Source organism: Eleutherodactylus coqui, chromosome 1 (assembly GCF_035609145.1).
Source record: "Eleutherodactylus coqui strain aEleCoq1 chromosome 1, aEleCoq1.hap1, whole genome shotgun sequence".
Classification (NCBI taxonomy): domain Eukaryota; kingdom Metazoa; phylum Chordata; class Amphibia; order Anura; family Eleutherodactylidae; genus Eleutherodactylus; species Eleutherodactylus coqui.
Genome location: NC_089837.1, coordinates 146,151,657 through 146,295,835, shown reverse-complemented (window position 1 = coordinate 146,295,835; position 144,179 = coordinate 146,151,657). Strand labels below are relative to the sequence as shown.

Here is a 144,179-nt window from a genome sequence, read left to right as displayed (position 1 = left end):
TTGCTCTGGCCCTGCTTCTCCTTCTGGCCACCCCGCTGCTTCTTCCAACCTGTTCTGGTACTGCACTTGCCTCCCCCTCTGAAGTGCTGTCTTCAGTAGGTTTACCAACCCAGGTCGGGTCAGTCATCTCATCATCCACCAGCTCTTCCTCTGACTCCTCAGTCTGCTCCTCCCTCAGACTTACTGCCCTAACAGCAACGTCACTGACACAACTGTGTCTCATCATCAACAAATACCTCTTGAGGCACTACTTGGAAGTCCCCACCCTCATGACCCTGAGACTGTGAAAGGTCCAAAGTTTGGGCATCGGTCATGAAAAACAACTCAGGTGGCTCATGAAATAGTTTGTTACCATGCGGCGGTTGCGGCCCCTCCAGAGGCAGCGTTGTGCTGGGTGCGTCCCCCTGACTTGTGGTCCGGCTGTCAGGGGGCGCGGGTGCCGGGCCGGCGTGGTGCTGATGGCTCACGGTGCGGTGCGTACGCTCAGTAGTCCTGGCGGCGCCGTGCGTGCGCACCTGGAGTGAAGCTGCCGTGCACGAGCACCCTTTTGATGTGCTATGGGGAGTTGGCTGTCTCCCTCTCTCCGCCTCTGGGTGGAGGCTTCTGTTTAAAAGTCTGGCAGTGACTGCAATCACTGCCAGTTATTGGTTTCCCTCAGGTTGCTAGCTAGTCTGCATCTGTATGTCTCCTGCTTCTGTCAGCTTGTCTGCTGTTTTGTTACCATCTGCCAGGTTGTTCCATCTGCCTCAGTACTATCAGTATAGTTTGATGTTGTTTTTTTTTTGATCTGCCTGTCCTGTCGGTGGTCTACCCATTTCTTCTAGGTACGCCAGCGCTCCTTCTCGGTCCCTAGATAGCGTAGGGACTGCCGCCCATTTGCCTGACTGGGGTTAGCCAGGAGTGGAGGCAAGTAGGCAGGGACAGAGGTTGCGGGTATGATCCAGGGCAACCCGGGCTGGAGTGACAAAGCCAGACAAAGACTCCGGAAGGAGTTGAAACGTTGCTGCTCTGCCCTTTATGGATCAATAAAGAAGTACTATTTGGGATCACTGGTTGTGCTGCTCAATTTACTTTCTATTTAGATGACGTTGTTAGTCTTTGGAGTCAGGACTTGCTGAGCTTTTCACACCAGACCCCCACCTCTCACCTAATGGTGCATTCCAGTGGAGTGCTGCTGCACCTATTTGCTTATTTGTCCTTTTCCTGGAGTGACCAGGCTGAGAGGAAGGAGGATCAGTGTGAGGATTCACAGGTCCAGTCTCTTGGCTAGCGTGAGTGGACTGCGTGGAAGACCGAGTGGTAGATAAATTACTGGACGCGTTATCCGCTATCCACGTCATCACCTGATCGCACTGTTGTGGTTTTAATAATGGTGTACCACGCGGACCTGCAAGCTGTGAGATGAAGCTATGGAGCATAGATATGCGGCGTTCTACTTCTCCCTCAGCAGCAGGCACTGTTTCACCCCACCCAGGACCTTGGCCTCTGCCCACACCCTCATTCAGACGTCCACGTCCTCATCCTCGACCCTTACCCCTAGTGTTGATCATGTTGTATAATGCACTGCGGCAAAATGCTACGCAAACTGCGAGGTATTTTGCGTATGCTTTAAGCCAAAAATGGACAGTGTAAAATGAGTACAGTCTTGTTATATAGTGTGGATTGACAGGATACACAGAGGGGTATTTTGCATACGCTATAGCAAAAAATAGACAGTGAAAAATGAGTACAGTCTTGCTATATAGTGCGGATGGACAGGACACACACTAAGGGAATTTTGCATACACTTTAGCAAAAAATAGACAGTGTAAAATGAGTACAGTCTTGTTATTTAGTGTGGATCAACAGGACACACACTTGGGTCTTTAATGCAAATGCTTTCAGCCAAAAACAAATAAAACAATGAAAAATGAGAGGAATTTTGTTAGTTCCTATATAGTCTGTGTACACCACTAGCAGTATACTGTATAGAACTGGTAAGAGTATGCAGTATACAACCGGGATGCTTGTGAATGCTTTGTGTGCACTACTGGTCCCAGGCAGCCAAACTGATGATGCACAAAAGTGGAACTGTAGTCCTAATAAGGACTGTTGGGTTCTTTGAAGATAGATCCCTGCCTAAACGCTTCTTCTAACCTACACTAACGCTCTCCCTCATTCAGAGCAGCTCTGTCCCTCAGCTAATCCAGCCTCTGTGTGAGGCGAGCATCAGGTGACCTGAGTTTTTATGATCCTAGGTCACCTGATCCGGCCAGCCAATCACAGCTATAGATGTGTGCAGGGTTGGCACGTCATAGCAGGAGGTGCCAAAGCCTTCCCTGCATGTTCATTGGGTAAAAAAACGGTTAAACATGTGGGGAGGAGAGGGTGAAATTTTCTCGAACACCACTTGGTGCTCACTCGAGTAACGAGTACTTTCAAGTATGCTAATGCATGAACGAGCATCAAGTTCGGACGAGCATGCTCGCTCATCTCTAATTTTAAACAATAAATATGCTTTATTTACATTTATTTCCACTATTGGACTGGGATTTCTTGGGCTCGCCAGAAGTAGTGATTTTGAGGATCAACCAATATTGAACTGCATTTAAAACTTTATCATTACAGATGAAGGACATAACATCAATAATATAAAATAGTGCATATTATTTATAAATCAACCCCTAAGAAATAGATACCAGTGAGAGGCACCGAATGGTGTTGTCTTCTGCTGGACTTCTGGGGCCCATTACTGACTCTGAATTCAGGCCTCTGGTTTAATGGGACATAAACTAATACAAAAATATTTTTATGTAAGATTCTGCTTTTTTACAGGATCCAAAAAAACATACCACAAATTGGATTGTGAAAATAGATTAAAATCCATGAAACTGATGGAAAAACTGGTGTAAGTTGAAATTATTTTATTCATTAGTTGTTCAAAATGATTATAATAGTTGAAGTACAGAAGTGTATAAACAGAAAAATCTACTGCACAAATCTTCTCCATAGGTCAAAGAGTGCAAACATACAAAATGAAGTTCCTTCATATAGGAGATGGTGAGAAAACAAGGACATTGGGAGAAATTTAATTAGACCGGTATTTCAGAAGCCAGTCTAAAACCAAAATACAGTATGCTAGAGTAAGATCCACCAAATTTATAAAGAGGTGCATGCCCCTTAAAGTGACCCTCAGGTCTTGCATCAGGTAGTCAGAGATCCGCTGTAGCCACCTTTCTTTGTCCAGGCCCAGAGGGTCCTTTAATAAATTTCCCACTTCTTTGGCTGCCTGTACCAGAAATTTGTGCCTGCCATGAACAGAAGTACATTTGCACTATATGCATCAGTTTTTGCCATAACTTATATTAAATTTGTCAGTCTCTTCGAGGACTACTCCTTAAAGGGGTTGTCCCGCGAAAGCAAGTGGGGATATACACTTCTGTATGGCCATATTAATGCACTTTGTAATATACATCGTGCATTAAATATGAGCCAAACAGAAGTTATTCACTTACCTGCTCCTTTGCTAGCGTCCTCGTTTCCATGGAGCCGTCTAATTTCAGCGTCTAATCTCCCGATTAGACGCGCTTGCGCAGTCCGGTCTTCTCCCTTCTGAATGGGGCCGCTCGTGCTGGAGAGCTGCTCCTCGTAGCTCCGCCCCATCACGTGTGTCGATTCCAGCCAATCAGGAGGCTGGAATCGGCAATGGAACACACAGAGCCCACGGTGCACCATGGGAGAAGACCTGCGGTCCACCGTGGGTGAAGATCCCGGCGGCCATCTTCGCAAGGTAAGTAAGAAGTCACCGGAGCGCGGGGATTCGGGTAAGTAATATCCGTTTTTTTTTTTTTTAAACCCCTGCATCGGGTTTGTCTCGCGCCAAACGGGGGGGCTATTGAAAAAAAAACAAAAAACGTTTAGCCGCGGGACAACCCCTTTAAGGCAAAACCCTTCCCAACGTCACAATGTGCAAATGTGGCATGCACCATGATTTAGCCTTTTTTTAACACCAGAAAATTGCCACAAATGCAATAATGAATTTTCCCCGTGGATTTTGTGGATCAATATATTAAAATGTAAAGAGGTCTTCTCATGTTAGATATATCCGAAATCACAACAGAACTTGTCATAAATATCTAAATGGTAGGCGTCCCATATAAGAACAGACAAACTGAAGAGGAGGCCAAGCATTGAAGTCTATAAGGATTGTAGAACCAGCTGAACTTTTTTGCTTTACTAATTCAGTTTGAAGACTAGGTAGAATAAATCCTTAATGAATCGCCAATTTTGGACCTTGAGGAGTCCTTTTTCATTGTCACATTCCAAGGCAATGTGACAATGAAATGTGACAATGTGACACTTATTCTATGCTTTGTACTGTGTTAGCCAGTAGAGCAAAGTGTGATTGTTCTCAGTGAGAGAAACCAAGTAATCTTGTAGATATGATACCTTTTAATGGCTAACAAAAATACATGATGCTACAGCAAGCTTTCGGATCCTCTATCGATCCTTACAAATGTTCACACAGGTCTAAAAGAGGCCAAGAGGAATGTCCTCTTCCCAATCATTTTATTTTTTTTGGGTGCTGCATCTCTTTCCATGTGCAGGTTGATGGCGAGATAAGACACAGCATAAAACAGTCACATTCCTGAGCTCAGTGGAGCGATTAAGTATTTATGTCTCAGCTCAGTTTGTCTGTTGCTTTAAGTTCTGAGGGTAAAACAGTCTCAAATTTCTGTGTGAACATTTGTATTTCAATCAAGAGGAGTGTCCTCTCTGCATTCCTATATTATATATGTACCCCATCCAAACCAGTTCCATTTAAGCCTGAGGAAGGATTGATAGAGGATCCGAAAGCTTGCTGTAACATCATGTATTTTTGTTAGCCATTAAAAGCTATCATATCCACAAGATTACTTGGTTTCTCTCACTGAGAATAATCACTCTATGGTTTTTGGCGCTAACAAAAAGTGTTTTTTTTTATGGTGTAAAAAATTAATAAATTTTCAATTTTAAATAAAGTTGTTTTTTTTTAAATTTAAGTTATTATTAAACGTGCTTTTTATTAAACTTTCATTTTCCTTTTTCTTCCCACTATGGGATTTAAAACAGTGATCATTTGTATAATGTTTTGGAATATCTGGAGTATTCCTAAGTATTGTTGTCTGTCAATGTATTAATGGCAGGCATTTTATTAGGCTGCTAATAACCGCAGCATCTAAGACGTTGAATGGATGGTGATTTCTCTTGCAATCATCGCCGAGCCCTCGTTGTTGACCACATAGGCGCAGCTTTTGTGTCCGTGTGATCAACATGAGGTACATGTACAGCATCGTGCCTTACCGTAAGACATACTATGACATACATTTACGTTATGGTGTCTTAAGAGGTTAACAAATTGCACATATGAATATTCAGATTTATACAACTAAACAACGTTCCAGTTGTGATTATTTGTGGGACTGGGGTTTGACTGATAGAATAGAAGAATGCATTGTGCATTTAGGTAAATAGAAATAATGAAAATCAGACATAGAAATCTTGATATTATTAGAATGTTAGTGCGGAACAATTCAAAAATTTCATAGGACAAATAGTCATTACTCACAAAAACAGTCTAGAGAGATATACAGTTGTACATGATTCATTGTTTTTACATATATTATCCCCCCCCCCCAACTATTTGTATGACAGTGGTGATAGATATTGCATCTCAATGCATACATATACAACAAAAAAACATCCTATATTTGTCTGTTTGTGAAAATAAGGATTTGCAATGCTGTGTGCATTGCTGTCATTATATGGAGGTCCTTTTCAGAATATCCAGACTGAGTACAGCATATAACAGATGTAAGCCTGCACAACTCTTTCTAATTGGATGAATGGCTGTACGTTCTCCTTGGTCAGTCCATAGAAGATACCATATAGAACAGCACACCACTACAGTTTTGATTGCCTGAAAACTTTTATTAAATCCAAAAAGTATTGGTACTGCTAGTATACAAGCTTTTTTGTATGTGTATGCAACGTTTCTGGCACCTACACCCTTCATCGGGCTTAACAAAGTATGAATGATTGCAGAATGATTCTCTGCGAGACCCGCACAGAAATAGAGCATGCCGTAATTTGTTTTCCGCGTGTGATTTCACGCGGACAAATCGCGGCCGTCTGCCTAGGATTGCGTTTTCTAATGCAATCCTATGGCAGTGTCCACAGGCGGAAATTCTGCGGGAAATCCTGCTGCGGAATTTCCGCCTGTGTGCAGGGGGCCTTTCAAAAAACTTAGTTTATGGTGTTGTCTGGATGTGACAGGTTCCCTTTAACAATATAACATACTAAAGCAGTAACTCTCAGCTTCATGTCCTATTACCTTATAAGTAAAATGTAGATAATCTCTTCTAAATAAAGTCTTTATTCTAAATAAGTCTTTGAGATGTCTTCTTCCATCACAGTGTTACAAATTCTATCCAGATAGTTCTTAGTTTTTTCATTTGCTTTTTCCAAAGGTGACAACAGAGAATGACTTCCATTCACCCAACTTTCTCAGATTCCTGCAGTAGTCATAAAATCCAGTAGTCAGGGCATATGAGGCGACAACCTCTATGGAGCTGCCATTGTTGCCAATGAGTAAAGAAACACATCTTGACTGAAAAAGACAACTCAAGAATCTGGATTTACTGGTGAGATTTCTTACTTATCATTTGGGAGCTAATTTTCTGTAAAGCCTGGACACTTGTCAGGCACCTTTCTACTATTACAGAAGTTGTTACATTTACTATATGCATCCTATCTTCTCGAAGTAAGAATTTCTTTCTTCAGCTCTGCAATGCATTATGCTATCTGTAATTCTTGCATGCTCAGCTATGAAATGACTTTTAGGCTTTAAGAAGTGCCATGAAGCATGAAGGGTCCATTCAGCACAGTGTATGTTGCTGTTGAATTTAGCACGTATATTTCCAATTAAATGTTGTTTAATGTGTGCAATTTATTCATGAGCATTTTTTATACACACACACACCTATTCACACAAACATGTACAGTGAAGCCTCCAAAACTCTTACTCTTTGAGAAGATCTGCCCCCCCAAACGAGATTTTTATGTGATGGATTTTCAATACCGCTATCCTCTGTGCACAGTGATCTCTTCTGCTCGAGAATCACCAGCCTAGAAGACTATTTTGCACTGCAATTTTGGGTGTTGTAAGAGGTCCCACTGCATGTATACTGTATATGAATGTGTGCACAGCTTTAGCAACATTTTAGTTGTAGCACACAACATCTTTTTAACATGTTAAGACTCAGTTTTTTTGCCCTTTCAGTAGCTTGAAATAAGATAATTTGTCATAAAGTTATCACTGCCAAGTTAAGCTTTGCTACATCTGTACATACACTGAGTGGCCACTGCATTAAGGCATCGGTCCTTTCACAATTAGAGCTTCTCTATATGGAATTTAGACATGTAACCCCACCAGGGGCATAACTAAAGGCTCAGGGGCCCTGATGCAAAAGGGGAGCTGGGGCCCCCTCTCTATCTGTATCTGTACCCGTACCCATACCTAAACCATGCTGCACAGAGGCATAACTTGAAGCTTCTGGGCCCCAATGCAAAACCTGTAACAGGGCCCCCAACTATAATGCTTTATTCATACTACTGGGCTCCCTATATGGAGAAGAGAGGCCTTATGGGCCCCCTAAGGCTCCTGGGCCCGGGTGCAACTGCATCCCCTGCACCCTCTATAGTTACGCCCCTGAACCCCACAGTGCAGCATAAAATTAAGTGAGCAAGTTTTCTGTGGATCAGTTTTAGCTTATAGCCACATTAGAAATGGGAAAATCAAACCATCTGTAGAACTTCAAATGAGGCTTGGTCATTGTTGTTAGACTAGCCAGGCCAGGATTTCAAAAACTGCCAACAGTGTGGGTTTTCTCATGCAGTGTCCTGAGCATACCGAGAATGGTGACCATAAAAACTCATAATCTATTTGGACTAGTCCACGCTGAGCAAGGGGAGCGCTTTTTACTTTTATTTACTTGGCATTATACCGAGAATGGTGTAATCAATGAGAAACATCCAAGGAAAGGGAATCCATCAATGATAAGGGTCATCAGGGGATGTCAAGAATCGTTCTGATGAACAAGTGGTAAGCCTTCAAGCAAAGTACAGCTGAATTCAACAGATGCCCCAATTAATGTTTCTAAATACACAATTCATCATTCCTCAACACGAATGTGCTATATAGTAGCACATGACCAGTTTGAGTGTCATTGCTGCCTATGAGAAACAAAAAGGCAAGATTCTAGTGGGCGAAAGGATGCAAAAATTAGATCACTGAGTAATGGAAAAACATTGCTTGGTCAGACGAATCCAGTTTTCTGTTGAGCTGGGAAGTGCAGAATTACTCCTAAGCCACAAGAATCGATGACTCCTTCCCATCAGTTTAGGATGGTGGGGGTGGAGTAATTGTGTAGGGAATGCTTCCTTGGCTCACTCTGGGTCCCTGGATACCTGTGGATGGACATTTCAACAGAAGGGCTTACCAAAAGGATTGTGGCCAACCAAGTTAGTCCCTTAATTGCAGCTGTTTACCCTATGGGAAAAGAATACTTTCGGAAAGACAATGCATCATGTCACGAGGGTCAGTCAGGCATGGATTGGTTCCAGGAACTTGACTGGAAGTTTTCCTTGCTTCCTTGGCTTTCATAGCCTCCCCATATTAATCCTAACTCTGAGATAAGGTAGAATAGGCTGCTCAGAGCATATCAATGCCTCCATTTAATTTGCAGCAACTACAAGAAGCTGTCCTGTCCGCAGGGGCCAATATTCCAGCAGAACGATTTCAACACCTAGTGGAATCTATGTCACGACAAACTGCTGCTGTTCTGGCGGCCATAGATGATATTTCATTTACCATCTATGTTTGCATTTTAGTTTCAACTAGAGTTGAGTGAACGTATTCTTCCGACCTTGATGCTCGTTCGAGTATTAGCATACTCGATGGTGCTCAATACAAAAATGCTCGAGTCTCCCATTGTAGTCAATGGAGTTCATTACTCGAATAGAGCTCTCGAATTGTACGAAAAGCTCGACTCGAATAACGAGGACCCGAGCATTTGGGTGCTCGCTCATCTCTAGTTTCAACATTATTCAATATTGATCCTTGGTCAATAAAAGTGGCTCACATATAATAAGTAGTTTCCACCATTTTCAAATGTAAACTGTGTCACAAATTGTCAATTATTTTATGCATCAAAAATTTGCAAACATTTCACTTTTCATGCTGCCTTATTCATAAGATGAAGAACTGGGCATGGTCAATATGGAGAGCTTAAGGCAAAATAATTACCATGAAAGAAAATGGCGCATTATTTTTCCTCATACCTACTCGTAGCAGTCGTAGATGTAATTTTATAGACTTTCATATAGTCCGCAATGTGCCAAAATGATTATGAAATCTTAATTATTAATACATTTGGCAGAATTTACTCCCAAAAATTGATTTTAAGACGGGCAAACAAGTCAAACCAGTCTGAATAAATGTGGGCCAGTGTTTCCCACATTTTCTGGTACACATAGATAGCATATTTTATGAGTTTTTGATCTCGCTGTTAGGATGGTGTTACATGGGCGTAAGCGCATTTATACATGCATTTGCGCTGCATAACGGGCAATTATGGAAATTAGTTCAATATGTGCTTTTTCCCTGCGCAAATGTGCTGGAAAATAGAGCACAAACAATAAAACGTGCGCAAAATATTTTCATGTGAACGAACCCATTGAAATCAATAGGTTCTATGCACTCCGTAATGCATGCGCAAAACTCTGCGTGAATACGCCCGCGTGACCTGGCCTAAGGGTATGTACATTAATAGGTTGCTTCATACCTCGCATACTATTTTAATAGACTCCTACATGACTTTTAACTTCATTGTTCAAACATGAGAACATTTCCCCAAGTAAAGACATGCTGAAAAGGCTGTTATATCTATTTGATAATGGATTTTACTCAATTGTCATGTACTTCACTCTGCCTAGACAGGCGTATGTTAGCAAAGAGAAAAACATGCTTTTATGTATCTGGAACAAAGGGGAAAAAAATAACAGCAAATTTAAAGTAATTTGCTTTTGTGCAAATAATACTAATCTGCTACTGTGTTTTCTAGTTCAGGCCCGTGTTTAAAAACATTAATGGCCCTTTTTTGTTATGTCTGGAAATGGGAGGATACATTGAAAGATCAAAAATCAAAGAAAGTGGATTTTTTTTTCTCGCCTTATTATGATTCAGAAGCCATGGCTTTTTCTCTGCGGGTCCGTACTCTTCTGTTCATCCCTTGCTCAGAAATTACCTTTATGTTTACCTTGGCATACATAAATGAAATAATGTTACATGTAATGCTCCTCCAACATAATTGAATAAATTGCGTTGGGGCAGGAGATCTTTGTTTGTTAATAGATTATTGTGTTCTCCTCACGCCGAGCATCTAAAGAACTTTGAGGTTTTTATACACATAGAAAGATGGTAAAAAAAAAAAACCTAAATCGTTTGACAGTCGAGAACTTTGGGTTCACCTTTTATGGGTAGCCTGTGGATGAAGGCCAAGTGTCTGCTCATGAATAAGGTCTTAAGCCATTAAATCTCAGGATAACACAGGATATTGGTCATTACTTTTCACATGAAGAGTTCATTTTGCCACTGTACAATGTGATGTGAAGGAGTTTTTGATCAGTGTCTGTCTTTCAAGGATTGATCCCTGTTTTTTGTCTGCATCATTTGCTTCTCCACTCTCCGGCTCATCTCCTCCCCTCATTGTGTTTTGAATGCATCGAATCTAGAGAGGCACTGATGCTCAACTGAGCTGAAGAGCTGGGAACAGCCTGCCCAAGTGAAACACACAGATATTGCCAGCCTATAATGTACACAAGTGGGGAGGTCACACTTGCCAGGTTTTCACTGAATGTTCCTCGATTCAAATGACATGAATACTAGGTATATTACATCTTGCAAGGCTATTCAAGACGCCGGGATGCAGTTGACTACACACACGAATGTTACTTGTATGTTTATCACAACCGATGGACTACGGCAGTCAACTGTGAGGATTATTTGCACATCTGTATTTCGGTATTCAAATGAACCCAGTGATACACACAGCATGCATGTCATTTTAGCCATGTAATCCTTATGTATTATTTTCTTAATAATGTTAACCCCTTGGTGCTGTAGCCAGTTTTGGCGGCGATTTAAAAAAAAAAATTTTTTTTCATCCCCGCCCGCTAAGAGCTGTAACTTTTTTAATTTTTCCATCGGCTTTGCCATAAAACAGTTTGCTTTCCTGTGGGCCAAATTGTATTTTTTTAATGGGACCATTTAATATACTATATAATGTATTGAAAACTGTTCCAAATTTTTGTGGCGTGGAAAGGATGAAGGAAAAGCAAGTATTTAATTTTCGGGGGATTGTATGGGTTTCTTTTTAGTAGTAAAAATTACATGTTAACTTAATTTTGTGGATGAGTACAATTATGGCGATACCAAATTTATATGGTTTTTGTTATGTGTTACTACTTTTGCAAAATAAAAAAAGTTTTTTTAAGAAAAAAATTTGCTTTGTGCTGCCGTATTCTGAAATCCATAACTTTTTTATTTTTTTGTCAATAAAGCTGTGTGAGAGTTTGCTTTTCACGGAATTAACTGTAGTTGTTATCGGTACCGTTTTAAGGTAAATACTATTTTGGTTCACTTATTATTCAATTTCTTTTTGAAGGTGAGGTCACCAAAAGTTAGCCATTTTGGAATTTTCTTTATAGCGTTAATGATAAATACTATGATATTTTAATAGTTCAGATTTTTTACAGACGTGACAATACCAATTATGCTTTTCTTCTTTATGCGAAAATAGGATGTTTTTGGGGTCTTTATTTAAAAAAAAACTATTTTAACATTTTTATTTTAAATTTTTTTACTTTTTGTTTTTAATTTAGTCCAACTAGGAGACTTTACCATGTAGGAACTTGATCATGTCTTGCATAATACACTGCAATACATCTGTATGTTAGTGTATTGTGCCTGTCACTAGCAATAATCCTTTCTGTATAAAAGCACAGGAATGATTTGCTGGGACAACCTGTTGCCATCTTGCGCCCGACAGGTCGTCCTGTGTAAAAGCACCTCTAAGGATCATTGCAGCAGAGTGTCACTTGTAATACACAGCTGACCTCTGCTACTGATGGAGCAGGCTCAACTCAAGTGTGACCCCTTGTAGATGAGGCCAGCCAGGGACAACACTTTGATGGCATGGAAAAAGGACATACGGTTCATATGCAGAAAGCTGACTCTTACTCAGTACTTAGGCAAATATGCTGGGTGCTTACAAATTTATACACAGTGCTTATCAGTTAGTTTCTCAGAAGATGGCGGACACTTTAATCCAACAGAAGAAAGATGGCGGTGTACAACAGCAGTTACTTACAGAGACACGATATGATTGCTGGTTCCACAAAAGGGACATTTATAGCCTCTTGCAAACAACAAGTTACAATGAGTGGATGTGGTGACTTCCCCTTTAAATGTTTTCTTACCGTCTGACAGTGGCCCAGATGGGGGTATGATGACTATCTCTTTCTCACACGCTACATGGTATCTCCTCTGGTTTTTTCACTCACTCACTAACTTGAAGCTTCCTCTTTTAACCAGAGCATTCTTAGCAACCTGACTTCAACAGCAGGCCTTACATACTGTATTCACTATTGACTTCTGCAGGGGGTTAATGTGCTGTGCTTCATTCTTCTACTTAGAAGCAATATACTGGTATCATAAAGGAGAACTCCCAACTGTTCTGGATCTATTGGGACAGTTTTTGGTGCTCTCGCACTGTCCTGGGAAGCTTGCCACATGGTGCATTGCGGCTGGTACTTGTTCCCAAACTGGATGATTCCTCTCAGCCGCCTAGGCTGAGAGTGATTGGGAATAATAATTGTCATTCTGAGTGCTGTGGTCACCTGATATCGGCTCTGTTTAGGAAACCTTCCTAAACTGTTTGCCAAGCACTAAGGAGCCAGTCACTTCTGGTTACAAGAGAAGGCTGATGTCATTGCATTGCAACACATGCTTCACGTGGCTTTTCTGAAGGCTTTATTGCTCCGCCATGGAAGTTTTTCCTGTGTGTCTGGAAGTTGTGTGTATATTGCACATGGCTCCATTTCCTGCCATGATATGTCAGCTGTTTGGGGGATTTAGGCTAGGCATAAGTGAACCAGGAGAGCCTGGGAGAAGAGAAAGGCTGCCCATTATGGTAAGTGTGACCATACTTCAACTGGTACAGCGGTCTTGTGCCGTATACCGCTGAACACCGTGATTAGCGGCTGCTGACATGTGTGTATATGGTGAGGATTGGATGAGTATAACTTAGTTTGCTGTTTTCAATTGTTTTCTGCCCTATTCCCATTTTTCAGAAGATAACTCGGAAAAACTCCTTTGAAGGGACATCAGCTCACCAGGCCTTTCTTGGCTTCTACAAAAGGAAATTATAACAATGAAATATACAATATACTAAACATAATAAGTAATATACATTTCACATAAATCAACATGAAGACCATATGAGTCTCTTTCCACCCATTATAGTGCCAAGTGGGCAAAGCGGTTCTATTATTTGAATATGCTGCCTTATGCAACATATCTTTACTTATGTTATCCATAACTGCACTTGAATACCTCTGACTCAAAATTATAAGTCTGCTGTATCCTTTTATCATGTTTTTTAGTCAAACAGCACAGAAGACAATATGCTGAAAACAGGCAAGTACATTAAAGGCAAATTATAAAAAAGACAGCTATAAAAAAAAGAAGTTTGTATTTAAAGAAAGAGAAGCTTTTGTTCAAGGGGTTGTCTAGATTTGAACTATTGAATGTGTCCTCAGGATATGCCATCGATAGGTGGGTCCGACACCCAGGACCAGTGCCAATCAGTTGTTTGCTAGGCCAATGTCACAGTGTATAGAGCCAAAAAAAGACAGCCCCTTACACTTTGCAGCAGCCTGGTTGGTTACTTCCCTGCAGCTGATTACATACTATGTTACGTCATTCACACACACAAACTGGCGAAACTCTGGCGGAACTGGGAAACAGCGAACATAACTCACGGACAGACATAACACACTGACTGACAAATGCCAAAAACATGACCAAGCATACCTGCAAGCATAAATAGAAGTAAATAGATATGATGCAAGGTATTGGTTCGTATTTTGTCCAAGATACTTAAGCCTGCGAGCCCACTTCAAGGGTCCTCGTCTGCGACTGGGACAATGTGTACTGTACATTTTTCTATATAAATACAAATGAACTCCATAAATTAGCAATCAAATGTTCAGTTGTGATCCTAATAAATCTATGTGGGTCACTATTATAAGCCATAATACAGAGGGGTCTTGGAAATCTTTAGATAAAAAAATCTCTCTTACACAAGATACCTGTACCAGTTTGCCAGACCGATTTTAAACATGCTTAAAAAAATGTTTATACAATACAGTACATACATTTATATTAGTAGAGAAAACCTGGATAACAGGAAAGGAGAATTTTCCCTAATTTGACAATGAACTAGGAGAAGATTCCAAGATCTATAGACTTAGAGCCATATCTCCGTATTCAAGCTATATTATGCAACTCAAAAGTGTCACAGCACAATTTGTGCTTTTCATTTTTTTTTCTAAAATATACTCTGTATGGGCTCAAATAATTGATGACTGGATAAAAACACCTTATATTCTTTGTATCAGTAATCAACAAAGCCATAGTAAGGGCCCATTTACACGGAATGATAATCGCTCAAAATTCGCTCAAACGGCAGTTTGCGTGACAGTTTTGAGCAATCACTTTGCATAACCTCTTAAGTAGCTAATTAGCTACTTAAGAGGTTATTAGCATGTAAATTAAGGCAGAACGGGATGCAGCTGATAGCTCCAAGAACAGCAGAAGTGCTGACAGCTGCTATGTTCTTGGAGCTATCAGCAGTATCCCGCTGAGAACTCCAAGCGGGATACCAGCTGAAAGAATACTATCAGCGGTATCACGCTGAGAACCCAGCGTGCGGTGCTTATAAGAGTCATCACTGACTATTAGCTTGCTTAAAGTCAGCAATGAACGAATAGTGCACAATGGCCGCGTGTTTAGACACAACAATTATCACTCAAAAGGCGGCTTTTGAGCAAATTTTGAGAGATAATCATTGAGATGTAATTGCTGTGGAATTTAAAAAATCTCATCCACATAGAGCGTAAAAATTCTACACAGAATTGTACAGAAGTGTACTTGAAATACACTGCAAATTTTCAATCTGCAACATGTTGAAATGTAAAGGTTGAAATCTGTGGCAAACCAGGACCAAAATCTACAGGAAAATCCATACTGTTTAGGTGCAGATTCGGCCCCTGTGGACTTGTTGAGTATTTATTGGCAATTTTCCGCTGTGGAATACGAGGGGCTGCTGATAAGTCTTTGGCTTTACCCAGAAAAAAATGAGATAGGAAGATGAAACTTTACATTTATTCCACATACTATCCACTGATGTCAACACACTTCTTACATTGGTATTCCAAGTTCTTCAAGTCTTGCAAAAAGAAGGATTTTGATTGTGCCTCAAACCAGTCATCTATAGCAGCCATGGCATCAGAAATGGTGTGAAATTTGGTACCCTTGATGTGTTTCTTCAGGTTTGAAAACAGATGATAGCCAGAGGGAGCTAGATTTGGTGAATAAGCTGGGTGGTCAACCCGCTGGAAGCCTAGCTCCACCAGTTTTGCCATAGTCGCTTGTGCAGTGTGAGTGGAGGCATTGTCTTGCAGGAATAAGGTTCCTTTGGACAGGTTACCGTGCCTTTTGGCCTTCAGGGCTGCCTTCAATTGGTCCAAAAGTTCAATGTAATACCTTGCATTGATGGTGGAACCATTTTGAAGGTAGTCCACTAGAAGCATGCCCTCCTTATCCCAGAACACAGACGCCATCACCTTAGTGGCTGGTTTTTGCACCCTGAACATTGGGCGAGGAGAACCACTGTGCCTCCACTCTTTTGACCGCTCCTTGGTTTCAGGGTCATACAAATAAATCCAGGTCTCATCCATAGTGACCAGTCGATCCCGGAAGTTCTTATCAGTCCAGAAACTCTGACAAATGGACCGGGAAGTTTTCACTCGCATGCTTTTCTGATCTGTTGTCAAACATTTGGGGACCCACTTTGCAGATAGCTTCTTCATGTTCAAATGTTCATGGATAATGACACAAACACATTCACGAGAAATCCCCATGATGTCTGCTATTCCTTTAGCTGAAATTGGCCGATTCTCCAGGATGAGGTTGTGCACAGCATCGACGATCTCCGGAACAACAACCTCTCTCAGTCGTCCAGGACGTTCCTCATCATTGGTGCTGAAGTGGCCCGTTTTAAATTAGGCAACCCAGTTCTTAACTGTAGAATATGAAGGGCATTGATCCCCCAATGTCTGCGATATATCACCATGAATATCCTTCATGGACTTTCTTTTCAGAAACAAGAATTTTATCACTCCTCTGCTCTCATTTGCTGTGAATATCGTCTTAGACTCCGCCATTTTGTTTTCCTGCGTGCCTAGATCACTGTTGCCATAAGCTACAAACACAAAATTTTGAAAACATATATTAGACACATAAGGCTTTCATGTGATGTAACATTCGTTACCATAGAAACAAAAAAAGAACACAAAGCCAAAGACTTATCAGCACCCCCTCGTATTGTCACCACATACACCCTTAAGGTTTTCTCTGTAGTTCATCAAAGAAAACTATCTGTATTAATTCTTATGACTTATGGAATCTTCTGAAAGTACACCCTTTGGCATAAAAATCCAGCCGCTATAAGGAATTGTTGTTTTGCTGAAAAACTTGTTATTCAGTTATATCTAAGGCAGATATGCAAATAATTGTTATTGTGGCATAATCAGATGAACGGTCTTGCCACCTGAGGACCTAAAAGTGGTTCCATCCTTGGCCTATAAAAGGCTCTCAGAGGCTCCTTGTGTGTAGTGACCTCTTTTTCCGCTTGTGTGGAGCTTGTTGACCACTAGACGCCTCTACAATTGAAGAGATTTCACCTAGTTAACAGAGTTTGAGAGCGAGCGTTTTATTGGAATGTGAGAAGTTGGGCGGTCGGATCGACGAATTGCCTGCCACTGGAGCTATTCTGACCAGACTGTAAGGAGGTGTTGGAACCAATGAATATGTGAGGACACGCACACAAGGTGACATGGCTCAGGATGAACTCAACAGAATAATGTGATCATCTAACAAGCAAGAGCAGCTCCAACTGTTTCATTGTCCACAATCCAGAAACAGGTGCTTGGCTGAAGGACATTTGGTCTTATGGTGCCCATTACTTGTACTGCCTTTGACACCCACTGTTGTCTCCGTTTGCTGTGATGTGGGGAACGATGACACTTGACTGCTATGGAGTGGAACCGTGTTTTCTTCAATGACAAGTTTAGGTTTCATTTGGGCACGGACAATGGCTGTGTTCATGTCTGGAGATCTAGAAGTGACCGCCTAAATCCTGGCTCTGCTGTGGAACAGCACACTGCTCCCCCTGCTGGTGTGATGGTCTGTGGGGGCCATCGCATATGACAGTCGGTTACCCCTAGTAGTGTTGCATGAGACAATGACAGCTCAGTGATATGTTCAGGAAAATTATCCTTTTCCTCTGATATTGTAATCAGTTACTTCTATCAATGTTACAATCACACAGAGAAAGTTTCATTCAATTCCGACAACTCCTTCCAGGGAGTGGAGTTTTTCTTTTACAATGAGTGTATATACTGTAATACATATACTTTAACTAGCACAAGTCCTACTATAAAAAATATTATAGTCAGGATGTGCTTGCCCAAGGGTTTAATATAAAATAAATGCACTTGCATGACCAGTTAATAGACATAATAGCTAGCTAGAGTGGCCACTTAGTATTTTACCTTCAGCTACTTATATTTTCTTGCCGAAACTTATAACTAGGCAAGACATGTTTCAGCTTTAATAGTCCTTTATACTGTATTTCCACAGTGTTCTGGCACCATCTGCTGGATGTACATAGTCATTTCTTTTAGGATGGTTCTGCTCATGAAAAATCTAGTATGCAAGTGCATTCTGATATTTTTCATGGATCCATTGACTTTTTTGAGAGTTTTAAGTGACATCATTTAGGCCACCTTCTTTTTTTTTACATGCGTGAAAACTGATGAAACTCGCATTACATCTGAACTTTAAAAATGCGAACACTGAACAAACACTGATGTAAAACAAAAAAAGTTTGGTACCATGTTAGCCAGTAGAGCAAAATGTGATTGTTCTGAGCAAGAGGAACCATGTAATCTTGTGGATATTATACTTTCAAATGGCTATCAAGAAGCCTGAAGAAGAACCTGCTTAGGGTTCTTCTTCAGGCTCAATGGAATAGATCCGAAGACATAATATATATATATATATATTACACACATATATACACACATATATGAAAAAGCACAGATATGGTGTGATTAATTTGCACTTAAAAGAATACCAGAACAGGATGAGTAGTGGAGTAAATACTTATTTAGTCCACTAATAAGGGATGTGAAAGTTTTATGGTCTCAGAATTGGTGTTAGGGGGTCACCAGACCTGTGTGTTATCTGTGCTGTAAATTTCTCATAATCTCCAATGATGCATGAATCCACTTACAATGTTTATTCCAGTCTTGAGAGTGTCAAATATGGTTATAAATAGAGATGAGTGAGCGTACTCGCTAAGGTAAACTACTTAAGCGAGTAGTGCCTTATGCGAGTACCTGCCTGCTCGTCTCTAAAAAAATTCGGGTGCCGGCGGGGAGCGGCATCCAAATCTTTAGAGATGAGCAGGCACTCCTCCCTGCTCACTCCCGCAATTCACCGCTCTCCCCCGCCGACACCCAAATCTTTAGAGACGAGCGGGCAGGTACTCGCATAAGGCACTGGTCGCTCTAGTAGTTTGCCTTAGCGAGTATGCTCACTAATCTCTAGTTATAAACTTGCACTCCCCAAATCTTCTATAGCATTGAGACTTGAAGTTGGCTTTTAATATAGTAACTTTGATATATTTTATGTTGTGTCCATGAGTAGAAAAATACTCCACCACAGGTAATTTAGTCTTTCTTTCTTTAATTGTGTGGCGGTGAGACCTCATCCTTGCTTTCAGTTTTTGTCCTGTTTCTCCAACATAAACTGCACAGGATCATTTACAAAACACATACACTCAAGGTAATCGTTCAGTTTTTGACTGCTCAAATTGCACCTGTCTGTGTGAATAAGGCCTAAAGGTACGATACATTGCATACTGAAGCATTGTAGTGTATTGTACATGCGATCAGATGATCACCAGTTCAAGTCCCCTAGGGAGACAAAAAACCAAATATATGATTAATAACATTTTTAAATTAATAATAGATTAAAAGAATATTATTTCTTTTAATTTAAAAAACCTTTTCCAAGTCATCACACCAAAAAATTCTAAAACTAAACATTGGTATTGCAGTGTCTGTAAAAGCACAATTTGTTAAAGAAATAAAATCTAATTATTTATGTTGCATTTTAAATGCCATCATAAAAAAATACAATGCCAGATTCTCCATGAAAAAATGTAATACAAAGCGATCAAATATTTGGATGTACCCCAAAATAGAATGTTATTCATATAATCGTGTATGCATGTGCTTTTGCTCGGGTATGTACTGCATATGTACGGCATATGTTACACGCGCAAAAAAAAAAGCAAGCAAGGATAAAAGCCTAGAATGATGTTCTTCCTGTTTTGTTTTAGGGTGCATTCACACAAGCATGTGCCGTACATAGGTGCGCACAAAACTGCGCATCCACATACATGCACAAACACGCGTGAATGCAGGACGCTGCCCACTGCAAGCAATGGGCTGCTGGCAACACCTGCAGTGATTTTCGGGGAAGGGCTTTAAATATAAGCCCTTCCCTGAAAATCATCCCTGTTTGTGTAGAAAAAAAATTAATATATATATACTCGCCTCTCCGCCGCTGCCTTGTAAATATTCCCCACAGGGAGTCCCTTTGTCACTGAACACTGTGACAGCACTGTCACAGTGTTCAGTCACAAGGGGACTCCCTGCGGGGAGTAAAGAATCCCCTACCACAGCTGTCACAGAGGATTTCTTCATCCCTGCTAGGATTTTCAGGGAAGGGCTTTAAATATAAGACCTTCCTTCAAAATCATCCGTAGAATGTGTTAAAAATAAAAATAAAATTATACTCACCTCTCCTCAGCTTGAACTCAATTAATGTTTAGGTGCTGCCTGTGATTGGCTGGGTGCTGTGACTAATGACAGCACCACTCAGCTGTCATTCAATCAATGGCTAAGAGAGCTGCCTATGATTGCCTGAGCACTCAGCCAATCAGATGTAGCCCTTTCAGCAGGCGTGGATTTTAAATCCCCGGCTGCTGAAGGAGCTGTAGAGCAATCCAGGGAGAAGACAGGCTGGACTTGCCTGAGCCCCGGCAGCTGAGGAGAGGTGAGTATAATTGTTTTTATTTTTAACACATTCTAGGGATAACTTTCAGGGAAGGGCTTATATTTAAATTCCTTCCCAGAAAATCCATGCAGGTCTCGCCAGCATCCCATTGCTTTTAATGGGACTGCAGAAGTGCCGGTCCCATTGAAAGCAATGGGAGAACATCACGATTCTCTGCCACAGGTGTCACAGCTGTGCCAGGGGATTCTTTCTTTACTCCTCGGAGGGAGTCGCCTTGGCACTGATTACTTTGATAGTGCTGTCACAGTGTTCAGTGACAAGGGGACTCCCCGCTGGGGTATATTGACGCGCACCACGGACCTATGGTGCACAGATGTCCTATGTTTTGCAGGTACGTGCGTTTGCATGCCTGTAAAACACAGACATGTGAACACACCATAGGGAACCAATGGTTTTAATAAGCGGTTCTAATAGGCGCGTGTTCTTGTGTGCACAATTGTTCGCACATAAACACGCTTGTTTGAGTCCACCCTTAATTCATTAGCATGTTTCCTAGCAAAATGCATGAAAAACGCAACTGCTATGCTAGTACTTGCTTTGGCATTGCGCATGTATCGCATATCACACGTACCCATAGAGAATAGTGCTCTTACGCATGTAATATGAGATAAGATAGAGCATGCTGTGAATTTTCTTATGCGTGTGACATATGCAAGTGTGAATGGATCAATGAAAATCCATTTACTTTCATTGACTCTATTCAGTGCATATTACGCATGCAATATATGAATGCATAGTACATGGTGAAAATACGCCCGTGTAAATGAGCCCTAAATGGTACTATTGAAAAATATAACTAATCCCCCCCAAAAAGTCCTTATGAAACGATGTCACCAGAAATATCTAAATTTTAAGATGTTTTTGAAAATGGGGATGGAAAAAGTGAAAAAACCAAAAGGGATGCAGTGGGAAGGGATTAAAGACTCGTGATGTTATAAAGTCATCATGGCTGGCTATATAGCTCTATATCTGTGGCCCCGCTGACTCTGTCACCATTTTTTTTTCTGGTGCTGGGAATCTGTCAAGTGGCCGGTCCCGCTGTCAATGGGTTATGTAGGACTTGATTGACAGGTGAATATGAAGAAAGGAAGCAGTAATAAAGTCAGCAGGGCCATGGCTACAGAGCTATGCAGCCAGCCCCTCATGACAGGGGCTCTTTACAGGGAATGTATTACCTAATATTTTTTCCCAAATTAAAACCAGATACTGAAACATATTGCATTTTTTAATTTATTTTCAGATTGTAAATATTTTTATTCTAGTGTCTGTACATGACTTTGGAGTTGGCTATCTTGCCTGAGCTGCAGTTAGAGAGATTATATCACAATTGATTTTTAGCACCTATCGGTTGGGGCCTCACCACTACGATGCCTATCGATCCCAAGAATGGGAGTCCTGTGTCCCCCTCTTTTCATAGCTGCAGGCTCCGTGCACCCACCCGCAGTGATGTCAAATTGAATTAAGAAGCGGTTACATATGCAGGCGCCGCTCCATTCATTACAGTGGGGATATCAAAAATAGCATAGTACAAGCACTTGGCTATCTCTGGGTGTCATATTAAAGATGAATAGAGAGGCATAGGCATGCATGCTCCATTCAGTGTCCTTCTCACCATGGGGGTACGGTGACCCTACCTCAGGAAACATGGGGCATCTCAGCGGTGAGATCCACACCAATTAGACTTATCACTTATCTTGTTTAGCAAGTTTTGAGCTGAAATAGTGTTTTTTCGGCCATTTACATGGCCGGGTGCCATTCTTTTGCCAAAAAAATTCACTTTAGATTGGAATTCCCTTGGTTGGCAGAAATCCTCCTAATGACTTACATAGAGGAACCTGTCATGTTTTCCCGAAGTTGGACGCAGCTAAACTGCCTCCCCCTCCTTTTTGAGCTCCCATAAGAGTCTATGGAGGCTCCAGTGATTTTTGGTCCAAAGATATTTCAAGACCTATATTTTTTGGTATCAAGAATTTTCGGCCCCTGAATTCATCCGCTTATGAGCTTATCTTTTTTGTTCAGATTTTTTTGCGTGGCTAAAAATCATTTGTCTGAATTGGAAACCGCAGTTTCTAATTGTTGCGATTTTATTGTGCAGCTAACCTAGCCGAACAAAATATTTTGTGTGAATGAGGCCTTAGAGTAAAAGGATTCGTCTTAGAATGGAACACCACCAGATGAATCCCATTGACTCTAATGGAGTCCAGTTCCTGTCCGGCATTTTCTTGGGCATGCTGGACTATTGCATCCAGGATCTTTGGACAGATGGGTGCCAAAGGCCAGGAACGGAGCCTCCAACGTAGAAGTGAACAGAGTTTATGTAGCATGCTGTGCTATTTTGTCCGGTAAAATGTTGGGCGGCGGTGCAGAAATCCTGTTTTTTTACCGTTCTTTTCCTATAACTAAGCAAAACAATGGAAATAAAGTATACAGAGGCGAACGGAGCGGGTCGATCTGAAGCTGACATGAGACACAAGTGATTAAATACACTACAGAATGAGTATTACAATTCATATATGGTTTAATATCAAATAAACTGCAGGCGACACATGAAATAAGTGTTTCGGAGATATGGATAACCGAACACTCATATTTGGAATGTCCACAGTTAAATGCCCCAGGATGCGTGAGACAGGGGGCAGACGGACCAATATAGTCAGAACACAGAATAGGTTATAAGAATTGACCCAAATTGGGTCTTTCTTTGTAACATAGTAACATAGTATGTAAGGCTGAATGAAGACAATGTCCATCTAGTCCAGCCTGTCTATCCTACTTTGTTGATCCAGAGGAAGGCAAAAAACCCCAAGGGCAGAAACCAATTTAGCCCTTTTGGGGAAAAAATTCCTTCCTGACTCGCTAATGGCAATCAGACTGTTCCCTGGATCAACCCCTAATAGTTCCTACCTGCCTGTATACCCGGATTGACACTTAACCTAATATTTATATCCTATAATGTCCTTCCTCTCCAGAAAGACGTCCAGTCCCCTTTTAAACTCCTCTATGGATTTTGCCATCACCACTTCCTCAGGCAGAGAGTTCCACAGTCTAACTGCTCTTACAGTAAAGAATCCCCTTCTATGTTGGTGATGAAACCTGCTTTCCTCTAATCGTAGCGGATGTCCTCTTGTTACCGTCGTGGTCCTGCGTGTAAACAGATCGCGGGAGAGATCCTTGTATTGTCCCCTCATGTACTTATACATGGTTATTTGATATGATCCTTGGTCCTCCTTTCGCTTCTATTCTCCATAATGGGCATCCAGGAATATGTCTGCAGTTTCTGCACATTTTTTCGACTTATGTAACAGCAATTTTTCATCTACTTGCACTGCAGACATTTAACAGGTCAGTCGTCACATCAGGAAATGTGACCATCAACAAAAATTACTTCATAGAGAAACATACTGGATTTTTTGGTTGAAAACCAGCGCCCCCTTTAGAACAGAGAGCTGACCTGATTTTGCACTACTAAGGCCCCTCTCACACAGCTCTTTTTATCATTGTGCTAATCGTGGTGCAACGCCTCCAGTGATTTCAATAGAGCTTCGCAGACTAGCGCTCGAACGCGACATTTCTAACACTGCAATTTTCAAGGGCTGTCTGCTCTATTTTCGGGCATTTTAGCGTTTTAATGCACCTCATCACTCATCATAACAAGGATGGGGTGCGTTAAAAAATGCTGTACAATGAGTTAAAAAACACCGCTTAAAATCGCAATTTTGAACGTGGCGTTTTGTGAATGCATGTGTGAGAGCGGCCTAAGGCGTTCTATCCCCCTTTTTTCTGCATACTCGCATGATTACTCGTTTGTTGGCTGCATGCTTCTATTTAAACTAAGCGCGTGCGCCGTGTTCTTATGTTATGACTAAGGTCGCTCTCACACAGCCCGCTTTTTACCGCATTTAGCACGTGCGTTTAACCACGGTACAATGCTCCCATTGATTTCAATTTTCGAGTGCTGTTTGTTCTATTTTCATAATGTTTTAGTGCTTTTTAACGCATGTCATCACCATTACAATAAATGGGGTGCGTTAAAAAGCGCTATCAAATGCTGTGACATGCGTTCAAAAATGCTGCGATTTCGAACGCAGCGTTTTGTGAACGCATGTGTGAGAGTGGCCTAAGGCGGGTTTCACAGGAGCATATGCGTATTTGCACGTGCATGGAAGCCTTCACAACATTGGCACACTTGCGTGGCCTTCCTGGTCGTCAGATTTATCACCAATAGAACATGTATGGGACCATGGTATTACTGTATCTTGACGCCACCAGGAAGTCCTCGTGGAATCAAGATTTTTAGGGGGGTGACACCCCCTGCACCTGATTGGCTGGAAAGCATGGCTTTGCTACAAGTCCTGGCAGCCCACTAGAACGCTGCTGTCCCGGCTCCCAGGGCGTTAACTGTGCTCCCCGGCCCTCTGCTGCAAGCTCCTGTACTTAGCTTCTCGCCAGTGTGTTCCCCGCCAGTGCTGTCGTGTCCCGGCCCCTCTGCTCCCATCTGCTTTCATTTTGTGGCCGTCGCTGAGCTCCTCACTTCTGCAATAGCCTCCTCCCGGCTCTGCTCCCTTGTGCTGTTGCAAAGTTCCCTCCGCTTTGCTCCCCGCCGCACTGCTCCCTGCTCCTGCACTTAACTGAGCTGACGTCCGCTGCAGCTCCTCATCTCCGCTGGCAGGCACCGTCCTGCCTCCTGTCCCCGGGTGATGCTGCTGCAGTCTCTTCCGCGTCCCTTGCCGCTGCTCAATATAATCCCCGCTGACAGTCTTCCCTGTGCCCTGGCCACCGGTGGCTGCAGATCCACGGTAGTTGTACAGCACTTGCTGCTTAGTGTCTATACATTGTTGGCTGCTGTGGACGCTTAGGGATGTTTTACTTGTTAGCCTTACATTATTAAAGGGGTTGTCCCGCGATAGCAAGTGGGGTTCAGCACTTCTGTATGGCCATATTAATGCACTTTGTAATATACATCGTGCATTAAATATTGGCCATACAGAAGTTATACACTTACCCCCTCCGCCAGCACCGGAGGGGGTAAGTGTATAACTTCTGTATGGCCAATATTTAATGCACGATGTATATTACAAAGTGCATTAATATGGCCATACAGAAGTGCTGAACCCCACTTGCTTCCGCGAGACAACCCCTTTAAATTTAAATGCTTCGATGTTACACATGTAACATGGAAGCTTTAAGAACTAACAATGTAACCCTAACCGTCCACGACAGCCAGCAATCTTTACACAGCATGCTGGTAGTACCTTTGACAAGCCACCCAATCGGGAGCTAGGGGTGTGACAGGGGCGGTTCTCCTGTCAAACTCATAGCTTCCTGGTGGCATCAAGGTACACTAATACCTGGGACCATCTGGGACACCAGCTTCCACAGCCTATGAGTTTGCATGATTTAGAGGCACAGTCACAGCAAATATGGAGCGATATGCCGCAGCATACCATACAGAACCTGTATACCTCCATGCACATCTGTGTTCACTATCCTGCAGTCAGTTAGCCGCTGTTTTCTCCCTCTAGATGCACTGCGTCTCCGTCGCCAGGCCGAGGGTCAGCCGCGGGCGAGGAAGCTGTGAGCGCAGCGCCAGGGACTACGGGGCAGCCAATCAAAACTTGGAGACGTGCACTTTGCCTCCACCCATTCTCCGGCCCAGCCAATCCCAAGTTGTGGGCGTGCAGTTGGTCTCCACCTATTCTGCTGATGGAGACAAGATGCACCAGGACCCCCATATACTTACCTCTTCCTTGTAGTCACCACTGCTCCTCCTCTTCTCGGCACTGATCCCGGGTGCAAACTGACAGCAGTGTGTGTGCGCCAGAAATGCTTCCTCCCTTCTTCTCTCTGGAGGAATTAAGGGGAGGAGGATCCCAGGTGCACACTGCCATCAGAGTGTATGGCCGGGATCAGCGCTGCTGAGTGTTTACCGGCCCATTGAGCTGTGGCACCCCAGCTGGTAATCACTATCATGGTAAACAGCTGTCGGCGCATGCCATAGGTTCGTCACCACGGCCCTAGACCCTACATCGGAGGCTCAGAGCCCCTGGAAATTGCACGCCTCTGAGCCCCCTTTGTGCCCCCAAAACTGCTGTGAAGCTTGAAATGCGTCCATTGTCGTGCCATTGTACGTCCTTCCTGTTGGAATCTGTCAATAAGGCCATAACTGTATGGCTGCCGCAGCCTTCAGGGACACAATGGTGGCTCTGCCGGTACTGTGAGGTAGAAGCACTGCTAGTCATGGAGAGTATCCGCGGCGACTGGAGGCCGCAGCTCGGTATATGGGGCCGTGAGACTAATATGCCTCTACCTACACAGGTACCCTGGCCATGACAGCAGACGGCGCTGCGCTGCCGGCCAGGGAGGAGGCGGCCAGTAACCACCTGCGCTTCCTGGAGACCCAGCCGGTTGCTAGGGGCGCGGAGCACAACACCCTGCGTCCCTCACTGCACCGAGTGCCGCCGCCGCCGCCTCAGGATGAGCCGCGAAGTGCTGGCCGGGCTGAATTGGGCCGATGGCTTCGCCATTCCTGTGGCCAATGCCGAGAATAAAGCTCTGGAGGAGGAGGTGAGGCGGCGCGCGTCCTGCTAGTCAGTGCCGGCTGCTGGTTCTATCCACCTGCGGGCCATGCTGGGAGTCGTAGTTCCCTCGCAGCAGGACATGATCATCTACTAGTGCACTACAGCAGTACCCTGTTATATAGCACATTACTGCAGGGATCTGCTAAAGCCGTGCCATATACCTGGGGGCACTGCATGCCTCCGAGGGGGGGTTGGATAGAATTAAGGGCATATTTGCAATGCGGAATCTGGGGTGGGTTTCCGCCTCCAGGTTCCGCAGCAAATACCGTCCATAGCATGCAATGGAGAAGCGCTTCTTCCTGCAGGTAAGCGGAAATCAATTGCGTTTTTTTTTCTCTCGCAGAGGAAAGTCACAGCATGTGCTATTTTAGTGCGCTGTCTGCACGGACGGCTTCCATTGAAGTCATTGGAAGCTGTCCGGCACACGGCCTGTCCGCAGTTCACATTGTGGACAGGTCACGGGTTCTGCGTCATCGCCTAGTGACAGCACAGGAAAATCTGTACTGTGCCTGTCTGACGACAAGCCGCCCCGACCATGCGCAGAACAGGTAAGAAGACAGGTACGCGGGGTCCGATTCCGCTGCGGAATCCCAGATCCGGAACCCGACGCAGTCCTGTGCAGCGGACCTTAATGACCCTCCGGTTTCAGCACTAGGTTCTGTTTCGGGAGGGGAGAGGGTATATTACCTGTAGTATCTACCATCCCTCCAGTCTGCCGGTTGCAGGTCCTTTTTTCTGGCCATCTAAGATGACTAACGCCATCTTCTGCCGTACCGTGTTATGGCCGTTTTACACGAGCCGAGAATCTCACGGTACTTGTTTGCCCCTCGGAAGTAGCTGGTAACGTCATCACCAGCTCGTTTGATCAGTGTTTAAATGGCACCATAAGTGCCCGGGCCGGCGCTGATTGTTATGCCAGCTGAAACTAAACAACGAGCCAGAGCCTCACAACTCAGCCGTTTGCTCGCATTTACACTGAACGAATATTTTTCAGTTTTGTTCATTTAAATGATTTTCAGAGCGATAGTCGTTCCGTCTAAATAGGGCATTAGACTACCAATGCATTCTACCTGCTCTCTGATCGGCCAGAGTTGCTTTCGTGATCAGCACTGGCCAACGGAGCAGCGCCCAATGTGCTTAAAGGGGTTGTCCCGCGAAACAAAGTTGGGGTATACACTTCTGTATGGCCATATTAATGCACTTTGTAATGTACATCGTGCATTAATTATGAGCCATACAGAAGTTATTCACTTACCTGCTCCGTTGCTGGCATCCTCGTCTCCATAGTGCCGTCTAATTTTCAGCGTCTAATCGCCCGATTAGACGCGCTTGCGCAGTCCGGTCTTTTCCGTGTTGAATGGGGCCGCTCGTGCTGGAGAGCTGCTCCTCGTAGCTCCGCCCCGTCACGTGTGCCGATTCCAGCCAATCAGGAGGCTGGAATCGGCAATGGACCACACAGAAGACCTGCGGTCCACCGAGGGTGAAGATCCCGGCGGCCATCTTCGCAAGGTAGGTAAGAAGTCACCGGAGCGCGGGGATTCGGGTAAGTACTATCCGTTTTTTTTTTTCAACACATGCATTGGGTTTGTCTCGCGCCGAACGGGGGGGGCTATTGCAAAACAAAAAAAACCCGTTTCGGCGCGGGACAACCCCTTTAAAGTCATTAGGAAATTGCTGCAGCCACCTACACATAGAGGTGAGGTAGATTCTCCTCAGTATATACACATAGAGGTGAGGTAGATTCTCCTCAGTATATACACACATAGAGGTGAGGTAGATTCTCCTCAGTATATACACACAGTGGTGAGATAGATTCTTCTCATTATATACACATAGAGGGGAGGTAGATTCTCCTCAGTATATACACATAGAGGGGAGGTAGATTCTCCTCAGTATATAGACAGAGAGTTGAAATAGATGCTCCTCAGTATATACACAAAGAGGGGTGGTAGATTCGCCACAGTATATACACCTAGAGATGTGAGGTAGATTCTTCTCAGTATATACACATAGAGGGGAGGTAGATTCTCCTCAGTATATACACATAGAGGGGAGGTAGATTCTCCTCAGTATATACACATAGAGGGGAGGTAGATTCTCCTCAGTATATACACATAGAGGTGAGGTAGATTCTTCTCAGTATATACACATAGAGGGGAGGTAGATTCTCCTCAGTATATACACATAGAGGTGAGGTAGATTCTCTTCAGTATATACACATAGAGGGTGTGGTAGATTCTCCTCAGTATATACACATAGAGGTGAGGTAGATTCTCCTCAGTATATACACAAAGAGGTGAGGTAGATTCTTCTCAGTATATACACATAGAGGGTGTGGTAGATTCTCCTCAGTATATACACATAGAGGTGAGGTAGATTCTTCTCAGTATATACACATAGAGGTGAGGTAGATTCTTCTCAGTATATACACATAGAGGTGAGGTAGATTCTCCACAGTATATACACATAGAGATGTGAGGTAGATTCTCCTCAGTATATACACATAGAGGTGAGGTAGATTCTCCTCAGTATATACTCATAGAGGTGAGGTAGATTCTTCTCAGTATATGCACACAGAGGTGAGGTAGATTCTTCTCAGTATATACACATAGAGGGTGAGGTAGATTCTTCTCAGTATATACACATAGAGGTGAGGTAGATTCTCCTCAGTATATACTCATAGAGGTGAGGTAGATTCTTCTCAGTATATGCACACAGAGGTGAGGTAGATTCTTCTCAGTATATACACATAGAGGGTGAGGTAGATTCTTCTCAGTATATACACATAGAGGTGAGGTAGATTCTCCTCAGAATACAAATCATTTCCCTAGGCTTTATCATTTCTGGGAAGAGAACTATCTCATGTAGTGCAGATTTTTGCACAGTTTTTCACGCATAGAATTGAATAATCGAGTCGTGACCCCTTTACTTTTCCTATTTAGAACCTATAGAATGGTTGTGTCAAATTTCAAGTTTGTACATCACTGGGAAGTTAGAGAATTAGTGGCGAGTCAGTCAGTGAGTGAGTCAGTTAGTCAGTGAGTGAATGAATGAGGAAGTCAGTCTGTGAGAGCTTTCGCCTTTATGTATATATAGATATGTATATAGATATATATCTTTTTTTAAATGGGAGCCTCCTAGTGACATATACCTATCTATGCCCATAGGACCCTTCCGTTGGAGCTATATGTCGGCAGGCTCAAACTGTGAGATTTTGTCCCGCATCCTACAATAGTCACGGTACTGTCCACTTTTTTTCCTCTCTGTAATTACAATGATATATTTCTTTCAGTTACAAAGAAAGCAGAAAGAGAAGATGAATTTGTCAAACATGATAAAAGACCTGGAATACCGAATTCAAGCAATGTCTGACCACCTTAGAAATGTGAGACAAGAGTTGAATTATACACAGGTAATGGAGCATATTGCATCTGGGAAGCAAACAGGTTTTGAGGGGGTATTCCCATTTTCTAATCATTTAGCTCCATATCGTACCTTATATTCAGATTTGGGGCCATTCCTGAGAAGGAAGGGGCCACAGTCCCCTCAGTATTTCTCTTGCACAGTAGTGTTCCTGGCCACCCACTGTGCAGAACTATTCAAGTGAGGGAGCTATGTCCCGCTGATCAGATGGTGATGGTAGAACCGTTGGCACTACTACGGTATGATGGGAAGGCACCTTTAAAAGGTTAATTTACGGCAGGCTTTTGTCATTTGTATGATTGTGTTACACAATACATAAGAATACTTTGTATGTGGTATATGTGGTCATATTTGTTACAAAGTCTATTTTTAATTTTAGACACACAATGGCATATAAACCTTTAAAGGGTTTCTAAACTTTTAAAATACTTGTTATTATTTATAAAGCTGAAGGGAATGATAACACCCAGTTGTCAATCTATTCTAGATGGAATAACGTGGGAATGACAGAATTAGGCTCAGTTCACATTTCATTTACAAGCACATTGGAGGTATACGGTGGTAGTATTCCCAAGATATACCTGCAACTTAAACCTCTGACATATATGACTGTATAGGGACACAGTGGCATACAATGGCTGGAGGAGAATAGAGGGAAAGCAGAACGTTGGCAGTGAAGGGCGTCACCCGCAGCATAAGATCAGAACTCGGGTTGATTGCATGTATGAAGCAGAATTCTGTCAGCTGCTGCGGTGGCGGGGAGCAGCCAGCAAAGTGTAAATATCAGAAAAGAAGAGTGTTGGGGGCATGGCTTGGCTGCTGGACTGAATGACTAGTGCAGAGCTCCTTCACCGCTAACAACCTGAGGATGCCTCGGAGGGAAAAGAGGTCAACCACTAATCCAGGCAAGCCCATCATAGAATGGTAGAGTTGGAAGGGACCTCAAGGGTCATCGGGTCCAGCCCCCTGCTCAATGCAAGATTCCCTAAATCATTGTAGACAGATGTCTGGCTGGTTTTAAGACTTCCATTCAAGGAGAACTCACCATCTCCCGTGGCAACGTGTTCCATTTACTGATCATCATTACGGTCAGAATTTTTTTTTCTAATACAGTATATAATCTGTGTCGCTTGCCTTTCAGTTTCATCCTATTGCTTCTAGTGATTCCTTGTGAAAAGGAAACTAGGGCTAATCTTTCTGCAGTGTGACAGCCCTTCAGATATTTGTAGACCGCTATTACGACTCCCCTCACCCTTTTTTCAAGCTAAACATTCCCAGATCCTTTGACTGGTCCTTATAGGACATGATTTGCAGACCGCTCACCATCTTGGTAACTCTAATATCTATAAAATCATAGAATAGAATGGTAGAGTTGGAAAGGGACCTCCAGGGTCATCTAGTCCAACCCCCTGCTCAGTGCAGGATTCACTAAGCTATCCCAGACAGATATTTGTCCAGCCTTTGTTTGAACTCTTTCGTTGAAGGAGAACTCACCACCTCCTGTGGTAACCTGTTCCACTCATTGATCACTTTCACTGTCAGAAAGTTTTTTCTAATATTTACAGAATCAACTCTTCTCTGAACTTGCTCCAGTTTGTCTATGTCTTTTTTAAATTGGGGTGCCCAGAACTGGACACAGTATTCCTGACAAGGTCTGACAAAGGAAGAGTAGAGGGGGATAATTACTTCATGTGATCTAGACTCTATGCTTCTCCTAATGCATTCCAGAATCGTCTTTGCTTTTTTTGCTGCTGTATCACACTGTTGACCAATATTCGGTCTGTAATCTATTAGTATACGCAAGTCTTTATCACATGTGCTGCTTAGATCAATTCGTCCCATTCTGTATGTGTTTTTTTTTTTTTTTTTCATTTTTCTTGCCCAGGTGTAGGACCTTGCATTTCTCCTTGTTAAACGCCATTGTATTAGTCACGACCCACTGTTCAAGCTTGTCTAGATCCTTTTGAATCCTTTCTCTCTTTAATGTAAGCTATCCATCCTAGCTTTGTGTGGTTGCCAAATTTGATCAGTTTCCCATCATTTCCCTCGTCTAGATCATTTATAAAAATGTTGAACAACACTGGGCCCAGGACAGTGTGTACCCCACTCAAGACACTCTTCCAGTTGAATGTGCAGCCATTTATGACCACTCTTTGAGTACTATTACTCAGCCAGTTGTGAATCCACCAGTTGCCTTGTTCATTCCATATTTGATCTATTTTTCAATATACTATATCTACTGCATTTTCCTGATCAACCCAGTCATAGAAGGAAATTAGATTAGTCTGGCATGACTAGTATGTTACAAACCCATGCTGGCTTTGGTTAATTACTCCACCTCGCCCAAGACTTGCATACATGCTGTTTAATAATTTGTTCTAAGATCTTTCTTCGTATAAAAGTCAGGCTAACAGGCCTGTAGTTTCCTAGATCCACCTTATTCTGTTTTTAAAGATAGGGACAACATATGCCCTTCTCCAATCTTCTGGGACTGTTGCCCAGCAATTTTCAAAGATAACGGCGAGTGGTTCAGCAAATACCTTTGCTGCTTCCTTTAGTACCCTGGAATGTAATTCATCTGAACCTGGAGACTTGCATTCATTTAAGGTAGCTAAGTGTTCCCTTACCTACTCTCTGTTTATAGACAGCCTGCATTATCTTATTTCTTCAATATCACAGGGAAGATCAGCTGATGTTGCATTTACTTTCTGATATAAAATTGATACAAAAGAGGAATTACATTTTTTTAACCAATTCACCATTTTCATCCTGTAAGCACCCTTTTGCATCTTTGACTTTTCTTTTGCTTTTGACATACCCCCAAAATCATTTTTTATTGCTTTTGGCCTCTCTTGCAAGCCTTCAATTCATTATTAGCTTTAGCTTTTCTGACACTTGCCCTACAGTTTCTGCAGACCGCATCATACTCTTCTTTAGATATTCCCCTTTCCTTTTTTCATTTGCTAAACATATTTTTCTTATAATTCATTTTTAACATGTGTGCAAATTCTGTGTTCATCCATCCTGGTCTCTTTAAATGCTTCCCATTCTTCCTTCTTTTAGGGATTGTTAACGATTGTGCTTTGATAATCTCATTTCGCAATATTTCCCAACCATCTTGGACATTTTTGTCCTTAAGAAAATCCAGCCATTGGATCCTTCCTACTCTTTTTCTGAGTTCATTAAAGTCTGCCTTTCTGAAATCCAACCTTGAAATCTGAGTCTGTTCTTTTCTCAATCCCCGCCGCAAGACCAAGACGGCGAGGCCAGAAGCTCGCAGGGCAGCTTTTCCACTTTAGAGATCTTGAAGCCCTTGTGTGAGCTCACAGAATATATGCAGCAGCGGTAAGCGCATAGCCACAAATCTTCGTACAGCTAGGCTTTTCTTCACAACATTGCTGCCTTGATCGCTTCCGCAAAGAAAACTTTGGATAGCAGTCCTGCGAAAATCAAGCCAAAATCCCTGCAGAGAGATGGTCAAACCTGCCACATGGTGGCTGTGGCCTCTTCTCCTTCCACTAGCCCAGAGAAACAGAGGCAAAGACTGAAAACTCAGAAAGAGCCTTCTGATGCAAAGAAGACTGATTCGTCACATATCACTGCTACACCCTCATCCTTAGTGCACATTTTGGGTGATGCCAGTGACGGATACATCATTCACAGATCCAGAAACAGGATAGATGGACAACAGCACACCAAAAAGCCACCACATGGGAGAAATAGAGAAGGATGCACGATCCTGGAGCAAGGTCTGGACTTAAAGACCCCTTCGTTGGCAGTATCAAGCTTGAAAAAGACCGCACAGAGGACGAAACATTGCAGTTTTGTGCTGAGAAATAAAGATTTTTTTATTTTTGATACGAGTACTAAGTTCTGGAGTGCTGATCCATCTACTAGATATTCTGGCTACTGACATCAGTCACAGATGCCACCATGAAATCTATGTTCAACTCTATTCAGTCCAACTTTCCACAACTTATCAACTCCGCTATTACTGAGGCTGAACATAGAAATAACCACATGGAAACAAAAATGGAGGACTTTGTTGCCTCTCATAATTACCTCATTAACGACTCATTATAATTTTGGAGTCAGAATCTGAATAACTTCAAGCAAAGGTAGCAGACCTAGAAGACAGGGTAAGCCTCCACAATGTCAAATTTAGAGGGATCCCAGAGAATGTGTCCAACTCATGCAATACTTACACAGCCTCATAAGGACATTCTTGCCAGAGTGTCCAGTACAGGACTTCATAAATGGATAGGGCACATAAACTCCACCGCCTGAAACACCTGGTGGACTACATTCTCAGGAATGTTCTAGCCCTCATTGGTTTTTTTCATATAAAGGAGAAAGTACTAACTGCTGCTAGGAAAGCAAAACCTTTACCGGCGCCATATCAATCTTTGGCAAAGGAGACAACTACTCTGCATCACCAGTGCTTAGCGATCACAAAATCCTATACAGATTGGATTTTCCTGCACATCTGCTGATCACAAAGGACAATACTAACTTGATTGTCAAATCTCTAAAAGACGGAAACAATCTTTTAATGCAATGTATCTTGGATTTCTCTCTACCTGCCAAAGATCCTACTCTGTCTCATCATCTCTCAGAACACTGGCGTACTGTAAAACCATGCAAACAATCACACTGTTGATTGTTTTGCATGCCCTGTTGGTGTGTTAATATAGGGTTTTTGCCTTCCTCTGGATCAACAAGGAGGTTGAAACAGGCTGAACTAGATGGACATTGTCTTCATTCAGCCTAACATACTATGTTACTGTGTTAAACCAGAAAACGCCTAAGAACTTATATCCTCAAACAAGCTTTACAGCTGTGAGAGAGCTGGAAGTTTCCTTCCTCGGTCACAGTGTAGTGAGAAACTATTTGATATTGATGCTGTATATTCTTTTTCTCTGCTCTTCTTTTTTTTCATTATTTACTAGTACACTCATGGTACATAAAAGATACCGCCATGTGATCGACTTCGTATAATTTAGCTGCGTAACTATGCATTTATTTGCTGTTAAAAATGTCCAAGGATCGATTAGCCCTCAAAAAAGGCCATATATGTTGGAAAATGTAAAATCACTGTTTCCAGATCTTTTCTACCCATAAGAGACAGACCTAGTCCCAAAAGATGCCTTTCGTATAAAACACCCATGCTCCCCCATTATATTCCAATCTCATTGTTACTCCGAATCTAGAGGGGTACTAATTGTGCTAAAAACTCCTGTCACGTTCCAACTCATTAAAGAGGATATAGGCCCATAGGGCAGATATGCTATATTGGTCTGTGCCTTAAATAACGTGATCCTCCAGCCTCCATTTTTCGCACCACATAAAAAGCAAAGGAGCTGTACCCATAAAATTTTGCGCATTCTCTCCAAATTGAAACAAGGCAAACTCCTTATTCACTGAGATTGTAACGTTGTCTCAAATGTGAGTATGGTTACAGACTTTAAACTACGTAGACACACCCAGTCCCTAGGAGACATATGGTGGAAAGAGGAGTGCTGTGATCCATGGCAAGCAATGCATAGTTCTAAGAAAGACTACTCCTTTTACTCCCATGTTTACAATAGCTTTTCACAGATTGACATGTTTATAACTGATAGAAATTTGCCATTGTTATCCCGGAAAACAATTATCGAGATCATCACATGGTCTGACCATGCTGTGATATCTTTAACTATAGAGGAATAGCACAACGAAAAACACCAACATATTTGTAATGATTTTTTACTGTCTCAGCCAGGTCATAGAATTACTCCTGAAAAGGACTGGCACAAATACTTTGATCTCAATACATCACATGAGATAAACCCCCATGTTGTATGGAATGCACACAACGTGTATATAATAGGCTCGTTTATAGGAATAGGGCATTATTTTAAAAGAGAAAGGAACAGACTTTTAGAAGAAACTCTAGACAAAATTAAAGTCCTTGAAACAAAATAAATCAATACAAACAACACAACAAGCAGAAGAACTATTTCAACGCGGACGGACACTTCGCAACATATTGCTTCAGAATTGTGAAAGGAAACTAAAAAGAATCAAAACTCAATATTACTCACAAAACAATAAATCTGGGTAACTATTGGCTTCTTGCCTCAAGGCCCAATATTTTAAAGCTTATATCCTGTACATACTAAGCCCAAATAATGTCGGAAAATTAAGTACTCCAACAAAGATGGGAAATAATTTTCGAGACTATTATTCAGCTTTATGTAACCTGAACAATGGGCTTTTCACATTTTTGAGTGCATCTCATCATGTTCAAGCATTCACCCACTCTACAGCCCATAAAGAATCCCTTAACTTGCCCATCATACTGTGTTTCCACAAAAATATGACCTATCCCGAAAATAAGCCCTAGCCTGATTTTTCAGGATTTTTGGGGAGGCTTAAAATTTAAGCCCTACCCTGAAAAGAAACCCTAGTAACATTACATTAAAAAAAGGAATACATTATCCAGCAGGCTTTGTCTAGGTCTTTTCCGTTGCTCTCCAGAGCTCTGACTCGGTTCCCGCACTCTCTTAGCTGCCCACACAGGATGACTTCATGGTTACGGAATACATAAATCCTCTCGCCACAAAGGGATGTCGAACAGCCAATCACAGTCATCGCTTCAAGGAGGTGGGATTTATGAATTGGCTGAGCCGCCACTTAGTCAATTCATAAATCTCGCCTCCAAGAAGTGATGGCTGTGATTGGCTAAGCAGCACTTGAAGGACCAATCACAGCCATCGCTCTATGAAGCTATGGCTGTGAGTGGTTCTTTGAGCCCCGCAGCTCAGTAAATCAATGTAGCACTCGAAGAACCAATTATAGCCATCGCTTTGTGGAGGTGGGATTTATGAATCCTGTTACCGGGAAATGAGCCTGTGTGGGTGGCCAAGGACTGTGGGCTCAGGAAAGCAGTGAGGAGGACCTGGATTGAGCCTAATGGGTAAGTAAAATAAGACATTCCCCCGAAAATAAGACCTAGTGCCTGTTGTGGGGCAAAAATTAATATAAGACCCTGTCTTTTTTTCTGTCAAAACACAGTAGTAGCATAAGTACTTATACATATAACTTTTCAAGCTAACCTATCTCACTATTGAACATTGGCATTGAAATCTACTCCAAATATTGGTCTCTAGATTTGCCCTTATTCTGTCAACATTAATTGGGGGAAATCAAGTGGGATTTGTGAAAGACCATCAGGCATTGGATCATATAAGGATAATACTTAAAATCACATGCTTTATAGATTCTAGGAAGCTCCCTTCAGTACCGTTGTTTTTGGACGCTGAAAAAGCGTTTGACCGCATAAATTGGGCGTATGCGTTTGTGGCTTTGACTAAAATGAGTTTTGGTGATTCATTTTTTCAAGCTATGTCTGCAATGTATTCTAATCCTTCCGCCCGTGTCTTTACAAATGGGGCCCTTTCAACAGAATTTAGCATCATGAATGGCACTAGACAAGGCTGGCCACTATCTTCACTGATCTTTATTTTGTGAATAGAACCACTAGCTCAAGCCCTTAGGGGGAAACGTCTCGCCTAAAGGGGTCCAAAAAGTAGATCATACACACCTAATATCACTTTATGTAGATGACATTGTATTACCTCAAACAAACCCTTCCCTAACAGTTCCCTAGATTCCGCTGGGGGTTTTCAAGGAATTTGGAAAGATCTCATATTACAAAATAAACACACACAAATCCCAGCTTCTACCATTGAATCTATCTGGGGATACACTACACTTTCTGCAAATAAATATTTGTTTGCTTTATTGGCAACAAGAAATTATCAAATATCTGCTGACCACAATCGCAGCCTCACATTAAAACCTATACCAGTGTTTCCCAAATTCCAGTCCTCAGGGACTTCCAACAGGTCATGTTTTCAGGATCTCCTATAGTAAAAACACCTGTGGCAATGTCTGAGGCCCTGACCATAATTACATCACTTGTGCAGCACTGAGGGAATCCAGAAAACATGACCTGTTGGGGGTTTGTGAGAACTGGAGTTAGGAAACACTGATCTATACCAATGTAACTATGACCCTATGCTAAGGGCTCTTCCACATTGGCGATAGATTTTCCTGCGATGTGAGAGTGAGTGAAAACGCATGATTTTGAAACCAATGTTTTTCAATGGTTTCATTCTTATTTCAATGTTTTCATTCACTCCAGGTTGCGATAAAAAAATTCTGCGATATCGCCCATTGAAATCAATGGGAGAAGATCGCGAAAGAGCTTTGGAATCCCCCATAGTGAGGAGAGAGAGGGGAACGGAGCTACAGGGGATCTCTTACATATCTCCCCATATTTGGAGAGATAGGGGGTGGGGCTAAAAGGCTTTCCCAGGGCTTCCCTGAGAGCAGGGGCAAGAGGTGGGGCTAGAGGGGTTCTCTTAGTGATTCTTCTCTAACCAAGAATTCTCTAATCAAATTCCCTGCCTCCAGGGAGCGCTGGCTGTGATTGATTCTCGAGCGCTGTGGCTCAGCCAATCAGAGCCAGTGCTCAATGAATCGATCACAGCCATTTAATGGATGGTTGTCATTGGTTCTCAAGCGCCACAGCTCAGCCAATCAGAGCCAGCGCTTGATGAACTTATCACAGCCAGCGCTCCCTGGAGGCAGGGAATTTGAACCCCTGACCAGGAAGTGCTGAGAGAAAACTACAAGCAAGTGTCGGGATCTGCGGAGCAGACGTGGCGGAGTGAACAGTGGCAGTTAGGTGATGTATTTGTTTTTTCTTTTTTTTTTCTTTGCAGCTAGGGCTTATTTTAGGGCTTTTACAGTAGGATTTCCTAGTGTAAAGGTTGCATCGCACCGCATAAACCATGTTTTCGTGCGATGCGATTCAACAAAAAGGAAGTCTCCATAGGAAAACATGGGCTAGAAAACGTCGCAAATCAGCACAGGGGCCCGGTCACCATTACGACCCCTGACGGTACGCCTATGGCTGTGATTAAGGCCCAGGAACAAGCTTTGCATATTTACCGCACTTGGTCCTTAAGGAGTTAAATTAGAATGCAAGTATTTACTAAAACAAACTTGTCTGGAGAGCTTAAGGCCCCCTCTCCACGGCCGTGATGGAATATTGTTAGCGATATTCCGTTGCGGGGGAGCAGGGGGAGAACTGACAGGTCTCTGCGGTGAGCCTATCTGATAGGCTGACCGTGGAAAATCGCAGCATGCCGCGATTTGAATCCCACAAGCGGAGAATCGCTATGATTCTCCGCTCGTGGGCGTCAGGCTGCGCTGTCTATAGTTAAGTCTATGGAAAGCGCTCACTGCGGTACCCGCGGCCAGATTATCACCGCAGATAACGCAGTGACATATCGCCTATGGACAGGAGGCCGAAGGGTCCTCACTAAATCTTCATCTTGGTCATTTAAAGTGTCTCTTCCCGCTTAGATGCTATTCATGTTCCTGAATACAAGTTTTGTGTAGCTGAAGACATTTTGAAGCTTTATATAAACGAAAACTCCAGACCTGCTTTGTGAGAGGTGGGAAGCAGCGCCACATTGAAATACATTGACACAAAACACTTCTTTTCTTTCTGTTGTGTTTTCTTGCTAAATGTTTTGTGTATGCCCAATAACACAGACAGGGGCCTTTAATGTAACTCTTCTTTACAGTCTCTTTGCAGGGCTAGAGAGAAAGAAATTGAAAGTGAAGAACACTTTAAGACTCTCACTGAAAGGGAAATTGGGCGTCTCAAGCAAGAAATACATCGTCTTGAAAATGAGCTGGTGTCCTTGAGAGAAAAGAAAAATAGTCAAGAAGTAAGGTTTATGTGTGCATTTCATTTCTCATACCTCCTGATTATGTATTGAAGGTACATACAGATCTGTGGGGGTTTCCTTTAGATACAGACATTGCATTTAGTCTATATGAAGGAAATCTTTCTAGCGATACAACATAATGGGTACTTGAACTGTGACTTTTCTTTCATCCAAAATCTGCTAATCTTCAAATACAGTACTGGAAAATTTGAGCCAAAACTAGAAGACTAAGTACAAGATTTAAAAGCCGTTGCAGGTTTTGTATTAGTATTTAATTTTGGGCAGTCCTGTGTGTATCGATGCAAATACATTTTATATAATTTTTATCAGACATTTAGAATATCTGATAAACAAGCATCCCAGAGCCGAGCCCTCTCCATATGCATTGGGAGCCAACTGTGTTCGTGTGAGTTCACACACCATGGAATTGCTGCGGAAATTTGTCTGCTCATTTCACACTGAAATTCTGTAGCCATGTACAGTATAATGTAAGTGAATGGGGTTTTAAAAAACTCCATTCGCTTACAGCAAATTAAAATCTGCAGCGGACGAGAGTCATGCTGTGGATTTTGAAATCTATAGCATGCTCTATTTGTTGTGGAAATAGCGCAGAGTTTGACTGCAGAATTTATTTTCTGCAATGCAGTGAGTAAATTCCATGGTCAAAATTCACGGACTAATATTGGTGCAGATTTTCATATGGATATTCTCTGCGATATGTGCACATACTCTAACACAGTTAACACCCACTTGCAACAGCTGGGTTCAGAGATAACTTTGATCCCAGCTGTTTAACTCTTTAGATGCTGCGGTCAATAGTGACTGCTGCTTCTAAGTGGTTAGACAGATGGAAGGGGCTCACTCGATCATTTCATTGCGGGTGCTGAGCAGTTATCATGGCAGCCCAGAGCCTAATAATGGCCTCTAAAAAATTATACTGTATGTAATTATTGAGAAGTTTAAATGAATTAATTACAGGTTACACTATACTTGATTTTTACCCATAAAACTGTTTATTAATCTGCTCAACTAATCTTGCTCTATAACATGCTGCACTCAGTTTGGACAGCATGTTCGAGCTGACTTATTCCTTTTAGTGTACCATATAATATAAGGTGAGTCAAAAGTGTCCATACAGTCATACAGACATATCAAACTTGACTGATTCACACCGGTTTCACGTGACACACATCAGGTCCTCTTTCTGGAGGAGGATCAATGGGAGGAGTAATACCCTATCCTTTATGTGTGTGTGTGTATGTGTATGTATGTGTGTATATGTATATATATATAAAACTAAAGTTCATACCCCATTCTTTTACATAAGAGAATCACATTCACAGCAACTCCCTGTGAAGTACTGATAATCAAAATTGTCCTATTCCGTTTTGATATTAAAGAATTGCTGTGCATGTGATTTTCTTATGTAAAAAAAAGGTGTCCTGATATTTTAGCTTGTTTAGCAACAAAAACAAAACAAGAAAAAGTCACATTTAAAATTGAAAATTGATAAGATTAGATTTTTGTACTTACAGTTAAATCTCTTTCTCGTTATGTTCATTGGGTGACATAGCTAAATACAGTATAGCTACTGCTAATAGGAGGCAGACACTAAGCAAAAAAGTGTTATCTTTCCCTACCAGCTATACCCCTCCTGCAGGCACCAAGCTAACCAGTTGATATGCGATCAATAGGAGCAGCCAGTAGAATAGAAAAGGTAATACAATTAACGTGAAACAGTAAACATTAAAACACAGTAAACAGTTTAGAACAATATGCAACTTCACAGAGAATGCTCCAACAAGGAGATCGATGTCGGAATGTTGTTAAGATCACTTTGAATGTGTGCTGTGTTTCCCAATGAACGTGATGAGAAAGATATTTTAGGATAGTTCAAAAATCTAATTTTCTCATCCGTTGCATTGAGGGAAACAGCTAAAGACCCTTGGACATTTCAGAGCAGTTCCCCAGGGGTGGGGGAAGGCATACAATAACAGATGTGGTCAGTTAATGGCTGTCTGCAAAACATTTTGACCTAGAGAAGTATCAGCAGATGCAAAAGTGGGCACTCTGTAGAACTTAGAGAATGTGTTGTAAAGAGGTCCACACTTAAAGCACTGTTGCAAAACGCCCAAGGAGCACTCACTGCCCTATCCAACCCGAATGAAGGGACCGTGAATTGGTAGTGTTCCAAGTGGATGGCATAGCGGAGGAATCACTTATGTGCTGTACGTAATGACAGATCTCAACAACTCCATGTGGAAGTGTCGAACCTTGACCTATTGATTAAGCCTCTTCAAATCCAGAACGAGTCGGACAGTGCTGTCCTTTTTGGGCACCACAAAGAGATTGGAATAGAACCCCTGTACCCTTTGTACCCTTTCCAAGGGGGTTGGAGGACACGTATTATAGAGTATGTGTATCACATGATCGAAAGCATTGGTTTTTGAAGGGAACACTGGAATTCTGGAACTGAAGGCAAAACAATATGGTGTTGTCTGAGTAGATGAATTTCCGAACTCAGACGTTTGAGGTGTTAGTGACCCAAGTAGAATCAAATCCGGATGGAATTCTGAACCCACTGCCTCAAAGGAGGTTTTGGATAGAGATTTCAGCTTTTTCTCAAGTATGTCCCAAAAGGACAAAACTTCTGCCATAGGCAGGGTGGTGTTTTAGGTAAACGGGACATTGGAGGGTCCACTACTAGTGAGGATACAGGATGTCCAAATGCTGTTTGGCGAAGTGTTTGTCGGGAAGGTTGCATTCATTGGCTAATACATCCTCGAACTCTGTATTAGAGAGGAAGGCATCTAAAGGAAAAGGCTTCCACAGATGAAGCAAGTGCTGATCCTTTACCTGAAGGGTCTCTTTCACCACCACTAACAGGCTATTGACCAGAGAGGAGAACTTAGTTGCGTGTTTCTCATGCAGGTTAGAATCTGAAAGGCAGTCTGACAGTGACTTTTGGCTCTAGAGGAGAGCACTGAATGCACTGCCAAAGGGACTGCGGGAGATGCCAATGTGAAGGACCTAAAAGCTGGACCCTCAAGCAAGGAGACCTAGTCTGTTTCTAGGATATAGCATTAGAAAGGTTATGTGTGGGAAAATCAACATCGTCAGACGCACTTTGAGGTGGTTGATTGATGGTGATGGTGGTGCCCATTCTGGTTCCACAGTAGATGAAGGCTGGACAGGAGCAGTGTTTGTAGGCAGTTCGCCGGTGGACTGTCTCGAGGGAAGACAGCTGTGGCACATTGGTTCAGACTGCCCACATGGGAATTTGGTATTGCAGTGAGAGCACGCAAAATATAATGAGTATATAATATAATGGCTATAGCTGTTCATTGTCTGGAGCCTGCAGCTCTGTAGATGGACATGATGCTGACGGCCTGTCGACAATAGTCAGTAGAGATGCTTGTATATGGCCTACTGCCAGGGGCCTCCTGCAATGCCCCTGGCAGTAGGCGCAATAGAGAAGGGGAGCTAGCGACCAGGCATGTCAGAGGCATCACTGTAGGTTGCAGGAGAATGTGAGACCAAGCGCAGAAAGAAGGAAAGCTGGGTGGCGGGCGCCAATAAGAATGCTGATACTGAGCGCACTGAAGGAAAGACAGATGGCCCTCTCCCTACCAGTGCAAGCTGTGATTGGACCCTGCAGCAATGGGGCCTTCACTACCAGAAGTGTTGCGGCTAGAATAAAGCCGGGGCCTAAATTAGTGTTGGACAGCCGGGATAGTAGAACAGTAGTCCACAGTGGTGAAAACTGTAGGAGAACTGCAGACCCAATTACCAGTGCCACGAACGGGCAGTGACAAGCAGCGTTACCTGGGAGAAGACTCAGAAGAAGATGTTACAAAGGTCCGGATCCGCATGAGATGCTGCCAGGAACCCCTCTTCATCCAGGCGGGAACAAGTGGTGGTCCGATACGGTGCAGAGGCCTGCAAAGAAGGAGAATAAGCATTTTCTCCCAAAGGGAAGCCTTCATGCCACACACAGGTATGCGATGCTGAGGAACTACCATCGGAAAGCTCAGGATTGGTAGAGAAGATCCCAGTGGCGGTGGAGAAGGGAGTTGTAGTGCCGACGGTGGTGGTAGTGGTGGTGGGAAAAAAAAAGAAAAAGGGTCTGGAAGAGAGTTGGAAGAAGACCCTTATCCCAGGGGAGCGAATACTCACCTTTCCGCCGTAGAGCTCCAGGACTTTGTGCTTGTGTGCCTTTGGGTAGGAAGGAAGTGCTGCAATAGGTGGGCCGCTATATCTTGTGGGTCAGGGTCAAACTGACATTGACCATGCCTCCTTATCTTCTGAGGGTTGGGTCAAGAACAGACTGGTTAACTTCAGTTTGTTTTCCCTCCTTGGTGGGGTAACAGGGAGAGTCCAGTGCCAGCCTTGTATTCCCAGATCTGGAAGGATAACAGCTGAAGACCCATGAATAAAAAGGTCTGCTCCCTACAGACACTAAGCTAAAACTGGCTTGCTTGCTGCCTGCAGGAGAGGTATAGCTAGTAAGAGGAGATAACATTTTTTTTGCTTAGTGTCCTATTGTTAGTAGCTATACCGTCTTCAGCTATGTTCCCCAATGAATGTGACAAGAAAGAGAGTTGACTGATTTTACAAGTGTGTAAATGAGGCTTTAGTCCTAGCCCAAATTCCTCTAAGTAGCCCATATTAAACATCTAAATAAACAGCCGACAATACACACTCTGTTTTAGGGCTTTTTTATGTGATTAAAAAGTAGTTAGAATTTAGAACTAAAGGCCCATTTACACAGGAAGAACTGTTGGGCAAACGATGCCTATCACTGCGTACCAGTGAAGCTCGCTCCTGTACTGTTACACAGGAGCGAGTATCACTGGCATCGCTCACAGCGCTGCCATCATGGAGGTGGGGCGGCCAGGGAGCACTCTCTCCCTGCCTGCCTCCATTCAGTGTAAGCAGGCAGTCGTTCAAAACTGAACGACTGCTGTTTATAGTCAACGGCTAGTGGTTCAGTCTCTGCATGCATTTACACGGGACAACTATCGTTCAAATAACCTCGGGAATGCGGGTATTTGAACAACTCTGAACGATAATCGTTCCATCTAAAAGAGCCTTTAAAGTGCACTAAGTAAAAAAAAATATTATGGCCCACATTATTAAAACTAGTTTTTCATACGTTAACAATTTTTAAATGAATTGAGTCAAATTCATTAAAAGGCTCACGCTACTTATTAAATTTGGTGCATTTTGTACAGTTCTAAACTGAGAAAATGAAATCTGCTTAAGGTATGATTGGTGTAGGTGTAGATTTGTGTCAAAATATATGCCATTTTCTGGGTTTTTATTATTAATAAATCTGTCTAAAAGATTAGGCCACACCTCCTTCAGTAAGTTAAAAGAGTTTGGTCAATAAGTCCCACAAATGCATGCAATATTAAAGCGTTAACATCTGCATTAACCTTTGCACTCCTATTATTTAGAATAACATATTCAAGGCCACACAAAAACTGGAGAACTTGAAATGTCAACTGAATTGGGACCAGCAAGCTTTAGAGGCATGGCTTGAAGAATCTGCTCGTAAGGATGAAGATATTGTCGCCATTCAGAAGTATGCACAGAAGGATGAAGGAAAAATTAAAGTAAGTGCATTTATATAATTCAAAGGGGTTTTGATGTTCTAGAAAGTAATGACCTATCACGAGGATACGCCATCACTCTGACCTGTGGGGCCTCACAGTCCAATCTCTGATTGACAGTGGTAGTTCCTTCACAGTTTGTATGGAAATTCTGTTTTTATTAAATTTACAGTAATATAACAGATCAGTTTCACAGTTTTACCCTTGCATTGTGGCGCTGCAGACAGCCAGTCACGCAGGGAACTTCAGCTCAGCCCATTCACTTGAATGGGAAAACCCCTTTAACCCCCCCCCCCCTAACAATCATAGAAAAATTGAAAAAAACCCTTGTGAAATGTTACCTTTTTTAGTGTAGATTTTGAATTCATCTCCTGTAAATATATTTGATGCATAACGCAGTCACATTAAGTGCATTTTAGCCCATTAGTGACATAATTAATTATAGCCTTAGAAACCAGTGAATCGTTTTACCTTTTGCACTCCAACTTCATAGTTTTATGTTTGCATTAGTGTAGCTATATAAGATCTTGCATTTTGCCGTACAAGTCCTAGTTTTTACAGTAGCCAAATTTTGATACATATGATTATAATGTATTGAATAACTTTTATTCTTTTTTGGGGGGGAGGGAATAATGGGAAAAAATTAGGAAATTCATATTTTTTCCTTTTTTTTTAAGTTATTCTTACAGTGTTTACTATGTGGTACAAATATTGTGTTAACTTTATTCCACAGGTTCTTACTATTATGACGATACCAAATTTTTATAGGTTTTATTATGTTCGACTACTTTTGCACAGTAAAAACATCATTTTTTTTTCTTTTACAAAATGATTTTTGTATATGTTGCTGCATTCCAAGATCCACAGTTTTTTAAAATTTTTCCATTAACAGAGCTGTTTGTGGGCTTGTTTTTTGCAGAACAGCTTGTAGTTTCCTTTGGCATGATTTTGAGGTATATAATGCTTTTTGTTTTTTATGTCTTTTTATGTCATTTACTATACTCGATAAGTAACGTAATATTTTATAATGTGGGTTTTTATAGGTATATCTATACAAATTATTTGTACTTTTATTTTGCTCTATTTATTTTTTCAATATTTAATGCATTGTGCTAGGTAAAAAAGTATTTTTTCTTGTAAAACCACTTAGATGCCTTGGTTAGCATTGACTGTGGCATCTGCGGGTTTACATCGCATAGAGGAATGGTGAGTAAGGAGAAGAATCTATTTCTCTCCTTGTGTTCTGCACACTGTCTTCTTATCTTCTGCTGGCTCCATCTTTCTTCCTGCACACAAGCTGTAGTTAGAGCTGCATGTACAGTATATCTTGCTCTCACCTCAACTTGGACTAAAGGCTAATTTACACACAAAGACAATCTTTCAAAGGATTGAAAGATTGACCATTTTAGCGATTGTTTTGCATAAAGTAGTAATGGGCACTAATACAATTAGCATTTTATCAGCTTCATTCGCGTGCAAATGAGCCTCCAGCAGCTGTTTACAAACCCCAGCATGTGGTCTGGACTTTGCACTCAGCTGCATTGTCTTCACGGGGGCTGCTGCGGGCTGTCAGCTGTATACAATGTAATCAGCTGCTTCGGTGGAGAACACAGTATGCAGTCCCTGCTATCTCTCTCCAGCTGAACTATGGATTTTATGCTCACATGAAAATCATCGTTCAGCTGAAGAGTGAAAGATCAGAGCATTTACATGCAATAATTATCGCTCAAAAGCCATTGTTTGAACGAATTGTGAGCGAGAATCGTTGCGTGTAAATGGGGCTTAACTCCAGTTAGATTGTGGCTAGAGATTCTGTTGTTTTGCCTGTTTTGGCCACCAGAGCTACAGCCTTTAGAAATAACTCCCTTCAGCCACACTGCAGGAAGAACTGTGTTCATTCAAAACTGTCATATCCTTTTCCAGCTGAAAGAACACAGTGTCCCGTATAGAATGGGGAGTTAATTCCAGCTGAAAGAACACAGTGTCCCTTATAGAATGGGGGGTTAAACCTATCTATATGTTATATGGGTATCTATAATGCAATTTGTATCTCTTCCTTTAGCATTTGTCACTGCAAATTGAAAGGATGACTGAGGAATCCAACCACAAACGTAAACTTTTGGACAACGAGCTGACTGAGACTATCACTACACAGGTATTTTTACACAAGAATCTCCCAATATCGCATATATGATATCAGTGTTTATAGACCTGCTATGTGCTCAGTGAGGGTAGGCTTACACTTATTGATCTGATTTCATGGTATTGTATCCTACTATACTACATATAGCTGCTTTTACTCTTCTGCTGATTTCTTATGTGACAAATCTAACATAACCAATAACTCAGCTACCACTCACTACTTTTTGGCTTGTATCTTCTGCCTTTAAGGTCTCATGTCCACGGGCGGGTCAGATTCCGTGGACAGGAGCCCGCAGCAGAATCCCACTGTGCCCATGGCAAGAGGACATTTCTTACCCTTCCGGATCCTCTGCGTGGCTGTGCGGGTCTTTCGTCTTCTCCTCTGTGGATGTGGGCAGGCCTACCGGCAGGCATGCTGCCGCACGTGCTCAGTGGAGCTTTTTTTTTTTAATCTCCTGCTTTCCTGCGGGATCCACAGCACGACTGCAGTGACAGCTGCAGGTGTGCCGCGGATTGAACGACTTCCATGACTTCAATACAGCATGCTGCAATTTGTTTTCCGGACCAGAAGCTCCGCAAAACAAATCTGCATGCTTTAATTAAGATGCAGACGCCCATGTCTCCCTATTGGTGGCTTGAAATGCGGATTCCGCAGTTCAAACCCGCCCATGGACATGAGCCCTAAGTCTTAGCTAGACGTTCCTTCAACCTGAGCAGCGTGTCAGTACTGCATTGCAACCTCTGACACCCAGTACCAGTGGCATATGCTCAAATAGCCCCATCCCAGCTATGTCCCTACTTTCTGGTAACAAGGAATCAGTAAAACTCTGTATTGTGCTTTAGACATAGGTATGACCTGAAAATAAATCACCATTTAACTCAAGAGTGGAACAATATACAAAAAGAAATGCATTTATAAAGTAACTGTTACTTGTATTTGAATTTTATCTGTGAACCATCATAAATTGCTTTAACACAAAACTTTTGTGAACGTCCACATTCAACATCATGTCATTTCTTTTTTTATGTTGTAATTTTTACTTGAAATTTATGAGATTACAATAATGCAGTAAACATTAATTAGAATGAATTTTAATCTCGTTAATACTAAACAAATGCTGTTAGCAATTATACAGGTTGGGGGGAGAGAGAGAAAGAAAACATATCAGAAAAGCAAGATATAACATAATCCTCTCTCTTGAGTCCCGGTCCGATCTTAGAATTGAGTTGTTGTAGAAAATAGCCTGAATACTGGTGGCCTGGCCAGGGCCTAACTTGAATTAAACGGAAAGAAAGAGGGCATAGGGAAGGGGGGTCCTGGAGACAAAGAGATTGTTTCCATGGGGCGGATACTCCAAAAGGCAGCTTCGAGCTATAAGTAGAGTTATAATAGGTGTTTTTTGTAACTGATAGCGTCACAGGGTCTGTTACCTTGTCGAGGGATAGTATATTCTAACCATGGGGTCCATATTTTCATTTTTCCATGTCTATCAGCTGGAATAGAAGCAGCTTCTCATTAATTAGGTACCAATCCATCCTGCGCTTGACCTCTGTAAAATTCAGGGAAGCCTTGTGCCATGAACGGGCAATAACTTGTTTGTGACCAGAAAAAAGAAGGTAATGAGTTTCCTAGAGTAAGGGGGGATATTATTTATGTGCTTGTTTAATAGAGCCTACCAAGGGTTTTTGCATATATTATGGCCTGTGATTGAATATATTTGAGAATACACTAGATCCTTAGCCTCTTAACTCAGAGACAGAACCACTGAATGTGTAGCATATCGTCTGGTGCCGAGCATCCGCAAAAACAATTGGGAGAGTATCCGGGTACTGCTGGGGCTGTTCGGTTAAGTACCCGCAGGGGCTGTTCTTACTCTGCGGGTTAAGTACCCGCAGAGTAAGATTTTAAATAAAGTTTCTAACATTAATGTTTCTGGCACTACTATTAGTTGACTCCCATATCTGAGTCCAGTCCTCTTCAGAAAGAATATCACCTAGATCTTTTTCCCAGCGCGTGACATAAGGTAATTGTGTTTGGTAGGGGGAATGCACCAGTCCAGAGTAGATTTTGTGAAATGAGACCTCTTGCATGCGGGTATTTATAACAGTATCTTGCAAATGGAGTTAGAGTCAATGAAGAGTGTGTATCCTTAAAGGGGTTGTCCCGCGCCGAAACGGGTTTTTTTTTTTTCAACCCCCCCCCCCCGTTCGGCGCGAGACAACCCCGATGCAGGGGTTAAAAAAGAACACCGGACAGCGCTTACCTGAATCCCCGCGCTCCGGTGACTTCTTACTTACCCGGTGAAGATGGCCGCCGGCATCTTCTCCCTCCGTGGACCGCAGGGCTTCTGTGCGGTCCATTGCCGATTCCAGCCTCCTGATTGGCTGGAATCGGCACGTGACGGGGCGGAGCTACACGGAGCCCCATTGAGAAAAGCAGAAGACCCGGACTGCGCAAGCGCGTCTAATTTGGCCATTAGACGGCGAAAATTAGACGGCAACCTTGGAGACGAGGACGCCAGCAACGGAACAGGTAAGTGAATAACTTTTGATAACTTCTGTATGGCTCATAATTAATGCACAATGTACATTACAAAGTGCATTAATATGGCCATACAGAAGTGTATAGACCCACTTGCTGCCATGGGACAACCCCTTTAAGGAGAGAGGATGTAAGATGTTTAGTTGTAGGTATCTGAACACTTCCACAAATGGTAAATTGTATTTTTCTTTTAGAGTAGGGAATGGGGTGGGTCCGTTAATAGAAAGCAAGTGGCATACTTTAGTAAGGCCTGTTCTTGTCCAGTTTGCAAATGATTGTGGTGATTCCATTCCCAGTGGGAACATAAGGTTCCACAGGAGTGTCATAAGAGGCAGGTGAGGGGATATTAATTTCCATGAATACTTTATGGAGTCCTAGACGCGGAGGGAGTGATTCGTAATGGGATTGTTGATTGGAGGTCTGTGCGTAGGTGGTATTCATATATGGAGTTCATAGTGAGGGGTTGAGTTTCTTTTGCTTCTAGGGATACCCAAGGAGCAGTGTTTAGAATCGGAGTGTAATAGAGCCAACTGAGCTACCTGTGACGCCTGGTAATATTTTCCATAATTAGGAACTTCCAATCCTCCTTTCCGTCTGTGTCTGAACAGGGTGGACAGTGAAACCCTAGGAATGGAGTCATTTCAGACAAATCGAAGGGACAGCTGCTGAACAGTTTTCAGCATATCTCCTGGTACCTGAATCGGGAGAGCTTTAAGTAGTCAAGATCTTGTCATTTTTAGGTCAAAAAGTGTGTGCAAATTGCACTATTTTGTAATAAACTGACAATTCTCTCAAATATAACTTTCAGCTAAATTCACCCTTTCCCGCAACTTTGGTTTCTAGAGTTAATAGGAGTGATGAGCACCCTTTAAATTAACTCTTTATGAGACTGTTCCATGACAATGTACAACTATTATAGTACATTTTGATTGTTTGTATTTGGTAACACGAATTGATATAAAAACATAATGGGTAAGATAAATAAATGATATATAGTTTACCACTAGTTAGGCCTAATGCACAGTTTATGTTTTACTTCTGAATTCTGTAAACTCTGACAAAATTCAGACCCATTTAAATCAATAGGGTTATTTAGGCAAGCGTTTATTTTTGTTTTTTTTCACGGACGCTCCCTGTAAAAAAGTATTGCAGTATGTCCTATTCTGGTCTGTTTGTAAAAAAAGCAAAACATCACTGCATGTCCTGTTGTGGTCCGTTTCACAGATGAGTGTCCCGCACATTGTACAGCACACAGACGGGTTGTCTGTTTACTGTCTGATGGGCGTTGCACCCAAGAATCTTGGGGCAACTCACACATGGCCGTCTGAATGTGGCCTAATAGTGATGATTGGATATAGTGTAGCATTCAACAATTACCACAGCTTCACATTGTATCTCCTTAGTTGATATTCCTTCTAATGCAGCATGGAGTTCTCAGAGTTTGTAATGTATGGCACTTATATAATGAGGAAGAGGAGACTGCTGTGTACAGTACATAGTATAATAGTCCCTTCTGCAAAGTCCTATTCATTACAGTGCTCGCAGCAGATTCCCATACTGAATACGGATACTGTGCTCTATCTCCACTTTTTCATTATGTAAGTGCTGCTCAGCATGAAAACCTGGCCGGCCTCGCTGTATTATTGTAGGAAAGAAGGACATTCAGCTCTATATTAATATGTCATAACGACATTGTGTTATGTTGTGTCGTCCTAGACAGACAAGGAAAATATACAAGATGGTAAAACTGACTGAATAATAAGATAAATGATCCATTCATTTGTATAGTAGAGGCGGGGGGTCTCTTCCAACTTTGCTTTCAGTGCAGCAACCACACAAGGGAATGCTTTGATGGTGGGGCTTTCACAGTACTAGGTCTCCACTGTGTCAGATCTCTTGAGATGCTACCAGTGGACATCACTACTCTCTATTCTATAGCGGACTAGATATCCCATTTACAAACTTCTCACATCTGGCCACTTCTTTTGATACTATAAATACTTTTTTGTGCCCATAAAGTAGATTTATCTCTGAATATGACGATTTGCACAATTATCTCGTCCAAGTAAATACACCCTCAGGCCCCCCTCACACAGGCGCTTTATAACGCAATTAACATGGCGCTTTCAGTATCACACTAATCACCATACAACACTCCCATTGTTTTCAATGGGACCACTCAGACAGCCGCTCGATTTTCGAGTAATGCATGTTTTATTTTTGGGCGTTATATGCTCCTCATTAATGATGGGGAGTGATAATTGCCTGTGGCCGAAAACAAAAGTACATTGCAGCGCTTTCAGCAATGCCTGTATGAGGGAGGCCCTAGGCCTCCATCTCACAGGTGTTTGCAAAAACGCTGCATTTTTCAACGTTGCGTTTACTGCAGTTTTAGCAGCATTGTCATGCATTTTCGACAACGTTTTGGCTGCGTTTTCAGCACAGCTGGTAAGGATGCTGAAAAAAAAAATCAATACTCAGCTAGCTGATGCTGTGTGGGTCCCTTCCGCCGTTCTCCGGATCTCCATGCAGGCCTCTGGCCAATTGCCATGGCCCACAAAGGATCTATTGCTAGTGACAGGGATTGAAATCTCCGCCTCCAGCAAGAGATTGCTCTGATTGGCTAAACCAGCTGAGCCAGCTGACACTCAGCTGGCTCAGCTGATACTCAGCTGGCTCAGCTGATCAGAGCAATCTCTTGCTGCGAGGCGGGAATTTCAATCCCCATCACTGGCAATAGATGCTTTGTCGGCTTGACAAGTACCCGCCAGCCTTCCTGAAGCTCTGGAGAACAGCGGTGGGAACCCTGACGGCGACAGCTAAGTATATCTTCTTTTTTTTTTTAGGCAGTGCAGCTAGCGCTTGCGTTTAGCGCTGCCAAAAATGTGCTACCAAGTTGTGCCACATTTTCAGCAACGCTAAAACCGTTGCCCATTCATTTCAATGGGCGACGCAGAGCTGAAAACGGCCAAATATAGAACATGCATTGCTGTCAAAGCGCAGCGTTTTGACGCTTGTGTGAACAGCCCCCTTTGTATAGCGTTTAGCACAGCATTAAATGCTAAAAAAACACCTTTGTGAGGGAGGTCTTAGAAGTGTTTGTATACTGTGCGATGTCAGTCACGCCCGATTTTCTCGCTCCTGTCCATGCGAATGCACCCTACCCTAACATGTAATATTAAATGTGAGGTACATCATAGATACATTTTTCTTACAGATAGAATTAGACAAAGCGGCTGAAGATTTCCGTAAAGCCCACTCAGAGAGACAACAGCTGATCCAACAGTGGGAAAACACCATTGATCAGATGCAGAAAAGAGATAGAGAAATCGATCACTGTACACTGGTAAGTAGACAGACTTCTCTCCAGTAATACGGTAATTATGTACTTACTTAATTAATAAAAAATAATATGACAATGTGCGTTTACACGGAACGATTAGCATTCAAAAAAATCACTCAATCGTTCAGTGTAAACACAGCCAACGATCGAACGATAAACGATAATTCGTCCGCTTATCATTCATTTCATGCAAGTATTAAAATCATCTTCGGCTCGTTCGTTAAGCGTTCGGTTTAAATACTAATCAGTCAGTCGTTCTCATCCACTGGTGCAGTAAATGTGAATGACTGAGCAATTTGTGAGCGAACGATTTATCTGCTTGTATAAACAGGCTGCCTGAGCGAGCGAACAAAGTCTGACATCATGCGAATGATGAATCGCTCCGTCTAGAGGCACCCTAGCGAATTTCAGACTCGTTACTCCTTAGCCATAGTCACTGGGCGAACTCATCTGTCCATATGGTCTCAGGAAGCAAACTGTAGTTGGTACTTTTATGGATGCTTTTTATTACTAATATCTTTTCCTTATTATTATACTTTCCTACAATGGATATGGAAGCTGAACACATTTCTTCATGTGTGTAAGCGGATTTTGAAAATCAATACAATTCACTATAGAAAAAATACAAATTACAACTTAGCCCCCCCTTTAGACGTTAGTTTTAGGGTCTGAAATAGGGAAGGGATATATGTGGCTGCAGTGCAATAGAAATCTACTTGAAATCTATGAATGTGTATATCTACGATACAATATTACTTTGTATTAGAAGGTTGTCTTCCCTCACGTAGACCAGCATTATTGTTATACAAGATCAGACTGCAAATTTTCAACCTTCAACTTCCTTTACTTTTCTATGGATCTTGAACTGCTTAACAATTAGTGTGATACATGAGACGCTCTGTGTTTTTTTTTATTCTAGCAATTAGCAGAGGTGAAACAAGAATTACGAAAAAGAGAAAATACTATAAAAGAGAAAATTCAATTTCTGAACAGTGAAATAGAGAATAACAAGGAATATGAGAAGAAGATTTCGGCAGTAGAGAGAAAGGCTGCTAAACTGAGGGAGGACTATCAGGAGCAAGAGAACATTCGACATCAACTACAAGATGAGGTATGGTTGGAGGCAATGTTCTTAATTGCCAAGTTGTCTTAAATATGACTCATTGCCTGGGGCTGATTTAAATTAATATGTACTTGGTGTCAGCATCTCCAAACTCCATTTATTTTAATAATCTCATGCCATATGAAGTTCAATGTTTCAGCCATATATCAATATGTCTGCATACGGCTTATTTATACACCACATAGATGTCACATTCATAGAGCAATAACATTGCTTCCACTTATAAAATCACCTTACATAGGACCAATCTATAATCTCTCCGATCCAGAGACAGATAATCCTGTTCACCAATCACCACTATGTTCACTACTAGGCAGCAGGATTGTGGATCATTCCCTCCATCATTTCTTCAGCAACTCAGACTGGCTAGTGTGCATGTCTGTTTACTCCTTTTATTGCAAATGCATGCTCCGATGTATCATCAGATTGTTCCGGATACATGACCTTCTGCAGCGTCCCAGTGGGGTGCGCCAAAGTGTGAGAGACCACGGGGAAAACAAGATGGATGTCACGGGTGGCTCTGCGATCTCTCCCGGCAATGGTGGCAAAGGTGCCTTACCCGGTCACCGCACAGTGGCAAAAGGGTTTTGACAGTCTTTAAATACTAAACGGTGGATTTGTCACGTGACGCCAGTATCTCTAAGTTAACGGACTCCTGGAATGTGTGTAGAATAATTGACACGGGTCCTTGTCTTGATGTGCAAACTGGAGATGCTCAGCTTGCCTCAGCTCTTTAGTTAAACTTTTACAATAACAATACATACAGTTCTTCAGCAATTGGCAGTAGATTTACTTTAAAGTAGATAATAACGTTACTCCACACTTTAATTTATGATGCAAAGACAATTGAAAACTTCAACGCTCTCTCTCTTAAAGGTTAGAGAAATTCCCACAGTCCTAGTTATCTGTAAGGTTAATCTGGCGATTGCTAGACAGATGATGAAGATATTTTAGTCATGGGCCTTTTTTACACTCCCCTGGCTTCACTGTCAACAGAGGCTCTTGCAACTCACTGTTGTGATGGTGGATCCCACACTTTGTCCTCCACACTGTAGCTTGTTGGGAAACTGTTAAAGTCCTTGCTTTCTTCCCTAGAGCATGCTACATCCACTCCATGCTACTGCACCTCCTCTCGAATCCACCTCCGATGACTACTCACTACCAACTCCTGCCTACCACTGCTTCTCTTCCTGTCTAACTCCCGCACTTTCTGTCTACACCTCCCCCTAACATCCTTCCTCACCCTGATCCTTTCCCGCTCTGCACCATCACACCATCCCCCTCTACTAATCAGTGATAGCATGACAAGCAGCCAATAAGCAGCCAGCTGTTGCCAAGCAGTTTAGCTGAAGCTTGAGAAGAAAGGAGGAAAACAGGGGTTTTCCAACGTACGGCACCTTCTATGTCTCTTAGGAGCACATAGCTAGGTGTTACAGGACCCGTGACTGGGTGACTGCCCTGTAGGACCTCCGGGCCACTACACTTGTAACGCAATGCCTTCTCCCTGCAACAGAGAGATACGTCCTTCATCCCTTCCACTATATTCTCGCATTAGATTACAGCCCTGTCAAAGTGAAGGTGTTACATCCCCACGATAACCCCCCTTCCTACAGAACAGCACTAGGGGCCAATGAGACTCCATATATTGCAAAACTATCCCCCGATGTGTACTGCCGCTTTGTTATCCAACTGGGAAAATCTGACGTAGCGGATCACAAAATAGAGCCAAAAGAATAGTTTACACAGTAAAAAAACATACATATACAATAATCATCAATATTATTATTTTGTATAGCGACAGAGTATCTTTCGGATATCAGGGTCTTCCAACCCAGCGTGCTTCAAATTATCTAGATAAAAACAAAAACAATGCAATTGTTAAAATCCATTAGAAAAAAAAAATGGTATCATAGATATAATTAATGGATGACTATTCTCAGATTTAAATATTGGGAAAGGCGCAATTCTATTATATATTGCTAATATTAATTCTAATATTTAATTGTACAGTTGTATTGTCTGCAATTGCTTTTTATTGCAAACTATAAAAATCCATTTTATTTGTTTTTTCCTAAAAAAATAGGACCTCTCCTTATTGGTCCTATTAAACCAGCGACCCTGTATCCCAACCGTTTTATAGTATGGGTATTTTCAACAACCGGTAATTTCATCACTTTACGACATACGGTGCTCCTATGTTTAATAATTTTCTGATGAATTTCCATCTTCATTTCCCCTACATGGATCAAATTGCACAGACATATTGTTATATACAGTATATAACATATTCAGAGCACCATGTATATCTTCCTGGGTCTATAAAACGATTACCCTTAAGTACATTTTCACAATTCTGGCAAGCAAGACAAGGAAAATTCCCTAATGTTGGTGTCAAAAAGTGAGTTTGTTCATTTTTATTTTTACCATCAGATTTTGCCAATCTATCCTTTAAATTCCTATTACTTCTACACTGCAGCTACTATCCAAAAGAGGTTTTTTTGAATGAAAGATTCAATATACATATTTTAAAATACTCATAAAAGACATTCAACTTTCCCAATTTACCCGTCCATTTTAGGACAATATTGCCAGCAACACAGGATGCACGCCATAAAATATTTTCCCAATAGAGATTGATAAATGTAAATGATTATTTATTAGTGGAAACTGTGGGATCGATGTCCCATAAACATTGCTAAACCTATGTGGTGTATAAATATACTGTATGCACATGCCGTTTTTATGTGTGAAAAAAGAGATCTAACCAGTGAGGCATACAGGTCCCGTATGGTGTCTTGCGAGATATCGGTCCTCATTTCCTGTAACCGAGCCTCTAGATCGTGGAAACTTGTAGGCTGTCAAAGTTGGTATTCCTATTGGTCCCATATGTGTTCTACTGGTGATAAATCTGGTGACCAGGCAGGCTACAGAAGTGTGGTAATGTTGTGGAGGCATATCTGTGATACCCTTGTTTGTGCAACAGAGCATTATTTATTCTGGAAAATGCCTCTTGGAAGCCATGAGAGGAACACATGTGGCTGGAGGATGTCCTGAACATATCACTGAGCTGTCATTGTCCCTCGTACCACTACTAGGGGTGACCAACTGTCATATGCACTGGCCCCACCAAGTGTGGGCAGTGTGCCACTCCACAGCAAAGGCAGGATTGAGGCGCTCAACTCTAGGTCCCCAGAAATGAACACAGCTGTCATCAGTGCCCAAACTAAGCCTGGATTCTCCCCTGAAGACAACCCGGTTCCACACCACAGCAGTCCAGTTTCATCACTCATGACATCACTGCAAACAAAGACAATGGTGGGTGTCAAATGCAGTAAATGTAATGGGCTCTGTGAGACCAAATTTTCTTTGCTGCAATACCAAACACAACCCACAGACAAGTGTGGCTCTGTGTTTGGAAGACGGCAACCATGTCTTCTAACCCTGGACAACCCCTCTAAGTAAGCCCTTCTGTTCAGTTGTCCATTCACATGTATTACAGAAAAGGTTCATGGGTTCATGCTGCTTGTGCCATTTTGTGACCCTCCCATCTGCATGATGCAACAGAAATCTGGATTCATCTGAGCAGGTGATGTTTTTCCATTGCTCAGGAATCCAAATTTGGAGCTGTTTTGCCGACTAGAGATTTGTTTCTGTTAGACATCAATGGCTCGCAAACTGGTCGTCTGCTGCGCCAGCGATTTGTGCTGAGGAATGATGTGCCGTGTGTTCAGGCATGTTCATTGGAGCAACAGCATTATATTCGGCTGCAGTTTGCTTCCCTGTTCACAGCTTATTCATCACAACAATTCTTGACATCATCCTCTGACCCCTTTTGGTTGGTTACATCCGCAGGATAGTTTTATTGCTGGATGTTTTTCTGTGACTACATCATTCTTCATCATTGTTCGAGGTTACTCATATTGCTTGATTTTCCCATTCTAATGTGGATTCACACCTAAAGTGATTCATGGGAAACTTGCTCACTTAATCTTATGCTGCACTCTGGTTTCATGTGTCTAATGTCCATACAGGAAATGTCTTTAAAGGGTTAAACTGTCATGAGCTATAAGTAACCTAAACTAAGTTACGGTGTTTAACGTTTAGGTGATGTGGAGTGCGGACATTTTTTTTATATATTCACCCGGTTCCCCATTCCTGTGGTGTTCCCTGGCAAAGTGTGCACACAGTAAGCTTGACTCTTTTCAGAAGGCTGTATGCGTGTATGCCCATTCATTTCCATGGGAGAGCATGGGTATAGCCTTCTGAAAAGAGTCAAGCTGGTTGGGCACACACTGACTTTTGCTAGGGAACACAGCAGGAACATGGGACTGGGTGTTGAGCATTAAGAGAGACTCCTCTGATTCCATGTTGCCTAAACTACAAGCAGCATAACTTAGTTTATTCTGCTTCTAATTATTGATAAGTTCCCTTTAATATACCGTAGTAGCCATTCAGTGTATTTATGACTTTCACAAAAACATAACCGTTTCTGTAGTTTTACTGTTCTCCTTAACCCTTTCCAATCGACTGTCTGACGTCTTCCTACATTCTGATTGAAGCTTGTTCAGGTCCAATGTCAGAAGACGTCCGACAGGGTATTCTTACCGTCTATTGCCAGCCACTCCGATGTTGGAGCCTCTCTGGCGCACACACACTGGCTTTTGCTAGGGAACACAGCAGGAACATGGGACTGGGTGTTGAGCATTAAGAGAGACTCCTCTGATTCCATGTTGCCTAAACTACAAGCACCATAACTTAGTTTATTCTGCTTCTAATTATTGATAAGTTCCCTTTAACCCCTTCCCGCTCCTGGACGTACCTGGTACGTCATGGTAGCGGGATACTTCCCGCAACATGACGTACCTGGTACGTCATGCCATTAAAGTGTCGCCGCGGTGACAATCGCGGCGACACAGCAGCGATCCTGGCTGATATCGTCGGCAGACAAGTGAGGCATCCGGGCTGGGGACCAATCAGAGCGGTCCCTCCCCCACGATCGCTGTGATTGGTCAGGGAAAAACTCCCTGACCAATCACAGCGCAGCAGCGGACTTCGCGCTGTTTACAGTAGGGGCTCCATGTGCAAGCACCGCAGTGTGTTTCCGGTGCTTGTACAGAGAGCACCTACTGTGTTTTTTCTGAATATAAGTGCGATTAGAGTGTAGATTAGGCAGGGAGTGAGTGTAGTGTAGTGGAGTGGAGTGGAGTGTAGTGTAGTGGACTGTAGTGTAGCAGAGTGGAGTTAGTGATCAGTGTAGTGGAGAGGAGTTAGTCATCAGTGTGGTGTAGTGGAGTGAGTGTTAGTGATCAGTGTGGTGTAGTGTAGTGAGTGTAGTGAGTGATTGATCAGGCAGTGTAGTGTAGTGAGTGTAGTGAGTGATTGATCAGGCAGTGTAGTGTAGTGAGTGTAGTGAGTGATTGATCAGGCAGTGGAGTGAGTGATCAGAAGTGCAGTGTAGTGTAGTGAGTGAGGGATCTGTAGTGTGTGATCAGAAGTGTAGTGAGTGAGCTGTAGCGTGCGATCAGCAGTGTAGTGTAGCGCAGCGTGTAGTCAGTGTATCCCTTGGTGTAAAAAAAAAAAAAAAAAAAAAAAAGGTCCTGTTGTTCCCATTTCGTTACCTGTCCCGTCACCCGTTATTAGTTAGTGTAGCGTTTAGTTAGTCCGTCTAGTGTGTAGTGTGTCGTTAGTCCGTGTTGTGTCAGTGTATTCGTCTGTGTAAAAAAAACCCAAAAAAACAAAAAAAGTTCCTGTTGTTCCCATTTCGTTACCTGTCCCGTCACCCGTTATTAGTTAGTGTAGCGTTTAGTTAGTCCGTCTAGTGTGTAGCGTGTCGTTAGTCCGTGTTGTGTCAGTGTATTCGTCTGTGTAAAAAAAAACAAAAAAACAAAAAAAGTTCCTGTTGTTCCCATTTCGTTACCTGTCCCGTCACCCGTTATTAGTTAGTGTAGCGTTTAGTTAGTCCGTCTAGTGTGTAGTGTGTCGTTAGTCCGTGTTGTGTCAGTGTATTCGTCTGTGTAAAAAAAAAACCAAAAAAACAAAAAAAGTTCCTGTTGTTCCCATTTCGTTACCTGTCCCGTCACCCGTCATTAGTTAGTGTAGCGTGTCGTTAGTCCGTCTAGTGTGTAGTGTGTCGTTAGTCCGTGTTGTGTCAGTGTATTCGTCTGTGTAAAAAAAAAAAAAAGAAAAAAAAAAAAACACTTACGTGAATACACCACATAAGTTTCCGCGTTCTTTCCGACCCCCGTCCCGTGGTCACCCCATCCCGCAGTGTCCCATCTAATAAAACTTTTTCCCCGTGTGCCCCATTTTATATAAATATGGCCCGCAGGAGGTACACTTCAGAGGAACTGTATGCAATCATTGCATCAGACTCGGACTCAGGTAGTGGTGATGACGACCCCACTTTTTTGGCATTCTCCGACTCCTCATCCTCATCCTCATCCAGCGAGTCTGAGCTCCCTGCACCCCCGAGAAGGCGTCCAAGGACCGCCACTGACCCCAATGCATCAGATGCTCACTGGAGTACCCCGGAAGATTACAGACCCCAGATCCCTGATTTTATTGGGAACCCAGGGATTCAATTTGATCCGGAAGGGCTCAGAGGGAAGGACTTCTTCAAGTTTTTTTTTTCAGAAGAGTTCATTGCCCACATTGTTACCCAGACTAATTTGTACGCCCAGAATTTTATTCAACAAAATCCCACCTCCAGCTATGCCAGACCCGATAAGTGGACCCCTGTGGATGCACCAGAGATACAAAAATTTGGGGGGCTTATACTAACCATGGGGCTAATAAAGAAGCCAACAATCAGGGCGTACTGGTCTACCGATATTTTGTACCACACCCCAATGTTCCGCATGGCGATGTCGAGGACGCGCTTTGAGTGTATTTTAAAATTTCTGCACTACAATGACAACCAGCTGTGCCCCCCCAGCGATCACCCCAATTACGATCGGTTGTATAAGATCAGGCCCGTAATAGACCATTTTAACGCCAAGTTTGCCCAGGCGTATGCCCCACAGATAAACATTGCAGTAGACGAGTCCCTGGTACACTTCAAGGGGAGGCTAAAATTCCGCCAGTACCTGCCCAGTAAGCGGGCACGGTATGGTGTGAAGTTGTACAAGCTGTGCGAAAGTACATCAGGGTACACCCACAAGTTCCGTATTTACGAGGGGAAGGACACTAAAATTGAGCCCCCAGAATGCCCCCCCGTGCTGGGAGTAACAGGGAAAATAGTGTGGGAACTGGTGCACCCACTATTAGACCAGGGTTACCATCTGTACCTGGATAACTTTTATACCAGTGTCCCCCTGTTTCAGTGCCTCGCTTCCAGAGGAACAGTGGCATGTGGCACTGTTCGGAAAAATCAAAAAAGCCTCCCTAAGACGCTGCTTGGGCAACTGCTCAAAAGGGGTGAGAGCCGGGCCCAATGCAGCGACAATGTATTGTGCGTTAAATATAAGTACAAGAGGGATGTCCTTATGTTGACGACAATACACGGCCACAGCAGTACCCCCTGCCCAGTACGAGGTACGAGTGCAGAGACCCCCAAACCAGACTGCGTCCTCGACTATAATAAGTACATGGGAGGGGTCGATCTATCAGACCAGGTACTGGAGCCCTATAGAGCCATGCGGAAAACACGGGTGTGGTACAAAAAACTGGCCGTGCACCTCGTACAGATGGCACTGTATAATGCCTACGTGCTGTTCCGAGGTGCAGGCCACAGGGGGACATTCCTTGAATTTCAAGAGGAAGTTATCAAGGACCTAATATTTGGGGACCAGGAGGTGGGGGAGAGGCCCAGTACTTCTGGAAGCGAGGCCACAAGAATTGTACCAGGGCAGCATTTTCTCAGTGAAATTCCCTCCACTGCGACGAAGGGAAGGCCCCAAAAGAGGTGCAGAGTGTGCTACAAACAGGGGATAAGAAAAGACACCAGATACCAGTGTGAAACGTGCCCCACACAACCCGGCCTCTGTATAAATGAGTGTTTTAAGATCTACCACACGTCCCTGAAATTTTAATTTTTTTATTGCCCTGACGTTTTACCCTGATGTACTTCGCACAGCTTGTACATAAAGCCACATGCTAAGTCCTTCCCTTCTGAGCCCTGCGCCCTAAAAACAGTTTAGATTCACATATGGGGCATTTCCCTGTTGGGTAACATCATGGATTACGTTTTCTCCTTCTGCCCCTGGTAAAAAATAAAAATCTGGGCCTAAACTGAGCATTATTGGAAAAATGTGAATTTTTCGTTCTCAACTCAAATTGTTAAAAAAAATTCCTCAAATACCTGTGGGTTCAAACCGCTCACTACACCCCTTAAAAAATTCCCTGAGGGGTGTAGTTTCCAAAATGGGGTCGGTTGTTGGGGGTTTCAAATGCACTGGTACCTCAGGGGCACTGTAAACACTACATGGGGTCTAAAAATTATTCCAGCAAAATCTGCATTCAAAAAGCCAAGAAGCGCTCCTATCCTTCTGAGTCCTGCCATGTGCCCATACAACAGGCTACGTCCACATATGGGGCATTTCCGTGTTCGAGAGCAACTGGGTAACGCATCATGGGGTACGTTTTTTCCTTCTGCCACTGGTAAAAAATATAAATCTGGGCCTAAAGCTGAACATTATGTGAAAAATGTGATTTTTTTGTATTGAACTCAAACTGTTAAAAAAATTCCTCAAATACCTGTGGGTTCAAACCGCTCACTACACCCCTTAAAAAATTCCCTGAGGGGTCTAGTTTCCAAAATGGGGTCAGTTGTTGGGGGTTTCAAATGCACTGGTACCTCAGGGGCACTGCAAACACTACATGGGCTCTGAAAATTATTCCAGCAAAATCTGCATTCAAAAAGCCAAGAAGCGCTCCTATCCTTCTGAGTCCTGCCATGTGCCCATACAACAGGCTACGTCCACATATGGGGCATTTCCGTGTTCGAGAGCAACTGGGTAACGCATCATGGGGTACGTTTTTCCTTCTGCCACTGGTGAAAAATGAAAATCTGGGCCTAAAGCTAAACATTATGTGAAAAATTGGATTTTTTCGTATTGAACTCAAACTGTTAAAAAAATTCCTCAAACATCTGTGGGTTCAAACCGCTCACTACACCCCTTAATAAATTCCCTGAGGGGTGTAGTTTCCAAAATGGGGTCAGTTATTGGGGGTTTCAAATGTACTGCTACCTCAGGGGCACTGCAAACACTACATGGGGTCTGAAAATTATTCCTGCCAAATCTGCATTCAAAAAGACAAGAAGCGCTCCTTTCCTTCTGAGACCTACCATGTGCCCATACAACAGGCTACGTCCACATATGGGGCATTTCTAAAAACTGCGGAATCTGGGTAATACATTCCAAGTTTTGTTTCTTTGCTAACTCCTACTGTTTCATATTAAAAAAAAGGTTTTATATTGAAAATCAGTAGAAAAAAGGAACTGTTCTAATTTTTGATGCACTTTCCTTTAATTCCTGTAAAACATCTAAAGGGTTAATAAACTTTCTAAATGCCATTTTGAATACTTTGAAGGGTGCTGATTTTAAAATGGGGCAATTCATGGGGGATTCTGATATACAGGCTCGGCAAAACTATGTCTGAACTGCATTGGTCCTTAAAAAATTTAGATTTTGAAATTTGCTAGTAAATATGAAAAATTACTGCTAAATTTATATACTTTGTGGAGTCTGCAAAAAGTAAAATAACACTTAAAAAATGATTGCTGTGTAAAGTAGGCCTATGGGAAATGTTAATTAATAACTATGTTGTGGTGTTTGACTTTCTATCTTACAAAGAAAACAATTCAAAGTTTGAAAATTGTGAATTTTTCCAAATTTTCAGTAAATTTGGATTTTTTTTCCTAATAAGGACAAAATTTATTGATGAAATTTTTACACTAACATAAAGTACAATATGTCACGAAAAAACAATCTCAGAATCACCTTGATAAGTAAAAGCATTCAAAAGTTATTAGCACAGAAAGTGACAGATGTCAGATTTGAAAAATAAGGCTTGGTCCTTAAGCTCAAAATAGGCCATGTCATTAAGGGGTTAATATACCGTAGTAGCTTGTTCAGGTCCAATGTCAGAAGACGTCCGACAGGGTATTCTTACCGTCTATTGCCAGCCAGTCCGATGTTGGAGCCTCTCTGGCGCACACACACTGGCTTTAGCCAGAAAAAAAAGCCTTTTAGGAAACCCTGAATCCAAAATTGGATTGGAAAGGGTTAATATTTTCTAGGACATAGACAGCTTTATCAGATGCTCATGCTGAAGAAAAGCAAAACATTAATATTAAGGTTTAGCATTATAAATCTCAAGTCCAGACTAGTTAACATTTGAGGTGCCCTATCACAGGGTCATTATTATGGAGAGGCAATTTAGTTTTTCCCTGTGCCCCATGAGCAGGGAAGTCTCTAACTTTGTGTGTATACTATAGTGCCCAAAGCCCCTACATTTATTGAATTCGCAGAGGTCCAAGCCCTCAGAAAAAGCAACCAAAGGAGATGATATTTAGGTAGTTGCACAAGAATTACGTGTTAGCGATTTCATGGATTTCATCATGACAACATTTGAAATACATTGTAATTTGCTTAATTAATTAACTTGATAATTCCAGTGATGTTTTTAGTAATGTTGAGTTTATGATATTTATTTTTATATGTAGTTGGATACGTTCAAAGGGACTGTTGATAGGACAGCTACTGAATTGGAAGTTATGCGAGTTCAAGTTACCAATCTGAAGAAAGAGGTCTTGAAAAAGGATGAAAGGTATTGTCTACATTAGTTCATTTGCAGATGTATAAGAACATTTAACACACAGTTGGTAAACCGATAGATACAACATAATGCACACCATACTTAGTTGATTAGTGATCTGCTGCAATACGGACAGAGCAGCCTGCTTCCGGCTGTGTCCGCAAGGACAGTTGGTCCAGCAAACAGCTGATCGTCAGGGATGGAACCCCACTGATCAACTATTGATAACCTACCCTGAGGGTAGGTTATCAACAGTAAAGTCCTGGAAAACTACTCCAAAAACTGTTTATATTGTAATTATCTATTAGTGTCATTCAATGCCAAATTAAAAAAAAAAAAGAAAACTTTTCAACCCAAACGTTTCATGAAATTTAGAAGGATGGTAAGGGACATAAAGTAACTTAGAGATGTAAAATCTTAGCCCTAAATGATACATCATATTTTTATACTGCAGGGCTGCAAACATGAGAAAAAAATTGTGTTTTCCACATCAACAAAAAAATATATAAGTTTGCTTCTAATTATAGTAGAATTTCATCTTGAGGTTGTTTTGAAGCTGATGAAGCATATTTTTGTTTAATAAAATATCACATTCTTTATTTGAAGGTGACATGAAGTAGTAGACTTCACATTCAGTGAAATACCTTAGCACTTTTTTTTAGGAAATTACTTTAATCTAGAATGAAATATAACACTACTTACAATTTTGAGGGAAAGTTACAGGTCATCTTCTGTGCTTTAGTTGTCTGTAGCAGTTAGTGTATAGGTTCGCCCAGTTGCAGAACATACGCTTTTTTAGATGTACAAGGTTAAGGTTTACATCATGTGACCTGGAAATGAAGAATGTTATGTGTTATTAATATTATATCTTGTATAAAAAGTGTGCTTCATTAACTTCAAAACGAGCCCAAGATCAAAGTTCTACCATAATTAGAAGCAAAGTTCTGAATTTTTATTTGTTGATCTGGAAAGTATAAATTTCTATTTTTTTCTCATGTTTGCAACCTTTTGTATGAATACTGTGCATCACTGAGGGCTGAACTTTTACATCCATAAGTTACTTTTTGCCCTCTACCATCCTTCTAAATTTTCATGCCGGTTGAGGTGGAAGCTGTGGTGATTTGGTATGGAATGGCTCCTTTATACTTCCTACTTAAAAATCATTAATGTTTGGTTCAGTTATGTTCAAACCATTACTTGGTGAGTGTATGACACCACAGAGTTGACACATCCATATGTCCAAGCTATTGTGACAATTAGATGTATTACTTCTGATGGTGCACATTGCTAGACTCAGGTGGTGGGGAGGCACCTCTGAAACACCAATCTATGAGGAGAGTGGGTGTCTCTTAACGTATCAGACATTTGTAAGATACCCTACAGTAATGCCATGAATGTCTAAGGTGGCAAACGTACTGTAACTTCACTATGATGTATTGGCACCACCTTTTACAACCGATTTCTAGCCAATGATGCTTGCATACAAATATGCATATGTTTTTTTTCAAGTGAAGTGGACATTTTCCTAATTTCTGTAAGTGCTGTTGAAGAAGCTCCTGGTCTTTGACACCATTCTACTTCGTTCTAATTGTTAGAGCAAATCAATAGCCTAATCTTTCATTTACTTGGTGAGATCAAATACCTTTCCTGTGGTGCTGCAGTAGACAAACATCATTTTCAAGTCAATGGTCAGGACAATCCTAACAACCGCCCAGATCTGTGTACATACTGTGTGTAATCATGGATTCATCTACAAAAATAATAAATGTTCCAGTTCTAAATTCTAGTGAATGAAGTACAGTGACTAAGAGTCATTTGCATCATATTCAAATTATGTTTTTAGACTAAGTCAGGCTAAAGAATATAACCAAAGTTTGGTTGAAAAGTTGAAGCTTGTGACAGACTCAGCCCTGAGCGTGGAGGAAAGGGCCCAACGTATAGAGGAAATGCTGAAGGAACAAGAGAAAACAGTGAAGGTAAGTTTACACTACTGGTACCTAAATACATTGTACTGAACATAAGATGGCATTTGTAGACCTAATTACAAGCAATTTCAAGTTTTAACCTTATGTTTACTTCGTTTTCATATAGCGACACAGAATAATTACAAAGCAGGGGTAGGAGAAAAAAAGAAAATGACTAAGAAACATTATCAATCTCTGATAAAGTACATAATGAGCATGCAGGTTTTGAAAGACTGGCAGCATGGACAAATGAAATGTAATGTTGATAAATGTAAAGTAATGCACCTAGGGGAGAGTAATATTCTTACTACATATACATTAAATGGACTAAGACAGGGGACAACACAACTAGAGAATGACCTGTGAATTCTAGTTACAATTTAGCTAACCAGCAGTAATCAATGTCAAGCAGCAGTTGTAAAAGGAAATACAATTTTAGGGTTTTTATCAAAAGACATACTTACTGTGATTGCAACATAATATTGTCCCTCTATAAATCTACAAATCCCTTGCAAGACCACATTTTGAAAGAGCAATTCAGGTTTGAGCTTCCCATTGCTAAAAGGCTATGGGAAAGCTGGAGAGGGTTCAAAGGCAGGCGACTAGATTAAATGTGTGGGAAGTGTCTCTTGCAATGAGCCATCGGGAACTGTATTACTGTATTAGCATTAAATGGAATTAAACTGGAAACAACAGAACAAAAAAAGGACTTGGGTGTTCTGGTTACAGGAACTATAAGCTAAGCAGCAGTACTCAGTGTCAAGCAGCAGCTGCAAAAGCCAATAGGATTTTAGTGCGTAAAAAGATTAAAACATGTGATTCCAATATAATATTATCCGCCTAGGAATCACTTGCAAGACTACATCTTGAGTGGGGGATTCAGTTTTGGGCTCCAAATTGTAAAGAGGATAAGGGGATCTTGGAGAGGGTTCTACGTCGGACAACTAGATTATTAAATGGGATGGGAGGTCTCTAATAATTAGGAGTGTGTTAGCTCATTGGATCGTCATCTTTCATCCACCTGATGGATGGTCGCACACCAGTAAACTAGGTCCCGGACAGGATTTTGGTACAAACTTAATAAATTCGTCCTTTATTGTGGCAAATGAACAGACACCAAAAGATAGTTTTCACACTGTTGTAATATGTCACATTGCACATGAACATGTGTAAGATCTTGTCCGTTAATTAACATGTAAAATATAGTTCAAAAGATTTTGAGCAAAACTGCTAATGGACACTAATGTCCATTAGCAGCTTATCAACTTTATTTGCATGTAAATATGCCTCCTGGAGCCGTATGCAGAGAACAGCAGGTGGGCTGTTCTTTGCATTCAGCTCTATTGTTCTGCCACAGGGCTGCAAGCTGAATACAATGTAATCAGCACTCCCGTGGAAAATATAGCACCATGGGCAGCAAACACAACATGCGGTCTGTGTTATCTTCTCTCTGGCTGAATGATGGATTTTATGCTCACCTAAAAATCATTGTTCAGATTGAAAGATGGGAGCATTTACTCACAACGATTATCTCTCAAACGATGGTTTTTGAGCGAATTTTGAGTGATAATCATTGCGTGTAAATGGGCCTTAAGAATGCTTTCAAAAACAGAAGTGTTAATTGTTTATTTTTGTCATTTAACAAAATACAAAGCGAATGAACAAAAGAGGTATCTAAATCAAATCAATATTTAGTGTGTCCACCCTTAGGCTGCATTCACACGAACGTATATCGGCTCGGTTTTCATGCCGAGCCGATATACGTCGTCCTCATGTGCAGGGGGGGGGGGGGGATGGAAGAGCCAGGAGCAGAAACTGAGCTCCCGCCCCCTCTCTGCCTCCTCTCCGCCCCTCTGCACTATTTACAATGGGGAGAGGCGGAATGGGGCGGGGCTAATTTGCAGAACTTAGCCCCGCCCCTGTCCTGCCTCCTTTCATTGCAAATAGTGCAGAGGGGCGGAGAGAAGGCAGAGAGGGGGCGGGAGCTCAGTTCCTGCTCCTGGCTCTTCCATCCTCCCCCCCCCTGCAGATGAGGACGACGTATATCGGCTCGGCGTGAAAACCGAGTCGATATACGTTCGTGTGAATGCAGCTTTAGGCTTAAAGACATCAGCAATCCTTCTCATGCACACAGTTTTTAAAGGAACTTGGCAGGGAGATTGTTCCAAACATCTTGGAGAACTAACCACAGACCTTCTGTGGATGTAGACTCGCTCAAATTCTTCTGCATGTTCCTGTAATTCCAAAATAGATTGGATAATGTTGAGGTCAGAGCTCTGTGGGGGGGCATATCACTTCCAGGACTGCTTGTTCATCGTTAGTGTTGGGGACCATTAACCCTGATCAAATCCTCAAGTCTGTTTGCTGAAATGCAATCCAAAACTTGCAGGGAACCTCCAAAATGCTTCATTGTTGCCTGCAGACACTCATTATTGTATCACTCTACAGTCCTTCAGCAAACAAACTGCCTTCTGTTACATCCATATATTTCACATTTTGACTCATTGGTCCACATCACCTGCTGACATTTTTCTGCACCGCAGTGTTTGTGTATAATTGAGTTGCTTAGCCTTGTTTGTACGTTGACGGTATGGCTTTTTTGCCGCAATCCTTCCATGAAGACCACTACTGGACAGACGTCTTCAAAAAGTGAATGGACTTAGGTCCCACCGATTTTAGCCAATTCTGAGCTGATGGCATTGCTGCACAACTTCTGATTTTGAAGGGAATTAAGCATTTCATGTGCTGCACTAAGTTTCTTTGGTCAACCACTGTGATTACAGTCTTCAGCATTGCTGTTTTTTGTGCTTCTTCAAAACAGCACATCTTGAGGGCTCTGTCACACGGGCGCATTGGCACCTGTACACAGGCGCCGATGCGCCCGTGTGACTGAGCCCTCACTGCAGGAAGAAGACGGCTGTACCTCAAGACGGACGTCTCACTACACCGCTGAAGATAGAACACATGACTGGCAATGAAGCCGGTCACATGTTCTTTCTCCTGGCGCTGCAGAGAGACGTCCGTCTTGAGGTACGGCCGTCTCCTTCCTGCAGTAACACGGGTGCCGATGTGCCCGTGTGACTGAGCCCTGAAACCTCAGTCTGCTTTGACATTTTTGCTTTGCAGAGACCTTGCTGATGCTATATAACTACTTTGTTTCTTCTTTCTGTGGTCAGTCTTGCCATGGGGTATGACCTATGACGTGAAACTGTCTTCCACAACCTCACGTTTGTAGCAGAGTTTGGCTGTTCCTCACCCAGTTTTAAGCCTCCTACACAGCTGTTTATATTTCAGTTAATGACTGTGTTTAAACCTACATATGAAAATGATTGTCATTGTCACCTGTTTGGTGTAATTGGTTAATCATACACTATAAACTTACAAAATCCCTGACTTTGTGCAAGTGTGCCTAGAGGTATTGATGCTGTTTTGAAGACAAAGGGTGGTCACGCTAAATAGTAATAATAATCTTTATTTATATAGCGCCAACATATTCTGCAGCACTTACAAAACAGGGGGATACAGAAAAACAAAAATACAAAAACCACGGTTACAGCATTTTTCCACACCTGCCTAAAGATTTGAACTTTTGCACAATGCCATATATGTGCAGTAAGTACAAAAAAAACTGGAACAGAATTTATTGATTTCCCGAATTCCAGGGAAAAGGGAGGTCGAGAAAGATTTAGACAATTCACGCGTAGTTAGCCGCACAAAAAACTTTCGGCTAACTGCGTGAGAGATAGCGTGAATGTACAATTTCCCATTATCAAGCCACAAGCTTTACTAGCGGTGGAATTGCCCATTCAGACTATTGGGAGCAGCGTGGTGCTTTAAAAAAGCACTGCTGCTGCAGGCCGAGCTGAAGGGATATACCCTGAAGCGGCACAAATGGGGTTCACCTGCAGGGGAGAATAAGGCATTCTCTGGCTGCTGGTGATTTCCTTATTCTCCCCTGCAGGTGAACCTCTGTCTCATTGCTGCAGGGTATATCCCTCCAGCCCAGCTGAGATGAAAGGAGGCCTCGCAGAGAAGGGATTCCCTGGGACTTTCCTTCACCTCTCTCTCCCCACTATGGGCGATGCCCCTGTAGCGGGGAGAAAGAGGGGGAGTGACTATGGGGCTTCCCTGAGAGAGGGCCCCAATGGTCAGACCCCCACTGATCAGCAAGTTATTCCCTATTCTGTAGTTTACAATCCTATATTTTGTCCAGGGAGAGTAATAAGCGGTTATTGTGATGGCTGTCAGCACCTAAGGAGATCCGTTCTTATCTCCTGATGCTCCTTTTACACAGGATGAGAGTCGACTGTAGGAGAGCTAACGTCACCGCTAAGGTCTTTGGGCTCATGCAGAGTGTTTAGACAGAAAGACTTATCGCTATATTGCAGGCTTCTCGCTCAGCGCTTCACCTCCTATGTGAAGCGCTGAGCGTGGAGCGTTTACACGGAACAAGAAGCCAGTGATCTAGCGATAGTGACAGTTGAATGAGCAGTGACTGATTCTTCCACATTCACACTGAACGATTATCGCTCAAATTCGTTTGTTTCAATGAATTTCGAGCGATAATTGTTACGTGTAAATGGACCACAAGTCTGCAGGAACTGTAAATGCTGAAGATAGCAGAAATCTGACTTCCCTGCAGCTGTTCTTTCCTTTAAGCCAGTCACTCATGCATGTGAAGCATAATGGAGTGGTTCATTGCCTAGATTAGAAAATTGCTATACATGCAGTTCCCTTATACTGATAGGTTGACAAAGGAGAACCTTGCTTTTAATCTTCATTTTACATTGGACATTACAAAGAATGTGCATGTACAGAAGTTGATGACGGACTGCAAAATTAGACAACTAGATCTTACACAGTAATATTCAGAAAATATCCCTATCCCCTTATCTACAATTTGTGCCCCAATGTATGAGTTACGATGTATTCACACGGGCGAGTTCCATGCGCAAGTTCCATCCAATAGCGATATGGACAGAACTTGCACCTGTTAATAACACATTGATTTCATGTGTTTGTTCACATGAATGATTTTTCTCGCTCGCTGCATGTCCTATATTTGGGTTATTCCTTGTAAGGAATTTCCTATGAGATCTTTAAAAAATCACATCTCAATCACACACCTAGTGATTTGCATTCAATTTTGATTTTTACCATTGAAATGTATTGGAAGCACATGTGGTCTTTTCACGTGCGTGAAAATCGCAAGTAAATAGCTGCAAGGCAATGCGGTTTTGAAGCAAAAATGCATCCTACTCGCATCCAGAATCACAAGTTTACAAGCGTAATACTTGAAATCCAGACCGATATTGTGCTTGTTAATGTGCACCTCACATCACTTCTCTGAAATTCAGATCCCCCAGTGCTTGTTTCACGCGCGTCTGAGTATCAGCATCACATCGCACTCACGTGCACATCACCCGGCTTGCGATGTGTTTGACTATCCCATTAAAAATGGGCGATTTTTTTCTGAGGGATGCAAAGAAATAAGAAATGCAGCGATTTTTTTTTTTTTACCTCGCAGCGTCATTGTGAGAGAGAGAAAAAAAACGCTCATGTGTATGACTTCATTCAAAAGAATGGAGTTCATATTTGCGTGATTTTGTGCGTCCTGCAACGCACAAAACTCGCATGAGATTCACGATCATGTGAATGTAGCCTGAAATCTTGACTTTCTTTTGACTAAAACACTGTGTGACGACCTCTATAATGTGAATTATGACAAATGCTACACGCCAGGACCGGCAGTGAGTGCTGAACTGTTTCCCATACATTTAGAACATCTTGACATAAAAGTGGAGTGACATTTGCACATTAAATTATAGATCTAAAATCCCTTCCATAAAACGACACTATTGCCTGAAAGCTATGGTAAATGAATAAAACCTAAATGTCTTTTTTCCGAGAATGTATAGAACGGCCATCATAATATTGTCATTTATCTCCACAGGATCTTGAAGCCCAGCTAAAACAGATAAGAGAGCAACATTTCAAGAAATCACAGGAGCTGCATGAGCGCAAGACAAAAGAAAAGCACACGATATCAGAAATTAATGGAAGCCAAGTCTCGCTGAGAAACCTTAATAGTCAACTGCAAAAACTTGACCTGCATGCTTTAAAGCAACAGGGGATCATTTACAATCAGGTACAACCACATGCTGGGTTTAAACCATTAACATCCCTTAAATACCTTTACTGTGATTAAGGAAAGCTAACCACATGCGGGACATTGCTTGTAATTGAAATATTTTCAAATACATAAAGACAGCGAGGAAAAGTCATTGCAAGAAAATACCCAAGCATTTTATGGGAGAATATAAGCACAATTAGCAGTAGTGCTTTAGCTGAATTAGGGCAATTACTACATGTTTGACTTGATAATTGTGCAAATGTACGTACGTGTGTGTGTGTGTGCATATATGTGTGTGTGTGTGTGTGTGTGTATAAATATATATATATACCACTCACCTGTATATATTTACTTAATAGGCCCCCTGCACACGGGCGGAAATTCCGCAGCGGGATTTCCCGCAGAACTTCTGCCCGTGCCCACCTGCATAGAATAGCATTACAAAGCGCAATCCAATGCACACAGCCGCCGGCACATCACAGAGCAGACGTAGAAGCAGGTGAGCCGCGCTGGTCACTGCAGGGGCGCGGGTCGGATCCCGATGCGAGAATTCTCGCAGCAGGATCCGACCTGGCCGTCAGCAGGCGGCCATATATAGTAATTTCTGTATGTAACAGCACGTTCACACGAGTCCTACAGGCGTGCAGTATAGCCACATACAGAAAGCTCTTCAAAAAGGAACCAGTGGCTTCCTATAGAAGTGTTCATATGAAAGAATGTTAGATGCGCTAAATTCGCGCACCTGACAATGATAGGACATGTGACTGCAAGGTCACATCTAAGGTCTGTGATGCATGAAAAGATAGGACCTGACTAGAGATGAGCAAGTATACTCGCTAAGGCTAACTACTCGAGCGAGTAGTGCCTTAGCCGAGTATGCTCCTGCTCGTCTCTAAAAATTCGGGTGCCCGTGGCGGGGGAGAGCGGGGAGGAACGGAGCGGAGATCTCTCTCTCCCCCCTGCTCCCACCTGCTCACCGACGCAACTCACCTGTCACCCGCGCCGGCAGCCGATTCTTTACAGAAGAGCGGGAGGATACTCGGCTAAGGCACTACTCGCTCGAGTAGTTAGCCTTAGCGAGTATACACGCTCATCTCTAGACCTGACCTATCTTTGGTGCGTGCTTTCCATGGACTCCTATGGGAGCTGGATAACACGCACCTCTGATCTTGTGAACGGGCTACTTCAGGTAGCTGGAATTAACCCGCTCACGTGATCTTTGCACGCGGCTATACTGCGTGCCCACGGCGCTCGTGTGAACGAGCCCTAAGAGTGGTCCAGCACTCTCAATGGCCATGAAGATGAAACTTTATTGCATTTTTAGTTTAGTTTTGTATCCTGTCTGCTCCCATTTTTTATAGAATAAATTTTAATTGTTTTATGGTGATTGAGAGTGTTGGACCAATACTAAAGCGGCTTCTTCATCTCCTTGCAAATTGACACTTATTGATTTGCTATTGGTGGCGGTGAGCTGTTTAAATGTAGTTGTTTTAGTAAATTATATATGGTATATCTTAAAATGTACCAACATTTTTACTGCTAAATTTTAGGAAGATACCCAGCAACAGGTTCTCTTTAGGATAGTGCTAGAGATATTGAACCTTGATTTGTTTAAACATTAGGGTCGATGTACAATGAAGAGGAGACATGGCTCTGTGGGGAATGGGAGGGGGATGTGCAATAAGAGACAACATGATTCTGGGGGGCGTGGGGATGTGCATTGAGGGGAAACAAGGTTCTATGTGGGCACCTATTTTCAGAACAGAATCTGACCACCCTAGTCCAGCTGCATGCATTTGCTGGGGATGGTTGGAGAGTATGGGAATAGCCAAGCAGGCTGTCTTACTGTGGTTTCATAACTCCTGTAGAAGTCAATGGGCGTTACAGAAACAGCTCTGCTCTTTATGCAGCTCCCGAGTAACAGTAACAGCGCATCACGCTGACCTACACAGTTTTAGTAAAATGAAATCACAGAAAAGGAAATATCATGCAGACAAATAAAATTATAGAAAGATATAAAAGGGCAGATACATACACCATGTAACCCCCAACATGCAGAGAACCAGAATGGAGGAGCAAGAAACACATGTAAGGACACTGATGAGTCAGCCACTCACAAACGGGAGGAGGCTGCTTAGTGCTTATTCCTACACAGAAAAGTAGATACAGAGTGTCAGACCACATGATATATGTAGTGCACCATGCAGGTTTACAACCTATTAGTTGCACCATATCTGAAACCAGCGGATTGCTCTGCACTTCACAGGTGAACCACACTGGCACTGGCACCCTGGGCTCCTGCAGTATTCAAAGCCGCACTTCATGTTATAGATAAATGCGAGGTATTAGCTGATATTTTGGCCAAGTACGTGAGCCCGCAACCTTTGTCACGGGTCCTCACTTATTGTGGCTCCCTATACTAATATTAAATTAAAATCACAGAAAGGGAAATAAAATAAAATCACAGAAAACGGCTATATACTCACTGATATGCTGATACAAGAGGGGAGGTATATATATCAAGTAACCCCCAACATGCAGAGAACCAGAATGCTAAACGGAGGAGCAAGAAGCACATGTGAGGACACTGATGAATCAGCCACTCACAAACCCTCTTTATACTGAGGGGGGAGGCTGCTTAGTGCTTATTCCTACACAGAAAAGTAGATACAGTGTCAGACCACATGGTATATGTAGTGCACCATGCAGGTTTACAACTTATTAGTGATGCTATATCTGAAACCATGTGTTTAGCAGTTTGGCTGTCTGCATGTTGGGGGTTACGTGGTGTATATACCTGCCCACTTGTATCAGCATATCAGTGAGTATATGGCCGCTTTGTGTGATTGTTTTTGTAACTTGCATTCACTTCTGGGTGAGTTATGGAAACACCGTAGAACAGTGCACTCTGTTGGTTTTTGATAGAAAAATGCCTCACATTACCGTGAAAACGTATGTTGGCGACTGCGATATCGGGCTGAATATCGCCACCCAAGATCGTGCTTGCCCATTTGTGGGTAGCCTAAGGAGTAGGCCAGTGTCCAATCAATCAGCAGCACAGAAGATACACGCCTGTTGCATTTCACAGACAGTTATTAATTCTAGAACTTGCACCTCTGATCTTGTTCCTGGTTTGTTACCCTTGATCATAATGCATTCTGGATTCCAAAATTTCCCCTTTGACCAAGACCTTGGCTAGCTTGTAAGAGCGCTTTACATTTGTGTCCGTGTAATCATTTTTAGTCTGCTTAACCTCGTTTATTCTTCTAAACTTTAGTTTTTGTTACCTGCACCTCTGACCTGGGAGTCTTCTCAAGTGCAATCTAAACTTCCTTGTAGGGCTTCTTGGGGAAGGCCAAGGGGCTCGTCATTACAGTTGCCAACCGTCTGTAAATTCATGTACAATCCATAGCAAGGATATATATGTGCTACTGCAGACCCACATACATTATGCAGGAGAGGCTTTGGTTTGCCCTATGAAGTCAGATAAGCGCTGTTTTCTACCCACATTATCCTATGATTGTACAATTGATGCTATATTTGATACTGTTTTTTTAAGGGCACTATTGGAGACTAGAGCTGAGCTATTTGCCTTTCCCCAAATTCTGCAAGCACCAATTTATGGAGACAAAGGGATTTTTTTTTACAAGAGATTGTCTCAGACTTGTGGTTTTGACAAAGATGACTAAACAGTAATATGTTATCCTTAACAATAAACTAGTACAATAATTTTATAAAGCTTATTCCACCACATAAAAAGAATTTCTTGCCAAGCGTTTAGGTTGAAGAACATACGGTAGATGAAGTACATTGTTAGTAAATGTATAATACTCAACCAGCTTAACGCTAACCATTCACCTATATTGTACAGGATTTCCAGATACAACAACTGGAGCGCAGACTAGCAAGGATGAAAGGGGAAGTCAACACAGATGAAAAACATGCGCTGGAGGTGAAAATATCTGCTCTCAGTAAAACATTCGATGAACGCAGAGGTGCTCTTAATATCCTGAATTCTCAACACAAGAAACTCCAGGTAAGAGTTACCTAAGTAAATAGATACTAAATAGTAATAGTCCTTTTAAGCGGACCAACAGTGGGGTAAATGACTGCATGAGCGCTGACATCACCGCTAGGGTCATCAGCGCTCGTGCAGAGGATTTACACTGAAAGACCTCACCGCTGGATCACGGAATTCTGGCTGGCTCCTCGCTCAGCGCTTCACCTCCTATGTCCTTCACAGTATAGACTGGAAATTAAAAATTAACCTTTATTAAAGTCCTTTCTTAAAAAACATCAATGTGGGCCAAAAAACAAACAAAAGACATATAGTGACAAGGACACATGTATGAATGGGGATCGTTGGTCACTGTCGGTACCACTGGTGATGTATTATGACTATGAAAAATAAATAGTCACTGATCCCTATCAGTGGGGTCTAAGATGTGACAGTGATGCCTTAATTTAGATCGATTCCGATTTATGCATCGATGTTGATTCACTGGTGGAGAGTTATTAACACACAGTATCTGGATGGCAGCTTATACGGAACTGGATCTGAGACGGTATATCGTAACCCAGAATAGATGATGTCAAAAGATACGTGGACCTCTTTATTAAGTTCTTTATTGACATCTATTATCTATATAGATTGATAATATTTGATTTTTGTCGATATCTAAACTAGCATCAATCATCAGTGTAAATCAGTGCTAGATTAAATAGGATCACTCAGAGATATGGCGGCTCAACGCGTTTCCCTGCTGTGATTACCAGCAGTTCATCAGGAGCTATCAGAAGATGATCCTAGATGCTTCTGGGCAATGAACTAAGATGGAATTCATCCCTGTCAATATAAATTGATAAGGTATCGTAAAAGATACTTAATGCGCAATTGTATACTATAGCGCAATCGGCGTTAGGTCCCCAAGGTTATGATGAACCCAATTTGCGCAAGTAGAGGGATAGATAGTACAAATGAACCCACCGCTGATTAGTGGATTTTAAGTGAGAAGAACATAAGCTTCCCACTAAGTATTGTCAGAGCTGTTTGCAGTAACCTGCGAGATTTAGCCCTAGTACTAATAAGCAGAAGTTGCCTTAAATTCTATCCCTAAGTTAGTAAGAGTGCGGTGATACCAAATCAAAAGAAAATCAAAGAATATATGCCTTGGCTCACCATCAGAGCCACAGGCCATTTTCTTTGATCAGTAGTGGGTTCATTTGTACTATCTATCCCTCTACTTGTGCAAATTGGGTTCATCATAACCTAACGCCGATTGCGCTATAGTATACAATTGCGCATTAAGTATCTTTTACGATACCTTATCAATTTATATTGACAGGGATGAATTCCATCTTAGTTCATTGCCCAGAAGCATCTAGGATCATCTTCTGATAGCTCCTGATGAACTGCTGGTAATCACAGCAGGGAAACGCGTTGAGCCGCCATATCTCTGAGTGATCCTATTTAATCTAGCACTGATTTACACTGATGATTGATGCTAGTTTAGATATCGACAAAAATCAAATATTATCAATCTATATAGATAATAGATGTCAATACAGGACTTAATAAAGAGGTCCACGTATCTTTTGACATCATCTATTCTGGGTTACGATATACCGTCTCAGATCCAGTTCCGTATAAGCTGCCATCCAGATACTGTGTGTTAATAACTCTCCACCAGTGAATCAACATCGATGCATAAATCGGAATCGATCTAAATTAAGGCATCACTGTCACATCTTAGACCCCACTGATAGGGATCAATGACTATTTATTTTTCATAGTCATAATACATCACCAGTGGTACCGACAGTGACCAACAATCCCCATTCATACATGTGTCCTTGTCACTATATGTCTTTTGTTTGTTTTTTGGCCCACATTGATGTTTTTTAAGAAAGGACTTTCGTAAAGGTTAATTTTTAATTTCCAGTCTATACTGTGAAGGGCTTTTACAAAAATTCAAATATAGACATACTGCTGCCTCTGCGAATCTCTTCACCTCCTATGTGAAGCGCAGAGAGAGAACGCTTACGCAGGAAGACAAGGCCTTGATCCAGCGATGGTTTTTAAACTGACTGAAGAGTTAGTTTAAAAGCCTGTGAGCGAATCCTCCCATGTGAATGGCCCCTAAGATCTGCTGAATTTGTCTTTTGTACCTGTTTATCTAGTTGACTAAATTACATTTGCTTGTAAACAGGGAGATGTTCGTAACATCAAACGGGAGCTTGAAAAGACTGGCCAGGAGAGGGAGAACCTGATCAGCAAAATGGAAGAGCTTAAACTGTTCAATAACATGTCCGATAAAGCATTAAAAAAGCTCAGAACGTCTAAGCAGGTAATTAATTGCTTAAAACCAATAAACGTAGGTTATTTGGCACTGTAGGAGTGCCATCAAGATGGTTTGTACTTCTGGCAACAATTGAAATTCAACATTCCACTTGAAGCATCTTTATACAGTGGATCAGACAGCGCCAACGGATACTACACCGACTTCAAACGTGCTTTATCTCCTATCCTCCGTACAGGAGGAGAGCTGCAAAGACAATAAGGGGGGACTCTCGCCAGGAGAGTGAGCCCCCAATAAAAACAAACAGCAGAGTTTCAGTAAAAAAAGCTATGCGCTCGCGAAGATTACAACAAGTCAAGCGGAGTTTAAACAATCTCCGTCCTGTGGAGGACGGAAAGAAGGAAATGAAATAGAAAGGCACTTACTCAAAAGGAGGGGGGTGTATAAAACAAGAAGCCCCCTCCTCTAAGTGTTGACTCCTCTGGGTCCTCTTAGTCGCCGATGGAATTGGCAGGAAACAAGTTGGTTTCTTCGGTTTTATTTGTATAAAAGCAAATTTACAAAGAGGCAACGCGTTTCGGTGCAGCATGCACCTTTCTCAAGCCTATGTACACATCAGATGTCTCAAGCCTATGTACACATAGGAGTCAACACTTAGAGGAGGGGGCTTCTTGTTTTATACACCCCCCTCCTTTTGAGTAAGTGCCTTTCTATTTCATTTCCTTCTTTCCGTCCTCCACAGGACGGAGATTGTTTAAACTCCGCTTGACTTGTTGTAATCTTCGCGAGCGCATAGCTTTTTTTACTGAAACTCTGCTACTTGAAGCATCTTAGTTTGGACACATGAGAAGACTCATGCATTCGACTACACTTTTATACCTGGATAAGATGAACTCAATACAAAAATAGGGCAATCATCTACTAAACAGATGGATATTACCACATAAACAATAAACGTACCATTGAAAAGCCTAAAGAACACAACTGGCTCTCGAGCACTCAGTTTGGGGGCCAGCTGTTACCAACAGCACTGTGAATTTCGATGAGGCATGAATGGAGGACGAAAAAGAGAAACGTATTAAGAGGAAAGAACCTCAAGCCAACCCTTGTTAGGAACGTCTTACACTTGGAAACCGATGTCCCCACTGTGAAAGAACCTGTGGATCAAGAATAGGTCTCTATAGTGTCCTACACACCCACCCCTATACTTGGAAGGCAATCATGCTCGGCCACGAGTGATAGCCTATGATGATGATGATGATGAGCTTTGTCAGACTGAACACACCAAGTGTATAATTTCAGACTGATTTTTTTTCTTTCATTTGTATATATTTTGTAGGATTTAATGGTTGACGATAATATCCTGAAACTGGAAATCAAGCGACTGAGAGATATGCTACACAATAAAGCGGATGATGTGTTCTCTTTGGAAAAAAGGAAGTTGCAATTGCAGATGGCCATGAAAGAGCGGACACAAGAGATTGCTATACACAAAGAAATGCTGAAGTCTCAGACACGGCTAGCAGACCAGGAGAGACAGACTATAAGGTATTTGTGTTTTCTCTTAACCCTTTCCAATCCAATGTCGGGCCTGCCCCGACATCATCATTTCCCTCCACAGCTTCGATGTTGGGACAGGCCCGACACAGCAGTGCAGGGGTGCATCTGCACACAATCATCAGACACATCGGGTGCAGCTACACTCCTGCACTGGTCCTCATCGAGGACCCCCAAGGAGAAGGCAGAAAGGGTTTTTACTTCCGCATTCCGCCCGGCGATCATGTGACCGCTGGGTGCCACCTGACCCCAGCTGTCACGTGATCGCCGAGCCGGGAAGCTGAAGGGAGAATGCGGAAGTAATACTTCCGCATTCCCCCGACGGTGATGTGATCAGGAGTGTGAAGGAAGAATTTATTTTTTCTAATCCATTCTCCCCAGCTCCAATTTATTTGGGGCTGGGGAGAATGGATGAGAAAACGTAAATGGATTGGAAAGGGTTAATGCATAAGTAAAAAAAAAATTGTCACTATAGTAGATGAAAATTGTACATTTATACAAATTTTACAAAAGAGAATGCAGAGATAGAGCTAAACGCTAGAGTCTCTGATACAGTTTTTACCAGTCACATTTAGTGCTACTAAGGAGTGTCTGCGATCAATTGGCAATGCGTTTAATCAGCTGTGAGCATGTAGAGAAACATGTTAGCTTATATAGTCTAAGAGGACTGAACGGGGATATAAATGATCAAACTGGGTTTTATTTGCATGTTCTATATAATTTTAATGCAGAACTCTTGCCTCATTTCACAGTCAAGAACTTCACGAGAGACTTGCAAAGGTTGACAAAATGAGAAAAAGATTTGAAATCATTACTGTTGCAATGATGCCACCAGAGGGTGAAGAGGAGAAGTCACAGGCGTATTATATCATAAAGGTGATAAAGCCAAAGCAGTTAACCTCTTACTTGTTAGCAACTATATTCATATAAGACTGCCCATGCATGTCATGTCCTTGCTGCAATGCCGCTGGCTCAAGCATTGTTGCTAAAGATGTAAAGAAAAAAAAATATTATAAAACTGTTGTTCCAATCTGGGAACTAAAATGTAACATTTTATTTTACTTGATAAACACCATATAGTAGCAACCAAATCACAGGTTCACACATTTTAAGGCTTAAATCGTATGACCCTGAGGTCTGCTTGCCAATATTCTGTTCTCATCGAGTGAAGTAAAGTGTTGGATTTTATTTTCTGGATTGGTGATAAACTCCTATACAACCAGTCTGCCAATAAAATGATGTTAAGGATTCAACACAAAACTTCCTTACAGTCACTGCAAAATTAAAATTATATAGACGTGCCATGGGGGGAGCTCCAGGATCCTAGGCCAGTTCTCCATTTGGTTAATCGAGGATCTGTCTCGGGTGTATTGATGCGCTGAGAACAGACCCTGAAAATAGTTACATAATGTTTAAAGAATAACAAATGAAAAGAGGGAGATGGCACATAATTGTGAGGTCATAACAGGTCTAAGTTTGTTTTCATGTGTTCTTTTATTTTATTTTCATTTTAGTTATTTTTAACTATTAGTTTAAAAAAAGTATATAAAATATTTATCGAGAGATTATCTACGCACTAATCTGCTGATAGACAGTCACAATATGTTCCAGATGTACAAACAGATCCAGATTCCGGATTCTGGAAAAATCAAGAATGACTGCTTAACTGATGTAATGTGGGTTATGTATCTCGATTGTTTAATAAAAACATTTTTTTTAAATTCTATAGACCTCGAGGGAGTACAGTACTGTACATAGCAGCAGTGGACCATGTAGTCTAGACAGAAAACATTTACTCAGCAAGCTCTAAAGTTTTTTCGTATGTTGATGTTGGCATCATCACTAATAATGGGATTTGCCAATACCAAGAACAGGGGTCTAGTATCCCATGCTTGCAGGAGAGAGGTAATCGCACATGTGCAGTCATCCTTCATTATAGTGAATGGGAGATACGGAAATATCCGAGTGCTCAGCTATATTCTTATCTCCTATAGATTATCATGTGTGTGTGATCACTTCTCCACTGCAAACTGGGGCAAACAGGATACTGGATGTAGGGTGCAGTTTAAAGGGGTTGTCTCGTGAAATCAAGTGGGGTTCAGCACTTCTGTATGGCCATATTAATGCACTTTGTAATGTACATCGTGCATTAATTATGAGCCATACAGAAGTTATTCACTTACCTGCTCCGTTGCTAGCGTCCCCGTCGCCATGGATCTGTCTAAATTCGCTGTCTTCTGGCATTTTTAGACGCGCTTGCGCAGTCCGGTCTTCTCCCTGGTGAATGGGGCCGCTCGTGCCGGAGAGCTGGTCCTCGTAGCTCCGCCCCGTCACGTGTGCCAATTCCAGCCAATCAGGAGGCTGGAATCGGCAATGGACCGCACAGAGCCCACGGTGCACCATGGGAGAAGACCCGCGGTGCATCGTGGGTGAAGATCCCGGCGGCCATCTTGGTAAAGGAAGAAAGAAGTCGCCGCAGCGCGGGGATTTGGGTAAGTAATAAACTTTTTTTTTTTTAACCCATCCCTTGGGTTTGTCTCGCGCCGAACGGGGGACCTATTGAATAAAAAAAAAAAACGTTTCGCCGTGAGACAACCCCTTTAAGGATGCGGTCAAGGGTTGCATCGAAGGTTGACTAATAGAGTATAATGTGAAAAAATTCCTGTAGATTCTAATATAACTAGCCCCTGGTGAACAAATGTCAAATAACACTTATTCTTGTGAATATTATTATTTTCGTGGCATAATGTCCTTTCAAGGCTGCACAAGAAAAAGAAGAACTTCAGCAGGTTGGTGATGAGTTGGATGCTGCAATTCGCAAGGCTGAAAAGGAAATCAATGCTTTGGAGAATACCCTTCAAGTCATAAATGGCTGTAACAACTCTTACAGGAAATCGTTTAACAAAGTGACTGAAACAAGTAAGTCTTACAACTACACTGTGATACATATTCCCCATGCATTACTGTTAAAGTAAATCTTCATATAGCATTTGTTTCATGAAGTCCTTATTATACACACGATAAACTTAACCCTAGGCGAAGAGTATGAAGAAAAAATTCAATTACAAGAGCAAAAGAAAGCAGCTGAGGAAAAGTATAGGTTCAAGAGGAGACAGATAAAGGAGATTCAGGAAGACACGCAGGTAAGATTTCTCTGTATATACATTGTGTCTTATTCTGATCAACTGTTATAGCCTGTATTACAGTACAGTGCCAGTGCAGCAGGGCCGAAAGTCATCATTAAGGTTGGAGCAGGAAGTCTTAGAGGCGGCTTCACTCCAATTGAAATCAGTGGGAGCGAAGCCACCTCTGAAACGCCCTTCCAATGCAGAGCCGGAAGTGTAATAGGTGGCTTTGTGCCTGTTGATTTACATTGAAGTGAAGCCACCTCTGAGATTTCCTGCTCTGACCCGGATGATGACGTCTTGCCCCGCTGCACTGACAGCTGATCCAGGACGATCAGCTATTCTTGACCTGTCCTGAGGATAGGTCATCAATAGTATTTATCCAGAAAACCCCTTTCATTCCATGTATAAATATATATATGGGATGGAAAATAATTGAAAATGTGCACATAGTATAGGATACAAAAGATGACCGTGTGAGGATGAGAGGAAGTCAGAAATGCTATCTTTTCTCCTTAGGGAGAGCACCTAGATGGTGAGTGAGGAGACTCAAAAGGCCACTCATGCTTCTCTGGGTAATATGCAAATAAGGGAGATGGAATAAGGCACTAGTAAAAAAAAAAAAGTGTAAAGTTGAGGGGACAGTGCAGTACGTAGCTTCCAGAGTTGGAGTGGGGACAAAGCTAAGATGTAAGCAGAAGTATTATTAACGTGGTTCTCCTAATTATACAAATGTTTAATTGAATAATCAGTAATCAGACACATAAAATAGCGTTAACTTTTTATCGTCTTAAACTTCCCAGCAAATGTAGGGCAGTCTTATTTGTCAAGTAGTCACATATAAGACGGCAAATATATTTATATTGAAGTTTGATCAAGGATACCTGTGGGTATTACCCATTAGCGCTGTATCCAGCAGTACAGACACACTTACTGATAAAATGTCTTCTTAATGTTGAAAGACAAACCAGACTTTGAAAACCATGACAACAGGCTCTATATGATCTTTAAAGAAACTGTTACTTTATTCCAGATTATGAAAAACACCTTTGATAGCATGATGAAAGAGGAAACGTTGTACCAGGAGAAGGTGAATGAAATGCTTCCCTGCATTACACAGCTTAACAAAGAGATGGAGGATCAAAAGAACAAGTTGGAGAGAGTCATGAAACAGGTTAATGTCCACAATTGTGCAGGAGAAACACGTTTTATACTCTGTACAGAACAGAGATGTCATTTCTTATAAGGATTGGTTTTGTTTCAAGTGATTTTCTGTTCACAAAGACTTAAACCTGTAATCTTTTCCCTTAGTAATTTCACAGCAATCTATAGACAACGCCTTAATTTTCAAAAGTAACACATGTATGCGTATCTTCATTTTATCAGTTCATATAAAAGGATTACTTGATGCCGTATTGACAAGTCCGTTTCAAAAGCCAGTATAACTGAAGGAAAATAATAATTGAATGTATTGGAACTAATCTTTTTTATAGCACATCTATTACCTCTTTTAGGGAATCTCCACTTTTGACTCACTTTGACTATAAAGGCAACAGATTTAAACTGTATCATCTCTGTAATATGTATTAAAGGGCCACTCCAGTTAATTTTTTTTTCATTCATTCATTATGTAACTATCTGCCTCAGTATATAGAAATAATCTAGTATTCTATTTCTATCTGAAACTCCTAGTGTCTTTCTCCTCTCATGGTCATGTGATCTCACCAGCTCAGATTTACTTGGGTTTATGTATAGTCAAAATAGTCAGTTTCTCACACATTGTAACTCTTGTGTGATGATTTTATATATAGAGTGTACCACACATGCTTTTCAGAGGGGTACACACACTTCCTGTCACAGTTACTGATAATGATCACACAGCTCCTGTCACACAGTTATAATGAAGGATATCACAGCTCATCTTCCTGACTGCATACGTATGGTCTGCAGTTTATTTTACATGAATACAGAATATAATGGCAGTGATTTCCTTGCAACAGAGATGGTACAATCTCTAGCTGCTCATGTAATGTTGTGCTGATGCATCATGGGATTGATCGCACAGAATAGTGAAAAGCAGAAAAGTGAAAGCGGAAATCTCAGCATCAAGGTGATGCCTGATAGCGGACTGCACTGCACCAAAGTGACTGAGATATACAGGGGCCAGACTGTGACAGACAGGTGAGAGTTGCAAGGATGGAAAAATGTGTTTTCACTGGAGTTGCCCTTTAAAGGAACACTGCAGGCAAAATTAATACACTATGTTATTTCTAGTGCAAAGCCTGAGGAGAGGTGCTTGATTCAAAGAATAGCAAAGATATAAACCATTTAACACCCCCTGGCCCTGCACTAGGTATAGATAGGAGGCTTCCTTAACTCCTTCTGTAAAAATAAATTCTAGCTGACTATGACCTGCACAACTAGGGTCTGTATCTACAGTCCTAACTGTAATCGTTGCATAGCTCTCAGCCATTAAGGAGATTAGGCTGACAGTGTCATCCTGACGATCCTGAGGTAACACAGACCGAAATAATCGCACAAAATTGATAAACTTAGAACTTAAAGCGAGTACCTTGTTATTAGGTACTGAAACCAAATGCAGGAAGCTGTCTTCCTGCATTAGGACTGTTGCCATGAGACCTGTGATGTGGCAATGACGTCCAAGATTTACTTCTGTGACGGGGAGAGGAAACATGCTCGTAGGGTAATAGAAAATGTTATATCAGCATAAAAATATCTACAAAAAGTAAAGAAAGCAATAAAAACAACCTCCCTTCCCCCCAAATAAAACAGTTGTGTACCACCAAACATCCCTGCCAAGTCTGCAACTGCACACCAGTTGTGCAGCTGCAGGAGAGCGAGAGGCGGCTGTCATGAATTTCCATAGAGAAGACAGAGTTCGTTTATTACAGGCTCTGCCTTCCTGATTGTTGTATACAGTTTAGCAAGCCACCAAGATTCCTGCTCTGGTCTTAGCCATCATGTGATCGCCTAGTGCCAGGAAGCTGCAGGAGCTCCTGGATCTCAGCAGATCAGTTCTGCAGAGTATAACCCCCAAAGATTTTTTTTATCACCTTAGGGGGCACGTCTAGTAAAATAAATGAAAAAAGAAATCAAGGCAAAACTAAATAAAACAAAATTAAAAAAAGAAAGTCACCGCCAGCTCAAAGTGCAGATTCTAGCCCATTTCCAACTACTAGAGTTGAGCAAACATACTCTGCCGAGCTTGATGGTCGTTCGAGTATTAGCGTACTCGATGGTGCTCGCTATTCGAACGAGCATCACGCCGTTTTGGCCCCTCCCATCTGTGACGTGTCAGTTTTGCCCCCCTCCCTGCTGTGACGCTGCGCACGTCAACGTTAGTTTGTGGCTGGCAAGAAAAAAAAAGCTTGGCAACAGGCAAGTCCCATACAAAAATGCTCGAGTCTCCCATTGAAGTCAATGGGGTTCGTTACTCAAATAGAGCTCTCGTATTTTACGAAAAGCTCGACTCGAATAACGAGGACCCGAGCATTTGGATACTCACTCATCTCTACTAACTACCCCAAACTATACACCTCCCTATATAAAAACAACTGTCACAGGAATAGGTCCAAAAGTTAAAAACATATTTCAGTGGCACTATGCGATTTAAAAAAAGGAAAAAAAAAAAAAGACAAAAAATTAAACAAACATTTTTCTTTACATTTGCCTGGTATCACTAAAAATATATTATTACAAAAATAAAGTCTCATGTATAAGAAGACAGAAAAATGATTTAAATAACCAGAACAAGAAAAAAAACTTTAGAACTTTCAAACCTGCATGTACCTTTTTTTTAAGTTTGCCGGTTGTATATGGGGGAAAATAGCCTAGTCTTGAACTGGTTTAAAATAAAAGTTAACAAAATCCATCCTCCCCAGTGACATGTATCCATGGGAGGATCCACTATGACATGGATACTGGCATACATATGGGGACCTTTGTTTTTGGGTATTATAGGAACTTCAGTATGTATGTTGAGCAAAGTGTCATGTGATAGTGAACGCATTATATTGTGAAATTTGGTTTGGATAGTGAAACATCTGAAAGCCTTGGTCCTGAAAGGGTTAACTTTATGGACATTGTCTCCTTGCAGTCTATCATGCTATGTATTGTTGCTGTTATTTTGGCAGTTCTCTTTGCAGAAGCAAATATATTGCAGCTTGGAAACAGTCTATGAGGTTTGCAGTCATATGACCTCTTCCATACATATGTCTAGGTATATAGAGCAGTGCATGTTAGAAGAGAATTCATTACAAATGAAACGCCTGCAAAAATAATAAGGAAAGGCTTTCCATAGCAAAAGAAGAGATTCCAAGCTATAGTGACCAACTAAGAATAAAGAAACCACCACTTAAAGCCAGACATGGTGAGGTGGGATTCACAGTGTTTATTGACTTATTAGTTTTATCTCCATTAGTGTTTCAAGCTGGTAAAGGAAATCCGTTCTGCAAAGCAAAGCAAAGGAGAAACAAAAGATGAACGTGATATTAATGTTCGTGAGCTGCGAGATTTCAACAAATCTATCAATAAGATGTTGGCCCGAGCAATGGATGACCATCCAGAGATCACTGTACCGTTACAGATGTACTTTCAGCAGGTCTGTAGATCTTTGTGAAACCAACATACTTGTAATCTGTATCAGATGGAGATTTCACCCACCAAAGTCCACATAATTATATTAAAAAAGATAAAGCACATATAGCGAGGACATATAGCACATGTTGCTGTGTGTTTAATGGGCTCACAAACACACAGGCCAAATGTTAATCAACTTTTCTGAACCCCTTAAGGACCAAGTGTGCTACGTATATGGCACTTGGTCCTGGGCTTTAATCCTGGACGATAGCAGAAGTACCATGCAGGATTAGAGCTCCTGCAATCCCACAGGAGCAGGTCAGGTCCTCAGCTAAGTCTGACAGAGGGGAAGGCAGAAGTGGTTTTTTAACCGCTTCAGCCTTCTTTTTTACAGGCTGCATAGCGCTCAATATGTAGTGCATAGAGAAAGCGGAAGTATTAATTCCGCCATTCGGCCTGGAAATCACATGACCGCTAAGTACCACCCCCTTAGCAGTCCCTGATCAGCTTTGCCAGCGACTGTTGTCACTACAGGGGAATGTATTCCCCTGTAACTAGGGCTTCTATAGTTGCTAAGCTACAGTGAAAAGTATGAAATTAACCCCTTAAGGACATGGCCTATTTTGGGCTTGAGGACGCAATGATTTTTGGTGGATTTTCATCTCTATTTTTCAAAAGTCATAAAACTTTTTTATTTTTCCGTCAACGCGGCCGCATAAGGGCTTGTTTTTTGCGTGGCGAGCTGTAGTTTTTGATGGTACCATTTTTGGGTACATAGACTATATTGTAAAACTTTTATTATTTGTTTTTTATAACAGGGAGAGAAAACGCATCAATTCTGCCATAGATTTTTAGGGTTTTTTTTTACAGCGGTAATCATGCAGCATAAATGACACAATCCTTTTTTTTATGCAGGCCGGTACGATTACAACGATACCAAAATTCTGACATTTTTTTTAGGTTTTTCGGCTTTTCTGCAATAAAACCCCTTTTTTTGGAAATCTTTTTTTTTTCTACATCGCTGCATTCAAAGTTTTGTAACTTTTTTATTTTTCTATGTACCGAGCTCTGTGAGGGCTTATTTTTTGAGAGACGAGCTGTAGTTTTTATTGGTACCATTTTGGGGTACATACAGCTTTTTTGATCTCTTTTATTGCGTTTTTAGGGAGGCAAAATGCTAAAAATTAGCATTTTGCCTCAGTTTTTTTAGCATTGTTTACGCTTTTTTATGTGTGGAGTCAAAAGCATGTGCAACGTATTGTACGCATCATTACAGACGCGACAATACCAAATATGTGGGATTTAAATTTTTTTTTTAAATCTTTTTTTATGCTAATATGACAAAAAGCACAAAAAATTTTTTTTAAACTAATGCAATCCTATGGCAGCATGCTACGGTGGAAATTCTGCAGGAAATCCCACCGCAGAATTTCCATCTGTGAGCATTGGGCCTTAGGGAAGAAAGCTGTCATCCAAGTAACAGCTATCTGAAGTTTATGGCTTGCTTTCGTTATCAACATCTGTCTAAAAGCAGTCAAACTTTCTAGCAACCACTGATATTTTCCTGGTGCGTTGTGTTGATAACCAAATCTTTCTAATGTTACAGGCTATGTGCTATTACAAATTACAGGAGTTGTCAGAGATTTGAATGAAAATTGTCATACATGTTCTAGAATAGAAGTCTTCTGGTACATGGAGGCTATGTTGTCAAATTTCACATATATGACTTATAATTGATAGCTCTTTACAATAATTTTACATCTACAATACTTTGTTTCAGTTTGGTTTACAAATACCAACTGGGACCTCAACACCAGGAAGCTCCAGATCAGGTTCTTCACGGAGTTCAGTATCATCTGTCCGGTAAGTACGCAGTTAATCAGTGGCTACTCTATAAGGCAAAAACCATTCTAGTCCTGGGTTGGACTCTACTGTAGCCCCAGAGAAGCATAACAGGCTTGTCCACGTTATGGCTAATGTCAACAAATGTGTTATAGATGAATATATTTAACTCACTAACATACCTTTTCCTGAAATTCTGCACTATTTGTAATGTCAAAGCACACACCTTACTCTAGTCTTCTCTCGCCTCTACACAGCAATCCATTCCATAAGATGGCATGTAGCTATATGTCCTCTATTGAAACACATCCAGGGCCGGTGCAAGCACAGATAGCATTAGTTTTGAAACACTCTGCGCCTGCCATCTGTGGTATGTGCCCTTCCCTCTTCAGCCATCTTACGGAAAAGACCACTGCACAGGAATGCTTGCCAAACGTGAAAGTGTGTCATAAACAAGTCAAAACATTTTGCAGGTCTTTACGAAAGAGTGTATTAGTAAATTTCATATATTTATCTATTAATACGCATTTGCTAACTTCAACCATAAAGTGGCCAACTGCATACCTGGTGGGTGCTGCCTGGTTGACACCTGTCACAAAGAATCACTGTTGGAGCTCGTGATGATAGTTGCCTTGGCAGCCCTGGGCCTAGTGAAGGCTCCCATATATTTAACCATACTAAGGGTTTAATACGTGAAAGTAAAAAATACAGTGTACTGAAGTATCCCAGTATATTGTAGAAGCAAACGATTACAAGTTGCTGCTTAGCCTCTGGAAGATCGCCCACCATGAAAAGAGCAACTCCACAAATGTGTCCTTCCACAGCTGCCATTTCTTTGAACACATTTAAATGAAAAATCTGTGCTTAATCAGGGGACAATTACAGATAAAGGATCTGTGACTAAAGCCCAAGTCAAGCTGAGATATAGATGCTGACCTTCATTCCTAAATACTTTAAAGAGCTAATCCATAGTAGATGCAATTCACAGCCAAGAAAAAGGGGGGTACTACACTTAGGCTTCATTTGCACCAAACGATTTATCATTTGGACTTCGCTCGGGCAGACTGTTTATATAGGCAGATATATTGTTTGTTCATTCAAATGAGAAATTATGCAGTCATTCACTCTATAAGGGAATGAGAACAACTGAACAAATCAGTATTTAAACCGATCAATTAGTGAACGAGCCAACAATTTTTATGACTGCATAAAATAGATGAACGAAAATTAAACGCTTATATGAACAAAATAGTTTGTCCCTCCTACCAGCTATACACCTCCTTCAGGCACTGAACTAAATCAGTTTAAACTTAGTGTCTGCAGAAGGAAAATACATCGGATTGTGGGAATACAGGGAAGCAGGTCTCTCCCTGTCCTCCCACGGGGAGGGCAAACAGTATGGTATCTCTGCTGTGCTGTTGCCCTCATCCCACAGAAGTAAAAGAAGGCATGATCATGTCTTTGTACAATAGATCGTAGCCCGCCAGCCATAGGGTTTCTCACCATGGAGCCACTCCCATCCTCCATAACGGTGAGTGTGGTGGGGAACACTGCTGGAGAGAGGAAGCCATACCATGCCCTGGTAAGAGGTGGAGAAAGAGCGACTACGCTGATCTGCTCCACGTGGTGTTTTCTCTCCAAAGAGAGGAGTACTATTTCCAGGAGGGTAAGTAGGTGGAGGACAGAGAAGTGAGTATTGCTCCCCCCTTCCTCCCTCACTTCATCCATCCCTACGGCGAGGGGTAATCTCCCCCTCTACGGGCCCTTGGCGATTGAATGCCCCCCCAGACTCAAGACCAGTGGCAGCGCTGCCGCAGTGGGTAAAATTTGGCCACAATTTTTGGGCCCCATAGTGCAGGGGCCCCTCTTAGTCTCCTGCATCGGCTCTTGCTGGTGACTGCGGCCAGCCGAGGGCAGAACTCTAGCACCCAGCTTTTGGGGCTACTAGGCCCAAGTTACCTGCTGCAATGGGGTTGGGTTCCAGGGCCTCCGGGCAGACCCTAGGCATAGCGGGCTGGCAGCGGTGCTGCCTGCGCTGCATCATGCCGACAACACTAAAGAGTTTAGTCCCCGGCTTTTGGGCCTAGTACGCAAAGCACCTAGCAGGCCACGCCCAGGTTATGTAAGCGTGGCAAATTTAAGAGGAGGGCTATGCAGATGAGGAACAGGCATTGCCTATAACCCCTAGGGTTCCTCCAAGCACTCTGGACCTTCACCATCTTCCTCATCTGTGCCACACGTGCTGTGTGCTACGAGATGCTTGACTGCTGCTGCACAGGAGAAGCGCCTGCATAATTAGGGATCCAGAAACTCCAGCTGCGATCTATTGCTGCATTGGACGGGCAAGCTCTGCCTGAGGCAATCTTTCCCTGCGCTGTACCTCTCCTGCAATAGCCCTTGCAGCATACCACTCAGTAACGCTTCCTGTGGTACCGCAGACAGGAAGATTGTTTACATGCAATCTGAATCCCGCTGTGCGATTTGCATCCTATCCTGGCAGGCGCCTGTAGTTCCCACTACAGCTTCCCCTTCCACTCCCGCCGAACAAGTGATCAAACCCAATTGGGCGTGATCCCTTCCGGCCGAGTGAGGTTCACATGAGGTAGACTGCTACACGAACCCAGGACCTCAGAGGCAGGTGTCCATGTACACCGTATGTAGCCGGGCTCCTCGCATACACTTTACCCTCCTGCCAGTGGGAGTAATAGCTGTACAGCCCATATACGCCTAACAGGAGGGCACTGGCATCAAGGCACCCATTACTCCCTTCCACAGGTGAGACGGCGAGACTCCAGATCACCATGACTTTTAGAAGTAATTCCCAGTCAGTCAAGACAACCATACGCTGCTTCATTACCTCATTTTACAGGAGGAGTAATGGTAGAATTGCAAGTCTCCGAATTCTGCATGATTGCTCAGTGATGGCTTCGGTCATCCACAACTTTACCCCCTTCCATAGGAGGAGTATTTGTTAGTCATGCGACACTATTGGCGTCGCACAGATCCAGGCAGTCGTGACATATGTACGCTACTTCATTACCCCCTTTTTTAGGAGGAGTAATGGTAGGGCAGTGAGTCTCTGTTTTTTGCATAATGGCTCACTCATGGCTACCGACATTCACTTCATTACCCCCTTTCCATAGGAGGAGTAATTGTAAGCCATGCGATTCCCTCTCGGCGTTGCACAGGTCCAGGCACTCATGATATCCATACTCTACCTCATTACTTCCTTTTTCTTTCAGAAGGAGTAATGGTAGGACAGTTGAATCTCAATATTCTGCATGATTGCTATCTGATGCCTATCGTCCTTCTCAACATTACTGCCTTCCATAGGTGGAGTAATGTTTAGCCATGCGCCACTCTATGGTATCACTTTGATCCAGGCAATCGTCACATCCGTACGCTACCTCATTACTCCCTCTTTCTGGAGGAGTAATGGTAGGACTGTGAGTCTCTGTGTTCTGCATGATTGCTCTCTGATGGCTACTGACATGCACAACATTATTGCCTTTCATAGGAGGAGTAACTAAGTTGTGCAACTCTAAATCGCACTGACCAAGGCAATTATGGCAGCAATACGCTGCTTCATTACCCCCCTTTTCAGGAAAGTAATAGTAGGGCAGCATGTCTCCATATCTTGCATAATTGCCAGATACCACAGTTCACTACATTAATTGTAAAAGTCCAGGCAGTGTTGTCAATTGTCCTTGGTTTCATTACCCCCCCTTTTTTCCAGAGGAGTAATGGAAGGACAGCAAGTCACAGTTTTCGGTTGGAGTGATTTTTTCCTACGATCACCTACCATATTACCAAGTCTTAGAGGAGTAATAGTAGAGGTGTGGCTCTCTATCTTGGTGTCGCACAGGTTTAGTCAATTTTGACGTCCATCCTTGTTCTCATTACACCCTTCTTTAGGAGTAATGATAGGACTGCGGGTCTTAGTATTCTGCTTGATTACTGAATGAGGTTTACTCTTCCACCATATTCCCTTAGAAGTAAGCTGTGCAACTCCCTACTTCTGGATCACACGGAGCCAGATTATCACAACAACCATTATCCATCTTCTTTCCCCCTTGAGAAGGAGTAATGGGAAGACTGTATTATGCATCATTGCTCTATATTGGATCACTGAATGCTATCTAGTAGCATACACCATATTACCCTCTTCTTGGAGGATTAATAGTTAGCAGAGACTCACCAACTCTCCTATTATGGGTACCGCACAAGCCCAGTCTCTCATGATGACTATCCACTATAATGTTACCGCTCTCATATGGGAACTGATGGTGGGACAGTGAATCAGGTACCCGATCACATCTACTCACTCCATGTGTACCATTTTCCACCGTATTCTCCCTCTCATCGGAGATCTTTTCGTGATCTGTGACTTTGTCTCTCAGGCCGAGATCTAGCATGTAGCCAGTCTTCATTGGTACAGTGCTCTATCATTGCCCCCACATGAGGATGGAGTATTGGTAGGCCAGGGAAGCTCCATCCTGTCATGGCCATGGCTCGGAAAGTCATCCGTCTTATGCGTCCCTGGGATGGGGGGGACTGATGGGAGTTCTATAATCTTCCCTCTCATTGCCCCCTTCTAGACGGTCTGTTTGCTGTCCCCTGCCAATGTATTATTCTTCTTTCTAAGAGATATTATGGTGGTGTTGTGCTATGCTGTCTCAATCATATATGCTACAGCATTTCTTAGGTCCCCTCATTATTTATTCTCTGGGGCAGAGTATAGAGAGCTATCGTCATTGATAAAGCTGGAGACGCTTTGTAGCCACTATCTACATGCAGCGCATCGTAGAGCAGTAACCTTCCTAGAGCAGAGTCGCGGGTAATTATACTTCCTGGGAAGAATAACTCCGTCCTGTGGCAACCTGCGTATCCTCAATTTCCATTCCCAGGAGTTTGTGTTATCACCATCTCTCATACACCAAGGTTTATGACAAGGTTATTTTTGTATGTGGATACTGATCAGCTTTGGTACTGATCTTATATCGCATATCTCTCTGTGAGATTCTGCGTGATGTAGTAATGGATGTCATACAGTACAATGTGGCGGTCTATCATCAGCCCAGCCTCTTACACTGGTATCGTTATGCCGGAGGCTTCTTCCGGTGCCCTGCCAGTTGGTTTTGCCCTGGTAAGGTCTGATTCATTTTCTACACAGTGTACTGACCACCCAGGTGTCCCACTAGTTCAGCTTCTTGAACGAGCCTCTCCATGACTGTGTATATAATTACTACTGATAATGTCTACAGCTAGGGGGAAGGGGGGGCGGGGTGTGTGTGTACACATAAATGAAGAAGCTACGAGTGGTTCACTGTCATCCAGCCTTCAGCATCCTCTTTTTTTTTTTCTGGGAGCCGTTCTAGCTAGATGGACTTTAGTACATCCTCTAGTAGCATCCTGAACCTCTGTGTTTTGCAGCAGTTTGCCCCTCTGGCTCCTAGCATCCTGGGCAGTCTTCTCAGGTATCCTACTTTCTAATTATCTTTTTAGTTTTCGTCATCAGACCTCCATAATTGGTCCTTTGCTATATGCCACTCGCAGTGCCAAAATTAATCCCAGGTTACAGCCCTCTTAGCCTTTGCTGCAACAGCAGGCAGATGGAGGGTCAGTGTCATGTCAAGAACAGCCCAGGTATTCTCAGGTCAGTAGTTTGCCTGCTCTTGGCGGTAACAAACTACATGCACACACTGCTTTTCTCTTGACTTTACTCGCCTGTTCTTGTAGGGATGGAGTCTCTCTCCCTGGGTCTAGAAAACACTTGTAATTGTCCATCGACAGTTTCTTCCTTATAAGAACAAACTTTTTGCCTTCTCTTTATTGCTAACAAGGGCTTGCAAGCATCCATTGCTATCTGCAATGGAGTCGGCACTTATTAGCACCCTCTGGGAACAGGCTAGTTTGATTTTTTTTTTTTCTGGCCCCTTCCCCTTGCGTATGTTTCCCCATGCTCTGGCACGTCCCAAGGTCTTGCTGTGTCCCCTAATCATAAACCGGATTTTTTGGTATAATTTACTGTAAAATCACTTTCTCATCACATTCATTGGGGAACACAGCACCCCTCCAGTTGCTTATTCTCGCACTGACGCCTTTTGAAGGCATCCCTCGAACTGGTCTAACCTTTCCCTAGGGCTATCGTTCTACTGTTAGTATGTATGGCACGACGTCAGGTGTTATAGTCTGTTATCGCCTACTATTTCCGTGCAAACTGATTTAGGTCAGTGTCTGAAGGAGGGGTATAGCTGGTAGGAGGGACAAACTATTTATTTTCTTAGTGTTACCTCCTATTGGCAACAGCTATAGCAAAGGTCTTGCTGTGGTCCTCAATGAACGTGACTTTATACTAAACTCCTGTTTTCATGGTATGATGCTTAGTCAAGGGTGATGCTCATGAGATTGCTGGATTATCAGACTTTGAATAAATGAAATATTAACTACAACAATATAAATTAACAGTGTACATCTGATGTAATCATTTGCACTTTTCACAGTGACTTGTGCACTTATATTAAAATATATTTGCATTATTTGTAGATCCACTTCAAGATCTTCATCAGGCTCCCTTCCATCATCAAGAGTAAATGTAGTTGAACTTGGCCTTCCTCTGGTCTCTCCTCCATCAACTGCTCACAGCTCTAAGCCATCAAGTAGAGGGAGCACCCAAAGAAGCTCAAAGTAGTAGTGCCATGAAGAATTGAGCGTTGTTTGATCTTAAGATGTACTGTGGTATAAACAACCGATATACAAGTGGTTTCTTCACCTTTTTAGGGCACATCTATGCGGGCCATGAATTCAGGGGAAAACGAATTTACAGCAAAATCCACGTCTTAGACGCGGATTTCGCCTCACTCACAGAGAGGGGGGTGAAATCTGCAGAATAAATTAACATGCTGAGGATTTTAAATCTGCACCACAGGTCAATTTCTGCAGGGATTTTCACATCAGCATTTAGAAGAAATTAAAAATTTCATCTACTTTGCTGCGATTGTAATATGCTGCAAATGTTTAGCACAGATGCAGTCCCAAATATCCACCCTGTGTGAACACAACCGTAAAGTACATTTTATAGTCCCTCCCACATAACCTTTTTTCAATACCCAATCACAAACAACTATGTAGCTTATGTCTTTAAAGTTCCAAGCACAGTACAGGAGTCTGTTCCAGCGCGCAGCAGAATAGGTTGGCAAACCCCAATGTTTTCTACAGTATAAAAGCTGGCATAAAAAAGGTCTAGAGGAACAAGTAGTGTCATAAAATCAAGAAGCACTGTTATTCGATAACTGGGCTGTGCATTAGCTAATTCACTTTTTTCTTCTTCGATATGGCAAACTGCATTATTGCTCTGGATAGCTGAGAATTGGGGAGGGGATGTTGAACATCTGCCTTTAATTACAATTAGCTTTATAACCAGCAAAATGTAAGAGTAAATATATTTGTAGTATATCCTACCTAAAAAGGGACACTCCCATATTTTTTTTTTTTCATTCATTATGTAATTAGGCCCTAGTATATATGTCAGCTAATAGTACTTTATTTAGTTATTCCTTGGTATCGGAACCTTCACTTCAGTTGGGTCATATGCTGTCACAGTGATCCCCTGAGAATTACTTGTCTTTCTGTTCTCTCCAGGAGTCACCACCTCACTCTCCAGGAGTCCTGTATGATGAAATAGCATGGATAGTTCCATACAGGCTTTTTACTAGGGCTGGAGGGAACAGTTACTGCTGATGACCAGAGGCTGCTGTTACAATGGAGATGACAGTTTAGCCTCCCATCAGTACAGTTTATGAGGCTGTGCTGATGCATCATGGGATTGATAGTACACAGAGGATGCGATCCGATCTGTATTAGACAGGAAGCTGCACTGCAGGAAAGAGTACAAAGTACACAAGTCATCCAGAGTGTGGCAGACAATGAAGCGAGGGGTGCAGTGATGGATAATGTGTTTTTGCTGGAGTGCTTCTTTAAAACTCTGTCAAGGCTTGATAGTTATTACCACTTTGAAACAAGAAAGCATTAAACAAATACGCTACAGCAAGTTCTGCTCCCAGAAATGAAAGCCATAATCTGATTTAAAGGGTTTTCCAACTTTAAACTATTGATGACCTGTCCTGAGGATGGTTCATCAGTAAAGGAATCTGTGACCATCTTTTGCAGGTCTTTCAGAGTCTGGCTGCTACTAATAAAATGCAAGTTTCTCCCCAAACTACTACACAGATACAGTGATATGTCTGCTGTATGTAGTTGGCAAACCTGTGAATACTTAGGCTGCTCTCAGAGGGCTGTGAAAAGATGTTGATTGATTTTCTTAAATGCTGAGAACTACTTTAATATATCAATTTCTGTGCCAGGACAGGAAGACTGTGTAGTAAACCGTTTCCCCAATGTCCAGGCAGCTATACATGTAAAAAAAGTAAAGTTTTTGACAAGCCTTCAAATACCTTTGATCGCACCATGTAGAGAAGATAAAAAGAAGCAGAATCCCGGGATTCACATTATGATCTGGAGTTTATTAAAACATAGGTAACAAACAATACTGCACTACAGGTGATACACACCGCTGTGCTATGAGAAGACAACAAAAAGCACAAAAGACAGTTGACCATAGTGTAGTACTGTTTGAATGGTGGTAAATAAGCTAGCTGCTCACTTCTGGGTTAGTGATGCAACTTATTCTGCTGTGCATGTAAGAGTGCTTTCATACGAGGCAGGAAATTCTGCTGCGTGTAAAATCCACATACAAGGCACATGGAATTTGCAATGGCAGAATTTCTTGTTATGCCTGAAAGCACCCTATAGAGGCTTTGTGCACAGTAGTATAACAGACAAAACATAAATATGGCATAATCACAGTACAGGGTCTTTGTGAAAACAAAGACATAGGCGTTCTGTAGATGTAAAAAAACAAAAACGAACACATCTGAATTATGTTATAAACCCAGAAAATATATTTATCTTTCAGAATAATGGCCCAGTTTAACATTTTTTTATTTCTGCTTGACTCCTTTTTCCTTCTCAAACTCAGCAATCTGGTTGAGAATATTTAATAAATTGCCAGGTAATTCTTTACTGGCAGCTGCATTGCCATTCGGGGGTCCTTTATGAGATGTGTTTGTTCTTCCTTGCAGAGTCTGTTCATTTGCTCTACTACTGCCGCCACCACTAGACCCTCTTTCACTGGTTCCATAATCAGGCCTAGAATACTTACTTTGATAGGAATCAGACTTTCGGCTAAATAAATTTGTGGCGTCTTTATGATGATCTGCAGAATCATCCCTGTGTTTTCCCTCTGCTCTTTTGCTGTACGAGTCTGTAGAGTCTCTTCTACCAGGTCTGTACTTACTAGCGGAGGCTACACTTTTTGATGCGCCACCACTAGCATGAGTTTTTGCACTACAATACGAATCTCTCGAATCTTCAGACCTACCTCCAGCAGGATCTATGAACTCCAAGGAAGAAGACGACAGGGACCGATTCCTTGTTTTGAATTCCTGGGATTTTCTCTGAGGCCTCTCCCGATTGTCACATATTCTGAGATGATCTTGTTTCAGAAAAGAGGCCAAAGTGTCTACTGGTGGGGTAAGCTGTTCATCTGCACGAGTCGACACACTGGATGAGTGCTTCCTTGAGCGGCTCGAAGATGTGGAATGCTTTCTACTCCTCTTCCTTTTCTTGTGTTTTTTATAACTAGTAGAGGATGAAGAGCTGTTTGAAGATGAAGCACTTGATGAGGATGATGAGGATCTTTGGCGTTTCTTCTTCCTATCATCATAAATGGTAATTGATAAAAGCAGCTTAGCAAACGTTTTTTAAGAACCAGGCATAGCTCAAACTTGAGACTGCTTGAAAGCAAGAACTTCAGTGATGAAGTAAAAATATTACTTTAGCAGTATAACTGGACACAGTACAGGTAAAAACACTGACTACTACCAATGCATGTGTTACATACCTAATAGACTATTTGGGAACTGAGTGGCACCAGGAAGAGGGGAAAATCCCTAACAAAACTATGCAAATTTTTGTCACCAAATGTAGATCTCAAGTGTGGGGAGATCTGCTCTCTGGACTACATTTTCACAAATTCTATTACAAATTTTAAGAACGTCATTATGACCCAGCCCCTTTAATGCTCAAGAATTGTTCTTTAAAAAAGGGTCATCCTCTCTGAGACATCCCCTTTCAAAATGCAGCTGTCAGGTTGATCAGATGGTTGCCTTGGGTGCAGAACATGGCACAAACAACTTTTTTACCCCAGGGAAGGTGCAGCTAGCCAAGTACTTTTCCTTCACCAGCAAAAAGTGTAATAGTACATGACAGCAATTCAGATGAATGCTGTACATGTAATGTGATGATGTCTCGAGTCAAAATAGAAGCCGCTCATACCAGTTGGCTCTCCATTCTTGTTTATAGAAGGGGTTCTTTAGCAGGGGACCTCACTGCTATGATGGTAGGTCATATGGGTAGGGGTTGTTTCATACATCCCCTTTAAAGCAGGACCTATAATGTCCTCTGGAAGAGAGAGGGGCTGAATAGCTTTGTAGCAGCACCCCTGCTGACTCTAGTAAAGTCTCCCTTTTCTTTCTACCCTCTCCCATTCCCCCATAAAGTCTCTTTTTAATCTCAGTTCCCAGAGCCAAGTCAATGGACAATCCCCACTGCTGACCATCAATGGGTGATGTCAGACTTGACCGACAGCAAGGTATTGGAACTGCACACTTATCATTTTCACAACAAAACAAAGAACAGCCCTATGAAGCAACGGGAAGGAGTAGAGAAAAGAGAGACATCATTGGAGTCAGCAGGGCGGTGTCTACAAAGTTATGCAACCATCCCCAATGACGAGAGGACATAACAGGCCCTCTTTAAACGTAGATGTAGAGATCAGTTGATCTGGATCCCTTAAAGATGATTGAATATTGGTACCTTTTCTCTTCTTTTAGGAGTTTACGTAACTTCTCTGCACTGGTTTCTATTTTCTTTTCTTTAGCCTTTTCTTCCTTTTCTTCTTCTTGTTGTTTCTCTCTTTTTTCCAAAGATTTCTTTTTATCAAGTTATCAAAAATATATTGTTATAGCATTCATTTTATAGGTAACATTCAGCAGTCCCACCACCCACAGTATAAAAACCACAATAAGCCATATTAGTCGTTGTAAAAGGTCAAAGATAAATAAAGGACAAAAAGTGGATAAGCAGGAACGCCCACATTAAGCCCATTATGTATTGCCGGAATATCATGATATACATGGCCAATAATTCAGAACAGGATTGGAGTTAAAGGCATTATTAGCATGGCCATAAGAACAAAAAAAAGGTCCACAGACCAAAATGATAGTAAAAATTAGCAGGAATTGAGAATATGTTTATACAAACCAGTTGATATTGACCCGGGTCCATTGTAGGTGGCAGTTTAGGAATTACAGTCCATTTTCAAAATAGGAACAGAAATAATGGATATTCATATCAGCAACACCAAGAGGTCAAGGCAGGAGGAGACACAAAGAGACACATCATCAGTATTACAGGAAGCAATGGACAATTGAGGGAAAAAAAATTTTTTGTAGTCAATGTACAAGTGACCTGTCAGCTTATGGTGAATCTCACATTTTATTTCTGATGTAGTTAAACTGGGATTTCACACATTACCCCCCCCCCCCCATCCTGAACAAATTAGAGGTGCTCCCCACTTGGAGGTCCTCTGATCAGCTGACCATTTCACAAGAGTCCCCTACCCCCCCAAGCAGAGTTTGTACAAGTAAGGCAAAGAAACAATATAATCGACAGTATCGGTAGCAATCAATGATATTTAATTTTGTACCATAACCAGAATTTCAAATACAGCTCTTAAGCCTTTACTTAAATGGCTACTCCCATCATAGACATTCATGGCATGTCTAAAGGATAGGTCATAAATGTGGGTCCCATCTCCAGAACCTGAACCCATCTTGAGAACAAATGTCCCCTGACCCGCCTGGCGAGCTTGCCTCCAGCCACTGCACCAAAGCTCTGATTGAATGCAGAGGTGGCCGAGATTACAGAAACAGCTGAGCTCGCTGTGCTATGCCATTTCCAAAACCTAACTGAATGGAAGTAATTGGAACAGCACAGCTTGCTAGGCTATGGCGTTTCTGTAACTCCCATGGCACAGTGAGCTTGTTTGTTTTCGTTAATTCTGCCACCTCTGCATTCAATCACAGCCTGAGGCCACCTCTGTTCCCAAGATAGGCGAGTGTTCCAGAGGCGATGTTATTAATGCACAAGATGGCAACAGCTTTTTAGAGGGATAGAAGAAAATGTACAGGCCATTTGAGAAGAAACAGCACCTTGCATTAAAGTCCCTATAGCAGTCCAACAATCTACAGAATATCAGGCATAGTCATTAGATTTGTTCCTGTTCATTGCATGTTTAAGAGAAAATAAAGAATCACCTGTATACATTGGCGCACTTTGTTCAGTGCCTCCTCAGCCTCCGTGAAGGATTTGTCTATTGTCAAAGCTTTGTTGTAGTAACTCTCTGCATTTAGTAGTTTATCTTCTTCCTCCAGCCTGCAATTATGTCACCTTATTAATTTTTTAACAAAACAGACTAATATAGATGATTATATTATTAGCAAGATTTCAAAGTAAACAGATAAAAAAGAAAAGGAAAACGTAAAACTAAAAGTGGATAAAAGTTGATATTCCAGTCAAACACGTTGACTACTGTTGGAGAACTGAAGTAGTTCTAGAGAAATGATAAACATAAGAAACCTGCTACATTGAAATCAGCTTTAGTAAATACTTGGATTCCCCATAAAGCAACAAGTCCGAAGAATATTTTCTTAGATCTCTGCTGTGCCATTTCCCCGTTATAAATCCTAAACATTTATTAAGGTGCGTCTTGCTACACCGATATTGTCCAATTAGTAACGACAGTGCTAGACTGTACAAGAACACACATTTGTCAATTTATTCACAATTATTCAGGAGGATAAGACAGAGGACCATCACAATGCAGAATCCAAAAAGAGTTGCTATTTTATAGGGAATACAAGCATTTATGGACCCAGATTTATCAATGAGATCTGGTAAGTGTTCTTTGAGGCAAATCAAACTCCTTTTAAAGCATACTCACTGTCCACCTCTCTCCACAAGGGTTTGGCAAAGGTATTTTCTTGCATTCTTATGCACTGGGCAGTTTTCTAAGGCAATTTCAAAGTCATCAATCGCTTTATTTAAGCTGCCTTTCGTAGCATATCTAAGAAAGAAAGTAAACATAATACATTAAAAATCATAAGCAAGTCTAACACCTTAAACCCCTTTGACATTGAACAGTTGTCATAATTCGAGCTTTAAATGTATACAGGTGACACACAAGATGATTGAAGAGCAACTTTTTTCAGGCATCAGTAGTTTTGTGTTCGTGATAAGTAACACTATATCCGGCCATTATGGCTTGCATCTCTGCAAGCTCCATCTCGAATTGTCAGGTTTCTCTGAGCTCAGCTCTAAGCGGGAGTGGAGACTAGCTGCTATGACTCCCATACACAGAACTCCGAAAAGGAGATCCTGCTCTTCTACCTCTCTGTACTACAACCTCAGAAGCAGCAGCGTAGATGACATTATACAGCAGTACTGAGCAGTGTAGCTGTTAATCCAGGGCTAGGAGAGAGAAGACTTAGGCCTGAGGCATATGACCGTATTTTCAATCCATGTGCTGTATGAGTCTACATTCTGACTAAACCGACAGCACAAGGACCTGTAGTAATCAATGTTCCAAATCCTACAATTTTTGTTTTTCTACACGGATCGCATTAAAACAAACCAAAAAAACAAACAACACAGCATGTACCATTCTGATTTTATATGCAGATGAAAATCAACTGCAGACAAAATAGGGATGTGCTTCTGAGCGTTGTGTGCCTTAGGCTTTACTAGAACTAGCAGCAGCGTCTGTCAGTCTTTAGCCGCTCCCTCCACTTCCCATAGACTTCTATGGACTGAACCTTTAACAGATTCATTAGTGAGCTGCTAACATGTCTTCGCCAAAAACCAATTTCAGCGGTAAATTCTAAGTGCGTGATGAGTGCAGGAGGCAGGGAGATGGAAGGAGGAGGGGAGTCTGATAACTAGAGAAAGAGCCATTATTTTCTAGCAAAACAATATATTACAAAGTTTATTTTTACTTGTACTATTGATTTATGAAAATAATTAAAGTGTTACTGTACAATAAAAATGTTCTTTAGGGTTAATTAAAATTGGTGGTTCATACATAAAACTAATCATTTGTCAAACAAATGGTCATCCTCCAACTTCCTACAGAGCTGCATTGGTTGAATATGCATTCAGAATTGACCTTTTTACATAGTAAGAGAAATTAAAAGGCCATTTTAGGCTTATAGCAGACAGTGATATTACAGCTTCTGTTTTGCATTTTACAGTAGCTGTAACACGGCACCAAGACTTTTATGCGTTCCTAGTGTTCCTCTGAATGCCTCCAATTTCATATATAGGCAAACAAAGCTGTTCCATGACGAATTTCATATTAATCTGAGAAAAAGGTGCTTCATGTTGTATTACGGAGCTATTCACTAATTTTTTTTATTTTATTCTTTCCAGCAGAGAACAGCAGGGCAGGTGATTGAAAAAGAAAAAAAAGACAGTGTAGTCACCTTTCCTTGGCCTCCAGTATGCACTTGAGCTGCTCCTGCTGCCCATTTCTCCTCCCCGTCTGCGGACATCTGTCAAAAGTTAGGCGACTGCTGAGGTGAATCAGAGGCCACAGTGTACTCCTGGGATCATGGCGCTCAGGATGTGAGAGTTCGGATGACGACGCTGTGGCCTCTGGTTGGCCGCAGCCATCGCCTGACTTCTGACGCCCATCCACAGATGGGGAGGATGTCGGGGCAGTGGGAGTGGCTCTATTGGGTATTCTTTTTTTTTTTTCCTCTCTTATTCTATCACTTGCCCAGCTGTTAACCATTTTTTTCTTACAATCACACACCTCCTTTAACCCCTTGAGTGGCAGGTTTCCTACCACCCTGTCGTGCCCACCAGGGCAGGTTTTTTAAAATGGTCTAATCATTGAATTTCAACTAGTTTTGCAGTTGCGTCTCAAGAGCCATAACTTTTTCATTTTTCCATTGACATGGCCGTATGAGGGCTTGTTTTTTGCGGGACAAGTTGTGATTTTTTAAACAGGGGGGAGGAAAAAAAGAAATGGGGAAAAAAGAAAAAAAGGGGCCATGTCATTAAGGGGTTAAATAATGTATTAACTTCCTTCTCTGGGTCATTACGACGCACACATATACCACATGTGTGATTGTATTTTTGATTTTTTGCAAAGTAAAGGGAGACAAGTGTTTTTTTTTAATTTTTTTACTCTTTTTTTTAAATTTTTTTAAAATTTTTTTTTTTTGTCCCTTTAGGGGACTTCCACAGGGACCCATCAGGACCCCTGATCACATTCTGGGGGTCCGATGGTGACAGCCCTTTACATGCTGCAGTGACAGCCCTTTACATGCTGCAGTCACATAGACTGCAGCATGTAAAAGGTTAACACAGCAGAGATCGGAGGTTTTCTCTGATCTCTGCTGTAAGAGCTAGTACCTAGCTGTCCTCTGACAGCTAACAACCAGCTCTCCCTGCCACAGAGATCGGCTTGCTTCTGACAAGCCGATGGTCTCTATGGCAACTTGTAAACAAAGCAGGACATTGCCGACATGTCTGCAATATCTTCTGCTGGTTTTTCAAAGCCCTTGCACTGCTCTGTGTGGGTCTGTGCAGGCAGAGCACACTGTCACAGCTTGTGGCATTGTGCTCTGTAGCTCCCATAGTGATACATAGCCCGGAAATCTTCCGGGCTATGTTGCTATGAGCAGTGGAGCTCGTCCCCGGAAATTTTCCGGGCGTGCCACTCAAGGGGTTAAGGAGCAGCATATGGCAAAAACGGCTTGCCTTATGCCACAATCATTTTTAGCCACAGAAACATCATGGCCTGGCTCTGTACATGAGGACAGACTAATTCAGTAGTGCAAATGGCCAGTATATAGTCATCAGTGAACTTAGAGCAGTTGGCCCCAATCTAAAAGAACAGGGTGTCAGGAGCCTTACTCCACAGGACTAAACAAGATCACATTTTACTGCTCAAATTTCAAATAAACTAAATGACACAGCTCCGTCTGCGATTAACACTGCCTATATAGACATCAAATAAAAGTATAGTACATATACTACTGCCACCCCCAAATTATCTTTCACACATTTGGAACACAGGCTGAAGTCATGAAATACTCACAAGGCACCTCGTGCTACCAAAGCTTCAACATTTTTGGGATCAATTTCCAAAGCTTTATTGTATTCATTCATAGCATCAACATGACGGCCCAGCTTAAAGTAATCAACTCCCATCTTCACACTGTTACAAATAAATGCTTGTGAAGGAATTTGATAATATAGCAATAAACAAAATTTGTCACTGTAAAAAAACAAACAAAAAAAACAAACGGTTTCTCGTTCTGCTCATTGGGGGACACACAAAACCTTGAGTGTAGCTGTTGCCACTAGGAGGTGACACTAAGCAAAGAAAGTTAGTCCCTCCTACAGGCCCTGAGCTAATCAGTTTGGATGTAAGCTGTAGGAGAGAACAAATTAACACATGAAGTTGATCAATACAGACGATAACTAGAAACAAATAGTCCTAGATTAAAAAAACCAGGACGGACTGAGGGTCCCGGATTTGGAAAGGACCAGCAGTGCTAGTAAAGTAGTAACGACAAGGTGGGTGCTGTGTCCTCCAACAAATGTGACGGGAAAGGGATTTTATAGCAAGTAACAAAAATCTTGCTTTCTCGTCCGTGTCATTGGGGACAGAACAGACCTTGGGACGTTCTAGATCAGTACCCAAGGGGTGGGAAAAAGAAAAAATGTTGAGTGGGCAGCTAGTTACTCCTAGTGGGCTCATATAAGCGACAAGTCCACCGGTGGTTGCCAAGAAACCACTTTCTGTACGCCTGGAAAGTGTTTGGATGACTAGGAAGAGCTTGCAAACTTTGTACTGCATCTTCTCACCAATCTTCTGGCTCCTCCAGTCCCCCGAGTCACATCAGCTTCAGTCGGCCGGATCCTCCTCTTCCTGAGATGAAGCGTACATTACCGGTATTCCGCTTCCTGCAAGGCCATGTATGCTACGTCACTAGTGACGCAAGATCACTGCCTAGCAGGGAGTGCCGGTCTATTGCAGAAACTGCACATGTGCGCTGTCTCGCTGCAATAGTATATGAACACTGATGGTGACACAGCATGCATGCAGTCTCAGCAATAGCTCGGCATTCTCTGCTAGGCAGTAAACGCTATGTCAGTAGTGACGCAACGTACACTGACCTGCCGGAAGGAGACTGCCGAGAATAGACACTCCAAAAAAGGAGGAAGAGGATCCGGCCGGCTTAAGGTGAGGTGACCGGAGGAGCCAGGGGTAGATCGGTGAGGTGAAGATGCAGTAAGACAACTGCCTGAAGAGGAATAGGCAAGTATAGAATTTTTTTTTCTCTAAATGACAGAACCCCTTTAACCGTTATGGACAGACTAGCTGGCGGTAGGCAGACAGTTGTGATTACCAGGGACAAGTAACTGCTTTAGGAATAAAGGTGAGAGAGACTTGATCCTTAACCCCTTCATGACATGGCCTATTTTGGCGTTGAGGACCAAGCGATTTTTTGGTATTTTTCCATCTCCATTTTTCAAAAGCCATAACTTTTTTATTTTTCCGTGGACGCGGCCGTATAAGGGCTTGTTTTTTGCGTGGCGAACTGTAGTTTTTATCGATGCCAATTTTGGGTACATAGACTATATTGTAAATTTTTTTTTTTTTGTTTAATGATAGCAGAGAGAGAAAACGCATCAATTCTACCATAGATTTTTTTTTTTTTTTTTTACACCGTTAATCATGCAGCATAAATGAGACTTTCCACTTTTTCTGCAGACCGGTACGGTTACAACGATACCAAAATTCTAACATTTTTTTTAGGTTTTCCCACTTTTCTGCAATAAAAACCCTTTTTTTTGGAAATCTTTTTTCTATTCTAAATTGCTGCATTCAAAGTCACGTAACTTTTTTATTTTTTGATGTACAGAGCTCTATGAGGGCTTATTTTTTGCGAGACGAGCTGTAGATTTTATTGGTACCATTTTGGCGTACATACGACTTTTTTGATCACTTTTATTGCGTTTTTAGTGAGGCAAAATGCTAAAAATTAGCATTTTGCCTCAGTTTTTTAGCTTTTTTTTTGGCGTTTTTTTCGGTGCACAGTCAAAAGCATGTGCAACTTATTGTACGCATCGTTACGGATGCGACAATACCAAATATGTGGGGTTTTATTTTTTTTTTACCTTTTTTTATGCTAATCTGAGAAAAAGCATAAAAAATGTTTTTTTTACTCTTTTTTTTACATTTTTTTAAATTCATTTTTTAAATCTTTCTTTTTTTTATACTGTTTGTGTCCCTCTGAGGGACTTTAATCACTGCCCTGATGATCGCTGTCATAAGGCATGGCAGAGCTACTGCTCTCCCATGCCTTATCGCTCATACAGCGATCTCAGGCATAGGCAATACAGGACGCCAGTGTCTGGCATCCTGTTGCCATGGTGACAGGCCGGGCTCTCGCGATGACATCGCGAGTTCTGGCCGGAGACACAGAGGGAGCCGCGCTCCCGCTGTGAACTCTTCCCCTGCCGCGATCTACTTAGATCACGGCAGGGAAGGGGTTAAAAGTGGCGGGCGCATCTCCGATGTCCCCCCGCTGCTGCAGCGAGACGCCGGCTGTGACTGACAGCCGGCTCCCGCTGCGGGATAGCGCTGGATCACATATGATCCAGCGCTATCTCCAGGACGTAAGTTTACGCCCTGTTGCGGGAAGTACCCCGCTCCCAGGACGTAAACTTACGCCCTGCAGCGGGAAGGGGTTAAAGGACCGAATCTGTTTGAGGGTTTCACATGTGAGGGAGGGGGATAAAGTATGTGGGAGACCCCTAGAACAGTGCCTACCTAATGCAAAGCAGGAAAACAGTCAAAGAGTGTGACTGCAGATATCACTTGGAACACCACTGAAGGAAGATGGCTGAAAATGTGCATTCCACAGTAGAGGCTACTAAGAGATGTACGAGTTCATGATAAGGCTGAACGCAGGAGAAGGATTCCAGAGGCTGTGTGCCAACAAATCCCCATACACCATCTTGGCGTGTATGCATGCGCAATACGCGCCAAGATAGTGCATTGTCGTGCACATTCCGCACAGTATATATGAGAGGCACCGTTGAAAGTAATGTAAAGTTTGTTATGCATTACGTGCGTGTTTAATATGCAGTAAACAACAACTGTAGAAGGCCCTTACTGGTGAAGGGTTGCTGGGTGGAGGGGAGACAGGCAAAAGACTCCGGTGAATCCCAATGGCTGGAGGGAAGCAGGGCAGTTAGAGCTGTACTGGTCCACATTGTTACTCCGTTCTGCAAGAAAACAATGTCTAGTGCTGCACTGTTCACCCTCCCCACTTGGGGGTAAGCAGGAAAGTTAGTTCATCCCCAATTCCCTGCTAGAGAGGAGGATAAAAAATCTACTAAAATAAAAGTAGAAAAGAGCTGCAGATCAGGATATAGCTCGATGCCTGCAGGAGGAGTATAGCTGGTAAGAGGGACTACGTCTTTGCTTAATGTAAACCACCTAGTGGCAAGAGTTATACAGGTGTATGACACCAACAAGAAATAGAACGTTCATAATAAAATAAAATAAAAAAATTAAAAAGTACAAAAACTCACCATTTTAATGCCCATGATGAGGACTGCTTTCTTCTTAAAGGAGGAGCATAATCTTGTTCACAAAAATTCTCCCTGTGGAAAGATTTTATCTATTTTAATGATGCACAATCTGAAGGCTAAGAGGAATTCTGAAAGTTCTAATATATAACATAATTAGGATTTCGTGGGACTTGTGTCATTTTATAAACAATGCTGAATCCAAGTGCACATGTATGTGAAGAGGTGCAGAAAAGGTTCACAAACTAGCTGCAAAAATGGCTTTTATTTTGGTGCATTTTTTGCGCTGTGTACGTGCTGCAGAGTTTAATTGGCACATACAGCAAAAACCGCAAATTATAGGACGTACTGCAGTTTAAATATACTCAGTGTTCAACTGCTATGTAGTAGCATCCGATCCACTACAGGGTCACATCTGGCCAACTTACCTGCCAGAACAAAAATACAGTTAAAAAGACATTAATATTGGCACACTGTATGACTGGTATTCTCTCCTGTGCAATAAGGGACTGGCAGGCGTTCTGCCACTTTTGTAACAAGACAAGTGGGAAAGATTAATAGTAAGGCCGGCTGCACATGACCGGATTTGCATTGCGGACTCCGGAGTGGGCGCCCCCCTCCGGATTCCGCAGCAAATACCTTTCGTAGCATGCTATAGAAAAGTGTTTTTTCCTGCCCACGAACGGAAATCAATTGCGATTTTGCGCACATGGGAAAGGGAAGTAAAAGAAGAAAAAAAAAGAAGATCATAGCATGCTCTATTTTTAGGCAGATTCAATTGAAGTCAATGACAGCCGTCCAACCCGCGGCCCTTCCACAATCATCATGTTGGAGAAAGGTTTCGGGATCCGCGTCATCGCCTAGCGACAGCATGGCATAATTTGCACTGCGCCAGAGCGACAGCCGGCACATCCCTAGTATAGAATGAGAAGAATCCAGACAGCTATGTGAGAGTGACTGGCCGGACACAAGGTTGGATTCCGCTGCGGGATCCCACATGTGGGATCCGACCTGGTCATGTGCCAGTGGCCCAAATTAAACTATGTTTTTCTTTCATCTTCGCTGACATAGTGTTGGACAAAAGTAGCACTGGAACTTTAGGTTGACTGCTATAGTTTATGTATTAATGTCAGCTTTCTTGCATAAGTAAATAAAAAAACATTCCCTCAACGTGTGAATAGAGCCAAACTGCCCAGAGCTCACCAATCAGTTGAGACTTCACCTTCACCCTCAGTTGCAGGTCTCTACTCCTACCCTCTGTTTCGCCATTTCCTTTGTTCTGACCCATATGTCCCACTGTATCTCTAAAGTTACACAGCAAAACAATAGCAAGTGTCCAGTGAAAGCTGTGGCTGAAGTTTAGTATTTCTGCCATGCCACTGAAGGTCAGTTTAGCTGATCTGTGCCTTCTCAACATTAAAGGAGATGTCCCGAGGCAGCAAGTGGGTCTATACACTTCTGTATGGCCATATTAATGCACTTTGTAATGTACATTGTGCATTAATTATGAGCCATACAGAAGTTATAAAAAGTTTTTTACTTACCTGCTCCGTTGCTGGCGTCCTCGTCTCCATGGAGCCGACTAATTTTTGGCCTCCGATGGCCAAATTAGCCGCGCTTGCGCAGTCCGGGTCTTCAGCTTTCTTCTATGGAGCCGCTCGTGCCAGAGAGCGGCTCCGTGTAGCTCCGCCCCGTCACGTGCCGATTCCAGCCAATCAGGAGGCTGGAATCGGCAGTGGACCGCACAGAAGAGCTGCGGTCCACGAAGGTAGAAGATCCCGGCGGCCATCTTCAGCGGTAAGTATTGAAGTCACCGGACCGCCGGGATTCAGGTAAGCGCTGTGCGGGTGGTTTTTTTAACCCCTGCATCGGGGTTGTCTCGCGCCGAACGGGGGGGGGGTTTAAAAAAAAAAAAACCCGTTTCGGCGCGGGACATCTCCTTTAAGCATGCTGTGGTTTATAAAACCTGCAATAATATTCTTCTGTGGTTGAAACATGTATTGTCAGCGGAACTGCATTCGGATTTAGGAGCAGAATCCATACATCTGGACCACTGCTTCAGTAGCAAACTACATTAAATCACAATAGAACGTCTGGAATAAACACACTGTCTGCTTTATGATCTATCGCTAGAAAACTATGAAACCCGAGTGATTTATTATAGTGGAGGTTCAGGTTGATATTTTTAGTTATGCTACAAATCAGCATGCAGTTACATCAGTAAATTTTGCAACCTATCATGTCATTTTATACCTTTTGGTTTGTGTTTAGTAACTTTACCTCTGAAGGCCTCTGATTAATGATGGTGGCTTAGATTCATCAATTCCAAGAGTACTCAATAGGAATTCAACAGTAGATGGGTTGGAAAAAGCCACGGATTGGCGCAAGACCTGTTCATAAGTGTTGCTGCTGCTGGAGAAGGCAGTACTGTGTCTAGATAGAAACAAGAAATACATATTTATCATCACTAGCATAATCTGCTGACATTACTTATTTAGTGGGCTTTTCAGAAAATAAGATTTTTGTACAAAAAGTAGTGTTAGCTCCTCCTACCAGCACCAAGCTAATCAGTGTGTATGCAAGCAGTAAAATAGGATACGAAAGATAAAAACAGGCGACATGAAACATTAAAAGTAACCTAGTCAGAGCCATATACAACTCTGAAGAGAACACTCCAACAAGAAGATCAATACTGGAAGGTTCTTAGTAACGAACTGGGCGGATGCCGTGTAGCCCAATGAACGTGACAAGAGACTTTACGGCAAGAACAAAATTCTTATTTTCTCATCCGTTGCCTGAAGACCATGGGACGTTCCAGAGCAGTCCCAGGAGTAGGAAAAAGGCATACAAGGACAGATGAGGTCAATTTATGGCCATCTGCAAAACTCTGAATGACAGAGGCACTAGGAGAGCAGAAGTGAGCACCCAGTAGAACTTCGATAAGGTGTGTAGAAAAGCCCATGCAGCGGTCTTACACACTTGAAGAGCGGAAGTACCGTTATGTACCGCGCAAGAGGCATCTGTCCCCCAAGTCGAATGCACAGTAACATGGAAGAGAGGCTCCCTGGGGCCGCAATAGGGGGGTCACCTATTGCTACTGGGAACGCAATAGGGGGTCACTGATTGCTACCGCGGGGCCAATAAAAGGTGACACTGTTACTACAAGGGATCAACTATTACTAAAACAGCCCCACCAATATAGGGGTCATTATTATTACACAGGGCGGATTTGCTGTGGAATTTACAGTAGCTGTAGCAGCAAAGTGGATGAGATTTCGAAAAGCTCATCCACGCGCTGTGAAAAATGTCTGCACAAAACCTGTGTGGACACCGACATGAGGTGCAGGATTTAATTCCACAGCATGTTAATTTTAAATATCATGTATATCAATAGCCCATCTAGTGCTCCAGTGTTCCTCCCTTTTTTTTTTAACCACCCTGTCCTTTTTATAACAATGGAGGTAAAAATTATATGTTATGATAAGCCACGCCCCTAACCCCTCCCCTGACCACACCCTGGGGCTCCACGAGAAACTTTTGCATCAAGAAGGGTTTCATGGCTGAAGAAGTTTGAGAATGACTAGTTTAGAGTACTGTTATATAGAACTACTGCTAGGGCACTGCAGGAAGAGCAATACAGAAGGAGATTGCCGCCAGGTCGATCTTACCCAGTCCAAAGCTGTTCTAGGATAAAAAGGTGTGTCTCTATGGAGAAGTACCATGCAGACACTACTGGGGTCAGCATGCTGTGGTGAGGCAGCCAGGACCAAGTGCAAGAACTAGAGGTGGGCCTAGTAAGGAAGAGGAGGCAGGAGCCAATGGCAGGGCAGGGTCTTGACATGGAAGAGAGTGATTACCTTGTCCTTCAAAGTCCTTTCCAAACACCGCAAAGCCTGATTGAATGTTCAGCCCAACCCACAGAAGTAGGCTTAGTAGGCCGACGCTGGGTCTAGATTATTTGCTGCACACATGGGGAAGAGCACTGTGGGAGGCACGGACATCTGCGGGAAAAAGGGGCAGTGCAGAGCAGTCTGATCTGCAATTCAGCACCAGAGACGTGGTACACACCATGCTAATACAGGGACCCAGTTATATGGTCAGAATCGCCATCCCCGCCACGGTGTTCACACGCACTGCAGTGTAGAGAGAGGAAGAGGACAGGGCTGATGGTGGATAGCAGCATAACCTGAGAGGGCCAGCGCCCGAAGCCAGGCAAGTCAGAAAGACAAACCTCCCCCAACCTCCAAAGTGTTCCGGGAAGCGGGCAATGCGGCCCCCTTCCCCCCCCCCCCCCCCCCCCCAAGCAGGAATACTGAAGGGGTCTTAAAATAGGAGCACTGTGGAAAGGTTAACTCCAAAAGACGCTAGTAGTGTGCTCCAGTTAGGGGTCACTATGGCTGGCGCGCCAAAGTAAAACTAGCAGCTGACCGTGCCTCCTTGTCTCCTGAGGGTAGGGCGGGCAACAGAGTGGTTAATGCCAGTCGGTTTGCCCTCCTCGGCAGGGTAACAGAAAAAGTATAAATGACAGCCCTGTATTCCCAGAGTCAGGAAGGTAACCACTGAACACCGGTGAGAGGAGAGGTCTGCTTACTACAGACACTGAGCTAAAACTGGGTTAGCTTGATGCCTGCAGGAAGGGTATAGCTTTGCTTAGTGTCCGCCTTCTAGTGGCATAGCTGTACCATTAGTCTTCAGCTGTGTCCAGCCATGCAACAGACAAAAATTACCAATTACACGAAAAGCAAAGAAATACTGTACTTATGCAAATTAATACAAACCCTAAAAGGACTGTCCCATTAATATACCCTAATAGAATATAGTGGCAACACAAAGTTTAGCACCTGCTTGCCCACCCCCCTCCAAATTATCATGAGGGAGCAGTTACAATAACTGAGAAACAAATACAGCTTTCTTTTAAAATGTTACTTTACTGGTGTATCTTTAGGTCATATCAAATAATTACTGGCTGATCTACATTATTAAATTGGACTGTCCACGTGGGACAGACCCTTACATTTCTTCTTTGGCCATATTCAAAAGGACGAGTGTGAGTTGCATCGGAAATTCTCAGGCGCAACTCGCATTGAACATGGATACTCTGTCCTTGTGCTGTGCGAGATGCCGCCCATTACATGTGCTATTCTTATGCAAGACCCACACAAAAATAGGACATTAGTGAAACATCACTAATGTGAATGATCGCATTCAAAGGAATGGGTTCTTTTTCCTGTGCAATTTCAGCCCATCTTGAACATGAACAGAACTCGCACAGAACTCTCGTCTCTGTGAATAGAGCCTTAAGTTGGTCACTCAAAATATACTACCCAAGTTAAGGACTTTAGGAGTCTAGGTCTTCTATGCATCAGTGCCGAATGCACAAGAAAAAAAAAAGTACAGGCACTTATTAAAGCAGGAGCAAGATAGCAAAAAAAAAATTAAATCACAATTATGAGTCTCCTGTATTAATAAGAATCATAGTGCCCCCACAAAACACAGCTGACATGTACTAAACTTGGGCAGCATATTTCAGTGAGAGCCTTGGGCAGTGTATTGAAGTGAGAGACCTGCTCTAGTCTCTGTTCACACTGGAGTCCTGGCTGCCAGATCTATGGCAGTTACACAGGGTCAGTTATTAAGTGGATACCCACAAATCCTCATTGAGCCCATTTACTTCTATGGAGTCCATAAGGGATCCCCGTACTTTTGATAGCAAGAATATAACTGCAGACCGCACACAAGAGAAGAGTCTTAATCATACTTGTAGTATTCGGGCATATCTTCAGAGGTGACAACTCCAAGCTTTAAATGGGACAGATGACTTGGAAGTGAAGACTTATGCAAGGACAGAGTGATTTTTTCATGGTACCGGTCAATGTCCTTTACAGCAGCTAGAAAAGGCATCAGATAAAAAGCATTCAGTACACAATACAACTGGTGGACGTAGTTCTCAACTGGTATCTATCAGATGCCAAGATGGCACAAAGCTAGCTGCACTAGAAAAGGCAATGTGCTGTGCTGAAGTGATCCCTCTCAGCACACAGATGTGTTGCACAAGCCCTTTACCCCCCATTCCTTAATTAATTTGGGGGTTGTTCAGTGAACACTAATGAAGCTCCTAGCTTATAGGGGTTTATCAAAATTTGTATTTTTTGCTTTTAGGCATGAAAAGCAATGGAAGAACATATTCACCGGCTCTGGATACTTCAGCATGGCATTACCAGTTTTTCTCTTTGGCTCCATTTACAAGCCGCAATCATTGATGTACACATCGACTACTGCAGCCAATCACTGTGCACGGCTGGGGCGCCACCGATTGCAGTTTATAAACAAAGCCAGCAAGAAGAACAGAAGCTGTGCTCCTGGAGCAGCCAGGGTCCGGAGCCGGCGAGTATATATTTTTTTTATACTTTTTCATAATTACCAGCAGTTTAAAGGGGTTGTCCCACTTCTAACTCTTTTACTGTAGAAAACGGAACGTTTGCTACATTGCATAGTGGCTCGGTTTGGAACTGCAGGCCGAGTCCTATTGACGAGACTGAATAGGACTCGGCCTGCAGTACCAACTTGGGCTACTGCACAATGTATGGAGCTGTGTGCTTAAAAAAAAATGCCATAACAGCAACAACTTGGAAACTCCTTTAATATTTACGCACCTGGAAAGAAGAAAATAAGAGATCGAATAAACTATTAGTTGTTAGGCTGTTTCTTGCACTGTCCCATAGTCCTATATCAACTAAAACACTTTTGACACCCATCTCTGTGGATAATATGATCGCAATAGGGGTCCCATGACGGTGTGCAAGTCATCTACTGCACCTCTGAAGCTCAACTAAGACTAAAGCGCCATTACAGGTATTGCTTCTCCAACAGCAACCAATAACGCTGTAATGCTCCATACTAGGAAGCCATACAGCCTCCCCCCACACGGCAGATAATGAGGACGGGGAATAGATTGCCTAAAGCAGGATTTGGTTCTGTCATGATAATTCAAACCACACACCTTCCTATTACATCACATGAACTATATAGTCTGTGAATTGGGTGAGGGCGGGGGAGACAACAGGTCCGTAACATGTGGGACTTTGTTTTTACAACATTTACTGTGAACTTTAGGGCGGCTTCAGACAACCGTATATCAAACAGGCATTCACGCTGGCCGATGTACGACGTCTCTCGCTGCAGGGGGAGGAGGCTGGAAGAGCCGGGAGCAGTGCTCTGAGCTCCCGCCCCCTCTATCCCCTCTCCATTTTTTGCAATGAGAGAAAGCGGGGCAGGGCTAAGTTACAGGAATTAGCTCCACCCCCATCCCACATCCCCTCATTGCAAATAGTGCAGAGGGGCGGAGAGGGGGCAGGAGCTCAGAGCACTGCTCCTGGCTCTTCCAGCCTCCTCCCCCTGCAGAGAGGGACGTCGTATATCGGCTGGCATGAACACCCGGCCGATATACGGTCGTCTGAATAAGCCCTCATTTTGTAGTCAAGTATAATTAAGGTGCACCAAATTTATATTTCCTGTTTTACTGCTCTTGCATAACAAAACTTAATCATTTGTTTTCCTGTCACCATTATCAGAGGCCCATAACCTTTTTAATTTTTCTGTCTACAGAGTTATGCAAGGGCTTGTTTATCACAAAATGATTTGGTGGTTTCATGGGTACCACTTAGAGATACGTATAACTTTTTGATCACCCTTTATTGTTGTGTGATCAACTGTACATGTTTTCCTAAGTTATACCTTACATGAATGAGTTTGTGACATTACCTTGAATCAGATCTCCAATTTGATAGTATGATAACGGATCCCCATGGTTACTTTGAGAAGGCACATCTCTAATAGGACACAATGCCTGATTAAGAAAGAAAAAAAAAAAAGGTATCCGCGTTAAAATATCTTGATGGTAAGTTTAACCTGGTCAGGTAAATTTGGAGACAAAAGGAGCATAGAAATACCTACACTTATTTCTAATGGTTCTACATCTCTCAGAATGCCACTGCCCATAGAGATCAGCACCATGAAAAATCCAAAGTCACGGATCGAAGTTATTCTTCCAATGACAACATCGCCACGTTCGATGTCTCTGAAGAACAGTTCCCTTTTCGGACCACTGGTGACCTCCATGAATTGCTCCAAAGGAGGCATGACCGCATAACAACCTGCAGTACAAAGATAGAAAATACAAAAAAGTGTGTTCTGTAGATTCCAAGTTACATAATGGTGTTAGTAGTTAGTCAGAAAACAGCGATTCTAGAACTTTGCAATCAAGTACATTATGGGGAGCTAACGCACACACAAAAGGAAAACTCCAGGCATATTAATCAGCTGATCAATCCGTTGCAGCCAATCCAGTCCTTCCACAGGACTCACTGCTGTTATGACATCTGATTCGCAACACATGACTGCGACAGCCAATGACCCTCCACAGTGCATGACAGCTTCTTGCGCATGAGACTGCGCATAAGTCCCACGGGATACTTTGAGAGTGGAATTCATGTCTCAACAGGTCAGAAATGTTTGGCGCTATGCAGGGATCTACACAGTATTAGGGTGCTTTTACAGATCTGGTTGATCAGTGCGTAGCTTTGTGGGTAAAGAGTCATTACATTTATTTTACTCATTTACACTGGGCATAGCATCCCACTGGGTGGTCCTACTCAATGACCGACCGCCTTCCCTGTTGGGGCTTGTACAGAGAAATAATCACTGCTTAGGACTATCCTAGGGATTCTGAAAATTCTTCAGATGAACAGAGGTTTAACACATTAACTGCCACACTAGGATTTTTTTTTTTTACCCTTGGAGCCACGGTGTTACATTACAAAAACAGAATAAAAAGGTCGTGTTTCCCTGAAAATAAGCCCTAGCATGATTTTTCTGGATTTTTGAGGGTGTAGAATGATGTTTTAAGATTTTTAAGGATGCTTGAATTATAAAGCCTACTGTAAACGTAGGATCTAGTTATAATTACTAAAAAAAAAAGGTAAAATCTTTTGGAGCAAAATTTTATATAAGACTGTCTTATTTTCGGGGAAACAGGGTAACATGCAACTCCTCCCCCCCTCCCCCCAGTATATGCAACAGTGTCACGTATCAGGCGGCTCCCAAGGTAAAGAGACATGCGAGTTACGTAAGCTTCACGAGGCCCTGGGCTCAAGACTAGCGTGAGTTAAATGCATCTCACAAGGCAATTAAATGCGTTAAACCTAATATTAACTGAATTATATACAAACTAGACTGGCTTTGCAAAAACATACAATTGTTGCACCTGAGAAACTCAAGCGCAATTGACACTGGACAACACAAGGACGCCCGTCTGTGTGCTGACCGATGATCGCAGACCCTGCATATCCTATTCTACTAGGTGAAAACGGATGAGAAAGGGACAGGCAGCAAATGTCAATAGCTGCAATCACCAAGCCTGACACTACCATATGCACAGGACATCATAGAGGTGGTGCAGACTCCCATGAAGGGACATAGAAAACTGGAGATATCCTAGTCATTTAGGGCTCCTTCCCACGGACGGATTTCTGCCGCGTAATTCCGCATCGTGAAATCTCCCGTCCTCACCCGCGGCATGCTCTATTTGCCGCGGATGTATGCGTGGACGGCTTCCATTGCAGTCAATGGAAGCCGTCCGTTCACTCTATCTTCCGCTGTAGCACAGCGGAAGATAGCGTGAAATCGCCTCTCTGCCTACCGCATCATGACACGGCCGGCCGCGTCATGTGACACGGCCGGCCGCGTCATGTCACGCGGCAGGCTGTCATGTGACGTGGCCGGCGTGTCACGTGACGCTGCAGCGCGTCACGCCGAAGCGTCATGCGGGGGTGAGGACGCCGGATCCGCAGGTAAGTTTGGGGTCTCTGGGGGGCGCCGTGACGGGCTCCGCCGTGGAATTCACGCGGCGGAGCCCGTCACGGCCGTGTGCAGCCGGCCTTACTACTGATGAACCTGAAGCTCCAAAAGACAAAATAAACAAAAAACACAACGTATCATTAATTAACTTTATTGATGAAGTCAATCCGGCTTCATGTTTGGGAAACCTAAATATTCCCGAAAGCCTTCCACCCCTGGGCGTGACTCATGAAGCGTGACCGTACCTTCTGATGATTCCTGGGAATCTGTACTTTCCCGAACATTAGATTTCCATGACAGGGCAAAGAGCAGGTCTGCTTTCCTGGCAATAAACTGCTGCGCTTCAATATTGTCGAGATTCCTCTCCTTCCTGCCAGGAAACAAAAACAGAGAACATCTGTGAGAAGCGTCCGTGCAAACAGCTGCTGGTCATGGCTGCTCACGGAACATGGGGCAACTGTCAAGGTTGTCAAAGAACGGGCAACAAGTCCTGACAGACTGCTTCCATACGATTCCCTACAGACGAGGCCACGTGTCTGATATGAGAGTTTACTGGGAAATTAGCCTTGGGAGAAATCTGCAGCAATTCTGCAAGTTAGTCCGGCTTCACACTGCGATGCAGAAAAACAATGGCGGCGCGTTCTATCTCCCTGCATGCCCTCACATCACAGCGCCCATTGTTGTAACGGGTTCGGCGGCCGCATCGCACCATGTGCAGGCAATGGGAGGTCTACCCTGAAGACAATGGGAAAAACTCTGCTATCCTCTACCGCCACTCCTCTGGGATTTCACATGGATGGCGAATGCGATATGGGGGCCACATTGTGTTTTCTCTCTCTGCGCTCTCAAAAAAAAAAAAAAAAAAACAATAAATGTTTTACATTATATGCACCCAAAAATGGTACCAAAAAAAAAATATGGTTCGTCATGCAAAAAACAAGCCCTCGTACGGCCGCGGCGACGGGAAATAAAGTTATGGCTCGTGAAAAGGGGAAATGAAAAACCCCAAAAAGCGTTGTGTCCTTAAGCTCAAAATAGGCCATGTCACTAAGGGGTTAATAGGCAGTTTTGGTCATTGTCTGTCATTCCCGGCTCGCACTGCCCCAGCTGCCCTCCTCCCATATGGCCGCCTCCCCGCGGGTTACCTGTACTGCGGCCACTTGGACAGCTCTCCCAGCAGCTGCTTGAAGCCGGCGTGCTCATGCTGCTCACACCTCAGCAGGGACAGCAGGCTGGGGCCGTGGTAGCTGAGGCTCTGCCGCACCAGGTCCTTATCCATGGCACACCGCGGCCACCATCACACTGCAGCCCTAGCAGCCTGGGCGACGGCGGGTGACGTCATCACCATGTGACCGGACCTAGCCGCACCACGTGACTGTCGCATCCTGCTTGGGGGGGGGGAGGAGGAGCTGGCGACGTGTATAGTGCAGCTGTTCCTATGGTTACACAGCAGAGAGTAGAAGCAGGGTGCTGCTGTTTTTACATGACTCCCCATCCACTCCCATTATAAGTCTCCAGACCTGCCAGTTTTTCACTAATGTTTTTTTTGGTCAGACCTTTTGTGGCCCTCGCAGTAATGGTGGCCTTCAGCATCCCGCTGAGAATAAGGGCTCTTTCAGACGAACGTGCGGTGACAGCGTATTCCGTGCAAGATAAAGCATGGCGACCGTCACATGGAGGCGGCGTGCAGTGAATTACACTAGTGGGAAGCCACCCTTATAGTCTACCTGAAAGGGGCTCCTTCACACTGGCGCGCGATATCGCCGCGAGAAAAATGCGGCAAAACTACGAATGTGCTGTCAGGGCTGCTTTTTGCATCGTATTGCCGCTGCTTGCGATTTTCTCGCACAATAGACGACAGCAGGTGTTGCTAATACTAAAAACGCATCACACGAATATCGCAAGTTTGTGCGATAAATCAAAGGCTCCATAGGGAAACATGAGCGAGAGAAAAAATCAGAAAGGGCAGGCAGCGATTTCCGAATCTCGCAACATCGTATGAGAGGAAACATTGCAGATGGGAATGAAGTCATTGAAAATCATGGGTTTCATAATTCAGCGTTTTCTCACGCTCTGGTATCGCTTACAAATCATGCGATTTTCTCGCTAGTGTGAAGGCGGTCTAAATAATAAATAAAATGCCAGTTTTACATAGTCATAGTGATTATCGTGAAGTTACCTCCTCGGATTGGAGTCATCTGTCTGGAGCCAGACCACCATGATGATGTCTTCCAACCATGAATCATCTCTGCAAACTCTTTGCATCGGGCTGCTACACCCTGTGACCCTCTCAGTGTCTGCCATAGTACTAGTGCCCCCTTCTGTAGCCCCATAGTAATTACGCACCTTCTATGACTTAGTTATAGTTCCCATTCTGTGGCCCAACGTAATGTTAGTGGCCCCATGTACTCTGCAATGGAGCAGATTAATATCTGTGTATATAGTGTTCTGCGGTATTATTGTACCTTGTCACCACCAGAATAATGAGTGGAGACCTAAATTGACAGCTTAGGGCTAGGGTACGCCCCCATAGGTCCTGATTGGCTGCCTGCAGGAAGGTCCTAGCAGCGTGTGGAGTGAGTTTTGTCTTGGATGGAGGGTTAGGGTGAGGGTTTAAGTGTTAAGCTTATATTATTAGCTGTAAATGGTCCAAATGGAAGAATGTACAGCGAATAATTTAACCATAACACTTCAACAAACCCTTACCCTAACCCTCCATCCAAGCCAAAGTTTAGCCCCCCATGCTGCTAGGACTTGCAATGTGTCGGCTACCCGCTCTGCAGGCTCTCCGTCTACGGCAACGAGTGTCCCTGCCGGCGGCCTCCCATCAGCGTTGCAGGAAAAAGGAAAAAAATCATCTGTCAGCGCTGATGTGTGGTCAGCGCTGGGGAACTGCACAATGAAGCAGAGAGGGTAGAAGGCAGACTGCCCGACGAGTGAAGGCAGCAGGCATGGAGACAGAGAGAGGGCAGCAAGCGAAGCAGCGAGGAGGTGAGCTGAGGGCTGGGAAAAGATAGACGGACAGCTGGGAGGCAGGGACAGTGACAGCAGTAGCGGGGAGGATATTGGGAAAAGGGAGATGAACAGCGGGGAGGCAGGGACAGTGACAGCAGCAGCAGGGAGGATACAGGGAAAAGGGAGACGGACAGCAGGGAGGCAGGGAGAGTGACAGCAACAGCGGGGACGGGAAATCAGGGTCGGGAGCCGAGAACCAGCAAACCGCCGAGTGACAGAGCAGGAAGACCAGGGGAAGGTTAGTGGGCTGCCAGGACCTGCACAGGAGCCAGCTCTGCAGCCAATCAGGAAGAGGGGGCCTCACCGGCCAGTCAATCTTGTGTCCACCACTACTTCCAGTGGTGACAGGATACAATAGTACCATGTTCCGCTTTGATGCCAATGGTATCATTTGGTTAAATGTTATAAGTTGTATTGTTATGATATAAAAGTCATTAGATTTGAGGTTGCCTGGCCTGTTGCCATGGTGATGGAATAAGCCTAGTGTTAGGCCTCATGTCCACAGGTGGATATTTGCTGCGGAATGCAGAGCAGGCGTTCCGCTCCAGGTTCCGTAGCAATAACCCTCCAGAGCATTCTATTGAAAAAAAATTTTTTTAAGCACACGAGTAGAAACCAATTGCGGTTTCTGCTTGAGATGAAAAATTGCAGCGTGTTCCATTTTACTGCGGTTTCCGCACGGACAGCTTTCATTAAAGTCAATGGAAGGCGTCCGATCTGCGGCCCATCCGCAGACGAGCCGCGGATTCTGCGGGAAAAGCAGAAGTTTGAAAGAAAAAAATCTGTACTGCGCATGTGCATCGGCCGGCACTTCCACACACATCCATAGTAGAAAACTTCAAGACACGGACAGGTATGCAGGGTCGCCAGCCGCGGACAGACAGAATCCGTGCGTGTGGACATGAGGCCTTAGTGAAAGCCTAAAGATTTGCTTTCAAAAGTTGAAAGGACGATATATATATATATATATATATATATATATATATATATATATACATATATGTTGTTAAACTACGCAATACATAGCATCTAGGGGAAAGGTCATTACAGACACAGTAAGAATATACTAGATGTAATTTCTCTATGTACCGAAAGACATATGTTAAGATAAGATAAGATATATATTCAAGTGATGTTTGAATTATTACCTACGCCACACAGTAAACATGGAATGTACTAGATAAACCACGTGACCGTATGTTTTCAGCTATGAGCAAGGATACATATGAGATGAGATAAGAGTATCAAGAAGGCTCCACACTTGGCTGTCCAGTTTCAAGAACTTTTACTGAGTTTCCAAGAATGTCAAGATGTAACTAATAAACAGTTTTGATGCCTTAATTTACCAATAATATGATGGATTGTAAATTGTCCAATGATGTTGTGACACCCCAATGTAAGGGGGCTATAAATAAAGCTGCCTGATGCAGGTTAGGTGGGAATTCTTTGCTGAATCCATAACTGTGAGGGCACTGTCATTTAATTCCTCTGTCAGATGACGTCATTCACAGGATATACTCACTGTCCTTAAACGGCCATACCTCTTTGCTGTAACAAAAGTATGTATGGGTTTCTAAATGAGTTTGTTATGCAGTTTGTTATACTCATCTCTCAGGTGTCTTCTCACATCTCTTCCTGGTGCTCTTCTTGGGGAGAGACTATACCATCCCCCGACCCACTCACCCACTAGGTGTCTCCACACACTTTTTGGGTGCACTCCTTAAATAAAGACAACACCCCTCTTGACCCACATTACAGGCTTATCACCAGCCAAGCCAGAAACTTACTGCACACTGATGAGGGGCAATCACCCTTTGTATGGTGTTCTGGCTTGGTTTCCTATTCCCAATCATTGTTTTACAGACTTGTTAAAAAGTCGTGCATTGATTTGAAGGAATGCTGCCATCCAATATTGTTCCATCTTCCTTATTTGCATAAATTATCAAGAGGAGCATGCATGGTCTTATAAGTCTCCTCCCCTCACTCACCTCTCAGGTGTCTTCTCACACCCCTTCTGTGTGCTCTCCTTGGGGAGAGACAATGCCATCCCCCGACTAACTCACCGCCTAGGTGATTTCACACACTTTTTGGGTGCTCTCCTGAGGGCTCGGTTAGACGAGCGGAGATTCAGACGTTTTTCCGCACAGAAAAAACGCAATACGTGTGCGAGAAAAAATTTGCATGACCACGTCCATTGCCACCCATATGTTCTATCTTTTGTAAATGCAGATTTTTTCCCGCACACGCGTCACGTTTTTTTCTCTGTGCGGAAAAACATGTGAATATCTGCTCCTCTGACCGAGCTCTAAAGGAGAGACGACACCCCTGTTGACCCACATCATAGGCCTCTCACCAGTCAAGCCAGAAACCTACTGATGAGAGGCAAACATCCCATAACAGCTGTCTGTGTAAAGATTCTGGCTTGGTTTCCTATTCCCAATCATTGTTATAAAGCCCTGTATAAAGGGTCTGACATTGATTTGAAGGAATGCTGTTATCCAATAGGTGGCGCTGCAGAGGTATTGTTTCATCTTCCTTATTTGCATAAGTTACCTAGAAGAGCGTGCATGACCAGATAAGTGTCCTCACTCACCTCTCAGGTGTCTTCTCACACCCCTTCTGGATGCTCTCCTTGGGGACCGACCCACTCATCTCCTAGGTGTCTCTACACACTTTTTGGATGCTCTCCTTAAGGAGAGTTGACACCCCTCTTGACCCACATCAAGACGTGAGATGACACATCATTAAGCTAAGCTTGATTAATAAAAAGTGCTGGCATATTAGGTCAGAGATCTGGAGTCAGTGTGATGGGGGTGGCAAATGTGCCCATGTAGTGGGTCATAAATCCAAGTGTTAGAGTCCTTGTGTAAATGACTAAAACACTCTTCTCAGCTTAAATTCCTATATTTTCCTCTCTATATAATTTTTTAAATGACCTTTCGGTATTAAGGCACAAATCTGTCATACTATAGTTTGATCAAGTGTTTTCCCTTGGTTCTCCCAAACCTGTTGTCAAAATAACAGTCGGTTCGCAGAATCAGAGAGAGCCAGGATTGTTAAATTGGTTCTCCTTCTCTGAAGTTAATTGTATCTTCATCTTTAAAACAGATATATAATCGACTATTGCTGTAATGCTGCAGTAAGCTAGTACTGAGTCTAGTTCTGGTGTTGTATTTATGTTAGGAGCCTGGTTCTGGAAAGTTCGGGTACTGTAATTATCTTAAGAGCTTGGTTCTGGTACTGTATTTATGTTATGAAACTGGTTTTGGTACTGTATATACTGAGATGAGATCTAGTGCTGTATTTATGTTTAGAGCCTGGTCATGGTGCTGTGTATATGTACTAAGGTTAGTCTTGGTGCTGTATTTATGCTACGAGTCTAGTTCTGGATTTATTTACTGAGCCTGGTTCTGGAGTTGTATCTATGCACTGATCATAGTTCTGGTGATGCATTTAAACTATTAACTTTTCTCTAGCTTTAATGATTACATATGTATATATTTGGAGTAGTGTCATTGTTTTATTTGATTAGTTTAGGGATTATTTTACATGCATATTTTAGTCAGTCAGGTAGGGAACTGGTTGTTTAAATTTTGAATCTCACCCCTTGTCTTCTTGTTATAGATTCCCTCATTGGAGGACCTTGTACAATGTATATCGATTGGAGGATGTACATGAGGAGGTGATTTTGTAGTCCTGTTGTGTGTTGGATATATGGACTGTGTTTGTTGATAGGATGTGTTACATCTTACTGTTACAAGGAAAAGTGTTGTACCAACAGGTCAGACTGACCCCAGATGTAACATCTTACCAGCGCTGGTGTGGAGCCATGGGAGGAGTAGCCATGCAGGGCACTAGAGAGTAAGTCCAAAAAATATATAGAAAAGTAGTGGCAGCATCAATGATGAAGTTTTTAAAGAAGAGCTTTATTAATTGCATCATAAAAATGTGACGTTTCGGCCATAAATGGCCTTATTCAAGCAAAGAATAATTACACAACATACAACATATATAATGGCAAGTAAATATTGACAAAAACAAGATGTGACCAATTATGTCGCCATCACGCAGCGTCACGAGCAGCACAGGGTGCATTCACAGGATTCACTAAGTCCCGCGATACAAGTCCATCCAATGAAAAACGTCAGCCAATGCGAGCAAAAGAGAAACCCAATACGTCGACAAGATCTGCACACAGACCCCCACCAACCGGTGTTACGAGAACCTAATGAGTCTGATGTTAAATATTTCTTCTAGAGAACTGACTTCTGTTGAATTGAATGTACTATCTAAAGGTCTCTCATTTTGTCCTAGAAGTACTATTAACTGGTTTCAACTTGATTTGGACCTAAAACAGCTCTTTAGAAACTTGAGACCAAGATGTATGTCTGAAACTTGAGACCGGCGGATAAAGACAGTGCAATCGTTGTCATTGACTCTGTAAAATATCTTGGTGAAGTTCTGAGGCAGCTTAGTGACACCAAGGTGTATGAGAAACTGCTAACTAATCCCACCTCTAAATTTCAAGTACAAATGAGGGTGAGTTTTTTAATGATGCACTACTTGAAGGCAAGATTGACACTGGCTTAGTCAAATACCTTGATGTACAACATCCAAGAGTACCGACTTTATACCTTCTACCTAAGGCCTCGTTCACACAAGCGTTATTTTGCGCGCACTTAGGTGTGAGAAAAACAATGTTGCACAGATGTACAAAAAAACCCATGTGAACGAGTCTGCGTGCCCATTGAAAGCAATGGGCTGTCTGCAACCCCTGCAGTGATTTGAAAGCAATGGGATGCCGGCAACCCCTGCAGAGATTTTTCGGGGAAGGGCTTTAAATATAAGCCCTTCCCTTAAAATCATCCATAGCATGTGTAAAAAATAAAAAATATATATACTCACCTCTCTGCTGCTGTCGGGGCTCAGGCGCGTCTAGCTGCTTGGGTCCCCGGCACTATAGTGAAGTTCTTTCAGCAGGTGGAGATTTAAAACCCCTGCCTGCTTAAAGGGCTGTATCTGATTGGCTGAGCACCAAAGAAATATAAAATCAAAGGTAGATTCTCGTGCAGATCCCCCTTTGTGGTTTATCTCATCACATGCCCCTGTGGTCTGGCATAAAGCACATAAACGCAAAAGCACAATTAGAGCTGGTAATACAGAACTCCCAATATTTCATTGAGAAAAAACACAGTATTAGGCCGGCTTCCCACGAGCGTGACGGGCTCCGCAGCGGAATATTCCGCAGTGAAGCCCGTCACGGCGCCCCCCAGAGACCCCATACTTACCAGCGGAAGATAGCGTGAAGACGCTTCCCCGCCCACCGCCGTCGCGTCATGTGACACGCCCACCGCGTCACATGACGCGGCCGGCCGTGTCACGTGACGCGCCGGCCGCGTCATATGACGTGGCGGCGGTAGGCGGGAAAGCGTTTTCACGCTATCTTCTGCTGTGTTACAGCGGGAGATAGCGTGAACAGATGGCTTCCATTGACTGCAATGGAAGCCGTCAGCGCGTACACCCGCGGCAAATAGAGCATGCCGCGGGTGAGGACGGGAGATTTCACGGTGCGAAATTCCGCGGTGGAATTCCGCATCGTGAGCATTGAGCTATTAGGTTCAATAGAACCTAATAGCAAGGGGCAATGCAGCGGATTTTTGCCGCGAATTTACACGGCGTAAATCCGTTCGTGGGAAGGAGGCCTTAGTCAATTAAGATTTCGGGTCATTGACCACATTCCACCCCTGATAGTACGTGGAGGTGACCGTGAGTGGTTATTGAAGAAAAAAGAAATAATGTAGATTCATAATTTGAATACATTAACTCCAGTGGGTCTCAATGTGGATTACTACTACCCTGTTTCCCCGAAAATAAGACGCGTCTTATATTAATTTTTGCTCCCAAATATGTGCTACGTCTTATTTTCAGGGGGTGTCTTATTTCGCCACGGCAAATCCGTCTGTGGCCGCTAATCCCTCAATTGGCCAGCTTTGTGGACGAAATTTCTCAGAAATCTCGTCCACATGGAACAGCAAATCTGTCACAGCAAAGCTGGGAGAAGCCGGTGTTGTGGTGCGGATTCCCCGGCTACAGAAATGGAAAAGCGTGCAGCCAGGTCGCTTCAAAACAAGCGGCTGAGTGCCGTGGGTTTTGAAGCAGCGCTTTCCCGGCAGAAATCTTGCTGTTTATCACTGTGGCCAAACTGCGAGATTTCCGCTGGAAATACGCTCTGTGAGAACCCAGCCTAAAGCCTTAGTCAGACGGGCGTTTTTTCGTGCGATTTGCGGATCGCATGACGGATGCGCATCCGCAAATCGCGTGACCGATGCCCGAAAATCGCCCGAAAATCTGCTCCTAGCCGCGTTTCATTAGAAACGGGCTGGAGCTGTCCAGCGCATTGCATTCAATGGAGCCGGCAATACAGCCGACTCCATTGAAAGCAACGCGCTGCGGGCGAATGTGGGATGAATTGTCGGGAAGGGCTTAAATATATAAGCCCTTCCCTGCAATTCATCCAGAAAAGTGTTAAAATAAAAAATATATATATACTCACCTGCTCCCGGCAGCCAGAGTTCCGTGCAGCCGGCCTGCAGTGGGTGTGAAAGGGGTGTGAGTCAGACCTGCCCTCTGATTGGCTCAGCGCTGAGCCAATCAGAGGCAAGTCTGACTCACACCCCCTTCACACCCACTGCAGGCCGGCCGCTCTGAACTCCGTCTGCCGGGACAAGGTGAGTATATATATATATATATTTTTAACACTTTTCTGGATGAATTGCAGGGAAGGGCTTATATATTTAAGCCCTTCCCGACAATTCACCCCGCGCACGCCGGCAGCCCATTGCTTTCAATGGAGTCGGCTGTATTGCCGGCTCCATTGAATTCAATGGGCAAACATCGTTCTTCTCTGCCACAGCTGTTACAGCTGTGGCAGAGAAGAATGATTTGTCTTCTATATGTTCTCAATGGGGTCGGCGCTGCTGCCGCCGGCCCCATTGAGCGCATATAGTGAAGAGAACAGGAATCGCAGATCGCAGATAGGTGCGATCTGCGATTTTTGTTCTATAATTTATCGGACGAGCGCATAAAAAGCGCTCATGTGTCCGATACCATTGCAAAGCAATGGTTTTAAAAAATTGCCGGACGCATGCGCAAATCGCGCAAAAAACGCCCGTCTGACTAAGGCCTTAAGAATCACACACAGGTTGCCTGACTCACACACAGAGCCATAAAAAAAATAAGGGCTGTAAAGTAACGCACCTGTCTGCAGACAGAAGTTCCTGTACCACTTGTAAGCAGGGATGGTATTGCAGCTTCCGGCCACCAGGGGGAGCTCATCACAGCAGACATGTACAGCAGGAACAGAACGTACAGTATGGACTTTTCCAGCCAGCAAGGGGAGCTCACAACAGCACACTCGTACAGCACAGCGGGGACAGGATAACAGTAGACTGTCTGCAGATCTACCTATACATCTGGAGGTAGGAGACAATGGGGATGGCAGCAGGGGACAGGCCTCTTGACTTGCCTGCACACTTTACTATGCCTTACTATCGGGGGGTGCCTTATATTTGTGACTTTTGCAAATTTCAGGGGGTGCCTTATTTTCGGGGAAACACGGTATATGCCTTATATTTAAGACAGATATTCTGTCAACCTCTTTTTTCCAGTATATGATTGTTTTTATTCCGTGTTTTTATCTGACCCTTAGGGTGCCTTTCCACTAGCACTTTTTTAACGCTGCAAAATCGCAGCGTTTTTTTCACGCAATTGTCAATGGAACTTTCTAATGTTAAAATCGCATCGCACAAAAATTGCAAGTTTGTGTTTTGCGATTTTTGTGCAATGCGTTTTTAACATTGCAACGTTCCATTGACAATCGCGTGAAAAAAACGCAGCGATATTGCAGCGTTAAAAAAACATAAGTGGAAAGGCACCCTTAGGGCTCCTGCACACTTGCGTTTTTCTTGCGCGTTTTTTTCACGCGATATCCCATGTTAATGGTACTTTCTAATGTTAAAAACGCATCGCACAAAAATTGCAAAGCACAAACTTGCAATGCGTTTTTAATAGTGATGAGCGAGCATACTCACTAAGGACAATTGCTCGAGCGAGCATTGCCCTTTGCGAGTACCTGCCCGCTCGAGAGAAATGGTTCTGGTGCCGGCGCTGGGGAGCGGTGAGTTACGGCAGTCAGCAGGGAGGAGTGGGGGGAGAGAGGGAGAGAGAGATCTCCCCTCCGTTCCTCCCCGCTTTCCCATGCCGCTCCCTGCCCGCTGCCGGCAGCCGAACCTTTTCGCTCGAGCGGGCAGGTACTCGCAAAGGGCAATGCTCGCTCGAGCAATTGCCCTTAGCGAGTATGCTCGCTCATCACTAGTTTTTAACATTAGAAAGTCCCATTGACATTCACGTTAAAAAAAAACGTGCAAGAAAAACGCAGGTGTGCAGGAGCTCTTATACTGCCTTTTTGTACCTTTTAGATTCTTCTTGCCTTTTGATGTTTGCCTTCCTTGCCATGATACCATTTCCTGCAGCTCCTGTTATATGTCGCAACATTTTTCTTGTGACTTTTTTTCTCTATCTGATTTTGTCATTTATTATAAAGCTTTTTCTGATTTTAATATATTTTCAGTTAAAATCATAAATACGGGAATTATCAAACAAAAAAAAAATCATAGAAAGCGGCCATATACTTACTGATACATTGATGCAAGAGGGCAGGCATATAAACCAGATATCCCTTAATCATGCAGATGCCAGACTGCTATATGGAAGAGCCAAAAACAGACACATGAGGGGACACTGATGAGACAACAACTCACAGCCCTCTTTATAATGAGGGGGGTGGTTGCTTAGTGTTAATTCCTGCACAAGAAAGTCAAATACAGGAGTCAGACCATATGATACATGTAGTGCACCATGCAGGATTGCTTTGGACACATGGAACTTGGCCCCAACAGTCCACAGCACTCGTCGCTGCAACTCTGCGTCATTTTCAAGTTTTCAAAGACAGGTTTCAGCAAATTTGACACGTCTGTCCGGGTCATCGTTGCTTCATTTGTTTATGAGTCAGGGATGATAGAGTCAGAGGTGTAAATCTTTCAGAATCCTCTGTAATGATCGCATTGAAATGTTCAGTTTCTTCGATATTCATCTGTGAGACTTGGGTTTATCTGGCGAACTTACAAGTTCATTCACCACATGTTGCTTGTGTTCTTCGGTGGTTGCATGTTTTGGTTAGCATCTAGCATGCTTCCGGTTGCATGAAGACTTTTGTTCAAGCTAGTGACTTACCAGCGAAGGTCCAGGAGCTCCCTACTCATCTGACATCTGCCTTCTGATTTCCCTACAGGGGCGTAACTATAGGGGGTGCAGGGGATGCGGTTGCACCCCGGCCCAGGAGCCTTAGGGGGCCCATAAGGCCTCTCTTCTACATATTGGGAGACCAGTACTATGAGTAAAGCATTATAGTTGGGGGCCCCGTTACAGATTTAGCACCGTGGCCCAGAAGCTTCAAGTTACGCCTCTGCTTCCCTATAATTGTTTTTAATGGAGTAAAGCCAAGTACATCACACACACTGCTGAAGAGGGAATCTCCCAGTCGCCATTTTTTTATACATCATGTTGCCAGAAGTATAAACTAGCCAAAAGTCTAACTAAACATAACCCATTTAATTGCCGCTCATCAATAGCATGGCACTGTGCTTCAACTTGTTTTGTAGTTGCATCATGTTACAAATGATTTAACTACCCCATCTCATCCCATTTCAATGACTGACAAATTGAAGCTTGCAATCACTGAGGATTTCAATAACATTCGAGTCAGATGTGTAGGGATGCATGTGAACATGTGGCTTATCGTCCCCAAGCTTGCATTAATCTTGAGGGTGCAACAAGTGATTGATCCTTATGTCAAAAACAGACAGCTGTACTTTCTGAATGTTTAATTTTCGTTTTTTATAATTCATGTCAATTAATTGGTTTTGTACTTCTGCACCACCCTGTATAACTTTCTCCACCTTATTAGCGTGTTGCTGCTAATTAGCATGATATCGCCCTCGCCCGTGTGAAACCAGCCTTAGTACGGGCAAGATTTGTGCATTGCGAGATGCACAAACCTCGCACAAATATGAACCCCATTCTTTTGAATAGGATCATACACTTGAGCAATTTTTTTCTGCATAACACCACAATGCTATGCAATGCGAGAAAACAAATTGCGTCATGTTCTATCTGGCTGTGTGCTCTCGCATCACAGCTCCCATTGTTTTCAATGGGGCCAGTGGGAGCAGCGCCCGCCCCATTGAAAGCAATGAGAGAAATCCACAATCCTCTGCCTCGACTGTGATAGTTGTGCTGGAGCATCCCTGCATCCCCGAAGTGATGTGAGGCTGTTTTCACATGAAAATGCCACGCATCCATGGGGCCTTCACATGTCTGGGAGCGCGATATAAGCGTGGAATCCCGGCCCCCTTATCACGTTTGCCCGTGTGAAACTAGCCTTAAAGAGTTATTCTCATCTCAGACTTTTATGGCATATTCACAGAGTAGGCAATAAAAGTCAGAAACATATGGGTCCCAACTCTGGGACCCACCCCTATCCCTTCTTTTGGCACCCACCATGCCCGATCCACCTATATAAGGTGGCTAGGGGTGTTTGGGATTATGAAAACATCTGAGTTGGTCTTGCTATACTATTTCTGTAACTCTTACAGAAGTAGAAGGACAACAAGCTACGCTGCTCCTGTAACTGCTGTATTACAGAATAACTGTAATTGTGCTACGCTGCTTGTGTAATTCCTATTTTACTTCTATGCGAGTTACTGAAACAGCATATCCTAACCACACATCCTAGTGGAAATACAGCTAGCACAAGGTGAGGCCACACCGACCAGCATTGGGGAAACTGAGATATGGCCTTGAACCTTGTGAAAATGATAGTTACATGTAAAGGTTATACTTTATTTTTAATTTTTACCTCCACAAACATTTCCTTAGCATTGTTTTAACTTCGTCTCTTGCAATAGCACATTTCATTGCTTACACTAGAGGGCAGTATTGCAGCTTAAATTTTTGTGTTTAACTGGTCAAATTTGGCTGTTTCTGTTTCTCAAATAAATACATATCTTTTATGGTTAAAAATGTGTTTTTATTTTTGAAATTATACAATTAACATCTCATATCATCAAACGTTATCAAGTAATATCACTTTACAATATTGTGGCAATTTTATGCATTATAATGTTAAACTAAATGTATCAACCAAACTTGACTTGTGAAATTATTTTAGCATGAACTAACAATGATACTAACGATACTTATTATTAAGAGATAACAAGAAAGACAAGGAGGAGAAGAAAAAGAGATGAGAGCAAAAGCAAAAGAGTTAAAGATGAAGCAGAAGAGGCGGGGAGGGAGGATTGTAGGAAAAAAGGGGAAGGTGGGGGGGGGAGGGTAGTCCGACCTGTTGGCTGCTCAGGTGTCGATCGATTGTTTTTAGCGACTTAATCATGATGAGATGGCTTGGGTTTGTTGTGGAGGGGGGGTGGGGGGTGATGCCGCTCGTGACCCATGTTGACAACTCTGGTGATTTCCGACGTGTGACTCAAGAAGACCAGGTTGCCAGATAGCTACTATGCCTCATCTCGTCTCTAGCACATAGTTCTTCCAGGTATTGGATATTGTCTAGTGCTTTGATCCACATTAGTCTTGTGGGTGGTGATGTGGATTTCCATTTTCTGGGAATTATTTGGCGTGCAGCCAAGATGAAAAACCTCAATAATGATTTCTTGGCCTGTGCTAAGGAACCTGGGAGCATTGATAACAACGCTATTTCCAGGGTCAGTTTCATAGTCTGTCTGCTCACCCAGGAATAGAGCGTGCCGACCTCTTGCCAGAGGGGGCAGATCATCGAGCACGACCACCATATGTGGATAAAGGTGCCTTTTTCTCTTAGTCATCTCCAGCATACGTCCGGGTATTGTGGGAAAACTCTGGCGAGCCCCGTCGGTGTTTTATACCACCTTGTCAAGATCTTGTAATTTAATTCTTGTAACTTGCTAGAGATGATGATTTTATGCGTTAGAATATAGGATCTCCTCCATGACTCCTCGGGGGGGGGGGGGGGGGGGAACCACCTAGCTCCTTTTCCCATTCTCTTTCCAGCACTACTCCACTTCTTTGGCTATTCTCCGCTATCATAAATTGATATAACTCAGATATTCTACCCTTTACTGACTTGTTGAGAATAAATTGGTTCTCGAAGGGTGTTGTGGAGGTTTCTAATGATTGCGATCCCCCTAAAGACCTAATATAGTGGCATAATTGGAGGTATTGGAACCATGCTCCAGCTGGTGCATCCCTGCCCTCTAAGATCTCTCCTAATGGTTTTATACCAGTTCCTCCTAGCATGTCTTTTATTCTGGGAATGTCCGCTGTCTGATCATTCACCAGTAGGTTTACAATAGGGGAGCCGTTATAAAATGTTGGGATGTCCCGGTTTCCCACTAGTGGAGTCAGAGGTCCTGGTCTCTTTATCAAGCCTGCCTTAGTTGCGGGACCCATCCAAGCTGTTAGTACCCCTTCAATAAATGGAGAGAGTCCCAGGTTTTTGTATTTTCCATTGCCCAGAATCCAGACTAGGCCCAATCCCCTGTAAGGGGCTGAATCTTGTTCCGCTGCCACCCAATGTTTCCGGGGTCTATTCCGTATGAGTTCCAATACTCTTCTAGTTAGCGAGGCTTTATAATAAAGCGAAATGTTGGGTATCCCCATTCCCCCGCTCTCTTTAGGGCCAGCTAACGTCTTCCAGTTATGTCTCGGCCTTTTGTCTCCCCAGATAAACCTCATCATGACTTTCCTGATCTTATTTAAATAAGCCCCTGGAAGTCTGATGGGTATGGTTTGAAGGATGTATAATAGTCTGGGAAGGACGATCATTTTCATAGAACTGATTCTACCAAACCAGGAGAGGGGTACCGCCCGCCAGCTGTCCAAATCCTTTTCGAGCTTCTCTAAGAGTGGTTTGTAGTTTGATTGGAAGAGATCCTTTATGTCAGGTGTGATTGTTATCCCTAAATATTTGATCCCGCTTTTTTTCCATCTGAATACATATCTTTTAAATGCTTCTAATCTGAGACCAAAAAGCAAATTGATTCCTTATTGAAATTAAATGATCGTCCTGCTTTGTCAACATTGCATTCACATAGGTCAGATTTTTCTGTTATAAATAAAGTTGGCCACATCTCAGTACTTATGTGAATGGCTTGGTTTTGGGGTATCTCAATCAGGCAAAAGCGCAAGTGGAACTTGTGAACCGCTATCTTTTACTACGAAGTATTCATACATTGTATTTTTCCTTGCACCCAGGAGAGAGGGGATCTGCCTCCACGGCAGGTGTAGCCTACCATCTTTCCTCAGTGGCTTCCGATCCTTGGAATCGGACACTTATAGAGCCCCAGAGTGTAGGGGTGTAGTTTCTCTCTTGCAGGATTATTTTCTATGGACTGTTGCTGGTCTTGAGGTGAGGTAGAGCATAGTTTCTCAGTAACTTCACTAGAATACCTGAGAATAGTTTATATTGGGTTTGTGAGTGGTACCTCTTGTCCTCCTGCTGTGCAAGGAAGTGCTGGTCATTGTACTTTGGTTTGGCCTTGTTGTGGGAACTCACTGGTGATGCAAAGTTGCGCACCTTCACACCACTTCTAGGGGTTATGCCCTCCATCATGTAAGATCATAATGGTGTAATTCTGTCCATATCCTTGAGAATGATATCATACTTCTGTTTTTGGCCCTGGTTAGAGCATGAAAGGCACAAATAACATAGAACACCTAAGGAAAAACTCAAGGTGGGATGTTTAAGCCAGAGCAAACATCTCACTCAGCAGCAGGCTTGGGATCACCTTTTATATTCTTTAAAGGGGTTGTTGAAGTTAAGGAACACCCCTGTCACTGGATCACCATGATATAAAATAGCAAATCAGCAGTTACTCACCTCTCCCCGTTCCCCCATTTGTCCTCAAGCTGCAGTCTTCACTGTCTACAGGCAGCTGTGACATCCCATAAACCTGCAGTAGCGCCAATGACAGCACTCAACCATGATCAACGAGCGCTATCTTTGGCTGCTGCTGCTTGTTTGTAGATGGGGGTCAGCCTGCCAAGTGATGTCACAGGGAGACCAAAGCTGGCGGCGGAGGACAAACTGGGTATTGGGAGAGGTGAGTAACTGCTGATTTGCTATTTTATACCATGGAGGACCCAGTGACTGAGGTTTCCCTTATTTCAGACAACCCCTTTAATGCGTATCCAGCCAGGAGAATCAAAAGCTCCAAAGAATGCCGCCAGGACAACCATTGGAGAAGTTACACAAGATTCTACTACTGCAACATCTTTGGTTTTTGACTTACAAGGGGAGTGTATGAACCTCTTTGCTGTATATCACTAATAAGGGTTCTAACTGCTTACTGTTGCAAGATAGCCCTAGAAAGGCCATAGCCAAAACACAGTTTAAGGAATGTGCCATGTGTAAAGCCAGGTTAGGAGCTTTTGACACTAAACTGCTTTGCCAACAATGTATCGATAGCAAGGTGACTGAAGAGTCTTCTATCCTGAAAGATATGAGATCCATAACGTCAGATCCTCTAAACATAGAGATACACCCACAACTTCAATGGAGTAAATAGATGCTTCCAGTTTAGAGGAAGACTGGTGAATTAGGATTTTTCTTCATCCTCCTGTGATAGGACGGGAGGTAGAACCCTTTTTTACTCCAGAAGATATGGACCAATTATTGAAAGCCATAAGAGCTACAATAAATATTAATGATTCTAAGGAAACTAAGTCATTGCAAACCATAATGTTCCACGGCTTAGACAGTAGGCGAAAAGAGATCTGTCTTTATACAGAAGAATCTAGCTTTTCTTATTAAGAAAGAATGGAAGAGGCAAGACAAAAACCTAATGAGAAGCATTAAGAGGAAGTACCATTTTGAAGAGCAGGATTCTATTTGTTGGATCGTGCTCCTAAAGTTGATATATCCATTTAAACCACTTCCAGGAAATGGTCTCTTTCTTTTGATGACCTTAAAGGACTTTATGGATAAAAAGTTCTATGTGTTTTGAAGAGATCTGTGTGGTCAGGAGCTGCTTCTTTTAAACCCAGTATTGCAGCAATTTATATCGCAAGGTCCCACATTATATGTCTGAACCATCTACTGTCTAAGATTGTAGTAAATCTTGGTAGCTCTTCCCCTGATGTACAGATGTAGAAAAAAAATCACTGATAACTTAGCTACAATGTACTACAATGCTGTAAATCGAGTTATTATGATGCATTAGTCATGTTAACTATTGCTACATCAGTTAAGCATGACTATCATTAGGTACCCATTCACCAAGACCACCAAAATACATGAGAGTGGCATTGCTTTGTCAGGGCCGTGTAGCTCATTTTCATTTTTAGGCCCTCTCATTTGGCATTTTGATGGCACCTCACATCTTTGCAAAACTGGTACTGGAGGTAACAGCGCATATAAGAGAAAATTATATTTCAATCATTCTTAACCAAGATGATTTTTTGAATATTGCTCCCACCAGTTCAAGGTACACAGACCAGGTTTTTAATGGCCAGGTATTCCTCAGGCATTAAAGACACTTTTTCCTGGGGATCTTAGTGGACTCCACCCTTCAGAAGTGCTTTCTCCTGGTAAAAGTTCAGAAGGTCAGATATGTGGTGAACAGATTAATCTCTTGTTCTAGAGTGTCTGTAAGGTGAGACATATCGGTCTTTGGAACTCTTTCATCTTGCATTCCAGCAGTTCAGTTGGCTCATTGCCACATGAGACAGTTACAAAGATAGTTTTTTTTAGCATGGAATAAAGATCCCAGTCATCTAGATTATGTCATATCAGTTTCTGACAAATGCCGGTCCCTCAGGTTGTTGTTGTTTGTGGTGGTGGGGTGTGGGGGAGTCTTAGAGTCATCAAATGCAAAGAACTTTTGATGGTACTATAGTCATTGGAACAAATACTCCCATTGGTTTGCAGTGGACAGGTTCATACAGTATTATGTCAGACAGTATGACGATGGTGGCATACCTGAACCACCAGGGGGGTACAAGTTCTGGGGTTTTGATAAAAATCTCCAATTGTAATCCAGATGGTCTTCCCACCAAAACTCAATCCCCCCCCCTGCCCCTTCCCATTATTCCTTTTCCAGTCCTGCCACCCAGCCCCAACCAGTTTACCACCCGCATTTAGCACCTCAGCCATTTTCATGACCCAGGTTCTGTACACACACCTTTCTTGCTTTTGCTCCATCCCTTTTCCTTCCCACTCAGCTTCACATCCTTGTCACCTTCTTTTCCCCCCTTCTTCCCTCTATCATGTTCCTCCCCATTCCTGTTTCCATTTTGTATCCCCCACCTTTGAAACATGCATCCATTCCACTCCAATTGCCCCATCCTATTATTCAGTTTTTAGTACTGCCACCAGGCCCGCATCTAGCTCTCTACTCTCACGATTTTGTAGCCTGTGTGAAAGAGGCCTAAAGGCATTTGTCCAGGACTAAAAAAAAAGTGTGCCACGTCTGTACAGGGTCGCGTAGCATATTGCATCTCATCGTCATTCAAGTGGATACAGCTGAACTGCAATACCAGACACAACTCATGGACAGAGGTGGCGCTGTTTCAGCAAAAACGGCAGACCTTGTTTATCTAATGCCGTACAAACTCTTTAAGACATAAGTGTCGTTTCTAAAGAATGGGATGTTGTGTTAACTGGCTGCTTTTTTGTATACTGTAATTGATTGCTCCTTCTAAAGTAAATTATCAAACAGCCCACTCAGATCCCTGATGACAGAGGAGACAGTGAAATAAAAAGACTAAACATAAATGCAATGTGTTGCTGTCACAAGTAATAGATGAATTCAGCTCTTAAACTCTGAAGGACACTGGCACATTTACACTGCTGTTAGCTTCGCTTTTACATCTTTATTTTAGGATAGAAAATTAGCATTATATATTTTCTTATTCCCCGGCCAGCAGTCCAAATCAGGCATCCTGCTAGTCACGACTTATGTCCACTGTTATTTAACCCCTTGCTGCATATTGACATAAGTGCAAGTGAATGGTCCTCTACAGTGGGTGAAAGCTGGTATATACAGCTGTCATCCCACTGCAGTTGGCATTCTGTAATTTAACCCTTAGATGATACGGTCTATAACAACTGCTGCATGTAGGCAGCTGTACAGAGGCAGTGGGCTTACTCTGTCACCCCATCGACCCCCTTACAATGTGATCATGGAGTGCTGATGGGTTGCTATAGCTAACAAAGAGCTCCAGGCCTGAGGGGTATGTTCACACATGGCAGAACTGCAGGATTACATGCAGAAAACCTACCTAACCTGAAGTTATAGATTAGTGAAGCCCAATAACGAAGTCCTAGAATAGCTGGGTAATGTAATAGTAAACCTTCTGACACAGCAAGTGGCCAGCATACAATCAGTAACCAGCGCCCATAGAATCAAGAGGTGATTTTATATACTCAAATACTTACAACTGATTGGCTGACTGGGTTACCAGCCAACCCAGCCAGCCTATTAGCATTGGCACCAGTGGTAGATGTTACTCCTTTGGTGTCCAGAACAAAATGACAGTGCACATGTATGGCTCAGCACATCACATGGCCCGGGGTGCCATACTGACGGCACTTCAGACGCATACAAGAACCCAGGAGTCACAGGACTGTTGGTACTGTGATAACACCTTTGGGGTCAAAACGTTCATTACATCCCTTGAAAAATTCCTTGAGGAGGTCTAGTTTCCTAAATGGGAGTCACTTTTGGGGTGGTCTACTGTTCTGGGTACTTCTGGGACTCTACAAATGTGACATAGCATCTAAAAAGTATTCTAGCAAAATCTGCACTCCAAAAGCTAAATAGTGCTCCTTCCTTTTTGAGTCCTGCCATGTGCCTAAACAGCAGTTTATGTCCAAATATGGGACATTTGCTTTCTCAGGAATAAATAGGTAGCAAATTGTAAGGTGTGTTTTTTCCTATTTCTATTCATGAAAAAAAATGGGGCTAAAACTACATATTGTGGAAAAAATTACATTCTCCATACCTCAATATTAAAAAAACTCCATGAAACACCCAAGAAGTCAAATGGTCAGAACATCCCTAGATTAATTCCTTGAGGGGTGCAATTTCAAAAATGGGGTGTTTCGTATGTTTTGGCACCTGAAGGTCTCTGCAAAGCTTAAATGGTGCCTGGAAAATGTCCTAATAAAAGTGTAGTGGCCCAGAACACCATCCTGGTCCCTCCATAAATGTCATACATGTTTTGTCCTAGGTAGATGCACTATGCAAAGCTTGTCTTGTCATATCCAATGTGTGTTGCACAGCTGCGACGTCTGAAGAGTTAACTTTAGTAAAATCATTGCATGCATGTAAATGTATCAGTTTGTCTTGTCATGTGGGATGAGAGAAGGTATAAATAGGAGTGATTGAGAGCGGGAAGAGGGTCCATCTTCAGGAGTTCCTACAGTGGGCTACCACAGAGCCGCATGGAAGCACCTTTAGCTTCCATGTAGGTGAAGATGGAGGAAGAAGAGCGAACTCCCATAGTGTTTGGAGTGTGCATTTGAGAGGAGTGAGTCCCTTCAACAGAGAGAGAGAAAGTGCACTACCCAAGTTCTAAAACATGTACCTGTTCACATCACAGACTTTTCCTGTGCGTCCGTCCGTAATTAAGATTATCGCACAGAGGTACTTTTTTGAGACACCCACGCATCTCCTGCTCCATACAAACCCCAAATCTCCATGATGTAACTATATGCACTGGAGTGTTAAGGGGTTAAATTTGCTTCAATTTCTGTGACACATCTAAAGGGTTAACAACTTTCTACATACCATTTTTAATACTTTGATGGCTGCATTTTTTGAGACGTGGGGTGATTAATGGGGGCTTCTTATATTTAGGTCCTTCAAAGCCATTTAAATTTAATTAGTCCCTACAAAAATGGATTTGGAGAATGTTCTTCAAAATTTTAAAAATTGCTGCTAGACTTTTAAATCTTGTAACATTCTGAAAAAATGAAAGGACAGTTAGAAAATTATGCCAACATCACGTGAATGTGGTCAATGTTATTTTTTAAAGTCTTTTGCATGATATGACTGTCTTACAATCAAAAAAAAATCAGATTTTGAAAAAAATGCTGACTTTTCTAAATTTTCCCATTTTGGATTAAAAATAAATAAATAAACACAAAATGTACTGACCAAAATTTATCATGAACATGAAATACAATGTGTCACAAAAAATAATGTCAAAATCACTTTGAGAAGTAATAGTGTTCCAAAGTTATTACTACAGATAGTCACATGTCAGATCTGAAAAATGGGGCTTGGTCAGGAAGGCCAAAACTGGCTTGGGTAGGAAGTGGTTAACCTGAAAATAATAATTTGATTAGTATTAGACCCCTCTGTTTATATAAGGTGGACTGCTGGGTGCTGACAGTTACGATGAGGAATCTAGCATAGCAGCAGTCTTCCTGTGACATTTCCTTTTTCAGCCAGTATTATTAATCACATCACTCTTAAACATACTTGAAGTACTGAAGCATTGGAAATACAGCAAAATATCAGCATTTTATGTTATGTGGAACATGATATTTTCATGGTGTTTGGCTTTGTAGACTGATCAGTGTGAAATGTGCTTTCTGGAATTGCAGAAATTTAAAGGGCAGCAGAGAAATTGATTTCCCCACTACTGCCCGACCATAGTATTCTGCCGCAGCTCAGGAAGTGATTCTAATAATGCCATCTCTTAGTATAGAAGTGTAAAGTCTAGCTCTGTTAAAATACAGCTTTAGGTGCAAGGATATAATATGCAGTTTAAGTTCACTGGAACTCTTTGCAGTATTATCAGATATCGTTTTTTTGGAACTCCTTGCGGTATTATTAGAGATAATTGTACCGGAACTCCTTGCAGTATTGGCTATCTGGATTCCGTTGCTTCCAAAGTTTAAAACAGTCTCAAACCCACTCCTGTTCTGATGCCCTGGGGTGTATTTTAGATTTTTCCTTCCTAGTAGTAGATGCATTAGGCCGCATCCACATG

At 42.7% G+C, this 144,179-nt stretch overlaps 2 protein-coding genes across 3 annotated transcripts; one reads left to right on the top strand and one right to left on the bottom strand.

Moving 5' to 3' along the window:
* The first annotated feature begins 26,995 nt into the window (after nucleotides 1–26,995).
* On the top strand, nucleotides 26,996–98,175 carry CCDC39 (coiled-coil domain 39 molecular ruler complex subunit). The gene is made up of 20 exons (XM_066601544.1): nucleotides 26,996–27,136; nucleotides 30,443–30,562; nucleotides 40,215–40,361; nucleotides 45,821–45,979; nucleotides 48,039–48,131; nucleotides 53,878–54,006; nucleotides 54,923–55,114; nucleotides 65,793–65,896; nucleotides 67,728–67,860; nucleotides 73,802–73,996; nucleotides 77,853–78,017; nucleotides 80,191–80,328; nucleotides 81,620–81,828; nucleotides 82,590–82,713; nucleotides 84,597–84,756; nucleotides 84,874–84,980; nucleotides 85,996–86,136; nucleotides 89,404–89,583; nucleotides 91,342–91,424; nucleotides 97,950–98,175. Exons 1-20 carry the CDS (start codon nucleotides 27,047–27,049, stop codon nucleotides 98,092–98,094), a joined length of 2,814 nt encoding a protein of 937 aa, XP_066457641.1. The 5' UTR covers nucleotides 26,996–27,046; the 3' UTR covers nucleotides 98,095–98,175.
* A 1,729-nt stretch (nucleotides 98,176–99,904) lies between these two features.
* On the bottom strand, nucleotides 99,905–122,384 carry TTC14 (tetratricopeptide repeat domain 14). 2 transcript variants are annotated; one of them, XM_066601549.1, is made up of 12 exons: nucleotides 122,198–122,384; nucleotides 121,298–121,422; nucleotides 119,151–119,350; nucleotides 118,959–119,043; nucleotides 116,956–117,085; nucleotides 113,478–113,630; nucleotides 111,201–111,272; nucleotides 107,689–107,808; nucleotides 104,527–104,649; nucleotides 103,841–103,958; nucleotides 102,339–102,454; nucleotides 99,905–101,177 (listed from the first exon to the last, which is right to left on the bottom strand). In XM_066601549.1, exons 1-12 carry the CDS (start codon nucleotides 122,329–122,331, stop codon nucleotides 100,403–100,405), a joined length of 2,151 nt encoding a protein of 716 aa, XP_066457646.1. In that variant the 5' UTR covers nucleotides 122,332–122,384; the 3' UTR covers nucleotides 99,905–100,402. The 2 variants fall into 2 exon arrangements, 1 of the variants encoding a protein (XP_066457646.1); XR_010792654.1 differs by having other exon boundaries at nucleotides 101,042–101,177; nucleotides 102,339–102,437.
* Nucleotides 122,385–144,179: the final 21,795 nt, after the last annotated feature.

Excerpts from the sequence above, each read along its gene's own strand:
- CCDC39 (XM_066601544.1), top strand. The coding sequence starts at position 27,047 with ATGAGCCGCGAAGTGCTGGCCGGGCTGAATTGGGCCGATGGCTTCGCC. Across the intron at positions 40,362-45,820 it reads AAAAGAAAAATAGTCAAGAA|AATAACATATTCAAGGCCAC; the intron begins GTAAGGTTTATG and ends CCTATTATTTAG. Across the intron at positions 67,861-73,801 it reads AACAAGAGAAAACAGTGAAG|GATCTTGAAGCCCAGCTAAA; the intron begins GTAAGTTTACAC and ends TTATCTCCACAG.
- TTC14 (XM_066601549.1), bottom strand. The coding sequence starts at position 122,331 with ATGGATAAGGACCTGGTGCGGCAGAGCCTCAGCTACCACGGCCCCAGC. Across the intron at positions 103,959-104,526 it reads CTTGTGGAGAGAGGTGGACA|GCTGGAGGAAGAAGATAAAC; the intron begins GTGAGTATGCTT and ends ACATAATTGCAG. Across the intron at positions 102,455-103,840 it reads AAGTGCGCCAATGTATACAG|AAATCTTTGGAAAAAAGAGA; the intron begins GTGATTCTTTAT and ends CTTGATAAAAAG.